The sequence below is a fragment of the Callospermophilus lateralis genome, chromosome 11, assembly GCF_048772815.1.
Source record: "Callospermophilus lateralis isolate mCalLat2 chromosome 11, mCalLat2.hap1, whole genome shotgun sequence".
Taxonomy (NCBI): Eukaryota; Metazoa; Chordata; class Mammalia; order Rodentia; family Sciuridae; genus Callospermophilus; species Callospermophilus lateralis.
This window is the reverse complement of record NC_135315.1, coordinates 58,221,074-58,365,252: the sequence shown is the minus strand read 5'-3', so window position 1 is coordinate 58,365,252 and position 144,179 is coordinate 58,221,074. Positions and strand designations below refer to the sequence as shown.

General features: G+C 39.4%; 3 protein-coding genes and 1 non-coding gene across 5 annotated transcripts; 3 read left to right on the top strand and 1 right to left on the bottom strand.

Moving 5' to 3' along the window:
* Positions 1-9,231: 9,231 nt before the first annotated feature.
* Positions 9,232-9,337, bottom strand: LOC143411032 (U6 spliceosomal RNA). Its single transcript, XR_013092762.1, has one exon. It is a non-coding gene; the product is annotated as a U6 spliceosomal RNA (small nuclear RNA).
* Positions 9,338-25,382: 16,045 nt separating this feature from the next.
* On the top strand, positions 25,383-44,593 carry Trim16 (tripartite motif containing 16). Its single transcript, XM_076870681.1, has 6 exons — positions 25,383-25,932; positions 33,110-33,205; positions 37,167-37,400; positions 39,775-39,940; positions 40,433-40,528; positions 43,701-44,593. Exons 1-6 carry the CDS (start codon positions 25,432-25,434, stop codon positions 44,282-44,284), a joined length of 1,677 nt encoding a protein of 558 aa, XP_076726796.1. The 5' UTR covers positions 25,383-25,431; the 3' UTR covers positions 44,285-44,593.
* An 11,545-nt stretch (positions 44,594-56,138) lies between these two features.
* On the top strand, positions 56,139-92,700 carry Fbxw10b (F-box and WD repeat domain containing 10B). Of its 2 annotated transcripts, XM_076870745.1 has the most exons (13): positions 56,139-56,637; positions 58,567-58,743; positions 60,518-60,718; positions 60,818-60,945; positions 62,374-62,496; positions 66,120-66,229; positions 68,476-68,676; positions 74,744-74,865; positions 78,682-78,830; positions 80,237-80,379; positions 86,443-86,601; positions 88,333-88,604; positions 91,880-92,700. In XM_076870745.1, exons 1-13 carry the CDS (start codon positions 56,139-56,141, stop codon positions 92,698-92,700), a joined length of 3,105 nt encoding a protein of 1,034 aa, XP_076726860.1. The 2 variants fall into 2 exon arrangements, with proteins under 2 accessions (XP_076726860.1, XP_076726859.1); XM_076870744.1 differs by having other exon boundaries at positions 60,518-60,945.
* A 2,283-nt stretch (positions 92,701-94,983) lies between these two features.
* Tvp23c (trans-golgi network vesicle protein 23 homolog C) lies at positions 94,984-111,441 on the top strand. Its single transcript, XM_076869298.1, has 7 exons — positions 94,984-95,075; positions 98,396-98,478; positions 99,798-99,942; positions 103,024-103,113; positions 104,259-104,390; positions 110,077-110,205; positions 111,323-111,441. The coding sequence occupies exons 1-7, from the start codon at positions 95,064-95,066 to the stop codon at positions 111,347-111,349; spliced, it is 618 nt and encodes a 205-aa protein (XP_076725413.1). The 5' UTR covers positions 94,984-95,063; the 3' UTR covers positions 111,350-111,441.
* The last annotated feature ends 32,738 nt before the right edge of the window (positions 111,442-144,179 follow it).

Below are 144,179 nucleotides of genomic sequence, written 5' to 3'. Positions count from 1 at the left end.
ATTTTAGTTTCCTTTCATCTCAGAATATCTAAATTTCTTCATTCCTAAAGGTTAGCTTCAATAGATATGCAATGCATGTTTGACAATTCTTTTCCTTGAAGTTGACATCACTTGAAAAATATTCTATTTCTTTTTTGCCTTCATTATTTAAAGTAGCAAACCCACTGTCATTCAAATTGGTGTTCCTCCATAGGAAATGCCATATTTCTGGTGCTATTAAGATCATTTTTATTGTATTTTATTTACAGCATTTTAATGTGCCTCCTTAGAAATTTATTTAATTTGGAATTTATTCATCTTCTTGAATCTGTAAGGTTATGCCTTTCTACAAATGTGAGATATTACCTACCATTATTCCTTTGAATATGCTGTCAGAGCTGCTCTCTTTTTCATTTCTTTCTGAGACTGTGTTGTGAGTTGATTGGATCTTCTTTCATTGTCCCCATAATAGCTTGAGACTCTTCACCCATTTTAGTCCATTTCTTTCTGTTGTTCAGAATGGGTAAATTCTATTGATTGACCCTATGTTCATTGATTCTATTATCTGTCATCTTCACTCTACAATCAACGGCAGTTTAATTTTAAGTCCTGTTTTGGTCTGTAGCTCCCACTGGTCCATGCTGGTGCTGCCTGAGTGGCCGAAAGGAGTTTTCCCAGGTTGGTCCAAGGTGGGGAAAGGAATTCTTCAGTCCATGAGGAAGACTTATGTGTTGGTATTCCCAGCTGCCATTATTACCCAACTACTTGGTGTTTCTAGGTGTGTGTGTGTGTGTGTGTGAGAGAGAGAGAGAGAGAGTGTGTGTGTGTGTCTGGGAGAGTGGGAATTCCCAGCTATGGCTGAGCCAGTAATTGCTGTGATAGGATGCCCTTTTTTGATGCTGCTCATTTACCTGTATTCTGTATGGGAGATATCTTAGTCTTGGTTAAGAAGAAAAATACTTCCTCTGGCTGCTTATTGTGAGTAGGCTTTCCAATTGTCCCCAGCCACCACTCCTTGCCAGTTCACCTGGAATTGTCTCTGGGGCTGCAGCACCTTCTACCACTAGGGTTGGGGGAAGTAAGATGCTTTTCTATCACAATGTTCCTCCAGTCTTGAATTCTCTTTCTATCTACTACTCCATCTTCCTTTGTCTATTTTCAGAGTTCCTATATATTATTTCTAATATATTTACTGTATTTAGCAATCTGGATCCATTTGTACTTATAAAAAAATGAGAGATCAAGAAAGCATTTTAGTGAACTGATAGATAAATCAGTATTCATAATAGAAAACTTTTATGTAATTTCTGAGAAACTGATAAAGTAGATAAAAGGAAGGAGAGTTTTAGACATCCTAATATTAAGAATTTCAAAGTAATAAATCTATATGCCATTTCCCATGAAACAGAGTACATATTCTTTCCTAGCATACATGCATTATTCAGAAAATGTGACCATATGCTAAAATGCAGCTGTCTCAGTGAATTTAAAATAATTAACATCTAAACCTGTTTCTATATGTATTATAGATTATAGAAACATAATTCAAGCCTCATATGTAATTTTAAATATTTTTGAAGTTGTATTTAAAAATATATTTACTTAACCCACATATTTTATTTTAACTTATATTTTTGTCTTAACTTAGTATTAATCAATATTTTTATTTTAACTTAAGATCAATATAAAACATTGTTTCTTTGATTAAGCCAAAGAAACAAAAAATATAAAAATAATAAATGGTCAAAATTGGTAAAACAATGTGCACAAAATCAATAGATTCACAAAGTCAAAAGCTCATTCATTGGATAGATTAATGAGGTATACAAGTCTCAAGTGAGAATGATGAGGCTATACTATAAAAACTCTACCAAACTTTCAAGGAATATAGTTTCTTTATCTCATAAAATGTTCCCCCCCCCGCCCCACCCATGTCCAGGGATTGAACTCAGGGGCACTTTACCACTGAGCTACATTTAGCAAGACTCTAAGCAATGAAACAAGACCCTGCTTCAAAATTTAAAAAAATAAAAAAGGGTGGGGGTGTGGCACAGTGGTTAAGTACCCCTGTGTTCAATCCCTGGTCCCCCCCTCCCAAATTAAAGGACACTAAAGGAGAAAAGTCAAATAACAACTTGGTAAAAACACATATCATTTGATAAACTACATGATCTTTTAATGACTAACTTTTTAAAATTACCAAGATTACTTTCTCAATTTGATAAACTTTATATACCAAAAGCTTAGAGAAAATGTGAACTTAACAGAGAAGCTTAGGAATGTTCTCTTTAAGGTGCTGTTGTTTAATATAGTATAGGAGGACCTGACCCATACGGTAACAACAAGCAAACAAAGAAGGATCGGGGCTAGAAGTCTGAAAGACAATAGACAAAACTTGTATAGCAGTCATTTGACAGGCAGTCTCAGTAGATCCGAAAGCAAGGTGACCAGGTTTTAAAATTAAAAATTGGCTCTGTTGCTTGCTCTTTGACCTCAAGCGTGTTCCCTAACCCTCTCTGTACTTGAATTTCTCTATCTGTAAAGAAGAGACAATAAATAACATCTACTTTATAGAGTAATTGGAAAGATTAAATGAACTATGCAGGTGAGGATCAAGTGGACTCATATTAAATTAACTCATTATATATGTGTGTGTGTATACACACATAGAAGTGTGTGTGTGTGTGTGTGTGTGTGTGTATATATATATATATATATATAAATTTACTTATGTCCTGGTTATAGACCCTGAGATAATTATCTACCTGGAAAACCTGAAAGAATCGGCAAATAATTAAAACTATAGAAAAATAAATTTTAACATAGTTTCCATATTAAAAGTCAGTTTACTAATGTCAATAACATTTCTCTCTACACCAACAGAAAATAATATGCTATCTGTAGTATGACACTACTTGGATTACTATCCAAGAGGTGGCTACATGGGTATTTGTTTTATTATTTTTAAGCATTATATATTCTTTTGCATGTCTGACATTTATATCATAATAAAAAAATTAAGATGCCACTTACATGCTCAACAAAAAGAATCTATAAGTTGCCTAATAAAGGAATACACAGGCAAAACAAGTATTTAGTAAGTGCTTACTTAGGATATAGTGATCAAAACAAAAGAGCTTACATTGAGAGTGGAGGTAGAGAAAGAGTAAATAAATATATAAATATATAAGGTCAAGTGGAAACAAGTATTATAAGGAAATTATAAGATGGCGAGTGATATTATACAGCTTTTATTTTGATAGGGTGTAGGAGGAAAGACATTGATATTCAAAGTGACATTTAAGCAGAGATATGATGAAGGCAAAGGAATAAGCTATGTAACTATATGAGGGTGTAGCATGGCATGTGGAATAGCAAAGAGGCTGGAGTGAATATTGAAATATGGGGGAAGAGGAAAGGTGAGTGGTAGTACATAAGGGACAGGCTATGAGTTTGGAGACTGGATCATTACAACAATAATTCTCAAGCTCCTTTGACCATTACCCAAAGAAACACCTAACCCCCTGCCCACAAACACTTTACATTACAACCAAGTATACACATGCAAAAAGCATAAGTTCATTTAACAACTACTTATTTGCACTACATATAATACACTCCAGTGTTTTTTCTTCTTTTCTGTTCTATTTCTTTAAAAAATGATATAACGAGGCTTGGAGGCTCACACCTGTAATTACAGGGGCTTAGGAGGCTGGGGCAGGAGGATCCTAAGTTCAAAGCCAGTCTCAGCAATGGCAAGGTTCTAAGCAACTCAGTGAGACCCTGTCTCTGAATAAAATTGTACAAAATAGGGCTGGGGGTGTGGCTCAGTGGTCGAGTGCCCCTGAGTTCAATTCCTGGTATCAAAAAAAAAAAAAATGGTATGTAGCACTAAGTGGATTACATGATTACTCAAATAGTATACACTTTGGATTTCAGCTTGCAAAGGGAAGCAAGTCTAACGAAAACTTTGAGCACAGGAAAGGTAGATTCTAGCCTGCCTTATTTTTTAATGAACTTTTTATTGTTTAAAATTACTTCATGAAAATTTTCAAATATACACAACAGTGGAGGGCAAGGCATAATGAATCTTCATTTATCTGTCAGTATGACAGTTAGTCATAGTCAACAACTATCAACACTTTGCTATTCCTGTTTCATCTACTACTCCAAACATTTTTAATAAATCATTAGACTCCAGAGGATTTTAGGGGCTTTTCTTGTGGTGGAGAGGGGAAGCCCAGCTGGTTGAGTGTCCTATGGGATTTCCATCTCCGCCACTGAACCCAAAATTGTAGAGGCTTCAGCATTTCTTTTCCTTTGTACTAGGGATTGAATCCAGGGGCATTTAACCACTGAGCCACATCCCCAGTCCTTTTTATTTTTTATTTTGAGACAGAGTCTTGCTAAGTTGCTGAGGGTCTTGTTAAGTTGCTGAGGCTGGCCTGGAATTTATAATCCTCATGCCTCAGTCTTCCAAGTTGCTGGAATTACATGCTTGTGCCACCATGTCTGGTGAGGTTTCAGAATTTCTTCAGAAATTCTGGCACAAGGATGTCAAGTTGGAAGTTTTGCTTTCTGTTCAGTAGCATCTTTGTGATTCCCAGAGCATTCTGGCCAGAAAAATGCTTTAAAAGACAGGATCCACAGCACAGTTGTAAAGACAGGATAGACTGAACTCAGGTACAGCTTCTCCAATTGATGGTGGAGACTGTTGCAAACTGGGGCCTATTCTAAAAAATTGTACGTGTCCTGCAGACATCTCCTGATTCCGGAAGAGAAAAAGAAGAAACCAAGAATTCAACCATCTTCATTCTTCTCTCAGTAGAACCGTCATGGAGCTGGATGCAGAATGTACCCTTAATTAACTGAACCTGGGCACACAAAAATCCAATCACTTAGGTATTTGGAGGACTATGGTCAATATAAAAGTGGCTAGGAAACAGGACATAATAAATAAGTGGACACTTTTCTGAGCAGAGACATAAACATGGTGGTACAATGATGGTCTAGGAAGGCCCCACCTCTCCATGAATCAGAACCCAGTTCTTCAGTGACAGAAACCCAGACAGCCATGAAAAGACTGTGTCCTGGGCAAAAAGGGGATCGATCCGTTGTAGAATGAATGGGCCAGCTGATGTGTGCAATGGCAACCATAACGCGAGAGCTTGGAGCATCCGCCAGAATTCCTGAAAAAAAGAATTCCGAGATTGTGGCAGACTCTGAAGGAATGCTGCAGTCCAGCTTATTCTTGGACAGCGACCAAAGGGACAAAATCTACAATTTCTGACTTCCTATTTTTTCCTCCTAAAACATTCTGAATAGTCCTTCATGGTTCATTAAATGGCTCTAGTCCGCCTTTGCCCGACAGCCAACGACAACCTGTGCTTTCAGAGCCACACGAGGGCTCCTCTCTACCCTCAGAGACAGCTGGGGGTTTCTCAACTCAGCGGGGTCGCAGCCGGTTCAAGTCCAGCAGCCAGAGGAGCTGGACTACATTTCCCAGGAGCCTCGGCGCCGACTTCCGCTTCCGACCCCTTTCGCTTGTTGTGCTCTTTCCCGGCAGATACATTCCTGGTGTCTGGACCGGGAAGGAGCAGATGCTGGGTTTTCCCCGCTGGGTCTCTTCCTAGGTCCCCCATCCCGCCCCAGACCCGCTGATCTGACCATAGTCCCTTCTTCTGGAGCTGGGTTGGTGTCCGTGTAGGCTTGGCCACCTTGACCCACCCCTTCTCCCCTGGAGTTTTCTCTGGGTTTTGTGTGTGCCTGACAATGGGGTATGTGTGTTTCACATCCTGAATTACCTCTGGGTCCTTTGCTCAGAAATGGGTTAAGGGTCCATACCGCCTGGCTGGAAGGTGAGGCAGGTAGTGTCCGAGGCTCCCAGTGTTTGGGGCAGGTCAGAGATCAAGCCGCGTGCACCCATGTGTCCCTGCAGACTACCCTGTGATGGAACATTTTTTTGTTTGTTTGGTTTTGTTTTTTAAAGACGTGGGAGGGGCTGAATGTAGGAGATCATTCATAATCATTTGTGGAAAGCTGTGTTACCTCAGTAGTAGACATCCATCTCATCGTTTGCACATACAAAGAAACTGAAGTACAGGAAGGAAAAGTGCCTTGTTCTGGGTCACCCACTGGCACATAGAATATAGGTGCCCTCATTCCCAGCAGGGCATTTCCCATCAGGCCTTCTTACACTTATGTATTAATTGGGCTTGTTGATTACAGTATCTTTACCTTTGTAATTGTCTTATATTCTTAGGTGTCTTTCTCTGCAGAGCCCCTGGGTAAAGGTATTGAGGCTTCCTGAAGACTAAGTGGCTTCTATTCGTTCGTTCATTCTTTCTTTTTAAATATTTTTTTTAGTTGTCCATGGACCTTTATTTTACTTATTTATATGTGGTGCTGAGGATCAAACCCAGTGCCTCACACGTGGTGGGCAAGTGCTATACCACTGAGCTACAACTCCAGCCTATGAAGTTCTTAAATTTAGCCTTATCTCAAAAGATACTGCTTCAGACTCCCTATTTGCTTTGAGCAGGATCTCAGAGAATAGAAAAAAATATATAACGAAAAAAAAAATTCAGTCCAGAATCTTTTGCCAGAGTTTCTGGGAGAATGGTGGAAATTCTCAGAAAGGAAGTGGAAGACTTGGGAATGGTTACTCTATTCAAGTGGTGGTGCAAAGGCTGTGATTATAGAGGATTGGGCCCACAAACTTCAGAACAGAGGTAAGAAATATGAGAGAGGACTCTACCATTATCTGGGCATCTTACAGAAACACACATAATTTGCTTTTTCTTTACAGTCATCTTGTAAAATGTGTGTGGGTAACTCTGAAATCTCGGACAAGTCACTTCTTTCATAATATATAAAAAGTGATTTATGGAAAACACCTGGTAAATGGTGAGTGCTTGATAAATGGTATTAATTTTCTGATATAATTCCCTTTTTAATTGAAGCTCCAAGAAAATAAGATACCTACTTTCTTTATACTGGCTTCCTCTCTGAAAGATGAGAGAGGCGGTAAGTCACACTCTGGGTGGAGATAAGAAAGTAGACAGGGAGAAGCTGATGATTTGATTTGGGGCATTACATGGGGGGAGTTCTGGGCCTTTGAACCTTTCATGAGGGCAGGTATATCTGTTTCTGCGGAGTCCATGGCCCTGCTACTTGATTCTGAAAGAATTAGGGACTACTTCTTGGCTGGTTCTCAGTTCCCTCTTAAAAAGTACTCTGTCATTTAAAGAAATACAGTGGGGTGATCCAGATTAGAAGGCCTTCCATGCCAGGTGTGGTGGCGGATGCCTGTAATCCCAGTGACTCAGGAGGCTGAGGCAGGAGGATTGTAAGTACAAAGCTAGCCTCAGCAACTTAGTGAGACCCTGTCTCTAAATAAAATATTTTAAAAAGGTGGGAGGCTGGGGATATGTCTCAGTGGTTAAGCACAAAAAAAAAAAAAAAAAAAGAAAAGAAAAAGAAAAAAAGAAGGAAAAAAAAAAGGCCTTCCATAGTCTGCCCTTATTCTTTATTCTTTCTGACTTTCCCATAACATCCTGCCCTTGGCCCCTCTGATTTCTCAAGGCCTTGGAACTTATGAGTTCCTATTTCCACCTTACCCGCTACTGATTGCCACTGGTAGACATTTTGGGGGGAAATAGGGGTTCAGGTTTATCACCAAATATTGATTATACTTTTTGTCTTCATAGAACAAGGAATAGAAAGAAAGCATAAAGTCTTGATTAATATTGATGTGTAGAAGCTAATGAGAATAATAATGAACTGATAATTAAATGACCTTTACTGAATATTTACTCTGTACTGGGTACTGGTTTGGGCCCTTTATATGTGTTAATGCACAATTCTATGTGGTAGGTACCATTATTCCTGCTCGCTGCCTCCCCCCTTTTTAAAGTGAGGAAATTGAGGCAAGAATAAACTTTGCTATGGTCACACAGGGCCAGAATTTGAAAACAGGCAGGAAACCTCCAGTGCTAGTGTTGTAATGAGAAAGGATCATAAGAGGCATAGATTTCTCAAAATTGTGAAATACTGTGCTGTTTATGATGACTGAAGGCTACAAACATTGATTCCTCAAACAACTCTACAAGGGGATTTAACTATTGCTTTTGTGGATGGGAGGTGGGGGGAGAGGAGTAGAGCATGAGGGAAGATTAAAGAAATAATAAACTGTAAAATATTAGGAAAATACAGAATTATATATAGAATTAAATAGATAGATAGTATGTTACCCTACAACCCAGAAATAAGTTCAAAGAATTGCTTAAAGTTAATATGAACTTAAAGTTAGTATTTCTCCTTGTAGGCAAAAAATCAAAGCGGAGAAATAGACCATAAGCAGAAAATTCCTTGATGGGCATTGAATCAGACATAGGGAATTAGTAGATCATTCATTGATTGATTCACAATGCTTTGGGCCTGCTATCTGCCCAGGTACACAGTACTCAGTGCTTAGGATGCAGGATGAGTGAGTTGACACAATGTAACTTTGTGGATCATGAGAGTAGTGGGACAGATAGGGTCTTATTCTGTTTTTTGCTGCTGTAACAGAATACCATAGAGTCGGTAATTTACATTGAAAGCAATTTATTTGGCTCACAGTTCTGGAAGCTGGGAAGTCCAAGGATTGGCAGCACCATCTCTTCAGCATCCCATGAGGGTCGCCTTGTACATCATCACATGGTGGAAGGCAGAAGGAAAAGCTAGTACATGAGATAGAGGATGGGGATTGAATTTGTCCTCTTATTGGGAGCCTGCTCCTGCAATAACTATTCTATTTCTTTGATAACAACCACATAATCTCTTAAAGGTCCCACCTCTTCATACTGTCATCAGAGCATTTAAATTTAAATGTGAGTTTTGAAGGAGATATTAAAATCATAGTAGATGGCCACAGGCTTATCCTGGACCTGGAATACTTAGGATGTGGTGGCCGAAGACCTCTGTGATTTTGACTGCTAAAATGGGCACTACTTTTTTTTCCCTCTGTGGGTTTTCCTTGTTCTATAAAGTTAGAAAAATTTTTAAACACATTAATAATCATTTATTGTGTGATAATTAAGTTCCAAATTTAATGAAAGATTTCATAGAATTGTAAACTTTAAAGCTGCTATAAAATTTAAGAGTCATAATAATGCAAGATAAAAATATAGACACAATAAAGTGAAATATTTACATAGTCTACTTGTGCTAAAGTTGTTTCCATGTTGTGGATGAGAAATACACACATAAAAAAATATGGAACACTTCACAAATTTGCATGTCATCCTTTAGCAGGGTCGTGTTAATTTTCTCTTTATCCTTCCAATTTGAGGGTATGTGCTTTTGAAGTGAGCACAAAGTTAAGACAGTTTTTCCATTTTTGAATGTAGGAGTTGAGGCTGCCAGTCTTTAAAGGTTTTTTTTTTTAATTTGACATAGTAATTGTATATTTACGGGGTACAGTGTGACATTTCAATACTTCTGTATAACATATAATGATCAGATCAATGTAATTGGCCTGTCACCTCAGAGACTAGAGTTTTTCTCCAGCCCCAATAGTGTTACTTTTTGTTCTTATTTGTTTGGTTAATCACAGGGAATCTCATTCTTAGACAAGTGGCTTATGCAGATCCTGAACCCCATTAATGGTCATATTGTTCCCTAAGTTAACATTCATTCTACCCTCTGAGATTATCTTTGAAGCTTTAGATGTCTGTAAAATCCTTTAAATCATATGACAGCCAATGTCTGAGGCTCATATTATCATAAGTATCTTTTTCTAATGCAATAGATTTGACACACATAAAAATAACTGGATCTTTTGTTAACTTTTTCCTTCAAGCTCTGCCATTTGGAACCCTGCCCTTTACCCCAAAAGGGTATCTTGAGGAAGAAACCATGGCTGCTCTTCACCATACAGGGCAATCCCAGGTAAGCTGTGGGTTTTACTCTCTTCCCTGAAATCTTATTTTAATTTTGGAAGCAAATAGGTTTCTTACTTTTAGCATGAAGATTGTCAGTAATAGTTTGAAAAGACAGTTGTGTGGAATCAGCAGTGATGATCAGGAGGCTTGGCAGCCTCTCCCATCAGTCTAGAGAGAGGGTGAGAAAGATGAGGCCTCTTTAGCAATTAATTAGGGAGGATAAGTCATAGAATGTCGTGGATTAAGAATCAAAGTTCCATTTGTTCACTTTGGTATAGATAGGCAAAAGTACAGGAGGCATTTCTTGCTTCCATCTGCTTAGAATCCTATAGGGAGAAAGGATGTACATAGTGTGTGGTACAAAAAAGATTTACTAAGAGCTTACTTAATAATAAAGTGCTATAGGAAAATGCAGTATGAATTCAGAGGACAGTGAGAAAGTGTGTCTGGTTGGGAGAGATTGGGAAGGCCCTATTCGTTCATCTTGCATTTTTAAATCCTTTTAAGCAGCTTCCTGAAATGAAAGTAGTAATATTTGGGCTGTGGTTGTGGCTCAGTGGTAGTGTGTGTGAGGCCCTGGGTTCGATCCTCAGCACCACATAAAAATAAATAAAATAAAGGTATTGTGTTCAACTACAACTAAAAAATAAATATTTAAAAAATTTTTTGAATCTCAGAATATCCCAAAGCTATGAAAAGAAATCTATTTGAGAATACCCAGGGGATAGAGATCACTTATTCCATCAAAAAAGAAACAAGTCAAACATTAGAAAATTATCATGTAAAGACTTTCTATTGTGATATTTTTGGAAGTGAATGAATACATTTTATATACCTTCCACTCATGAGACTGTCAAACTCTTAAAAGAATGATGTTGCCAGCAATGTTAATGATTTTGGGGTTCACATTATAATTCATTGAGGAAAGGAAGAATTGTATAATAAAGGCTGTAATACAATTGGCTAACTATATGGAAAATATTGTGTTATTTCCAATTCACCTCAAATATGTCCCACTGGGGACATTTTGGTTGTCACAACTCAGGGGAGTTGTATATCAATACAACTGTATTGTATACCAATACGACTGGTATCTAGAGGATAGAGACCCAGGGATACTGTCAAACATGCTACAATGCACAGTACATCCCCTACAACAAAGGATTAGCCTGCCCCAAATGGCAAGGGTACTGAGGTCCAGAAATGCTTAGGTAAGTGGTTTTCCATGGTAACATTGCACCACAAGGTGGCAGCAATGCCTCTTGTGGAGATGCTGAGATCAAAACCACTGTGAAGGTTCACAGGAGCAGCTGATTTTAATTAATCTGTTTTTTTAACACACACACACACACACACACACACACACACACTTAAATCTTTTTACACTGCAAAAGTGAAAGTCTTTTAACAGATTCAAATACTATAAAAAGTAAAAAAAGCATAAAGTAAAATGTAAGCACTCCTCTTTTCCTCTTCACATTCTACCTTTTAGAATTTGTTCAATATGTATCCATTCACATTGTTTCCTTACCTATGTGTGTGTTGTGTGTGAAATATGTGCATGTAACTAGGATTGTACTGTTTTTTTCAACTCATTTTAACTCTCAAAATTATCCTGTAGACATCTTTTAAAGTAATTTAGAACTACTTCATTTAAAAAATGGATTAATAGTGTTCTGTGGTATGGATGCACTAATATATATATATATAATTTCCATTTTTTTGCTGAAACAAATAACTCTGTGGTCATGTTGTTACTTCTGTAGGATAAAATTAAATTCCTGGAAACATTTATAATGTATAAACAAAATGTGTAAAGAGATACTGCAAATTGATAAGAAAGAAAGTAACCCAGTGTAAAAATAGGAGAAGGAAATGAATAGATTTGTGTTTCTAATGCCATTTTCAAATAAAAGGAACCAGGGATCCTTAGAGATACAGCTGGTTCCACAATTGTGACAGAGAACACATAAGATGAGCATCTTATAGTTGAAAACACCAAACAACAAAATAAAACAAAAAACACCTCAAAGAGACACAGGAACTCAAGTGAAGGGTTCTCAATGGACAAATCTGGATCAGAATTTGGGCAACAAAATAAAGTAGTATTTTAATATAACTCAATGTACAAAGTGAATACCCATGAATCTATACTCTGTAAATAAGTGATGGAGTAAATAAATAAATTTGGGATAAATAGACAAATCTCCCATCCTGAAGAATTCCAAAATAATTTTTGTAGATATTTCATCCTCAGAGAGATAAAACATAACTTCTCACTCTTTAAGTGTGGAGAAACCTGATCACAGGTGATCAAGGTTATCCAGGTGATCAAGGTCAACATCAATTTGCTAAATCATGTTGACCGTATGTGCTTTTTATAAGATGTGGTGAAAATGACACATTACCTCTGTTTTTCCTCCACAAACAAACACCAAAACCCATAACCCCAGTCTAATAATAAAAATACAATTTCAATCAAAAGACATGTGAATTTCCTAACCAGTACAATTCAGAATTGCCAAGGTCATCAAATACAAAACGAACAACAACAACAAAAAAACTGCCTTAAAAAAAAATGTTGCAAGTCAGAGTTACCTAAAGAGACGGCTGAATTATGATGTGTTCTTGAAGGGATCCTGGGACAGAAAAATGATACTAGATTAAAAACCAAGGATATCTAAGCAAGTATGGAATTTAGTGAATAACATATTACTATTGGTTTATAATTGTGACAAGTTTATAATAACATAAGATATTAGCAGTAGGGGAATTTGGGTGTGGGGTATGTGGAAACTAAAAAAAAAAAAACAAAACAGTTTGATCTATCGTGGTAGAGAAATTTGTTCTTCCCAAGAGATTATGAAATTCTCATATGAAGAAGTACTCATAGAAATCAGCCAAAAACTATCAGAAAAAGAAAGTGTTCTAGACATGTATCAGGAAGTTAATTAATAAAAATTAATTAAAAGAGTTATATCTGCTTGTGATCCTCCTGCCTCAGCCTCCTGAGTAGTTGATATAACAGGTGTGCACCTCTGCACCTGGCTGCTTGTAACTCTTACAATTATACAAGTACATTTTTGCTAGAAAACCAAAATGTAGTCCCATTTTGCCACCTAGAAAATATAAAGTCATATACTCAAGGATCAAGAAATTTAAAAATTAATAATTTTTTATCATTTCATCGAGCATACTCTTAAATGAAACTGGCTTTTGTTTGTTTTAATGTGAGTGGGGGATAAAATAACATAACTGCTAGTACAGACTTGGTGTCATTGCTTTGATTTGTGCTGAAGTCCCAGCAGTTTTACCCACTAATGCTTCTGCATTATCAGTGCACATGACAGTTGTGTTAGTTTTCTGTCACTGTGACAAAATACCTCAGATATCTCCTTAGAAGGAGGAGGGTTTTATTTTGGCTCATGGTTTCAAAAGTTTCAGTCCAGAATTACTTGACCCAGTTGCTTTGAGCTTGTGGCAGCACAGAATGTGATGGAGGAGGCTGGTTTACCAAATAGAATCTAAAAACTGAAAAAAAGGGGGGAGAGGAAGGAACTGGGATTCCAATATACCCATCAAGGGCATACCCCCAGTGAGTGGACTTCTAGGCTTCTCTCTTAAATGTTCTACCACCTCCCCTTGGCACCACGGACTAGGGGTCAAGCTTAAAGGTTTGGTTTGTTAAAACATACGGGCCTTGAGGGACACTTACAAGCCATAGTAATAATTGTGAAAAAGGGAAAGAGTACCTAACACTATCAGGAAAATGACTTTTGTCCTCACATAATCCCTAAAAGGTCTCTGTGAAACCTTAGGGCTCCATCAACCACACTTTAAGAACCACTGGGTTAACAGTGGGCATCCAGATTTTAATGGAAGGTGAAGGCAAACCTTTATAAATACTTAATACTTGTTCTTCTTAACTCATTAATAAATCTATTAGTCCTGTCCCTGGTCTCCAAAGGCAGAGATCATTAGAGTGGATGAAAACAAGACTCACGTGATACCTACAAAGATGCATTTCAAATAGCAAGGTCAGGTTGGCTGGTAAAAGGATGGCAAAATGACAATATCAAATACCCCAAATCTGGAATCAACACAAACGTTCATCTACAATGAAAAGGTAAATTTATTGTGGCAAGCAATAAAATTACTGTTTAGCAATCAAAGTGAACAAGCTACTAATATAGACATTCACATTTTATTGAATGAAATAAGTCAGACATACTACCTACTGTTTCCAATTATATGAAATTATATAATAAGTGAAATTAATCTATAGGGGTTAAAATATTTATTTAAAAAATCAAATCTATAGTTTCCTGGAATCAGCAATGACTGGGAGAATGAGCAAAAAGAAACGAGAAACTCCCTAGGGGTGCTGGAAATATTCTCTGCCTTCATTGGGTGGTGGTTACATGAATGGATACCTTTGTCAAAACTCATTGACCTCGACATTAAAAATATGTGAATTTTATTGTGTGTAAATTATACCATAGTAAAGCTGATTTTTAAAAAAGCTTCTCTGGATTTGGTGTGGAGAATGGATTGGAGGAAACAATGAGTAGATGTAGGAGTTATAGTTTGGAGGCCATTGCCATAATCCAGGTGAGAGACAATGGCAGTGGAAATATTAATGTAGCATTAAGTATCAAATACTCAGGACAAAAATGGTGAAGGAAGTGGGGCATGGGTTGTGAGAGAAAGAAAGGAGTTAGGGATGCTCCTGGGACTTCTGGTTTGTGCATCTGGTTGGGTGCTGGCAGCAAAACCTAAGAACCATGAGGTAGGTCAGGTTTGTTGTGATAGAATCAGGAAAGGTCTTGAGTATAATTTTGCATATGCAAGATTCAAGGTATATATGAGGAAAGCAATAAGGACATTTCTTATGTGACTCAAAACCTGGAAACAAGCAGTTTTAGAGTTTAGCAATTCAGCAATGTCATTGAGGCTCTTTACATTTTTTGGTTCCATTATCCTCAGCTTACTGATCTGGTTCTTGTGTTGGTTCTTATGATTGCAAAACTTTGCTGGAGCCTGAAAGCAGAAAAATCCATGAAGTTGGAAAAGAAAGGTGAAGTTCTAGAGATATTATGCATGTAGGACTGGTAACTGCAGGACCCATGTCATATCTTGTACTTATTTTGTGACCTCCACCAATTGTAGCATTAAGCATCAAATGGATGCAGAGTAAATAATGAATGCATGGAGCAATCCTAGGTGGAGAGGAGACAGGTCCATAGAAATATCTTCCAAGTTATATATTAGGTCAGACCTGGCTCTGGGACCAATGACACAGTCCAGAGTGTACTTGTTGGTTAGTAAAGGACTAAATGATAAAAGATGTTTCAGAAGTGAGAGGAAGTTCCAATTAATTGGAGAAGTATCCTATGCCCATTTCCTCCTCTTGAGGAGGAGAAGACTTCTGAGAAGACAGAATTGGAGAAAGGCAGATAGCAACTGAGGGATGGACTTCACCACCACCAGCCACAGCAAAAGAAACTTTCCCACATCTATAAGTGGATGACCGTGTCACTCTCTTCTGAGAGATATCTAGGGGTAACTCTGTCCTATTCCAGGATCAGCAAGAAGGTCCCCAGGACTTCTTTGGTTTTGGAGTTACAAGTGTGCATTTGGATTCTGACTGTCATATATCAAATGTATGACGTTGGGCCAGTTACTCAATCTCATTTAACTGCTGTTCTGTTCTATAAAACTCTACAGCATAAAGATTAATTATACTCACTGCTTAGCACAGTCCCTGCACTGAATGAGTAGTTAGCTATGATGATGGTGTTGCTGGTGGCAATAGTGGTGGGAGTGGTGGTGGCAGGTTTCAAAGACAGATTTGCTCTCAAGTTCAAGAAGATAACATGAAAGAAAATCACAGCTTTGCTCTATGATTGCGAGGTCAGGCTAAAGTGTTCCAAGGGTCTAATAATATGAAAGATGAAATTTGAGAACCATGAAATCAAGGATGCAAAATAGAACACATGCAATGTATGTATCAGAAAAAGAAAAGACAGGTGAATACAAACTAAGAAGTTCAAAGAAATACCTACAAAGCTATGCTAAGGAATCTGGGACTCTTGTGACAGCTGGAGGGAACCATTGCAAAGAGATCATTGGTTTTGATTCAGCCATATCTGAGCTCATCTTAGACTTGGGCCTGGTCCCTCACAACCAGTTCTCAATACAATTCATTTTTTAAAAGTATTTATTAGCTTGTTAAAAATGTACATATGTGGGGGCCAGAGTTGTGGCTCAGTGGCAGAGCGCTTGTCTTGCATGCATGAGGCATTGAGTTCGATCCCCGGAACCACATACAGAAAATAAAGAAATAAAATAAAGGTATTTAAAAAATGAATATATGCTTTATATAGCTTACCAAATACCATAATGTTAGAACAAATGAGAAATGGTAAGGGCAGTGAGGAAAAGGGAAAGTTTATGATTATGAAGTGTTTGGGAAGAAAGGAAGAGTAGAATTTGAGCTGAGACATGAAGAATGGATATTTAGAGGGTAAAAATGGGAGATTGAGAGAAAAATGGTCCTTTAGTTTGAGCTTCAAATCTAGCACCATGTGGTTTATTCAAGAGTCTGTCAGGGAAGAAGCTGCAATATAAAGGGATAGGAATGAGACAGAAAGACAATATCTGGAGGAAAGAGAGGTGTCTTCTAAGCCCTTGATAGCTTTCTTAGTTACTGTTTGCATCCTACTAAATTCTTAAGTAATAATAATCCATGACAGCAGTTAGCCTATTGAAAATGAAGGCTGCTCATGAATATGTATGGTTTAAATTAATCCTCTGAACTCCTGTGATATCAGTATCACTTTTTCTTTTTGGAAAAACAGAGAAGTTAAACTTGACCAAAGCCACCTCCGTAGGTTTGAACCCAGATGGTATGATTCCAGAGTTGCAGAAATTGGCTGGTCTCCTTATGGAGAAGAAGATTGTTTTGGGAAAACTCAAGAGTATGAAAACCAGCTGCCAAGGGTAGAGGATCTAAGAGGTAGAAGAAAGAGGCAAACAAATCTAGGATTATACAAAATGCACTTTATTAGGTATTTGTGGACAGAAGGATGTCTTTGATGGTCGTAAAGTCAGGGAGATTCCTGTGTCCAAAAGTTGATAAGCTTTGGTTTGTAAGCTAAGATAAACAGACAAAGATGACCCCAAAACAAAGGAAATGTACCTGAGATTTTGTTTTTAAAAAGTAATTTGTCAAACATCAGTTAATGTTATGGTTTAGATAGTAGGTATCCCCCAAAAACTCATATATGAGACAATCCAAAAAAGTTTAGAGGTGAAATGATGGGGATATAAGAGTCTGAACTTCATCAGTGCATTAATTCCCTGATAGAGTGGTAACTGGAGGAAAAGGGTTATTGGGGTTGTGCCTTTCCGGGTAAATATTTTGTGCCTGCAGTGTCTCCCTCTCTCTGCTTCCTGGTGTCATGTCTCTAGCTATTTCCTCTGCCACACTCTTCCTCCATGATGTTCTGCCTCATCTTAGGCACAGAGCAATGGAATCTGCCATCTGTGGACTGAGACTTCTAAAACCATGAGCCCCAAGTGAACTTTTCCTCCTCTAAAAATGTTCTTGTCAGGTATTTTGGTCACAAAAATGAAAAAGGTGACTAAGATAGTTAAGAAATAGGGTGTCAAAAGCCAGTATGAAATGCTCAGCTGTCTTGACTATTGATTCTCAAGGCTTTAGAATGCATTCCAGGATCACCTGGTGGACAAGATGGTGGTTGTGACCAAGTATATATCTAGCTTGATCCCTGCAAGGGTACAGGGAATACAAATATGGAGGGGGGGGTCTACATTTCCAGTGCTGGAACCCCCTTGGATGGTCACATCAGAGATAGGTGGCCCAAACTAACTATTGTTTCCAAAAGGAGTAATTTGATTAGCAGAAATTTTGCCTATAAGTGAAAAGGGTCTCTGACTACTGAGGAAAACATTGGATACAAATTCAGTGGTGCTTATAATGAACTTTATGATCTTAGTTTCTTGACGAATTTTGTTCCTCCCTGAAACAATGCAAACAGAAGCATAGGGGTGTAGCTGGAATTAAGGTTTGTGGCAAAAAAATTCAGGCTGATCTCAGAATGGCTTTTTGAAAGTATTCTTTTGTCAGGGGGTTTCAGACTATCTGAAGATTTAACTGTCTTTAAAAAAAAAAAAACTATAAACCTAAATAATAATTAGATTCTCCAGAATATAATATTTATTTAGGAATAACAAAGCATTTGAGGGAACACACATGCCATAGTAAACTGTGAGGATATTCAAGGAGGTTGAGGCAAAGGGAAGTTTTGAAAGGTAAAAAGGGAGAAATTTACTTAAGTAACTTGGAACAAAATTCACTGGTCTTGGAAACCTGAGGCAGGAGTTGGCATCAGCTCATTGGTGAAGGTACCCTTGCTGGGAAAGTGTGCTATCCAGAGCATCTTCTCTCAGTTATTACAAAGTTTATTACATATAGGTTTTGGCCTGGTGCTGTGGCACATGCCTGTAATCCCAGTGAGTTGGGAAGCTGAGGCAGGATGATTGCAAGTTTGAGCCCAGCCTGGGCAACTTAGCAAGATCCTGTCTCAAAACAAAACACAAAAAGAACGGGATGAAGTTCAGTGATAGAGTACTTACTTAGCATCCACAAGCTCTAAGTTCATTCCCCAGTACTGCAAAGATATATTTTGTTACAGAAATCCGTAGGCAGGCAAATCATAGGCTGCATGTAGAACTGAAAGGAAAGTCCCTGAAATAGTACTTATCTCAGACAGGCAGACATAAGCTTTCTTTCTTCATTACTTTCCAGCTCTAATTTTGACTGGGTCTGGCAAGAACATTATCATATTCATATCATCAACGTATACAAAACTAAAATGTTTATCATCTCACAATTTATTTGAGTCAAGAATCTGAGCTCCATAGGAGTTGCCAACCCAAATGCTTTTAAGCCATAAAGAAATGTATGGAAAGTGGATCAACCTGATTCTGCAGCTCAATGATGTCATCATTAAGAACATGGTCCTTACAGCCTCTGCTCGGCTGTACACTGTGAAGAACTCATCCTAAGGTCAGTTCCTAGATCCCAGGGTGGTTGTCCGTATTCAGAGGAGAAAGCAGCTGGTTTCCCAAGTGTCTCTCTTGAGAGCTAAGAACTTTACAGCAGACTTCTCATATGATGGATCTAAATTATAGACTTGCCCATCTCTGAGGCAGGATTGCACAGAGTACAATTTATTTGGGACTTACAGACAGAAATATGTCTTGAGTAGCAACAAAACAGGAAGATACCTGTATCCCAAGGCAAGAGGAAGAGTTCTGTATGTTAAAGTAGACAAAGATGGGTTGTGACCAACCAGAATGCATCTGGTCTCTTTTCAAAAGATACCCTCTGAGCATCAGTCACCAGCATGACACAGTTGACTATCATCTTAACAACTTTAATTGTCCTATAGGGTTTTGGATGTGTACCAGGTTCACCTGGTGGGCAAAATTGTGGTTACAACCAAGATGGCTGTAGTTATGTCAAGCTGGATCCCAGTGGTTTCTTTTGAGCAGACTTGGTGTCACATATTCTTCCTGAGTTTATGCATTAGAGGAGTGATGTCCCCTCATCCTAAGAGACATGTACAATTCCTCCACCCAGACAATCAGGGAACAGAAATACAGAGCACTCTTTATCCATCTGTTTTTCAACAATGAAGCAGAAGTAGAAACCATTTGAGCAAATGGATGTCCCGGGGGAAGTGAAATTAAGAATTGAGCTTTAAGGACTCCTGAAACTTAAGAGATCCCTGGAGGATTTTGGTGAGGCAGATAGTGTGTTGTTTATACAGAAAATGATGTATTGTTCTCAGAACCTGACCACAAACAGTCCCTGAAGGGAGGGGCACATTTTGGGTCCAGAATGAAAAAGTCTTTTTCCTTCCTTTGAACAGTGTTCTGAGTTTATAGTCCCTACTTATTGTTGAAAAACAAGTCTGGGTTTTCTTAATTATAGATGTTGAGGAGAGTAGATATTTCTGAGTTTCTTTCCTACTTCAAAGGTCTGTACCTCATTAGTAAAACCAAAAAGTCCCTTACCTTCACTTTGTACCCTGATGTTGCATAAAGACATCTGTCCCTAGGCCCACCTGTGTGCCCAGCAAGGCTGACCTGCCCTGGCTATTTGGCTTGCTGAGCTGCTGAGGCACATCTCTCTTATCATGTTAGTGGCTGTCACACCCTGGCTGATATGAGATAATTGTGCCCTTTATGAAGGTGTGTACAGCTTCCTGGAATGTGTGGTATCCTAACAAACAGCTAGATTTTGACTTGCCCAAGTGTTAGAAAACATGCACTGTCAAGACAACAGCTGGTTTAGGACCTTTAGTTGAGCCAAACTTGAAAATCATGTTCTGTCTTAGGACAAGAGAGAACATTTGTTACATATTTTAAGAGATTTATTTCATTTATTACGTGTGGGTTCTTGTTTTATTTTGGTCATCATAACCTAAAAAGATAACTAAGTTTAATTTCTGTAATTACTTTGGGATATATTATGCCATTTTTTGTAGTATTGTTAAAAGGGCTGATATGGTGATTCAACAAAGCACAGTTCAAATATTCCAACTATTTTGCCCCATAAAATGTCATGCCCTTGTGTTCGGAATTTATAACAACAGTTGGAGAGTGTGGTCAAATTCCTGAGTCCTTTATTTTCAGGGCATTGCAGGCTCTCCAGTAAGTTCCTGGGTGGTACAGTAACTAATTCTGGCCTTGTAAACTTGGGTGGTTTGAGAAGAGGGCATCAAAGCTGTACCTGTGCCTTGTGGCCACATCTCATTGGTAGATAAATAGGAACCTGGAGATAACCCAGGACTAGACCTTTTGTAGCTTAGGGGGGAAATGACCTTGTTGCATTTCCTTAGATGGTGGATGCCCATAGCTGAAGTCATTGTTCAAGCTGACTTCAGCCAGGTTTCTTCATCCTGTGGCAGGCATCCTTTGGGCTCTTTGCTATGTGTTGAGCAAGACAGGCCTTATCTCCTTTCCTGTGGAATGGGCAGTCTTGCCTTCTGTACTCATATATACATATATATATATATATATATATATATATATATATATATATATATATATATATATATCCTCCTGTCTTTGCAAAGGGAAAGCATGTATGATGCCCTGGGATGCCTCCTCTTTCCTGTGGAGGTCAGTCACTACCCCCATAAAGGAATGTCATATTTTGAATTTAAGAGCAATGATCCCTAACGTCTTTAATGCTCTTCTGTTCTCTCCATTTTTTTCCATTGTTTTTTTTTTTTTTTGCCAGCAATATCTAATTACTAAAGCAATTCAAGAAATTGATTTCTTAAATTAGAAGAAAAGTAGGGCTAGAGACCAGTTTGCTGATAGTGACCCCAGGGGTCCACAGGGTCTACTCCCAAAGGTTAGCTAGTAAAGTACTGGGCTGGTTCCCAGAAGAATGTTGCAACTTCACTCTCGGTGGCTCTCAGACTGGGATTTTACCAGAAAAATTGCAAAGTGAATTTGGACAACTGACTCAGAAGTAACTCTTTAAGATACCCTCACTCCTTCTACTATTAGTGTTATTTTATATATGATAGGACAAGTTCAGAAAAAGGGAAAGGACACAGCCTAGGTGAAGTACAACATCTTCAATTAATCAAATTCAGTATTGTGACCTATTTATTTCTCTCAGTCTGATGAACTGATTTTTCTTGATTTCTGCAGTATGATGGATAACTATTATCTATGTTTGTGAATCACAGCTCTGCATGACTCAGGAGAATCACATATGGGAAAAAAATCCAAGGAGATTTTTAAATTTGTGGTGCTGGGGATGAAACCCAGGATCAAGCATGCTAGGCAAGGGCTCTACCACTGACCTACACATCCAACTGAGACAGGGCTAATGGACAGGTAGTCAGCACAGATAATAAATGATTGGGTAGGACAGATGGGGGCTAATTATCAATTCAAAGAAAAGGAAATGGGGTTGCTAAAGCTAACCTCCAGATAGCACCACCCCTCACCCCTTGTTAAAACCTCCAGGGGAGGGGAAGGAGGAAGGATCCCATTTCCCAGAATAAGCAGTTATCCCCTGAGTAGCTCTTTTTCTGCTTTGGGGCAGGAAAGAAATCAGGTGGGGGTTGTGTGAAAAATCAAGACCGCCCCCCCCCCCATACACACTCTCTTGGGTACCAGCTGTTCTTCTCTGGAGGAGACTACTATCTCTATTCTATCTTTTACATAAAATTTGTTTTCTGTACTTGCCTCAGCATTTCTCAGGTGTTTAATCTTCAACACCCCGGAATGAGGACCTGATGCTGATTCCAAGACCAGTATCACAACCCTCTAGGAGAGTTTCAAAGAGACAGACCAAAGGCTTGGTATACCCAAGAACCAGCCTACGTGTCCATAAATGGATGAATGGATAAAGAAATATGGTTTATATATACAGTGAAGTTTTATTCATCCATAAATAAGAATGAAACTATGCCATTTGCAGTAAAAGGGATGGAACTTGAGAGTATTATGTTAAGCAAAAGAAGCCAAACTCATAAAGTCAAGAGTGGTATGTTTTTCTCATATGTGGAAGATAGAGAAGAAAAAGGAAAAGAAAGGTGAGGGTGGGGGTCTCATGAAAATGAAGGAGAGACCAATAGACTAGAGGAAAGTGACCAGGGGTAGGCAGGAAGGGAGAGAAAGGAGAATACTGGGTAATGATATTGTCCAAGTTATATTTGGATATAACATAATAATATGTAACAATAAATCTCACTATTGTGTTTAATGATAATGCACCAATGAAATATATGGGAAGGAAAAGACTTTTGCTCAGAAAATGTTAGCATCAGTGTGATCTAAAGGTGGAGTTTTGGCCCTCTGTTATCAAAAGATCAGACACCTGTGCAGGCACAAGTGAAGAGTCTATGGTTTCAATAAAAGCAGTCTTCAAGTCTCAGAAAAGTAACCTAGGTAACCATTATCATCATGACCTGCTTGTCAGAGGTATTATCTTTTTTTTTTTTTTTTTTTTTTACTACATCAGAGTCATCACATCCATGTTTCCCAGCCTCCAACCCAGAAAGTGCTCTCAAAGACACTGAGGTTCCACTGGCTCTGGACTTGCCCTTTCCTCTGGGATCCTGGGGCCCTGTTTATTAGGAAGCCACAACAATTCTCAGCACATGGGCTGGCCCTGCTCAGATCCCAGGAGAATCCAGGCATTGTTTCTACTTGTAGTCCATCATGACCCACAACACAATGCCTGGTCAATTGAATCCAGAGTCCTCTATGTCACCCAGACGGCCCTGCCCCCTGCTCAAGACACATCCTCCAATCAGCAACAGAAACTACCAGGCACAGAGCCTTGGCGCACACTGGCCTGCAAAGACCTGAGGCAGGAGGGGACCCATAGTCTGGGTGGGACCCATGACCCTAGATCCTGGGATCACAGCTGCCCACTGACATGGACAGACAGCTCATGTGCACAGTCACCCTGACTTTCACTCAGAATCCAATTGAGACCCTGCAGACTTGGCAGTGGACTTGGTATACCCAGGAGTGAGGGTGAACTGTACCCATTGAAAATGATGGTGTTCAGAGAAAGACAAATTTTTTAAGATTTCACTTATCTCAGATTCCCAATAATCAGATTCATAAAAACATAAAGTAGAAGTCTTAGGCCTGGGGAGGGGAGTCGAATTCAGTATTGATGGCAAGAGTATGTCCATGTGAGTTCTGGAGATGCATGGTGGCAATGGCTAGGCAACAACACAAATATGCTTAATGACATTCAACTAAGTGTGCACTTCAAAAATGGTTCAGTTACAAAATAGGTGTTTGGTGTAGACTACCACAATGTAAATATCAGGGAGATTGCTGATTGACTCTCTTTGCCTTGTTCGTGTTGTGATGGCAGAATACAAGTGACTGGGTAATTTATAGCATGGATTTTATTTCTCAAACTCGGGAGGCTGGAAGACCAAGATCAGGGGCCAACTTCTGAGAACATTTTTGATGTGTCCTCCTGGAGAAGCAGGTGAAACAGGGACAAGGGCTGCTTTGAAAAGCCCCTTCCCATGGAAGGAGACTCCATGGCCTAAGCACATCTTCAAGTTCCTACCCAGTAACACATCATAATGCAGAGACAAAATAGAATGACATCCCCTGCTCCCCAGAACATCCAAACTTCTTGGAATGATTCAATTTCTGCAAGATTTCACAAGTCATGATTTTGGATAAGACAAGAGTTAAGCTTAACACATGGAGAGAAGGTTTTCTTCTCTGCTCCTGCTTGTAGTGTTGGATGTGGCCTTACAAGCCATTACTGAAGTTCTGCACAACATCTCCAACTGCCTACCTACCACTCAAGTCCTGAAGACTCTCAAATCCAGAAATCAGAAATGTCACAGGAAATCCAAGGGGAATTTGTTCACAGACTGCCGAAAACACCACAGTCCACACATGCTCAAGTCTCACAAAAATGACAGAGTAATTTCATCTAAACACTGCATATCTTCTACCTGTATCACTTCCATTATCGCTAGATGACTTCTGACACCTAATACATTGAAAGGGCAGTGTCATTCTCTGTAATTCGTAAGATCCAGGAAACAGTAATGAGAGAAGTATCTGTCCATAGAGACACAACTTCTTTCCTGATAGTTTTGATTTCCAGCTGGTGGGGACCATGCATGCAGAAGAATGGGTGCAGAGCCAACTGCACTTTCTTGCTTTGCATTACAGGAGGAAATACGGCAGCCAAGAGGAGGGCTTCTAGGAGCTGATATCCTTCAAGTCAACATGTGGACATGTGGACACATTCATCCGAGGTATTATCTACAGCACAGCTAGTGGGAGACGAATAATATGTTGCTCAGCTTTGTGGCTTTCCAAAATTAGTGATTTTTAAAGTCAACTAAAAGCAAGTAACTTGAAACAAGTGAAGCCAGGTGGTTTGTGGTTGCAGTTGTGGGAAATCCCGCAGTCTTGCCTGCTAAGCAAGTGCTCTACCACTGAGCTACACCCCAGTCTAAGTCAGAGGGTTCATTTGGTTTTTCTATGAGTTTCGCTAGCTGCCTCATGCCCAGTTCTGAGATGTGAAAGCACTCAAAGCCATACAGGCTTACGACAGAGCTCAGGAATCTCCAGTGATTCTAGAGCAGCCACAGACACACATGGTCTTCTGCAGAGCCTATGGGGGATGAATGATTCACCTAACAATAGAAGTTTCAGGGTTGGACTTGAGGAGGGGTATGAGCTAGCGAGGAGACTTCCTGAGCCAGTGTAATCTAGCCGCCTTGTCACTGCTGCTGGCTGCCATCCAAGCCTGAAGTGCAGTTATGAGTAACTGAGCTTCCTCCTAGAGGCAGTAAACAGTTAAAATCTTGGGGCAGCTGTAATCTTGTAGGCGTGGTTCTCTGGGCTGACTTGGGCTGCACAGATCCTGGGCCAAGGGGCAGAGGAACGCCCTGGCGGCAGAGCCTCCAGGATGACTGAATTGGATCTGATGGCCCCAGGGCCATTGCCTGGAGTCACTGCTCACCCTCTGGCCTCTCTCAGCTCAAACTCTGGGTCTGCCAGCCCCACAGAAGAAGAGGACTTGGGCTCCCCCGGGAGAGCTGTGGAGGAGACAGAGGGAGGGGGCAGCTCCTCTGCAGAGTCAGGGGCACCCGGTGAAGATGGAGAGGAGGACATATTGTGTGACTTCTGCCTTGGAACCAGCAAGGTGAAGGCAGTGAAGTCCTGTCTCACCTGCATGGTGAATTACTGTGAGGAGCACCTGCGTCCTCATCAGGAGAACAGTAAGCTGCACAGCCACCAGCTGACTGAGCCATCAAAGGACCGAGACCTACCTACCTGCTCTGCCCACCACAGCCCTCTGGTTGCCTTCTGCTGCAGTGACCAGCAGTGCATTTGCCAGGAATGTGGCCAGGATGAACACAAGGACCACACTACGGTCTCCCTGGATGCTGCCCGCAGAGATAAGGAGGTGAGTGCTTGGGGTCTGTCCAGCTGCGACAGGGCAGTGGGACATGGTGCTTGCCTGGGGAAGCCCAGCCACACCACAATTCCTCTGCTGATGTCACTTCTGTGCTCTGTATGAACAGAAAAAGGAAATTAGCCATAGCTCCTGGCTGTTCATGCAGCATAGGAACTGTTGCCCTTGGATTTGAAAAATGAAGTAGGTCACTCTGTCCTCTCCTTGTCTCCCTGTTGTCGTGCTACCTCTGTGTCTGTCTCTGCTTCTCTCTGAGTTTCCTGCTGTTTTTCATGTAGCTTTTGGGAATGGGTATTTGGGTGTAGGACGCAGAAGTTGTGGGGCTCAGAGGAGATGTTTCTCTCTGGAGGGAATCACATGGCACGTATACTGTTAATTAATAATACACCAACCTTGGCAGAAATTCAAGAGAAAAGTATAAATCTTTCCCCTAATTTTTCTTTTTCCCTTTATCCTAAACAAAGACTAGTGAAAAGTGTCCTGCTAGAGATAATCAGTGTGAAATCCAAGAGCTTGAAAAAATGCTAAGGTAATAGAATTTGACACTCCGGTCTGGGTGTAATGTCAAGAATGGGTTAACTTATGGAAAATGAAAGTTCCTCATCAGGTAGAGAGTATCAGGAGGAACTAAGAATACTGTGCTCAGAGCCTGTAATTTTACTTCTATCAGATAAAGGCATTAATTGTAAAATATCTAACTTACCTTTGTCTTAAAGCTGAGGACCTAGAGAAATCCTTGGGAATTGATTCAGCAAGTTTATATGCTCTGTTTCTCCCAATTTGACTTTCCATGAGCACTTTTTCTTACTTTTTTTTTTTTCCTGTAGGGAAGTACAGTTGACTTTTGTCCTACATTTCTTATATTCATACCTGCAGCAACTTCCCAAATGCATGGCTGGCATGTTTACAGTAATTTCTTGGCAAATGCTCCTGGGCAGTAAAGGAAAGAGGTTTCTGGGAAAGAAGGTTTGCACACCAGGGCACCCCTCTATGCCTATCCCTAGACACATATTTTATCTAGTGCTGGTGGGAGTTGTTTTGGAGAGCTCTGAATTCCACATGTCAATGAGTCACTGCTTCCGGCCTGGGAAGTCATTTAATTATTTCCAGTGTTTCCTGTGACCAAGGATGTCAGACTAAGAGAAAGAGCAACAAATATACACATTAAAGGAAAAATCTCCACATAGTTAAGGAAAATAGTCTTCACTGAGTATTGTCAAAATACTGAGTATTGTTCAAAATGAATTTTTATGGCTCTTCTCATCCAATTCTCAAATAACTGTGAGGTGAAAACTCTTATTATCTCCACCACATTTGTTTCAGTTCATACAGTTGACTAAGTGATGCAGTGAGGCATGGAAGTTTCTGGAGAGCCATCCTAATAGAGGGATAACACAACAGTATAACTTTACCTTTTTGATATGTTTTACTCCAAAAGCTGGCCATACATATGGCAGAGATTTTAAGACAAAATGTATAGTTATTCCCTTTGGGTATAATATAGGAATTTTATTTTATTTATTTATTTTGGTACCAGGGATTGAACCCAGGGGCACTTGACCACTGAGCCATATTCCCAGCCCTTTTTTAAATTTTATTAGGGAAAGGGTCTTGCTGAGTTGCTGAGGCTGGGTTTGAACTCAAGATCCTCCTGCCTCAGCCTTCCTAGCTGCTGGGATTACAGGCTTGGGCCAGTGCCTGGCTGGAATTTTATTATTTTTTTAACTGGTAAAATGATACATGGAGTTGTTAAATAATAATGTTAACCAAATCGATTTTAGTGGGAAGAGAGGTCTCCAGCCCATCCCCAATCCTTGCATCTGCCTCCTCTCATCAGAGGGCAACACTAACTGTACTTTGTTTCCTTTAGAAATGTTCTATGCCTGGACCAACACGGATACAATATAAATGTTAAATGTAGGGCATCTAGAATGCCACGCAGACTTAGGGTGATAGAAATTTGAGCAGGAGAGCTGGGCAGAACTCCAAATACAGATATCCTAGGAAAGAGCTGGGTAAAGTAAAATAAAGGCAATTGGGTGAGAGGCTCTAAGGTAGTCTGGGGGCTGAAAAGCAGTCATGGCTATAGTTACAGTGTGGCAGCCCTGTAACACAGATCCCCCTGCTTTCTGGTCTGCTACCGAGATCTTATGTCCTTTCTACCCTGTGTCCTCATTTTCAGCTTGGAGAGCAAATTTACTCTGTGAGTGCAGCTACATTCTATGCAATTCCACCAAATCTTAGGAACAAAGGATTTCTTACAAGGAGCCCAAGCAAACAGCCCAGAAGACGTGGGACCTTGATGGCTTAAGAAGCTTAAGCTTCTAGCTCCACTGTGATTGTTTTGAAAGAATTATCAGTTATCATTAAGGCTCCCCAAACCTAGGGTTCCTCTCAGCTAGCCCAAGCCTACTGCAGTTACTCTCTGAAGGTCACTTTGGAGTGGGCTAATCATTATTCAGGCAGGCATTGTGTACAGGAAAGTGTAATGGCGGGTTCATCTGGGGGGACAGAAAGCACTGAGATCCTGCTGGGGATCTACAGAGTGATTGACATTTCTCAGCTGCCAAGTTAGCTTTTTCGGAAGCTTCTGTGGTTAGCAATAGCTAGGCCATTGGGCAAGATCTGTGGGCTTTGAGAGCCCAGCTATACCTAGTGGTTCCCTTTGCTTCCAGACCCCTTTCCTCTTAAAAGCAGCTGGTCTTGACTGGCTCCTGCTAATTCCCGTCACCTTTGAATCTCAGACTTGCCACCATGGAAATGAGACCCCATGTCTGTGGAGATCAGTGTAAAATTGGGACTCCTGTGACCACCTTTTCTGTCTATTCTGTCCCGTGTGGTTCTTTCCTGTTCTTCATGCTTATCATACATTATGAAGTCTGTGACTAAGTGCTAAGCTGCCCAGTCCACAACGTCCCAGAGTTTGGAATCTAGTCAGGAAGCCAAGGCACATACCATAGCTTCACAGAGTGCTAAAGGGCTGGCACATTACAAGTGCTGCGTGTTCAAAGGAGGCAGCCATTGCTGGGAATGTTAGGGTAGGGTTTTTGAAGGAGAAGGTATGAGTTGAGCTTGGCCTTAGATCTTTGGAGACCCCACTTTGTACCAGGCCACTACCTTCAACCTCAGTCTTGGTTCTAGAAAAGTCAGGACTGGATGCTAACCATGGTCACAGTCTCCATGTAGAGCAAGAGCCAAGTATCAGAGAATCAAAAGTCTTTGTGCTTACCTGGGAGTAGTTAGTCAGTATTGTTCAGAGTCTGATTGCTGGTAGCCAGTAGGTGGATAATATGCAGACACTCGGGATGAAAATTGTAAAGAAGGCCTTGGATTCAGTTTATGTAACTTGGTCTTTCTTTCTTCCCTCCCACCCCCAACTTTTTCTGAGAATGAGGATGGAACCCAGGGAGCTCTACCTTTGAGCTATATCCCCAGCCCTTTATATATATTTTGAGACAAGGTATTGCTAAGTTACCTAGGCTAACCTCAAATTTGTGATCCTTCTGCTTCAGCCTCCCACACTGCTGGGATTGTGTGTGTGCCACCGTGCTTGATGTAACTTGATTTTTCCATAAGTAGTCTACAATGCTGTAAGTCTTCCAAGGACAGATAGTGAGCATTTCAGTTGACTGAATTGGCATGCAATAGGTCCTGATCAATTAACTGAGGAATGGAATCAATATCCAGATAAAATTCTAGTGATTACAAAGATAAGTCTCTAAAGGGCTAGCCTCACATGGTTGGAAATACAAGAGAACTGACTCCATCTGGAATTTTCTTTTCTCTTCTCATTTTCTCAGTTCTTGCTCTTTGCATCTCTAACCTATCCCCAGCCACCAAGCTTTGGATTCCTCTTTGCTCTGTAGACAGAAGAAGAAAATATTCAGTCAACATATTTCTGTGACCTTGTACCAGAGGAGAATCTAAATGATTTGACAAGATTATACAGCCAGCAAGCAACGGGTCTGCAGACCCCGAATATTGTGCCTTTTGTACATTTTTCCAATACCTTGATGAAGCATGCAGGTCTCTGTGCCCTTTGCTAGAAGGTCGTCTATGCTCATAGGTACCACTATTCTGCACTTGGGTAGGGTATGGGCAGGGCCCACCCTGGCCATGTGTGCATGGCTGATCTTGGGAAACCCTGAAACCAGAGTCTGAGACAACCCATCATTTTCTAGGAACTGGAATAACTGGATATACGAATCTCCCAACTGGCCCCACCTTTTGTGGTAATTGGGAGTGCCTTCCCTTGGAGTGACTCACTCAGAGAGATCCCAATTCAGTACTTAGCAGCCCTTTTCTCCTTTTATGGTAGTCTGCAGACATAGAGGAGAAGCCCCTCTTTGGATATCTGGGTGTCTCCTTAGGACTTGACTGGGGACAACTGCTTTAACTCACGTTGCTGCTGTTAAGGTGCCATGTTGTATGAGCTGGTTGCTAGGGTGTGTTCTGTTGTGTCTTTCAATTCTTTCAAACAAACAGTTCATGTTCTTCCCCTTTCTTCTAGAATGGGTCACTATATAAGATTCCAGGATTTCCCCCAATAGGCCAGACCCCTGACTCTTTCTCATTCTCAACTACTAGGCTTAGGTCACAGGTATTAGGGGTGAGAAGCCATGGGGCTCCCTAGAGACTGGTCAAAGGTTACCAGCCTTCTACAGAGAGTACTTGTGAAGTGACTGCTCTACCTGCAGCTGTGTTCCCCACTGGGGAGCCTGGAACCCCCAGGCTTCCTTGGAAGAATTAATTTATGCACTTCATTTATGCGCTTTGAGGTCTATTGGGGCATAATAACTCACAGCTTTAAATGCAGAGAGAAGCTATTAAAAATACTGAAAGCTGCTTATTTATTATTATTATTACTTCTTTTTGCTATCTCATGCCCTTGTGGAAGCAGGGAAGTGACAGGACCTTGGAAGTTGGCAAAGTCTTAGATTTTCTGCCAGGCAGACTTTTTGGCAGAAGTTGTTTAGGGAGTCCCAGGAGGCAAGGTCAAGCCAGGCAAACACTTGCACTTGCTGTGGCTGGAGTGGCAGTGGGGCTGTGGTAAGGGGAGGGAGGGAGGACTCGGGGGAGGGTTTGGAGTGGCGAGGGCTGGCTCTACCTGCCTCCAGGAGCAAACACAGAGTATGAAGGGAAATCAGCCATAATAGTAAGATGGATGATAATGAGGAGGAGGAGGATCTCAAAGACAACCACTGACATTTAGGGTGCACTTTCAACATGCCTGGTACTGTACCAAGCTTTTATTATACTTGATCTTAGCCAAAAGGCCAAGAAGCAATCCAAGTTCTTATTAACATACATTATCTCATTTAATTCATTATCTTACAATCTTAGGAAGCAGGCACTGTATTTGTCTCCATTTCATAGGTGAAGATATGAGGACATTAAGTTCTGAAATAATAAGAAATACATGCTTGATCTTTGGCCACATTTCTTGACACGTATATAGCTCTTAAAACCCTTGCAAGGCTGGGGATGTGGCTCAATGATAGAATGCTTACCTGAGATGCATGGTCTGGGTTTATTCTTTTCTTTTCTTTTCTTTCCTTCCTTCCTTCCTTCCTTCCTTCCTTCCTTCCTTCCTTCCTTCCTTCACAGGGATTGAACCCAGGGGTGCTTAACCACTGAGTCACATCCCCAGCACTTTTTATCTTCTATTTTGAGACAGGGTCTCACTGAGTTGCTTAGGGCCTGGCTAAATTGCTGAGGCTGGATTTGAACTCGAAATCCTCCTGCTTCAGCCTCCAGGACCATTGGGATTACAGGTGTGCGCCATGGAGCCTGGCCTAGGTTCATTCTTAAAAGCATAAACACACACACACACACACACACACACACACACACACACACGGTGGGGGTTGGGGGGCACCTTAGAAGGAATCTCTGAAGTGATCTGTGTCTTTTGTATGCTAATGAGATGACTACTGGCTGGAGCTCCTGGACAGCCTGTGGATGGGGACAGCTTGCCAAGGGAACCCACCACTTGGTTAGGTGTTTGGGACTTTAAGCCCCATCTCCCAACCTCTGGGGAAGGAAAGGGGCTGAAGGTTGAGTTGTTGACTGGTGGCCATGAATTTCATCAGTTGTGTCTCTATATAATAAAGTGTCCATAAAAACCTAAGGGCCAGAGTTCTGAGAGCTTCCATATTGTTGAACATGTAAATGCCTAAAGAAGACATGGAAGCTCTGTGCTTCTTCCCATATGCCTTGCCCCATGCATATTCCATCTATATGACTTGTATTCTTTCATAATAAACAGGCAACATAAGTAAAATGTTTCCTTAATTAATGAGCCATTCAAGCAAATAACTGAACCCGAGGAGCAGGTGGTGGAACCTCTGATTTCTAGCTGGTTGGTCAGAGGCAGGGGTCACCACCTGGACTTGGATTGGCATCTGAAGTGGTGGTAGGGGTTGCAGTCTTATGGGACCTGAGTCCTCAACTTGTGGATCTGACATGATCATAATTAACTCAGAATTGAGTTAAATGGAAGAAAACCCAGCTGGTGTGTGAGAACTGCTATGTGTGGGGAAAACACACACACACACACATACACATACAGACCACACACACACACACACACACACACACACACACACAGACCACACACACACATTTTGGTCACTCAAAACTCTGTGTTGAGTGTGAGCATAAGGAAAAAAATGTCTTTTTCATCTATAAGTAAATTTTTCCAAAGTTTCTGCTGCTAAGTAAAGGAGCTGGACTTGCTTCCTGGCTGTCTGGCTCCAAGTCTCACTCACTCTCCTTGTTAGGCTGTTCTGGGGGTCAGAAGGTCTAGACTCAACTCCACTAATGAGCTACTAACCTTGGATAAGTGGTTCAATTTTATCATCTACAAAATAGAGATAATAATTTTTACCTTATATGGGTATAGTTAGCATGGTAAGAGGTGATCTAGCACTGTATGAAGCAGGTATATTTTAACTGATTCATGCTGCGTTCAGCCCCAGAACAGCCTTGGCACACAGCCCACGCTTCACACCTCTAGGCTGGCTTCTGAGATCAGCTTCAATGGTCAAACTTTCCCTTTCGTGGAAGAAAGGCAGGGACCTAAGGAATGAAAAGCGTCATTGCCCTTGTGGACTTTTGAGTACAACTGGGCCCCTTCCTTCTTAACTCTCTCCTTTCTGTTTCTCAGGCTGAACTTCGGTACACCCAGTTAGACTTGGAGCAGAAACTCAAGTTGAACGAAAATGCCATTGCCAGGCTTCAAGCCAATCACAAGTCTGTTTTGGTAAGATGGGTGTGGGTCACCTGTTATATTTCAGCATGTCTGGCTGCTGCTTCAGGGTCAGTCAGGCTATAGGGGGTTGTGGGACATGGGTTTGTAGGTCCAGTGGGGTTTTTCTGCTAGGAGAATTGTGGGTATAGTTGGCTAAACTATGAGGCAGCCTCACCTTGATGTCAGGATTTGTTATGAAATTTGCTTAAGTTTTAAAGCTGGCAAGTGATTTGCTTTTTAATAATATAGAGTAGAACCAAGATTAGTCATGGTATAACAGCATTATTTTTATATGTGCATTCTTGACCAGCAGAAAAGTGTATGAATGTGCCTGTGTGTATAAAAGAGAGGTATTTAGTTAGAGCTCCAGGAATTATAAAAAATCCTGGCTTCCTCCATCATGGGAGGATGTTCTGCATGTGTGTTACCATTCTTATGTCCTGGCATCTGGATAAAAGACTTTAAAACTGCGGGATAAATGGATGGTACTTTATAAGACCAATGGTGAACCAGGCTGCTTGGCTTTAGTCACTCTAGTGGTGGCCACTTTCCAAATAGACTCTGTAAGTGGACCCAAGCAATTCCACAAATAGCTTTCATTGGTGGCAAGCCAATAACCACTACTTAGAAAAGATTGCTGAACACTTACTCTATGACAAAGGGTCAGCAGTATCATTTCATATGCTGAGAATGAATAATTTCATCCATCTGTCCATCTACGCACCTATCCATTCATCCATCCATCCTTCCATTCATTTATTTACCTACAAATCCACTCACTTGCCTACTTATATACATGTCCATCCATCTGTCTACCTATCCATCCATCCACCCACCCAATGTAATACATACATCCATTTTAACTTAATTTCTACCTCTTTATTTTAAACAATTTTTATACCTTTAATTAATTAATTAATTAGTTAATTTATATATGGTGCTGAGGATTGAACCCAGCACCTTGCACATGCTAGGCAAGTGCTGTACTGCTGAGCCACAACCCCAGCCCATAATTTCCACATCTTGTGTTTATAACTAATTAATTGCTGAAGAATAAAACCCCTTTCTTGCCCACAATATTTTATTAAAGGAAGAAAAATAATTACTCTTTTAAATCTTTATAAACCTTCAGAGATAGTTGATTTTCAGGATTCAAATGACTTAGAGAATCACATTTTAGCTTTTTTCCGGCTTTTCAATGTTTAGACACTTTGATCCCTACTCAGTTCTCATAATGGCATGGTAACCAGGGGAGGTAATTTTACAATGACCTTCATGCACAAGGGATGTGATAAGGCTTGTCTGGGGTCCCTTAGATTGGTGGGACAGGAGAATCTGGGAATGTTGCTCTCTCAACCTAAGAATGACTCATACACTGATAGGCATGTGCACCATCCTCAAATATAAAGCACTGACTGTTGACTACTTCAATATGTTTGTAGCCCCTCCTATCTGCACTATTTATTTGTCATCATTTGGGTAGTAAATAATATCCCTCATACATTCCATTTACGTGGAAAAAAAGGAGTGTTTCTCAATGGGAAGGTTTAGGAAGGAGAAGCTACAGTAGGAGCCAATCACCAATATCATTCAAAGCACCCTTTACACTGTCTCTCCTCATTGGTGGCAGGGAAGGGATGTGGATCATGAATTTTGTCTTCAGATTTATGCCTCTTAGCTCACAGTATGGTACCTCTATGAGGAAACTACATGTTGGAATTATAGAGAGTAAATGGATTTGGGTTCTTTACCCACCTCATGTGACTACCCATATCTAGTCCTCCTCCTGTTTTATGGTAGTGATCAGGAGTAGGCAGGGCAGGGAGCCTCTGCTGATCTCTATGATTCATGGAGTCTGGATACTTGAGCCTGATAGGGTTGGAAGGGCAGTAAGCCAGGGATCTAGAACATGTTCCTTAATGTGGAGCTTGGATAAGACATCAACAGCTATCCCACCCCTCCTCCACAAAAGGTAATGAGTAATCTCACCTCTCTTCTAAGGTAGATTTCTCCATCTTTGCTTTCATATTTTTAATATTAAGACATATTTTTACATTTAGATTTAAATTCAGTTATGATTAATTGTCTCAGAATTCACAGTATTTATAATGACAAGGAGGCAACATCTGAGTAGGTTTGGCATCTTGTTTTGGTCACCTGCTCAACGACAGCCTCTGTATTTAGTCCATTAGGGATATAGGTGGTGCTCCTGACCTAGTGCCCACAGTGACCAAAGGGCTAAGACCTATTCCCTTTCCAAACTGAGAGGGCATCAATTTAATATGCTAATAAGATGACTGCTGGCTGGAGCTCCTGGACAGCCTGCTGCTCTTCCTTCTCCCCAGAGTGAGGCTCAGCCTGAACATCCCAGAGCTCCAAAGGGAGCCTGAACAATAGATTTCCTCTGAATTTCCTAAACTACCTCTGGTGCTACCCTTGCTTCTCAATACAGCCATCTGTCTGAAGCCTTTTCTTGGTTTGGGCTTGAGGAATTTAGAGAAAATCTGCCATCTAGTATCTTCTTCCTCCTACCAGCTCTGTCCAGCTGCCCTAGCCTAATAAGCCAACAAGTGATAGAAACATTGGCATAAAAATGAGAATGGAGGGAGTGTCTACATACCTTCCCGTCTTCCAGGAACATCCCAATTGCTTCCTTTTCCCTGCTTATTCCTCCTTGGCCACTGGATCAAAGGCTGATCAGAGACCATGAATTCTCTTGGGATTGCATTCCTGAGTCTTGGTCTGAGGCAGGGTCCCCAGCCAACAGAAGTCCTCCTACCTTATATCATCATTTCTTTTTCTCATCTTTCTTCAAACCTCCATATTCCCACATGCCCTGGACCCACAGACCCTTGTTTTCTGATTTCTTGTTTTATTGAGTTTCACTTTTTGGGTCTGAGTCTTATTCTCCCTGCCTCCCAGGATAGAGAGGTGCCCTTGCAGTACCAATCCTAAGGGCATCTATTGTTTGGGCTCCCTTTAGAGGCCTGGAGCATACTCTTGGGACCAGGAACAGAAAACAGCATCTGGAGGGGATGCTCAGAGAGATCTCAGATGAGATAGGATGATGGGGACAATGGGAGAGACTTGAGATAGGTAGGGAATGAACTTTGGGTTGTTGGGTTGGGTCATGGAATATCCAAGACTTATGAAATTTAAGAGCATTGTACAGTATGTACAGATGCAGAGGGAACTGCCTACATACTTAAGAACTATTAAAGAGGAGGTGACAGCATTTAGAACTGAGAATGAATAATTTCTTGTAGATGTGCTAGTAATTGAAGGCATTCAGAAGAGATGTTCATGAAAGAGTTCCACAAGCATGCATGTCAACATGCAAACCCTTAATATTGATTTTGTCTTATGGTTTGATTGCAGCATTCTATTTTGCATTGATAATGCTCATCCTGTAATTGCTTGGGTACCACGGTCATCTACACATACTTTAAACATTTCCTGGGGACTGTGTGCTTTGCAGAGACATCATGATCTTAGATGTGCTTTTGGCTCAGACTGTTCAGTGATCATTTTAACCAGGTGTAATAAAATGCTGAGAAAGCTGATTCACACTATCTATTTGTGCACAAAGGTCAAGTTATTCATTTACCTCTTGGAGTATACTATCAAATATACTGAATACAGACATTTCTCTTGTAGAAAAAATTGGTTTCATAAACTTGATTAACAGACCCAGACTGTCAGAGCTTAAAGAAATCCCACAAGTCACATTGCAATCTCATCAAATGGATAAGGAGACTAAGTTAACAATCAGCAAAGAAGCACTTACATTTCAGGAGAGTAAATCTGTTCTCTAGTAATAAAAGTTTCCTTTTACAGTAGCACATTGTTCCCTCATTTATGGGTTTCTTGAGTTTGTTTATTTATTTATTTGTTTATATTTTATGTTGAGCTTCCATGAAATTGAATGCCTCACTAATAAATTTTTGGATGCCTTCCACTCCATCCCTGCCAGGTGTCGGTGTCGGAGGTGAAGGTGGTAGCTGAAGAGCAGTTTGGGGAACTGCTTGCTGCTGTGAGGAAGGCTCAGGCAGATGTGATGCTCTTCTTGGAGGAGAAAGAGCAAGCTGCTCTGAACCAGGCCAATGGCATCAAGACCCATCTGGAATACAGGAATGTAGAGATGGAGAAAAGCAAGCAGGAGCTGGAGAGGTTGGCGGCCATCAGCAACACCATCCTCTTTTTGGAGGTACAGAATTGGGGGGTGGGGCAGGGGAAGAGGTGGAGGTATCCATGCAGCTGCACCATGGAGCTTCCTTCTTCTATCAAGCCTGTGGCACATCTGTGAATGTGATTGCATTTTGATAAAACCCCATTGGAATCAGACACAGGTCTTGATTCAGCAGAGTACAGCAGTGGTAGGGATAGGGGGGATTGCTTAGAGTACGGAAGGTCCTAGAAGGTGAGTCATGTTCAAGGTGCAGTATGTTCCAGATAGAGGGAACAGAGTGTGCGAAATCACAGAGTATTGAGAAAGCATGGCTGGCTTGGGGAACCAAGGCATTTCACAGAGATGGAACACAGGATGCTGGGCTCATAGTGATGGGCGATGAGGCCAAGCAGGCATCTGACTGTGAAGGACTTTGGGAGGGGGAGTGAAGAAGGCAGATGAGTATATTTTATAAAGCACCCTGGCAGTTGTGTGGAAACTTACCTGGCATGGATGAAACTGGACACCTGCTGTTTTTCAGACAGAGCTGTGTCTATTGGGTCATTGAGGACTGCTCAGTAGAGGGAAGGAACTTTCCACTATAATGTATCATTATACATTACGAGATGTGCCTTTTGAACCAGATCTAAAGAACATGTCATTTTGCAGGAAAGGAACACTAGGTTGGGGGTAAATTTCATCATCCTGGATCTATCGTAAATAAGCTGTGTAGCTTTTAGTAATATATATTCAACCTCTCTGGGTCTCAAATTTCTCACTTATCCAAACAGAAGATTGGAATAAATAATTTGCAAGTCTTTTTCCAAAAGACAAAATAATTTTTCTTGCTTGCATTTTTGAAAAATAAAAATCCCTTGTAGGTGCAATAAACTGTTTATTGTGAAAAATTGGGGGATGTACAGAAAAATATGAAGGAAAAAAAATGACCCATAGTCCCAGCACCCAAAGACAGTCATAGTTAATCTTTTATGGTTAACTCTCATAGTAAGTGAGAGAAAGAGAAACATACAAAGAAAGATAGTAAAAATATGAATAGTGTCTCTCTCTTTTTAAATGTTTTTTAGTTATACATGGACACAATATCTTTATTTTGTTTATTCATTTTAATATGGTGCTGAGGCTAGAACCCAGTGCCTCACATGTGTGAAGCAAGCACTCTGCCACTGAGCCACAACCCCAGCCCCTGAATAGTGTCTCCTTTTTCAATATCAAAACACAGCAAATGAATATGGATAAAAACTTAACTTACCATCACAAGTTTCTTCCAAGATCTCCTGCCCAAAGAGTATAAAAATCACTTTTCCTTGTTTTCTTTTCTCCTTTTTTAACTTGTTTTTTACATTAAAACTTTAAGATGTATAAGATCTATAAGATCTATTTTAGCATAAGATAACAATTATTAATTTTGGTGAAAGAAAAGTTATTTTTGCCCAAACTGTCAGCCAATTGAAATGACAGCATTTATTGAATAATTATTCTTTCCCCACACTGAGACACTACTTTTATTGAATATAGTAACCAAATCTTTGTACAATATTAAAATGTTTATGTGTCGTCCTATCAACTTTCTGATTTATACTTTTTCATCTCTTCCTTGGCTCTGGCATAGCCATGTTCATGGTTAAGTGTTCTTCAGTATCCATTCTGCTCTTCAATGTTCATTTGCCTGTGAGTTTTGATAATGAGTTACATCTGAAATCAATCTTTCCTGTTTCCCATGTTGTTTTGGAACTGAAGTGACTTAATGTGATCATCTATATGAAAACACTTCAAACTGGAAAGCACAGTAAAAGAATTATAGAAAACTACACATTGGACTGAATTGACAAGGAGAAGGTAGCATTCCTGTCTGAAGGATGGTTTGTGGATCTTTAGAATACTGCAACTAGCTCCTCCCGCCCTACCATGGCTAGAATGTTCTCATTCTTATGACTCCCAGTCTGAGCTGTGTATTAGAGCTGTTCATGGATATTAGGTCCCTCCTGATTTTAAAAGCTCATGTTCTCGCTTGATTTTTAAAAGGTCCACTTTTTAAAGTCTAGCAGCATAAAAAAGTTATTTTTATGTTTTTTAGACCTGAGGTGGATACTATACACTCATTTTCTCCTTGAAGTATGTTATCAACCCATTTTAAAGATGCAGAAAGGAGAACAATCCAATTTAAGAAACAGTTTTTTTAAGAGAGAGTGAGAGAGGAGAGAGAGAGAGAGAGAATTTTTTTTAATATTTTTTATTTTTTAGTTATCGGCAGACACAACATCTTTGTTTGTATGTGGTGCTGAGAATCGAACCCGGGCCGCACGCATGCCAGGCGAGCGCGCTACCCCTTGAGCCACATCCCCAGCCCTAAGAAATAATTTAAGACGCAAATTCTTCTGTTTCCTTTTTGTAGGAGTACTGCAAGTTCAAGAACACGGAAGACACTGCTTTCCCTAGTGTTTACATAGGGCTGAAAGATAAACTGTCAGGCATCCGCAAGGTCATCACAGACTCCACCCTACACTTAATCCAGCTGTTGGAGAACTACAAGGAAAAACTCCAGGATTTCTCCAAAGAAGGTGAGGAATTTTCTGGGCCATGGGCTATAATTGGTGTGTCTCTAGGAATGGTCTGTAAGGAAACAGAGAGCCAGGCAAGGAAAAGTAAATTGGGGAATGCTCATTGTCCAAGCCATCCTTTAGCTAGGTCATGTGACTAATGGAACCATATCTTAACTTTATTTTTATAATTATACTTCATGTATGCTTTATTTTATAATTCTGATCTAGAGAAAGTAAGTTAGTCACATTGTGCAGTGGGCTGCATTTCTATGACTAGCTTCTCACTTTGCTGCTGCTTGTGCTAGGAGGTAAAAATTCAGGTCAGTGTGGGATCTTTTTCTGGTGATTGTATCTCATCCGTGAAAGTGGTGTGGTCCATTAAGTGTGTTCCACGTTAGTAGGCACCAGCCCTCCCTCTCTAGCCTCAGGAAGCTCAGGGAAGGGTGCACTTTTCTTAAGTTCTCTTGACTACCTAAGAAGATGTGCATTCACAACTCTCTGATTTTCTAGAGGAGTATGACATCAAAACTCAAGTTTCTGCCATCGTTCAGCGCAAGTATCGGACCTCAAAACCTGAGCCTAAAACCAGGAAAGAGTTCCTCCAATGTAAGTTGTGAATAGCTTCCCCTTCCCCAGGTGCCGGTGTCAGTGAAATGCTTTGCTCAAGTGAGAACCACCATTTTTCATATAAGATTCAGGTTCTTGTAACCTCTTGACTATCCCTAAACGAAACACCTTTTAAAATTCAATTAAATAATTGTTATTCTGAAATAATTTAAAACTTAGGAAAAAATTGCAAAAATAGGGCAAAGAATTCTGTATACCTTCACTCAGTTTTTCTAAATGTTGTATGTAGCTATAATACATTGATCAAAACTAATAAATTAACATTGTTGCAATACTATTAACTAATCCATAAAATTTACTTAGGTTTCATTCATTTTCCACCATTTTTTCTGGTCCAGATTCCAACCTAGGAATACAAATGTTTCCATCTCCTTAGTCTTCTCCAGTCTAGGTCAGCCCTCTGTCTCTCTGTGTCTTTAATAATTTTGGCACTTTTAAGAGTTTTGGCCAGATACCAAATGGTTCACTTTAAGTCTTGCTTGGCTAGAATTGCACAACACATTGTTTTGTCATTCTAAGAAATCGACCTGTTCTGTTAACATTGTTAAAAGCACTGTATTTTTTTTATTGATTTTTTAAAAAATAGATGACAGTGGAATACATTACAATTCTTATTGAGCATATACAGCACAATTTTTCATATCTCTGGTTGTATATAAAGTATGTTGACACCAATTTGTGTCTTCATACATGTACTTTTAAAAATTTTTTTTTATTTTTAGTTGTCGACAGATATTTGTTTATTTATTTATTTATTTATTTTTCATATCTCTGGTTGTATATAAAGTATGTTGACACCAATTCGTGTCTTCATACATGTACTTTTTTAAAATTTTTAGTTGTCAACGGATATTTATTTATTTATTTATTTATTTTCCAGTGCCTCACACATGCTAGGCAAGGGCACTACCACAGAGCCACCACACCAGCCCCATCATACCTCCTTGTATCAGAGAAAACATTCGGCATTTGTTTTTTGGGGATTGGCTAACTTCACTTAGCATTATCTTCTCCAACGCTATCCATTTACCTGCAAATGCCATGATTTTGGTCTCTTTTATTGCTGAGTAAAATTTCATTGTGTATATGTGCCACATTTTTTTTTATCCATTCATCCACTGAAGGGTGTCTAGCTTGGCTCCATAGTTTAGCTATTATGAATTGAAGCACTGTATTTCTAATCAATACTTCATGTTAGAATGAGTTCAAGAGCTTGTTGTACAACATGGTGACTGTAATTAATCACAATACATTATGAACTAAAAAATTGCTAAGAGAATGGACTTTAAGTATTCTCACCACACACACACATACACACACAGGCACACACACAAAAGAAAGAAATGCATATGGCATGTTAGGTAGCACGTATGTTAATTAGATGTTAATTAGCTTGGTTTAGCCATTCTACAATATATATATATGTATTTTGAAACATTATGTTGTATATTGTAAAGATGTACAATTTATTTTTTTTAGTTGGGCACAATACCTTTATTTTATTTATTTTTGGTGTTGAGGATTGAACCCAGGGCCTCACCTGTGCTAGGTGAGCTCTCTACCGCTGAGCCACAACCCCAGCCCTAAAGATGTACAATTTTTGTCAAACTAAAACAATTAAATTGAAAAATAAAAAACACTCTATGATGGTTAACCAGTTCATCAGATCTCATCTGCTAGCAGAGGAAAGGTCACATTATGTGGCCGATGCTCATTTTTATAACTTCTTTTTGGAACATGCCATTGAACCCTGCTTCTGATTATTTTTTGAGGGTGACCACTGGTGTAGAAACTCATGGACAGCCTTTTTCTCTGGTTTTTATTTATGATGATGACTATCTCCTGTTCTTGCCACAGCTCCTGTTTTTCCCCAGGATGTTTCGGTTTCCACGTGGTTTCCTTTGTTCTTTCCTGCTTCCTGACAGAAGCACAGTTATATTTTATAGGCAGACGTATGTTAATAAAAGAACACAATACTCTTTATTCTTTTTTTTGTGTGTGTGTGGTACTGAGGATTGAGCTGAGGGGCAGTCAGTTGTAGCCCTTTCTTTTTTAATTTTTGTATTTTAAATTTTGAGACAGGGTCTCACTAAGTTTCTTAGACTGGCCTCAAACTTACAATCCTCCTGCCTCCTCAAACACTGGGATTACAGGGATGTACCACTATGCCTGGCTCAAAAATCCTTTATTCATTACATTAAATTAAAAATTAAACATATGCTATTATAATTCAGGTTCTTCTGCCTTAAAAGTATTTTATACATATTAACTTTTCCTTTTTTTGAGCATTACTATGAGTATTATTCATAGTATTATCTTTTGAATTATTATGGGCAGCCAATGAGGAGCCTATGGCACTGGTATAGGTGAGATTTGGTGGTGGCTAACATAGGAGTTGAAGCAGAGGGCTGGAGAGAAGTGTGGAGATCTACAGAATTTTCTGTTGTCTGTGTGGAGGGATGGGGCTTAAGAATGAGGGCAAAAGCCATGTCAAGAATGACTTGAATCTGCAACTGTGTGCAGGAAGGTGCTATTATTCTCTGAGATTAGAAATAGAATATATTTGGGGAATTATTTGACAATTCACCATGCTTATTATTAGTCAAATAGTTTTAAAAATGAGTGAATGTGGGGCTGGGGCTGTGGCTCAGTGGCAGAGCGCTCGCCTTGCATGTGTGAGGCACTGAGTTCAATCCTCAGCACCACATAAAAGCAAACAAATAAAATAAAAGTAGGCTGTCTATCTACAACTACAAAGATTTTTTTTTTTTTTAAATGAGTGAAGGTATAGAATGTAGCTATACCCATATCCCCAAACCTTTTGCTAACACTGATAGAATAGTGCCTGGCTTTCTTCACAGAATTGTTGAATGAATGAGTAAATTTAGTTTCTTGATTCACTTCACCAAATAATACAGTGAATGCTGAGCAACTTGATTTTCAGAAAGGAATGAAGTAGGGTGACTTGTGTTCTCCCTGTTTTCTATCTTTATCCTCCTTTTTTCCCTAAGGGAATAGCAGCTGGGTCAAGGGACAACAGGGGGTGGGTGTTTTCCCAGACATGCTTTGGAGGCCATCTGGGTTTAAAGCATTCTGTCAGAATCAGCTGTCATTTCCTGAAACAGCCTTCTTGCCTTCTGTGTTTCTTCAGATGCTCATGATATCACATTTGACCCGGACACAGCACATAGGTATCTCAGACTGCAAGAGGACAACCGCAAAGTCACCAACACCACACCCTGGGAACATCCCTACCCGGACCTCCCCAGCAGATTCCTGCACTGGAGGCAGGTGCTGTCCCAACAGAGTCTGTACCTGCACAGGTACTATTTTGAGATAGAGATCTCCGGGGCAGGCACTTACTTTGGCCTGACCTGCAAAGGAATTGACCGGAAAGGGGAGGAACGCAACAGTTGCATTTCTGGAAACAACTTCTCCTGGAGCCTCCATTGGAATGGGAAGGAGTTCACAGCCTGGCACAGTGACACAGAGACCCCACTCAAAGCTGGCCCTTTCCGGAGACTTGGGATCTATGTCAACTTCCCGGGAGGGACCCTTTCCTTCTATGGCGTAGAATATGATTCCATGACTCTGGTTCACAAGTTTGACTGCAAATTTTCAGAGCCAGTCTATGCGGCCTTCTGGCTTTCCAAGAAAGAAAATGCCATCCGGATTGTGGATCTGGGAGAGGAACCTGAGAAGCCAACGCTGTCCTCAGTGGAGGCTGCTTCTTAGGTTCCAGGATCCATATCCCAGGCCTTTGCTAAAACTATGATGGGACAGCAACTTGCTTTGTAAGGGCGACTTGGGGGACAGGAATATCTGCCAGGGGTAGCTGGTTTTAGAAATCACGTAGGTCTGAGAATGAGAAGTTTGTCCATCTGTTCTCTTTGCTGAATGTAGCACTGTTCTATATGTTTGCAATATTCTAAAGTGCTAAAGTCTCAGGTGAACATCACACTTTGCCCAGAATTGTAATTAGGACTCTTTAGAGTACTAAAATGGTTGTAGAGGAATCATAATAAACTGCAAACTTTGTCATGATTTCCTGTGTGCCAGGCTCTGTTATGGGACTTCCTATGCATTAACTTGTTTAATCTTCACAGCAGACCCATGGGGTAAATGCTTACATTCTCATTTTTCAAATGGGGGAAAGGTGGTAGGTAGTGCAGTCCAGAGCAGTTAGCTAGCTTGCTCAAGCTCACACTGATCACCTGATTGCCGCAGTCTGGCTGGGTACAAAATAACTGAGCCGCCACACCACAAAGCCTTGTAGGTTCAAACAGCAATTCTTTATTCCCGAACTCTCACCAGCACTCTGCACACACTTGCCGGGAACACACTCCCTCCACTGGGCTCCACGCTGCCAATTCTCCGAGAACTCAACTGGAACTCCAAAGTAGCAGGCGCCTGAGGCAGCAGGATCCGCCCTAATCCCGGAGCCGCCCTATTCCTGGAGCAGGGTCACCTTTGAACCATTCCCTCTATCAAAATGCCAGGCATCATTCGGACTAAACTGTGGCTCTCAACACCTGATGAGAGGCAGAGCTGGGATTCAAATCTGGGTGGGTGGTTGTTAAACTTTTAACCACCATGATATATTGCCTTCTTCATTAGATCATAGACATTATGTATATAAAGGAATAAACCACATGATGAAGTACACAGCAGAGAAACAGAGTGTCTTAACTCACCTGTTAAGAGTTTACACATCTTTTTTGCATATACCATTTCTTTTAGCCAAAATCTGGCCAAGAGCTTACCAGCTCATTCTGGTTTTGGAAAGCAAGGATTAGAAGAAATGCCTTAATGAAGTCCAAGCCTTAGTTCCTGTGAACTCTGGGGAGGGACTCCTTCCTCTCTTCTAAAGACACCTGGACTTTGTGAATTTGTCTGCTTTCTCATCCAAATGACAGTTCTTCACATATTTGTGGACAGCTCTCATATCCTCTCCTCCCTGGAGCTATTCATGTTTTTACACTAAACTTCCCACTTTTTCTCATGGTTCCCAGTCTTTCACACATACACACGCCCCTCAGGTATTCTCATTTTGACAGATAAGAACCCTAAGATTAATGACATTAACTCATCAAGCCTTTAAGAAAATGAAAAAAACTGCCTTTAAATGAGTTTCTGAAGACATGACTTGAAGCTCTTAGGGGGATTTACCAGAAATATTATTTCCGGGTCTTTTCCTTTGACCTGTGTCAAAGCCAGTCTCTTCCTGATGGACCAGTTGGGTGAGCCTATCTCCATAGTATATTATTTTACCATTTCTTGGCTTGTTTCCAGAGATTCTGTCTTATATTTTTACTTGAGGATTCATACAGTGTAGGATTTAAATATTTTTACTTTAATTTCTTCCATCATTGCTATGTGCTGAGATTAGTGATTCTGCATCCAGTGTACTTTGCTGTCCTTCCCAGGCTAGTGTCACCTGCAGAATTGATGACTTTACTTCTTAAGACTCAATGCTGTTCACAAATGTATGGATTAGGGTAGGACTGAATCCAGAATCTTGCAGCAGTCAGCCAATACCTCTGAGTTCAGTAATACATAAATTATTCATTGGTAGAACTGCACAATAGTATATTCTATCTTTTGCCCCTTTCTCCACTATACATAATGACAAGTATTTTTAGCAGCAGAAATCAATATATGTATGGCTACATTTGAATTTTTTTGATCTCTTTGTCATGTAATGCTCTTAAAAGCAGCTTGGCCTACCTTTAATTTTTTCCTATTTTCCTTTGCTTTTTTTTTTTTTTTTAAAATTTAATTGGCACATAATAATTGCACATACTTATTGGGTACAGGGTGATATTTCAATATATTTATACAATGTGTAATGATCCAATAAGGGTAATTAGCATATCCATTGCCTCCAGTATTTATTTCTTTGTAAATGAAAACATTCAAAATCTTATCTTCTAGCTATTTTGAAATGGCCCTGCCTTGCATGTACTAAACATGTGAGTTGTTGATGCTTGTTGCTGTCTTTTCTAAATTTTCACAGATAAACCATTTTAGAATTCTGCTGTGAGTTAATGTCAAGTTTTCTAGTCTGTCGTTTCCAGGATCTGCCTAATTTTTCTTTTTAAAAAACCAAGACTATTTTGTCTGCCCCCATTCTCTACCATTCTCTTTAATTTCTCAAAGATTCCTGCCTGATTGGTAGGCACATAGGTAAATTGCCTCAGTGTCCTGGGATATAATTTGGTTAGGTCAGAACACTCAGGCTGGGGCTGGGTTTGTAGCTCAGTGGTAAAGTGCTTGCCTAGCATTTGTGAGGCACTGGGTTCAATTCTCAGTACTGCAAATAAATAAATAAAATAAAGGTCCATTGACAACTTAAAAAAAATCAAAGTGTATGTATCTAGTAACAGAAAAAAAAAGAAAATTAAAAAAATTAGAACACTCAAGCTCATAAAAAAGGAGCCATTTAGGTATCTCCTTACCTTGTTTGAATTTTGTTTCTCTATTAGCTCTTTTTGTTTATTAGTTTTCAGGTTCAAGTCCTCCTTTCTTGATATAAAAGATCAAAGTAAAATTAAGAGTTAGGCATATCTGTTTTCTGTCATTGCTTCAAGTGATATACCATGTTTATTTTTTTCTTGGTCTGTAAACTAAAAACTGCTTAAAACAAATAAATAAAAATGAGAGGGAGAGAGAGAGAAGATATGAATGCAGGCCTATATTTATATTCTCCGGCATTTTGCCCAAGTGGTTGTGTGTACCACTTGTTTGTATTTATCCACCCTTATCTCCTCTTCCATATATAGATTTATCTAAAACAAAAATAGAAATAAAACAACAAACAAAAAAACCACCCTGAACTCAAGGAGAACTCACTTTGTTTGCCAGATCATTTTGTTCCATAACTAGATGAGTCAGAATATAATTTTAGCCACCATCTAATTTTATTTTTTTTCTTTTAGTGCTGGGGATTAAACTCAGGACCTTCATGCATTCCAGGCAAATGCTCTATTTCTGAGCTACACCTCAGACTCTAATCTATTCTTGTTTTAAATTTTTTTAAATCCAAGTGCATAGGATATTCTTTTCTAGGACTCTTTGTGAATTCTGAGTAAATTCCTATATTCTTCCAAGATTCAGGATGAAATGATGAGCTATCAGGATTTGTCCCATCATGGATTCCTTATCTCTTTGTCTGCATTTTATGTGCTATACAGAATACCACAGACTGGATAAAGAAAATAAATTGTTTTTTTTTATAATTCTTTAAGTTGGGAAGTCCAAGCTTTTAGGAGCCTGCATCTGATAAAGGCCTTTTTGCTACATGATCCCATGATAGAAAGTGGTAGAGAAAGAAAGCACTTGTGAGACAGATTGAACTCAAGAACAAATGCAAGTCAACCTATAATCCTAGTGATTCAAGAGGCTGAGACAGGAGGATCAGGAGGCTGAAGAGGAACACAAATTTGAGGCCAGACCTGTTTTAAAATGAAAAGGACTGAGGTATAGCTCAGTGGCATAATGGTAAAGTGCCCTGATTTAATTTCCAGTACCTCTGCCTCCAACCCCCACTGAGAGAGAGAGAGAGAGAGAGAGAGAGAGAGAGAGAGAGAGAGAGAGAGAGAGAGACCCTTCAAACTCTTTCATAACTGGCATCAATGCATTTATGAGAGTAGAGTCCCCATGAAGGCTCTATCTCCCAACGTTGTTGCACTAGGGATTAAGTTTCCAACATATGCTTTTTTGGGGAAATGCATTCAAAACCATAGTACTCTTCAACCTGGCTCACCTTTTTTTTGGAATGAACATCCTCAAATCGAATCCATTCAATATCTGTGGCATTCATGATGTGCAAGCTGTAGTGTTAGATATCGTGATAGAGTAACCCAGAAGATAACTGTCTTTTGGTGACAAGAAACTGATTTAAATTAAAATGAAAAGAATTAATAAGAGTTAAATAGAAATGAATTATTCAATATAATAATAGATGTATTCCTCATTTCTGTGTTTGGGTGTGCTTTCTTATTTAGCATTTTTCTTAGTCCATCTTCAGAGACTGAATTCTGTCTTATGTTGGTGACTGACCTGCTTCCTAGTTGACCCCTCATCTCTACAGCCAACTGCCTCCATTCAGAGGCCACCACTCTACCCCGTTAACCTCAGACAGAAGATGGAAGGAAACATGTGTACATTTCTCTTAAATCCCTCAGATTTGGGCACTGACTCCCCTTCTGCATCTGAGATTAGACATCATGGTGGCAAGGCAGGAGGCCCCAGCAGCACATGCATCCCATATCCACATTCAGGGCACCGACTGTGTGGCTCAGGTAGAGGGCTGGCCATTTAGCTTTTCAAACTTGCCTCATTTTTATCTCTATTTCTGGCTTGCTCAGTAGTCTTGTTGAGAAAAATTTCCCCATCTTCCAGAAACAAGACTGGGTACTGGAAAAGAAGCGGGGCGAACGAGACATTTAGCAAGAATCCAGGCTCAGTATAGCAATAGTTAGTCATTCAAGGTTAAAATTCTGGGGCTGGAATTGTGGCTCAGCGGTAGAGCGCCCATCCCTATGATGGGCGGGACCCGGTTTGATTCTCAGCACCACATAAAAACAAAGGCATTGAGGCATTGTGTTGTGTCCAACTACAAAAAAAAAAAAAAAAAAAGGTTCATTCTCTCTCTCTCTCAAAAAAAAAAAAAAAAAAAAAAAGGAATTTTAAGGTTAAAATTCTTCTCCCAATATTAATAATTTATATGACATCTGATGATTACCTGAAAAATGTATGTGTGTGTGTGCATGTATGTGCATGCACAAATTCATATTTTATCTTATGTAAAAAATACTTTCCAAAAATCTCACCAAAATATCATAGCCAAACAGCAGCTGATCCCTTATACATCTCAGGGACATTTTTTCTTCTCTAAGAGTTCACTGTTAGGAGTCTTATCAAATTAAAATATGATTTGAAATATGTTCGTAAGACATTTACATAATATCCTTAAGATTCTTTCTTCTGTCACCTCCTCCCCTCCTCCTGTCCTCCTTCTTCATCTTCCATCAGGTCAGTTAGAAGATTATTTTGATTTTGGTCTTTGTTATGATGAAATGATAAGTGTGTCAAATTTTTCACCGTGTATACTAGCAATATGAACACACATGCCAATGTATCCTAACAGATCTACTTGGTTACATCTCAGGGTTATTCTACTTAATCTTGATTCATGTATGGAGAAATGGCTGGGATAACATAATGCCTGCTTGTTATATAAGAAAGTTATGTCCATTACTCTGAGCTCCTTACTTTAAAGTTTTTCCTTCTGGCTTCTCTGTATTCTCTTTTTATCCTGAAATGCATTTTTTTAGGTTGTGAGGTATGTTTAAGGAGTGGAAGCCAGTGGTATATTCGAGGCATTTGCTACTTCAAAAAGTCAATAGCATTTCAATTAACGTGCATCTCTGGTCTTTCGTGAAATTTGAACTAAATCTATGAGCCTTATTCAATATTTACAATTCTATGATATTTTTTAATTATGAGAAATTAATGGAAGATGTTTACATAAAGTTTTGGAGTGTGTCTGGGTACATGGGCAAGAGAGTAGAAAAACTGTTTCTGAAACAAACCTTGACATATTTGTAATGAAAAGTAAATTTAAAGATTGCTATGATTGTGATATAGAAACAATGCAAGCATTAAACAAAATACACAACCAAAAAAAGATTATTTTGAAGTGAAATTTTCTTTTCCGGCAGGAGGCGCTAATCTTTATGTTGTGCTATCAAGGAACTACAATTGGTTTTGTGTGAAGGTTGCTAAACTGTGACCTGAAACTCCAGCCCTCACTGGAGTAAGTGTGGGCGGAGCCCCAGGAGCTGGGGGGAGGCAGATGAGGTGAGAGATGGGTATTGGTTTATGGTATCCATGGATAGGTAGATGTTCATTCAGAGGAAGGTTCTTAGTTGTGCAAAACTTCCCTTTAGGGGAAGATTAGAATGTAACCAGCCTATGTGTCCCATTAGTACTTACGTAAATTTAGAGGAGAGCAATTACCCCTAAAGCATGGAACCTGTTTATTGGTAATTTTGCTTACTTTTAAATGAACCATGTTTCCATTTGTCAAAACAGTAGTTCCTCCTTATTTTGCAGGGGCTACATTTCAAGACTCCCAGTGGATGCCTGAAACTGTAGATAGTCCTGATCCCACTGCTGTCAGGGGGACATGTTTCTGTTCATGTCTTGTGGCCACAGGTTTAGTGCATTTTCCAACTTAACACTTTTCACATATTGGGGCCAGAACTTTTGCACTTTGAGGTGCAACAGGCAAACTAGCATGAATTTCTTTTTTTCTTCTTTCTTTCTTTCCACATACAAAAGGCATGTTCTTAACTGTGAATCTTAGCAACTTTAGCATGTGATTTTCTTTCTTTCTTTATTAAGTCTAGAACTTTGATCTTTCACCCGAAGGAAGCACTTTATGGCATTTCTTGGGCATATCTAAATTGCAAGCATCATTACTCTTGCTCTTTGGAGCTACTACAAAGTTAAATCAGGGTTACTTTCACACAAGCACTGTGATACTCTGACAGTCAATCTGAAAACTGAGATGGCTACTAAATAACTAATAAGTGGGTAAGTGTATATAACATAGATATAATATATAAAGGGATGATTCATGTTCTGGGCAGGATGGGATATTAAGAGATTTCATCACACTATTCAGAATTATGCACAATTGAAAATTAATAAACTGTGTCTTTGTAATATTTGCCACTTAATATTTTTGGACTGTGATTGACCATGGGTAACTGAAACCATGGGAGCAAAACTGTGAATCAGGGGAGATTAGTGTATTATTTATTTAATTTAGTTTTCCTTTATTTATTTATTTTTTTTGGTCAAATTCTGTGCTTCTCTCAGTATACTTCCCTCAGCATCCAAATCTGAATCCCAGTTGGAAGGATGAAGGTGAAAGATCCAGGGAAAAAGGACATCTGGACATCTTTCTAGTCTTTTATTTTCTCACTTTATTTCTAGTTTTTCTTTTGCCACCTTTTCTCTTCTTTGTTTCCGTTCTCTTTTCTATAATTTATGCTCTTCTTGACCTGCTCTTCAAACCAGGCACTAGAAGTCCAAAGTTTCTTTCTTTCCATCTCAGGGAAGTGAAAAATCTATCCACCTTTATGCAGGAAAGCCAAATCCTACTTTCCTTGAAATACATTATTTGTTCATCTATTTTTCATTATTGCAGTTTAAGCTTAGCTCTAGTTCTATAAGGAATATTTGGCTATCTTGCTTAATTATTATGGACCTCATTTTCCCCATCTGAGCAACTGGGGGATGAGATTCCCCATATGATCTCTCAGAGTACAACCAGCTCCGTAATAAGCTTTTCCTCATTTATAGAACATCAGTGATCACTTCTATACCCTTAACCAACTGATCATTCATCAACACTAAACAGGTAGCTAGACCTTATACAAAGCTACAAAAGCCACCATTGCATAATTTTAAGTATGTATTTAAATATAAGCCAGGAAACCATCATACAGAAGGCTTCATGGTCTTTGGAAACTCCTTTAGCACACATAAGAACTTTTAAATAGTAGATTCATTTGGCCAGACAATGAGAAGTTCTGGGTCCTCTTTCTATCTCCAAATCCACCTTTGCTGAGGTTCTGATGAGGTCCCCAGATATCCTCTAAAAACCTTAGATTTTACAAAGATGGATAAGAAATAGAAAAGAAATTGCATTTTGAGTACCATTTTCAGATGCCATGTCCCATCTCTTATCTCATTTAACCTCAGCAGCCCCGGAATGTAGATACTACTTTCCCTATTTTATGGAATGAAGATGAAAAGTGTAACAGCTCAGATAGGTTAAGTAGCTTGCTCCAGGTTATTCTATAATAAATTATGAAAGAATTAAATAACTTATGGTTATTTCTGATATGTAGTCACTTGCACAGATGTTAAGACACGAGCTTAGCTTACTTCAGTGCTTCTCAAAAAGTGGTTTCTCCACCAGTAGTATCAGCTCACCTGGGAACTTGTATGGAATGCAACATCTTAGGACCTCAACCCAGACCTCCTGACTCAGAAACTCCCAAAACCTGGAGTTTTAAGAAGGACCCTCTGATTTAAGAAGGACTCTTGGGGATTCTGCTGCACCCTTAGCTTTAAGAACCACTCCTTTTCATCTACTCTCTTGGGACGGTTCTCTCTTCACTACCAATAGCAAGTGCCTGTGCTGTGAGTTCAGTACAATCAGGAAGATGTTTTTGGCCACCCCAGGAGCATGCAAGCTACCTCCTTGGGGTTCAGCTAAGTTGAGAACATTTCTGTGTGCTCTTAATTCTCATCTTTGTGCTAATAAAACTTTTCTAGCCAGTGCCCTTTGCTATGGATTGGATAGTGTTCCTGAAGGTCCATGTGTAAAGGCTTGATCCCCAGGTTGGCATCTTGGGGAAGTGGTGGAATCTTTAGTAGGTGGGGTCTGTAAGAGCACCTTGGGTCATTGGATATGTGTCCCTGAAGGGGGTATGGGACCCTGGCTCCTTCTTCTCTTCCTCTTGTTCTGCTGGTCCATGAGGTAAGCAGTTTGCTCTGCCACATGCTTCCAACCATAACTATCTGGCACCTTCACCAAAGGCTCAAAGCAATGGGTCTGCCCAGTCTTAGACTTGAACCTCTGAAACCATGAGCCAAATAACCTCCTCTCTTTTTTAAAATTAATTGTTAATTGTCTCAGGCATTAAGTTATAGTGATAGAAAACTAACACCTCCATGTTTTTCTATTCCCTCCTTTTTAAGTCAAAAGACAAATTAGTGACTCGGAAACACTAATTTCTCACAAGCAAAGGCTTTTTTCTTATTTAACTTTGGCAACAAGTGTCATACAGGTTGAATAAGCCTTGTCTCAAACTTAAAGTGTGTCAGATTTCCAGATTTGTTTCCCTGGGTTTCACAATGTTTACATATATAATGAGATATCTTGTAGATGGGTCCAAGTCTAAACAAGAAATGTATTGATTTCATCTATACCTGATACATGCAGCCTGAAGGCAATTTTATACACTATTTTAAATAGTATCGTGCATGAAACAAAGTATCATGGTGTGGAATTTTCCACTTAAGACATAATGTCAGCACTCAAAAGTTTTGGATTTTGGAATATTTCCAATTTTGGTGTTTTGGATTAGGGATGCTCATCCTGTACCACATAATAAGAAGGTGATAGATGAGACAATGCCATTTCCCTGTATTCCCTAATGATAATAACCATACTTACACGGCTCTTGACACTGTGTAAAAGTTCCTTCACTTAACCCTGATGGCCACCTGTGTGCCAGATGAGACTATCATTTTCATTTCAAGGAAGGAGACGGTGAGCCTAGAGAGGCAAGTGAATTATCCTGGGGTACACAGCTGCTTATGGCAGAGGGTGGCTGAAGTTCATGCTCCCTATTCTGAAGCAGTGCTCTTTCCTGAGCTGCTGCTGGCTGACCTGGGCAGGTAGCTATGGAGGAGGCTGTGGACCAGGTCCTCTGGGGAAGAGTATGCTCATGGATTTAGCTCTAATGGCCCAAGTCATTGCTCCTGAATGAGTCATAAGCTAGAGCCAAAGGGTAAAGAACTCAGAAAACTGGTAAGATTTACATCTTCATGTCATTTTTATTTTAAAAGCTATACACCTGTATACATACACACATTATTTTCTTACATGCATCTCAATGTAGGATGGACACACACATATAAACATGGTAGAGGACATCAATTGTTTGCTCAACAACAATCCCAATGACAACACATAGTTTTCTCTTATTCACAGTTTTGCTTTCTGAGGCTTCACTTAAGCTCAGTCAATCTCTGTCTGAACTATTGGCAACTTCATCACAAAAAGAAGGGTAAACCAGGTGTGGTGGTGCATGCCTGTAATCCCAGTGACACTAGAGGCAAAGGCAAGAGGATCCCCAGTTTGAGGCCTGCCTCAGCAACTTAGCAAGGTCTTCAACAACTTAATTTTGAGATCTCAAAATTAAAATTAAAATTAAAATTTTGTCTCAAAATTAAAAAAAGAAAAAGAAAAGAACTGGGGATGCAGCTCAGTGGTGAGTACAGTCCAATAAAATATTTTGAAAGAGAAAGACCACATTCACACATTTTTATTATATTATTATAATTTTTCTATTTTTTATTAATCACCATTATTTTCTTACTTTGCCTCATTTATTTAATTTTGGCATATAATTATATATTATAATTATTAGCACATATTAATTGTACAAAATAATGGGTTTCATTGTGACATTTTCATACATGCATATGGTATGCTTTGATCATATCTGGCATCCCTATTACCCTTTCTTACCCTCCCTCACCCCCAAGGGTCCTTTCCTTTCCCTAACAGTGCCCCCTTCTTTTTTCATGTTGTCTCCCCCACCCCAGATTCTACATATGGGAGAAAACATGCACTACTTGTCTTTCTGAGTCTAATTTATTTTGCTGAGCCTAATTTATAAATCAAACTTTTTCATAGCTACGTATGTATAGGAAAAAGCATAATACACGTAAAGTTTGTTACTATCTGTGGTTTTAGGTGTCCACTGGGAATTTGGATGTATCCCCATGGCTAAGTGGGGACTACAGTAATCATGATGACAATACCATGCAGGTTAGCATGCATTAAGGGCTACACAGGTACTGGGCAATCTTCTAAGTGATTTGCATGTAGACTCTCACTGAATCTTCATTATAGCACTAGAAGTAGGAACTAGTGTGGTCTGTATTTTACAGATGTGGACACTGAAACATAGAGGATTAAATAATCTGCCTGTGTTCATGGAGCTAGCAAATGGCTGGATTGGGGTCTCAACCCAGCGGTCTAACCCCAGACCTTCTTTGCTGATAAGCTGTGCTGTGTCCCCTACACATAGATAGGTCTGTTATTGCATCTGGTAGTCCACCCCCCACATATTCTCAGGTCAAGTAAAATTTTCTCTACCTCAGTGTGGTTCTCTGAAGTGATTTCTGGTTAGCATTCTGAAGCAGTTAAATAATTTCAATGTAATTTAAATATTTGTGGTTTTACTTTGATGATGCCCTAAGAAATTGAATATAAACTTTCTCGGGATCATTGAGATAGCCACCTTACAACTGAACAGCTATAAACATAAGAAGTTTACATCTAATTAAATATTTATGAAGATTTAAAAGTCATTAGTAACAACAATTGAAGTGCAACACCAAGCTACACGGTATTTTTTTCCTCTTTAAAAGGCATGTATTATTTAAATTCTTGCAGTATTCTCGTTCTAGAAATGAGATGACCAGCTCTTTCAGAAAATACAGCAACTGCCTCCACAAAAGCAGTGCCAGGTTTAGGAGATTTACGGTAAAGCCATGTTTCCAAGGAGGTCAGTACAAAAAGCCAGACTTCTACTGGCAGTTTCTGGGACAGATAAACTTTCCATTGGTCACTATGGTTTACTTTTTCTCCGGGAGATGTTTATAACAGAAAAGGCTCAGTAGGGGCTTTTGTCCACTTTCTCTGTTCCTCCGGTGTTTGGTACAGAGTTTCTAACTGGCAAGGATAAAATGATCTGGTTATCTCAGGATCATGGCAAACCTGGAACCAAGGCTGAAGAATGCCCCCTATTTTCGTTGTGAGAAGGGAAACGATTCGGTCCCTTTGTGCCAGAAGTGTGAAACATGTATCTTAGCCTGGAAGGTCTTTTCTACCAAAGAGTGGTTCCGAAGGATCAGCAGCATGTCTCAGAGGAGGTTTCTAGTTAGCATTCTGGAACAGTTAAACAGCTTGTACTTGCTAAACTATTTCCAAAATATCCTTCAGACTACCCAGGGAAAGGATTTCATCTATAACAGGTCCCGGATTAATCTCAGGATGGAGGGGAAAGCAAAATCCTCCTTGAGCCAAATGTTGGATAAAACTGCAGAAGAAAAGTTGAGTGAGATCTTGTACTGGTTTGGCAATAGCACCCACCAGACGAAGGCAAATTACACTCTTTTGCTGCTGCAGATGTGTGACACCAAGTTACTGCTCATGGCTGCCGATGTGATCAGAGTCCTGTTTCTGAGAGAGTGGAACAATATCTCAGGTAAACAGGTAGGGAGAAGAGGGCCCTGGGAGACCAGAAAGCAAGACTACAAGGAGCAGCAGGTGCAGACAAGCTTAGGCAGACGAATACTGTGTAATGCAGGAAAGTCTTCTTTGAACCTTGTCCTGACATTTGATCTTGTTTGCCCAAGGAGAAATCACTGAATGTGACTTCCTTCTAGAAAACTAAAAAAAAAAAAAAAAAAAAAAAATGGCCAATGCAGCAGGAAGTATAGGACTTGAAACTGTGAGGATTTGAAATGGGTTTCTGCATGACTTAGGTTCAGAAATGGCTGGTCCCTGCCTCTGACCACTCAATGATGGTATCATTTCATTCCTGCATTAGGGATTATTAGACTGGGCTTGGGAGGGATGTAATGGGGAAGTTGCAAAACTGGTTTGTTCTTCAATAGCCCTGCTCAGAAACCAAGCCAAGAGGTTAGAGCTTGGGACTTTAAAAACATTCATTCTGCCCTATTTTTTTTTTTATCATAGAATCAAATCTTGAAGTGGAGTTTATTCAAGGTTGGAGGTAGCTAAACATCCAAATGATTCTAGGGCAGGAGTTCTCAAACTGTATTTCCATCAGAGTCTCCAGTTACACTTGTTAAAACAGATTGTTGTCCTCTTGCAGTAGAACGTTTTACTCATTAGGTCTGAGGTAGTCAATATGCTGTATTTTTAATAAGTTTTCAGCTATTGCTAATGCCACTAGTCTGGAAACATCATTTTGAGAATCATTAGTGTAGGGTATCCATAGGAGACTCTTGAAAGTGTTTGGCCAGCTGGTTTAGGAAGGCAAAAGAAACCATAAGAGAGGCAAGGGACTCAAGATTAGGAGGGGGACTAAGAGTTGGAATTTCCAGCAAGGGGAAGGGAAGGGGAGTTGGGGTCGGAAAAGAATGGGAAGGGTGAGTTTCTTGGAGGGGTTTTGGAATTTGAGCTCTTGAAGATGGGTAATTCCTATTATCAAGGAGGCTTGAGTTGTGATTATGTTTGCAGGCTAATTAAATCCAAAGGAATCTTAAAGTTAAATAACCTAGGGCACAATTTTTTTTTAAATTTCATGTATTTATTTATTTTACAGTAGAATGCATTATGTCATACAGTACACAGATGGAGCACAACTTCTCGTTCTTCTGGTTGTACATGGTTCAGGGTCCTAGGGTACAATTTGATCCATAAGTATTTCACTTGTTTTCATCCATGTCAGGGATATAAAAGAATGATAATTGTGGTGAAAAATGAGAGAAGACTGGCATGTCAACAACTATGAGTTAGATTAGCCATCAACCAGTCCCAAACCACAGTCCAGGGAATCTGAGCAACTGAGCTTAGGTCACTCAGCAAGTGAATTGATATCTGTGTCTTCTCCTGAACATCTCCCATGGTGGAACAGACTCATGTGGTGTATTTCAAAAGCTCCACCATGCACTCTAGGAATCAGCTCTTTATGTTAGAGCTAATAAATTCAGTTATAAATTGTGGTGACCCTCTTCTTCCTAGGACATATTCTCTCTTAAAGAGTTTTCTTATTTGATTTAAGACAGTTATTCATGTTCATGTTCATGGTGCAGTATTTGCATAGAACCTCTCAGATATTTTAACTCCTCTAGTGTACTAGAGAGCTCTGGATTGCTTATATAATACCTAATACATGCAAATGCTTTGCAAAAAGTTATTATCCTATATGGCTTAGTGAATAATCACAAGAAAAAAATGTTTGTACATGTTTAGTTCAGATTCATTATTTTTCCTCAATATTTTATATCTGAGATTGGTTGAATCCAAGAATGAAAAACGTGCAGAAACAGTCTACAGATACAGACTATTCGTAAAAGAAATAAGGAAAAATAAAACCATTGACCTCTGTCTCATGTTCTGTATACCTGCTTGAAGAGCAACTTTGTCTTGGTGTTTTGTTCTTCAGCGCTTAGTCAAGACTCTGCCCATGTGAGTTTTTTCCCTGAGAAAGGCTATGACCCCAAGTCTAAGACTTCACATATCTTCTGGGCAGCTAAACTCAAGCCCACATCTTTCCCGTTGTCTAAAGCCCCAGGAAATAAAACAGTGCCTGAAAAGCTGGAGAGAAAAGCATCACATACTGGTAAGTCAGCTTTTAGCAAGAAAGCCAGTGTACAACTACTGGCTTAGCACTTTCAACTCATCACTTTTTAAAATTTACAATGGGTTTATCGGGACATAATCTCACCTTAAGTCAGAAGTATCTTTATTTGTGATGATTCGACTTGCAGTGTTTTTTTTTCCAACTTAACAATGGGTTAGAATGGATCAAGTGCATTTTTGAGTTATGGTATTCTTTTTTAATGGGTGCTGAGGATCGAGCCCAGGGCCTCACACATGCGAGGCAAGCGCTCTACCACTGAGCCACAATGCCAGTCCCAGTTATGGTATTTTTAACTTAGGGATGTTTTTCTTTGTGGAGGATGTAACCCTATGTAAATAGAAGAGTCTCTGAATATATGAGATTGGGAAGTCTTAGTGGAGTTGGAGGGGCTGGGAGGGCAGTGACCTCTGATTGTATCAGATTTGGGGAACTAACATTCACTCAGCACTCCAGTATGTTGGGCTTTTTGATTTTTTTTTTCTCATTTACTCCTCACAGCTGGTAACCTGGTAAGGGATGAGGGATAAAAATTGGTCAGTATAACCCCAAAGCTCATGCTTTTGCCCTTCCACCATGATGCTTCCGAGAGACACCTGGAAGTAAAGATCAAAAAGGAAACTTTACAGAGCTTCTTATGATATCTCCTTCTATCCCAGGTCATAACCCACCATCCAGCCCTGAGCTTAGGCATGGTGCATGGGTACCTCTAGGATACAAGTCACCTGTGGCTAATTTTTTTTTTAAGCTTTGGATTTAGTCTTGAGGAAGAAACTAAAGCAGTGAGGAATTTGGTCCCTGATCTCAAAGGCCTCCCTAAGTTTGTTTTTGAAATACGACATGTACACTCATGAATCATCTTAACTTCAGAGATGCATTTTGAGAAACATGTTGTTAGTTGATTTCACCATTGTGTGAACAACATAAAGTGTACTTACACAAACCAAGATGTTGTATAGCCTACTATACACCATAGTAGACATAGTAGACATAGGCTATATGGTGTAATCACCATCACACACATGGTCCATTATTGACTGAAACACTAGTCAATAATGTGTGGCGTATGACTAGTACATAAAATAGTCATGAGAAACACAAAGCATAAATTCTAAAACACCTTTTGTATGGAAAATTCCAAACTTTAAAAGTAGATAGAACAGGGCTGGGGTTGTGGCTCAATGGTAGAGTGCCCACCTAGCACGTGCGAGGCCTTGGGTTCAATCCTCAGCACCACATAAAAATAAATAAAATAAAGATATTGTGTCCAACTAAAAGTAATATGTATAAGTTTTCTTTAAGTAAATAGAACAGTCTAATAAATCATCCATATAACCATTATTCAGCTTTAACAATTGTCAATAGTTTTCTCAGGGTCTCATACTTACTAGGCAAGCATCTACCCTGAGCTACATCTCCAATCCTACTAATCTTATTTTATTCATCTCCACCCCTTTAAAATTGCTTAATTTTTTTTTTCTTGTTGGGATATTTTCAAAGAAATTCCAGACCCGATGTCATTTCAGGCTTTGCTACTTTAGACATCTCCTGTCGCTGAGAAGGCAGTAAAGGAATTGCATGTTTGGGTCAGGACGTACTATTTTCATGTGGCAGAAGAGATAAGAAGAATATGGTGCATGAGCTCACTTGCATAAGCTTTTTTTGGGGGGGGGGAGCTTTTGGTGAGGATTTGTTCTGAGGCTAGAGTTACTGTAGAGACAACTCAACCATGCACCCTTCTCTGGCTTCACTCTAGAGGGACAATGGAAGAATACACTGCAGTGTATTTCCGAGATGAACAGAATGTTTTCTGGAAAAACAATCACATCTAGGTCAGAAGACAATTCCTGCAATCTGCTGATAAACCTGGATGATGTCAGAGACCTGTCTTGTGGCTACAGCAGATACCGGGACTTTATCCGTCACCTCCCTCTCCATCTCTCCAAGTACATTCTAAGTATGCTGGGGTGGATGAGGGGAGTCCTCAGAGACCTCCCATTCTGGCCCAATCGTGGGGTTTCTGGGTCTATCTTTCTGTTTTTTACCTCTCCCCTAGGAATGCTCGATAGAAACACTCTGAACAAGTGTGCCTCTGTAAGCCAGCACTGGGCTGCGATGGCTCATCAGGTGAAGATGGAGTTGAACACACAAACCTTCATTCAGAACCAAATTGCCCTCTTGCAGGTATTCCCAGTCTGGGAGGGGCATCTCTGGAGACCAGCTTCATTTTTATGTTGAGGTTGACCTAACTATGAGTCTTTCCATTTCCCTGGCAGACCCTCAGCTGGCCTCCTGCTTCACATTAGCTGCTTGTTAGGTGTTAGTAGCCACTTCCTTATTGTCTGGACTCCCCACTTACTCTTCTATTGTCTGTGTATCTAGCAGGGACTATATGTATAAAAATCTGTCTGCAACAGAGAGGCCAAGCCTTTCCAAAACTGCCAGGGCTTGGGATGTATATCAGTGGTAGAGCACTTGCCTAGTATGAGTAAAGTCCTGGGATCCATCCCCAGAGCTGCAAACATGAAGCAAAACATAATCTCACAAAGCAGGGAATTTTCAACCCCCACCCAAGGACTCATATTGGAGCTTACACAATAAAAAAGCCATGAACATGCTTCTGTACCAAACTCATGCTATAGAGAAATTTACAAGGTCACCAAGAATATATTTAGGTCCATATGAAATTTTCCACCTGACAGTCATTATCTCTGGCATTTTTACTACTCAGTTTCTTGCCTGATATCTTGGTGGTCTTAATTTTTTTTTTTTCCCAGCAGAGGTAGGTGACAAAGGATGAGAAGACGCAGGCATGGCAAATCAGGTCATCATCTGGAAACTGATGACCATCTCTTGCTGGTCTTCCTCCAGGCATTTGATAGTCATCCTCCTCCTCTATTGGTACATGCACATCATTAGCATAACTGGCCAGACTTGGACCTTCCTTCCCTGGCCAGAGTTTACCCATCTTCAGATTTTACCAAAAACTGGTCTTTTCTGTTCTCCTGGAGAGAAGGAATGCAGAGTGTTCATTTCTTGTTTTATAAAAAATTTACAGCTAAGTAACAAATGCATCACCTCACATAGTTCTCAATTTTGTGGTGCAAGAGCACTTAACATCTACTCTCTTTGCATTTTTCTAGAATACAATATATATCATTATTATCTACAGTCACCTGCTACACAATAGACCCCTTGAATTTAATTCTCTTATCTAACTATAATTATGAATCCTTTGACCAACATCTCTCCATCTCCCACTCCACCTGAACTACCTCAACCTCTGCTGACCATTATTCTACTCTCTACTTGTATGAAGTCAGCTTTTTTAGGTTCTGCACATGAGGCCCATTCACATAGTATTTATCTTTCTGTGCATGGCTTATTTCACTAAGCACAATGTCCTCACTGCCATCCACATTGTTGCAAATGACAGGATTTCCTCCCTTTTTTATAATGGCAGGATAGTATTCTGTTGTGTATACCACATTTTCTTTAGTCATTCACCATGAATAGGACATTTTTATATCTTGGCTATTGTGAATATTGCTGCAATAAATAAGAGTGCAGCTATCCAAGAGCAGCCATTTTCTGTTTTTTTTTCTCTTCCAGGGATCCTACACAAAAGGAATAGATCCCAATTATGCCAACAAGCTTTCTATCCCAGTTCCTAAAATAGGAGATGATGGGAAGCGCATGCGTACCAAAAATCCCAAGTGGAAATTGAGAACAAAGGTGAGTTTTCATGGCATCTGGGGCAAGTTCCATGAGTGTCCAATGCTCCTATTGGCCATTGAAGGCTGACATGGAGACTCAGTCCTCAAGAAAGGATAGTGATGGTAGGAGGCACCATTCCCTAAGGGAGACCAGAGTTCTTCTGTGTTGCTACCAAGTTGCAAGTCACTTCCCCTCCATAGGTCTTGATTCCCCATCTGTTTAATGAATAGATTGATTAGTTGTCCTCTCGGGATTCTTTTTGGCTCATATCCCGTGGCCAGGACCTGTGTTCATGGCACTAGATCATCTAGTGGAGAGCTCAGAGACCAGGAGTGAATTCAGCTTTGAGCTGGGGTTTCCCTGAACTCTCTCAGCCCATCCATCTTGAGGCTACTTGAATTTGCTGCTCAGGAAAGAGAAAAGACTTGAGAGGAGGACCATCTGCCTTCTCATCTCTCATATCTGGGTTCTCTTCACTTCTTGGATGGAAGGAGAGATTAGCTAAGATCATCCCATCTATTCTTAGGCAGTGATAAAGTAAAGGAAAGACACTTGCCGCTTCATGAATTGAATCTGCAGGCATAGTAGTTACTCCTAAGAACACTAGACTCCTTCCCCCACCTCTCAGCTGAAGGTCCTACTATTTAGTTGGCCCAGAAGGGATATTAGATGAGGGGTGATCTGACTTTAGCTTCCTTATGTGGCATAACTAAGAATTTAAGCAATAGAAGCATCCAGAGAGATCACTTAGTTTCTGTGTAGGGTCAAGCAGGTCACATAGATCAGGGAGCAGACAGTGGGGAGAGTAAAGGACATTGAAACTGTGATGAACTAGAGAGCTCACTCCCTACTGAAAGGGGCCAGTCACTGCTCAGCTTCAGCTAACCCTAACCCTAACCCTAACCCTAACCCTAACCTATGATTATCACCCCAGGCTTCCAGGACATATGAATTTTTTTCAGGAGGAAATATGAATGATTATGTGAAATTTTTTGCTTTTCTTAATTAAGGGCAAGCAGTGAAAGGCATTTCATGGGCCAAAGAAAATACATTTGTGAATCTTAACGGGAGCAATGGCCAGTGGCCAGTGTCTTGTTGGGGGGTTCTTCTTCCTGCTGAGGAGGGTGTAAGCCACCTTAAAACTTAAAGTCTAAATAATTAGTGAAGAACAAAACACAAAGAGTCAGAAATATATTTACAAAAGTGGAGCCCCTGATACATCCAGTCCACGCAAGAGCTGGAACTAGACAAAAGAAAGATGGCTCCAGTGGTTATTTAAGAGGGTGCATCAGAGGCAGGGATAAGGCTTCAAGGGTAGATGTTTTGCAGTCAGCATGTTGATTGGCATCGTGGCAGGTCACACCCATCTCAGGTGCTATGTGGGATCTTTGGCAGAGCTGAGGGGGAAGTTCACCTGCATCGGGTGGTCTATCCCTGTGGGGGTGCCATGGGAAGTTCCCAATGACAGACCTATCCCCTCACTAGGCTACAATGCGTAGCACAGTCCACACACAGCCCATGGATGACTCTCAACAGAATCTCCTTCACCCATTTTATAGATAAAGAAAGTGAGGCTCAGAGAAGTTAAGGTCTCCCAGACATTTGCATGAAAGAGGCACAAGTTGAACTCAATCCTGTCCTTCCCAAGTTTATTTCTTTTCTAAGTCTAATGAAACAAATGCCTTTATTCTTTAGGTGATGGAATTTGTAACTGACCAACGAAAAGGACCTTCAAGGCAGGGTTTGGCATTCCAGAAATGTCTTAAAAATGAGATAGGGAGGAAGAGCATGAGAAAAAGACTACCACTAAATAGGGAAGAGAGGTGGGAGGGAAAAAGAGGGAGAAGGGGAGCTGCACGGAAGATAGAAGGAGAACCTCATTGTTATACAGAATACATATATGATGTTGTAATGAGAAAAAGAAAAAAATATGTCACATTAGATTGGATAGAGAGAAAGGATGGGGGAGGAGGGGGGAGTAGGGAGGATAGGAAGGGCTGCAGAATAGAATAGACAATATGATTGATGTATGTTCATTCCATGTATGTATTATATGTCAAAATACATTCTGCTGTCATGTATGACTAAAAAAATTTTTTTTAAAAAGGGAGGGGGAATAGAAACAAGGAAGAGAGTATGGAGACCAGAGAGAACATATAAAATAGCGGGATGAAGCAGTTCCAGGCTCTTCCCCCTCATCATGAAGCAGAAGCCACACTCTTAGAAGAGAGAATCCATGGGTCCTTACACCATTGCCCGGGGGACAAATGGAGGTGAATGCTTCTCACAATAATAGGCACTCTCTACTAAAGATCAGGAGTATGGCTTTATATGCATCATTTATTTTGATTTTCACTGTGGATCAAGTAGGTATAATCCCTTCTAGTTTATGGATGTAGAAATTAAGGCTATGATATTAGAAAACTTGCCTGAGGTCTCCTAGCTGGTGAGTAGTGGAAGAGCTGTGTTTTCTCCTTCCCAATGATTCCACCATGTGCTCCCCAAACTGAGGAGATAATGGAGGGCCAAGGAATTCCCATCTTTGTTGGGAGAAACCAGGGAAGCCTTGTTTAATTCAAGTGGGGATATGGAACGTTGCTTGAGCTGGAGGGGCAGAAGGTTGGCATATTCTGGGCCAGAGATTTGTCGGTGAGTGTCACTACTTGATTAAAGATTAAGGAGGAGATTGGACAGAGAAAGAGGGCATCTGAGGAAGAGTCCAAAGGCATGAAGGAGAAGGAGAAGGTTTGGAAGGAGATTCAAAGATGTCCCTAAGGCTGTCAGATGCAAGTGTGATGTTGTGGTCTTCTTTTTTGCTTTCATGATAAACTTGCTGTCTTTTATTTTTTCTTGCCATTGTTGTTTCCTGCTCTTTAAGGGTTAAGTATGGTTAAGAAGAAGAGGAACTAGGAGTGTTGTTCGATCATCTATATCAGAATTTATCATGCATGGCATGCCATAGCTGCTCAGGAAGTGTGTCATGGATGAGGGAGGGAAGGAGAGAGGGAAGTGGGAGAAAGGAAAAGAGGTAAGGAAGGAAGGAAGGATAAAAGGAAGAAAAGATATATTGAGAAACACAGGAAAACATTTCTGTTGAGACTTTATAAAATTTATTTCCCCTCCCTGAGTCCCAGATATATTATCTGTTAAGGTGATGAGAATATTTTGTGGGCCAGTGATCTACTTCATTAGACAGCTCTCAGAACAATGAAAGCTGAAGATGTATGAAAATTCAGAAACAGAAATGTACAAGGAGTGTAGCTTAATTTTATATATATATATATATATATATATATATATATATATATATATATATATCACTCTTTGTCAGCTCATTTGCAGAAAAGCTGCATTCTCAGCATTATTTGGAATTCATCCTTAAAAGCTCATAGAATCAGAACATACAGAATATACAGACAGGAAAGATCAATTAGGACCCTTAACTGAGCATGTTCTATATAACTCATGGATTACTTTGGTACCAACTCATGGGCTTTCCCCTTTCACCATGAAGCAGAAGCCACACTCTTAGAAGAAAGAATCCATGGGTCTTTGCACCATTGCCAGGGGAGACTGGAGGAGTATCAAGAGCCCTGGATAAAGTTGATGCCACATTTTGACTTCACATATTCCCTTGTTAGAGTGACTACAATCTGTGGACTGCATACCAGAACCAGGAAACTCAACAGATCCAGTTGGAGGAAAGAAATGTTTTCTGTGGGACCTACAATATCCGCATTCTCTCTGACACGTAAGTACTGAAGTCAGAATCAAGGTTTTCTGGGACCCTTTGATTAACTACACTGGCATCTTAGAATTCTCCTGACCCCTGTCAGCTTAGAAAGGTCTTCTCACCCCTGCCCCTGAACTAGCATGAGATCCTCTTTGAACAATATGTGCTTAATTTTGCACCATTCTTGGTAGTAGGGAAAGAACATTTTCTTTGAATAAATTTTGGGTATGCTGACCACCAGCATTTTTCACGTTAGGTGCATAAAATATTTTTTAGAATATCTTTATTGTTTTATTTTAATTAAAGAAAGAATATGTGCTTATTGGGGGAAAATCCTCCAAATGCCAGAAAAAGTGTAGAGAAAAGCAAACATCTAAAATTTTGTCGCATAGAGATAACTGCCATTAATATTGATGTCTATTCTCTAGTATTTTCTTTTCACGTGCATAAGGCATAATTTTTAAAATATCTTTAATTTTTATTTATTTATTTATTTATTTGTATGTGGTGATGAGGATCGAACCCATAGCCTCATGCATGCATGGCAAGCGCTCTACCACTGAGCCACAACCCTGGCCCCTGCATAGGACATATTTTGAATATCAATAGAATTATGCTATATATTTTTGTAATCCAATCCGGCAAAACACGGTGGATATCTTTCCACATTAAATGTGACAGTTGTATTTATAAGTATTGCATAATTGGCATCATTTGGTTGTGCCACCTCTACTTTAATGTTGGCCATGAATTTTATTAACAAAATGCATCTCAAAAATAGACCAATCAGTATGGGGAAGACAGAATTGAAGGTTTTTGTTATTGCTTTTTCTAGTGCTAGGGACTGAGCCTGGGATCTTGCACATTCTAGGCAAGAACTCTACCACTGAGCTAGCTGTGTTAGTTAGGTTTCCATTGCTGGGACAAAATACCTAAGAAAAACAACTTAGAGGGGGAAAGACTGATTTAGGTTCACACTTTCAGTGGTTTCAGTCCATACTCAGCTGGGCTCCATTGTTTTGGGCCTGAACATAATGGTGGAAGAACATCGTGGAAGGGCATGTTAGAAGAAAGCTATTCACCTTATAGCAGCTGAGAAGCAGAGCGTAAAAGAGAGAGAGAGTGCAAGGAAAGGGTCTATTCTTCTAGGGTGGGTCTCCAGTAATATTTTTCCTCTAGTGAGGCCCCATCACCTACAGTTTCCATCATCTCCCAATAATGCCATCAAATATTAATCCCTCAGTGGATTAATCCACTGATGCGGCCAGAACTCTCCATGACCTAATCACTTCTCAAAAGCTCCACTCTAAATATTGCTACATGTGGACCAAACCTTCAACGCATGAGGTTTTAGGAGAGACAGTCTAGATCAAAACCATAATATTCCGCCTGCTCCAGAGTTGAGTTTTTATGGGTAAGTATGGTGATAATTACCCTTTAGATGATGACTGGTTAAACTCTGAATATGACAAATGGTATGAAGACAAAAATCTAAAGAATTGCTCCTCATATTTAGAATGAGTATACTATTGAGACAATTCCATTTTACTGTGTTCCTAGTATATTGACTAATAGCATCCTCTTTCACAATAAGAAAGTCTCAGTTTGGACAATAAATTATTTGGTTATCCTGAAAATATTTTAGTTACTTCATAATAATTCTATTATTGGAAAATTAATTCAACTTACCTGAATTTATTGAACTCTAAGCTTTTGGTGAGCAAGGTTTGTATCTTATTCATTTTTCTATTTCCCATGGTACCTACTAGCACAGAAATTTGGACCTGATAAATGTTCCTTAGATATTAGCTAAGGAAAAGGAAGAAAGAAGGAAAGAAGAAAAGGAAAAAGAAAAGAAAGAAATAGAAGAAATACAGATGAACATAGGACTTCCTCTGAGATTTTCCATGAAGAAAGATTTCCATGGTCCAATAAGTTTGGGGAATACCACATATTCTATTCTCTTTCTTGGGGATTTAGCATATATTAGCAGAATAATTTTAATTTTTTTATAAGTTTGGACTTATGTCTTTAGGTTTTAAATCTACCTGAAATGGATTTTTTTCATGGTATGAGGTTGGAATCATCAATATCTGTTAATACTAGGTCTTGCCTTCTGCTGTCTCCCTTCTCAGTAAGGGAGGTCCTAGATTTTCCATTATACAACCACAGAATACAAAAGTCAGTGCTAAGTAAGATCCAGGAAGGATGCTAACTTTTCTTTCATGTATAATCCATCTCCCCATCCCTATCCCAAAATTCAGGTGGGACCAGAACAGAGTTATCCATTATTCTGGGGGAGAGTTGATAGCTGTGTCATCTAATAGGAAGATCAAACTTCTTAACATCTTAAAAATCAAGGTGATACCTATTGAATTCCGAGGCCATGTGGGGAGTATCCGGACTCTCTTCCTGTGTGAGGGGGAACACTTTCTCCTAAGCGGGAGTTACGACCTAAGCATCAGGTGAGTGGTCCAAAGAGGTAATGATTGCCATCAGACCGAGGGTCTAGAGTCAGATGTGGAAGAAGTGTACAGACTTTTTGTATTCATTGAAAAGTCATTCTCAATAATACTAATTTTTAGAAAACCTACAATGGATTTTTTTTTGACAAGGTGAAAGTCAAGAATTTACTTAAATGGGATAGATTCATAAACGTATCAGTTGTGTTCCCAGTGGGTGACTGTGAATCAGAAAAAGTCTCTCTCTTTTTTTAGCATTCTTAAATACAGATAAAATCTGTACTTCTTTTAGTAGATTCCTTCAATGAAAGATAGTTTTTGTGAGTATGAAGTATAGGAGAAAATGGTATTTAAAAATATATGTATTTATGCACTAATTTATTTTTTCTTTTTTCTCTCTATTTGTTCAATCACGGGTTAAAAGCTTTTTATTATTTAAAATTTAAAAAATATAAAAAAATAAACAAAATAGTACAACAATATCCATGTGCCCACAACCAACCTTCAACAATTATCAACATTCTATCATTATTATTTCATTTATACATCTACCCATTCCTAATTCATTGGTTGTTATTATTACTTTGTAGTCTTTTTAAATTGATTTTATTTTTTAAAATATACAACAGCAGAATGCATTACAATTCTTATTACACATATATAGCACAATTTTTCATATCTTTGTATATAATGTATGTTCATGTCTTTATACATATACTTTGTTTTTTTATGCACTAATTTAAAACAATCTTTAAATAAATACAAGGAAGACCAGTAGAGTAGAGGAGGGGGAACAGGGGGAGAGAGGAGGGGAGGAAAAGGGGAAGTACTAGGGACTGAAGTAGAGCAAATTATATTCTATGCATATATGATTATGTCAAAATGAACCCCAACATTATATATAACTATGATAAAAACATTAAAGGTATGTATTCATATATTTTAAGCAGAATAATAAACACTCTTCTACCAATTTCTCAGACCAAGAATAGAGCATTACCCCTCCTCCATCACCCATGGGTGCCTTTCCCTTATGGCTTTTATCCTCTTTCCAATCAGGGATAATGTTATCCTAAATTTTGTATTGACTATTCCCTTGTGTTTATTTATAGTTTCTGCTTCTTATTTATATATCTCCAGTATATTAATCATTTTTGCCTGTTTTTGAACTTAACATAAATGGAATCATGTTTTTAAAATTCATCAGTACTTGAATATTTTTTAAAAAATATTTTTAATATCTTTATTTATTTTTATATGGTACTGAGGATCTAACCCAGAGCCTCCCACAAGCTAGGCGAGCGCTCTACCGCTGAGCCACAACCCCAGCCCCAGTGCTTGAATCTTATACCGAACTTTGTTTTGAGATTGATCCATATGATGTAGGTAGCAGTCATGATTTATTTTCACAGAGATATAATATCTTATTGGATTGAATATATTGTAACTCACACTATTCTGTTGATGGACATTTGTATTATTTCTAGTTTTTAATTCTTTCCAAGAATACTGCCATAGATGGTCTTGACATCACCTGGTACTCACATGCATGAATTTTTTTTTAAGATATCTTCTCAGTAGGGGAATTTTTGTTTTCCAAAATGGTTGGATTAATTTATACCTCCATCAATAGGGTATGAGAATATCTCTCCTTATAAACACTAACCAATACTTTTTGTTGGGAGTGGGTACTGGGGATTGAACTCAGGGGCACTCGACCACTGAGCCACATTCCCAGCCCTATTTTGTATTTTATTTAAAGACAGGGTCTCACTGAGTTGCTTAGCACCTTGCTTTTGATGAGGCTGGGCTTTGAATTTGCGAAACTCCTTCCTCAGCTTCCTGAGCCTCTGGGATTACAGGCATGCACCCAGCTCACCAGGACTTTTTGTCAATCAGTCTTTGACATTTTTTCCAATCTGATGGGTATTAAATAAAACCTCCTTAGGATTTTGTTTCTAACCTTGGTTATTCTAGTGAGATTGAACATTTTTTTTCCATATGTACATCAGGGTTCTCCTGAGAAACAAGACCAATAGGATGTATACATAAATGGAAATTTATTGTAAGGTATTGGTTTGTGTGGTTATGGAGGTGGGCAAATTCAAAATCTGTAGTCGGGCCTGGAAGGCTGAGCTCTGCAGAACTTAAGGTGCAGATAAAGGCAATGTTCTGGAAAACCCCGTCCTGCTAGGGGAGATCCACGTTTTTGTTCTGCACATGGCCTTCAGCTGATTGAATGAGGACTGTCTACATTTTAGAGGGCCATCTGCTTTACTCAAAGTTCAATGTAAATTTTACTCTCATTCCAAAGCGCCTTCTCTGCAAGTTGATGTGTAAAATTAACCATAACAATATGTTTTGGGAGACATTTATGCTTTTATGAGATTCCTTTTTATAAGAGTTACTTCTTTTTTGAAGGGAGCAACATTTTCATAAGAATTTTGTGTAATTTCTTTGTATTGGAAAATTTTTTCTTCCATGTTAAGGCTTATCTTCTCATTTTTCTATGGCATCTTTTGATGAACAGAAATTCTTAATTTTTGTCTGGTAGTATGTGTTAATGGCTAACACTATTTATTTATGCTATTTTACCTTTATTCTTTACTTCTATCATCCACTGGACTACCACCTAATTTTTCTTCTTTTTATTTAGGTGTGTTCTTTCAAAATGTGTATTGATAAATTCTGTACATGTATCAATAATTTGCATCTTTGTTCCTAATGTTTGCACCCCCACCCTATATTTCAAAAGATTCACCCATGTTACCATCTAGTTGGTTGTTTTAGGCTGTTCTCCAAGTTCTGTATATACACTTTTCCTACTTGCTTCTCTAGTAATGGACACTAGATTGGATTGGCTCTAAATAATGCTGCAGGCTGGGGTCGTGGCTCAGTGGTAGAGTGCTCGTCTAGCATTCATGAAGCCCTGGGTTCGATCCTCAGCACCACGTAAAATAAAGATATTGTGTCCACCAAAAAACTAACTAACTAAATAAATAAATAATGCTGCATTGAGCATTTTCATGTATGTACCTTTGATGATGTAAGATGATTTTTTAGGAATATGCACACACAAAAAAATGAACTTGCTTAGATACAGGTTAGGCAGCACCTAATTTGATTAAGAAGTACTATACTGAAGTCTAGAAAGACTGTACAGGTCTATGCTTTTACCAGTAGGGCTCCAGCATCCCTATTCCCTACCAACACAGGACATCATCCAGCTTTCAAACTTTTGCCAGATGAATATGTGTAAAATCATTTCCATTTGCATTACTCTGATTACTAATGAGTTTAACTTTTGTGACTTCTTCTTTTGTAAATTGCCTGATTATGTTCTTTGGCCTACTTTTCCTTTAAAGCTGCTCCAATTTTCGTATTGATTTGCTGTTGTATTTCTTTCTAGATCTTTTCAGACTTCAATTGTTAATCAAATTAGGTGCTGCCTATCCCGTATCTAAGCAAGTTCATTTTTTTTTGTGCCTATTCCTAAAAATCATCTTACATCATCAAAGGGACATAAATGAAGATGTTCAATACAGCATTATTGAGAGCCAATCCAATCTAGTGGCCAAAGAAAAGCAAGCAGATAAAATGTATATACAGAACTCAGAGAACGGCCTAAAACAACCAATTAGATGGTCTCTTGTCAGTTTTAAAATTAAATATCATCTCCAATTCTTTAATTTATCTACTATGTTCTATAGTGCCCTTTGTTGAACAAAAATTATTAATATTGTTGTAATAAAATTTATCAGTATCAGGATTTTTTCCCTCTCATGTCTGTAGTTCTTTCTACTTTGAGGTTACAGAGATATTTTCCAATATTTTCTGTTATTAACTTTATGGTTTGACATTTTATAGTCAGTTGATCTATCTGGAGTTTGACTTTGTATGTTTGTTAGATAGGGCTTCCATTACTTTTTTTAAATTTTTAGATAAAGTGAATAGTTTTCCTCCCACAGCAATTACTAAATAACCTGTCATCCCCCCTCCCCGCACTATTGATTTATGGACCCATCTTTATCACATGGTCATTTTCCATACATGCATGGAAATGTCTCTGAATTCTCGTTGCTGTTTTTCTATTATGGCATCAAAATTGCCCTGTTTTAAAATCTTTTATATATTTTATTTTTAGTAATGCATTTGGTGAATAGATCATGGTAAGGAAAATTCCACTCTTTTCTATGTTAACAGTTGTGGTATACACATGAGTTTTTGGAATAAGTTTATCAACTTAAAAAAACCTAAAAAGTTTTGATTGGTGTTGCACTGAATTTATAGATTAATTTTTGAAATACATTCATTGACATCATCTTCTTGGTTCTTTCTTTGAACTTTACAGTTTTCTTTATAAAAATCTTACATATGCTTATTAAATGCCTATATGTAATTCTATTGCTATTATGAATGCTATCTTAATTTGTATTTTCTAATTGGTTATTGCTGGAATAGAGAAATACTATTGATCTATGTAGGTTGATACTGTGTCTGGCAATCTTGGTCACCTCTCTTATTAGTGCTAAAAGTATGCATTAATGCATTGATATTGATTTGGTTTTATTTTGTAGATGATCTTATTAGGTGCCAATAATGACAATATATCCCCCCCCCTTTTTTATAACTTTGCCTGGGATTTCCAGTGCCATGGCAAGCAACAGCACATGAGAGTGGCCACTGTCACCTTGTTTCCCTTCTCAAAGGGACTCAGCAGTGCAGTTTCTTCATTAAGAATAGTGCATATTGTTGTGACTTTGGTTTATAGTTGCATTAAGTTGAGGAAGTTCCTTCTATTCCCATTTTCTAAAAGTGTCTACCAAATATCTTTTCTTCCATACGTTACATAAACCAACCTGGGCACATGGACTGCCATGCTGCTAGAAACAAATTCAGAACATGCTTTCTTTCATACTCTTGTGAATTCACTGTGGCTGCATAGCAGGCTCTGAAAACTGGAGAAGGTATTGGTAAGGCTGTGGGACTTTGGGGAATATTAGAAGGAAAGAAACTTTTCATGTCCCAAGAAACACTTATTAATCATTCACTACGTGCTGAGCCTAAAATAACCTTGAGAAATAAGAACTGTTTTTATTCCAAGTTTATGGACGAAGAGACTGAGGCACGGAGTGGTTCTAAAACTTACCAAAGATCACACAAATAGTAAGTAATGGACCTGGAATTGAACCTTAGGCAGCTGGCTCCAGAGACAGTTATTTTAATATTATAACTTTGTCCTGTCACAAGAGCAGCTTGGCTGAAGTGAAATAATTTTTCAAAGACAGGGAAGAGTCTTCAGGCAAGTTTCCTCATTGAAAAAATAGCATGACTCATATGTATTCCCATATATATCTTAGATAGGCTTTAGATGTATATAAAAATTTTTGAACTATGACAGTGGTAAATTACTTTATTGCTTTTGTTTTAAGATCAGGTCTACCATTGAATCAGTACTGTGAATCCTATGCCTGGTGGTCATTCCAGGGACCCTCCCACCTAAATCCAACTACCATTTATCAAGCATTGTCTATGTGTGGGTCACTGTCCTAATGTTAGCTGCATTGGTGCAGTGCTTCTAAACTTCTGTGCTATTGACACTTGGAGATGAAAAATTCTTCACTGTGGGGGCTCCCCTGTGCATTGTGGGGTGTTCAGTAGTATCCTTGGACTCTATTTCCTCCTTCCCCACCAAGAATCTCTTTTGTGACCACCAAAAATCTCTCTAGATACTTCCAAATGTCCTCTGAGGGTAGAACTCATTTCTAGTTGATGCTTACTCTATTAGTGCATTAATTATTTCCAAAAATCCTACAAAGTAACTACTGTTGTTACCATTACCACTTTATGTATGAGAAAATGATCTTGCATAGAAATTAAGTAACTTTCCCAAAATTACACCAAATAGTGCTTCAACTGGGATTCAAGTCCTGGTGTTTGAATCTTAAGTTTAACCATGAAACTCTGCTGCTTTCCAACTACCCACTGATATAAAGAAACACTATACAGTGTGATTGATCCCGTGGGCCCTCAGAAAATCTCAGTCATTTTTTTGGCCTGTTTCCTGCAGATACTGGGATCTGAAAACTGGGGTTTGCTTACGGATCTTCTATGGCCACCAGGGGACAGTAACTTGCATGGATTTGTATAAGAACAAACTTGTATCTGGAGCCAGAGATTGTCAAGTGAAAGGTGAGAAAGAACTGCCTTACATTCTCCAAAGGCGTTTCCCCAGATCTGTGTGCTGGGTTTGTTAATTTCTATAGGTAGCCATTTATTCTTTTATCCATCCATCCATCCATCTGCTAGGTCTGGTGATAAAAATTGAATATGATGTGGTTCTTTAGATATGGCTTTTTATTTCCTCAAAAGGGTCATCAAACTTCTAATGGAAATGAATATGTAGCTATATAATGGAGGACATAGTAACATATGAATGATAACAGCTGTCATTTATTGAGTACCAATTTTGGGACAGGCTCTTTGATAGATGCTTTATACATATTATCTTATTTACTCCTCACAAGAACCCCATGAGGTAGATAAAGATGAGCAATCAAAAACTGAGAGAGAAAAATAACATGCCTCAAATCAAAGATGCAAAGTGGTAGATGGGGGATTTGAACCCAAGGTTGTCTGGTTCTAAGTCATGTCCTCCTAACCATATGTGGAGTTCTTTTTTTAAAAAAATACTTGGTATTAGGAATTGAACCTGAGGTTGCTTTACCTCTGAGCCACATCTTCAGCCCTTTTTATTTTTTAAATGGCTTAGGGCCTTGCTAAGTTTCTGAGTCTGGTCTTAAACCTGTGATCCTCCTTGCCTCAGCTTCCTGAGTTGCTGGGATTACAGGTGTGTACCACCACACCTGGCCACATGTGGAGTTCTAAGGGACAATACATATAAGGGTAAATTAGATAAAGCTCCACAGACAGGATGTTATTTGTGTGTGATCTTAAGGCTGAGTACTTTTATAGGCAACAAAAAGTGAGAGCAAAATATATTCTAAGTTGAGGGAACTCATCAGGCAAATATAGAGAGACTGAAGAAGACAGTGTATTCAGAGAATTTCCCATTCTTTGGTGTGGCAGGACTGTAGTGTGTGGTAGGGGAGATCAGACTAGTAAGTTTGTTTGGTGTCAGATTCTAAAGTGCCTTCTATATCATGGTACAAAACTAAACTTCATCTTATAGGACATGGAAAGCCATAAATGCATTTTAAGGTTCGAATTGATATGATTATATGTGTATTTTAGAAAGGTAACTCCAGTGAGTGATTGGTGAAGGATTTAGAAGGGGTGTCTATGGATAGAGGGGACAAGTTAAGATATCTTCAGCCTAGAGAACTAGCATGGTGTCTTCAGGATGTTGGAGAACAAGCAAGTGTGAAGAGACTTCAATGGACGTGACTTTACATTCAGTGGCCCAGATGGAATGGAGATTGTTAGAGGAAAAATTGGCAGGACATTACCACTAACTGTATATGAAAGTGCAAAATGTAGAGGTGCAGATAATAAATCAAGTTTTGTTTTTTAAATTCAGGCCACTAGATGTATGGAATTATCATTAATGGAAATAATAAGGACTACAGAGGAAAAGCATGGTAGAAAGATAGATATGGGGAAGAGGTCATGGGTTCAGCTTTGGACATGCTAATTGTGGTAGGCAGAAGAATGACTATGCCAAAGTGTTTGCATCCTGGTCAAATATTTCTCAAAACTTTCACTATTTGTAATATAATAGTTGAAGCAGCTCCTTTGGATGGATATATTATAATCCCCTCTTAATAGATATGGTGATTTCAATATTTTCTATAATGAATTTTTGTAAACACTTCTTATTTCATATAATATGATCACAATTTTCTGACTATTTTAGATCTGTAGTGGGTTGAATCTGAGGATGTGGAAGCCATGGATATGTTGGACTGACTATATACTGAAAAGTAGAAGTACTAGGTATAGATGGGATTTCCCCAGAGAAACAGGAGTTAAGATTGAAAGGAGAAGAAAAGTCAGGGACTTGGAAAACCACAGCATGTTAGGGGCAGGTAGAAGGAAAAGATGTGGGAAAGGGACAGTGCAGTGGGGTTCCATTTGCCAATTCTCAGACTTGATGAGAAAACCTCTTTACCTTCCTCTGGCTGAATGTCATTGCCACTGTTGCTCTGAGGGGTGCAACAGTAAGAGTGAAAACTCTCCAGGTGATGGTTTGAAGATGGAAGGGTAACCATGACCTCCATGCAATCTGGGAGAGTTTTGTGGGCCACCAGTGAGGTCAGGACTGGGGAGAGGAAGTTAGGCTCCAAAATTTGAGGGGACACCAAGACAACTCAGTAATCAACATACATATTTCAATGTAGTATTTTAAAAGGCAAAATTAATGCACAAAATTCACAATGAACAAAATATCAAAATCTTTCTCTTCACCCTGATCCTGCCCCTGGTCACCAACCTACCTGCTTCCATGGGTTCTTCCCACCTGCCTGGGCTACCAAAGCAGAATGAACTAGGAGAACTAGAAAGTACCGCCCTAACTTTTAAAGTTTGTTAAACCACAGCATGTTACCAATAAATCTTTATTATTTCATTTTCCCCATTGGTAATTTTACAATAGGCCAAGATTGACATAAAAAAAAAACGAGGAAAAGCAATAGTTAGGGTTCACTTCACATAAATGGTTAATAGAACCAGAGGCCACCGAATACTTGGATTCAAATCCCAGCTGGGCAGTTTTCCACCTGAGCTGAACCTGAGCTGGTTATTGAACTCTATGCTTCAGTTTCCTTATCTGAATAGCTGGGAATAATAATAGGACCTGTCTTGTGTGATGAGGTATACAAGCCAGGCATTTTGAATGGTTCCTTTCTCATTGTAGTGCTTACCAAGTCTTGATTGTGCTTATTATTTTGTTGTCTTAGGCTACATGTTTTGTTTCAGTGGGGGGCGGGGTGATGAAGCAGATTTTAAAGTTTTCATCCCTAAATTTGTCTTACCCTCTTCCTTCTAGCCCTGTTCTCCAATTTTTTTTTTGTTATGATTTGTTATGAGTTATCCTCCAAAAGCTTGAGAGACAATGAAGCAATGTTCAGAGGTGAAATGATTAGATTATGTGAGCTATGACCTAATCAGGGGATTAATCCATTAATTGGAATGGAATGCATGGTGGTAACTGTAGGCAGTTAGGGTGTGGTTGTAGGAAGTAAGTCACTGGGGATGTGCCCTCCTTGCCCTTTCTCTGCATTCTGGTTGACATGAGCTGAGCAGTTTTCTTCCTCCAATTTCTTCCACCATGATATTCTGCATCACTAGAACCTACAGCAATGGAGTTGGCCAACCATAGACTGAACCTCTAAAACCGTCAGCTCAAAATAAACTTTTCCTGGTGAAGTTGTTCTTGTCAGATATTTTGATCAGTGACAAAAAGGCTGATGGACACACGTACACACCCCACCCCTCTCACAGTACCTACTATACTAGGGCAGTTGCTGGTAACCCAGACTATGTAGAAGCAGCATCAAACATACCCCTAGTCATGGAAATTCTTTCATAAAATTCAAAAGTCAGATACAGAATTATTCAGAAAAGAGAGGGTAGACAAGTTACTTATTTTTTGGCAATATCAGGAGTGGGTCAGGAAGACAACATTTGGGAAGAATAACAACACTAAAAATATGCTGTATTTTCATGTAACCTCCTCAATGGCAAGCTTGAAGATTTATTGGAGATGAGCTATCTAAGACTTGGACCCCAAGTCAAAGTTCCAGGGTTAGAGCCAAGGTCCTCTGCTTCACTGGCTCTTCCAAGGGAAGAGAGCTAGCTCAGGCAGCTGTGTGTGCAGGTGTGTGGAGTTTCTGGCAAATCCGCAGGATGCCAGGCCAGGTGAAGTTCCTCGGGGTCTGATTCAATGAGCCCAGCTGCTCTTTGCTTTTATGATAGGGAGCAAAACTCTACTATAACTCTCCCTTACCCCACTCTCCTTTGTTTTCCCTTTCCCCATCTCCTCTTCAGAATGGGATGTAGACACAGGGAAGTGCCTGAAGACATATAAACACAAAGACCCCATTTTGGCTACCAGGATCAATGACACCTACATCGTGAGCAGCTGTGAGCGAGGGATCGTCAAAGTGTGGCACCTTGCCTTGGCCCAGCTGGTAAAGGTGAGCAAGGTAGTAGGCTGAGGTGGGGTTAGAGGCACTGTTGCTGACTGGTTAGAGAAGATGGATGGTGTCTCCCTCATGTAGACCCCCAGACCATCTTTGAGCAATGGACTTATCACCATGCTGAGGCACTGAAGGGAAAGGACCCAAAGGGGAGGCATTTGAGTTGGTGCAGGGTCAGTAGCTTCACCACCTACATAATGACTCACAGGGTTGGTGGAAGAAGGCTGGATTCTGACTCAACACACTATACAGGCCTCAGGGATAAAGTACCTTATTCTTTTCCAGAATATTGTACTTAATGTCTAGCATGTGGTAAAGGTATCAAAAAACAAAGCCCCCCACCCCCACCTCCTTATTCTTTTAGTAAGGAGAAAACATTGGGGATGGACAAATAATTTTCTTCCTCTTTACTTTCTAATGAGAAGAGAACATTGGGCTGCCTTGAAAGGGATTGACTTAGTCCATTTTCAGTTGCTATAACAAAACACCCAAGACTGGGTTATTCATCAAGAAAAAGGTTCATCTGGCTCACTGTTTTGGAGGCTGAGAAGTCCACAAGCATGATGCTGGCATTTGGTGAGAGCCTTCCTGCAGGGTCATGTCATGGTGAAGGGTGTCACATGGTAAGATAGAGAGCAAGTGTGTCAGAGGGCTCTCTTTTATAACAAAGCCACCACTGAGATAACCCATCAATCCCCTAATCTATGAATGGAATAATTCATTCATGAGGGCAGAACCTTATGATTCAGTCGCTTCCCAGACCTCGCCTCCAAATACCATTAACCTATGACTTTGGGGATAATTTCCAATACATGAATCCCATGGGACACACCCAAACCATAGCAAAGGTTCATAAAGCATGTTCTTGCTGAACTTGGACCCCTTTGCCTCAGTGAGTGGTAGTGAGAGACAATTTGTGCCAGGAACACAGGATCACAGTGACAAATGGCTAGCTTTGCTTGAGGGTTTTTCTCCATCATTCTTGTCATTGCGGCTGAACCTCAGATGCAGAACAGGGATGCCCCTTATGTCTTCTGGGTTCTGACAAGTTGCTGAACACTTTACCCTTCGCTCTACTGATGGATTTCTGGCCCTCTATGGCACTCCAGAAGGATGGTACATGCTTCAGCCACAGACACATCAGAAACAAGGCCCTTACTCAATTATATTCTTCCTCAGTGGGGGAGAGAGCTCGGCAGAGAGGGAAGCATGAAGCCCTCGGCCTTTCTCAGATCCGAAGCAAAAGCAGATGAAGGACATTCCAAGCGAGTGGCAGTCATGGACGTGGGCAGTGTGACTTTGGATTCATCTAAAGAATCCTCCAGCTTTGGTTGGAGGAGTCACAGTTGGAATTGAAGGAGGATGTTTTCAGCGATTAAAAACAATGGCATATTTTCTTGCAGACTCTCACTGGGCATGAGGGACCTGTGAAATGCCTGTTCTTTGACCACTGGCATCTCCTCTCAGGAAGCACCGATGGCCTGGTCATGGGCTGGAGCATGGTGGGGAAGTATGAGCGATGTCTGATGGCCTTCAAGCATCCAAAGTAGGTGCCAGGGAAGTAGGGACTGGCAAAGGTGGCATTCTGTTCTTTTCCTCTCATAGCCTAGACAGTGGTCTTTGGCATATCATTTTCTTCTCTCTGATGAACTCCTGCTCTTTCTGCTTCTCATACATTGCCACTTCCTTACTCTTTCACGGGTTACCCTTTTCCCCCACCGCCCTCTCTTCTGGCCATTCCACCTTCCACTCTCACTTCCTTCTCTTGGGAAATAATAACACTAGACGTGGATTTTGAGAAGGTACTGAAATTTTGTACTCATGACACATGTGATTAAATTCATATCTGTTATTTATCAGACATAGGAATACCAAACAAGGCCATCCAAAATAATGCTAATCCTAAACTTAAAATTCTTGAAATTTGTCTTCATCCCAGGAAGCCTGTACTCCCAAAAGATTAAAATAATCCATGTGCCAAAGGTTTAAACATAATGAAGAACTTTTTAAAAAGCTTATATTCATAAGTCTGTGGGCTAGATAGTATTCTAGGACAGCAAATGACTTTGAAGCCAATTAGGCAGTACTCTAGGGTCACAACTGGGATTATTTGAAAAGCAAAATGTGGTCAATTAATGATTCTGCATTAGTCAATGGGTTTTTTTAGGCTGCCATTCTGAGACTGGTGCTTCTGTCTTACACTAGAACTTCATGCAAGAAGTTCTAGGAAACAAAATGCTATCTTATTTGACGAAAAGAGTGGATTTTGCAGGGAGTCTATCAGAAGATAGATGCTTATTTACTAAGTTATGGCTCTAGATTTCTTTATACCCACATAGAAACTTCTCAATCAGGCATACTAGTCTTTTGGGAGGTATAGGGAGATACAAGTATATATGTGTATGTTCTCCAACTGTGGTAGTATTGCAATATTAATGGGTGGGTATCAGGAAGTATGTGTGTTTAGTGATTTGTCCAACCCCTTTGGAAATGTCAGGAAGCCTTTTAATATGTCATCTGGATTATCTAGGCTTGATCTCAAGGAGGGGGTCAAACTTCATGATGTCACCTGAAAATTTTAACTATTTGTCCTAAAAACCTTCTAAGCAGGATTCAGTAGGATCTAATTAGTTATTGGAAAATAAATTTGTTCCCAGTAAACATGTTAGTTTGGTTGCAGTCTTACAATCCATGAACCTCTCATTCTATCTCTGCTATGAGACTATGTCATATGACTGCCACTCCCAGTGAAAGTCAACACTAGTATACCACTCAAACTGGTTCCTGATACCTGGCATGGTCACAGAGGAATCACTGACACCTGAAGGACAAGGCCAATGCTTTGTTTGTAGTTCTCCTTTCCCCATCCCTCTATTTTAGTACTGAGTAGATATAAGTGCTTAATAAATATACCTAACTGATGGGTAGGTAACACACTGATTTGACAGGTTGCTTTTCTGGGGAGTTCTAATGATTGGGCTGATACCCATCTTTTGAATATGATGTAGATGAGAAAACAGACATAGTTACTATCTGTCCTTTGGTAGAAGAGCTGGAAACAAGGGTTTCCTTTCTTGATTCAACATTTTTTCAACTACAATTACAATTTTGCATATAGAGTGAGAGAGAATGGATATGAGAGTGGATTTGAGGATGTAAAATAGGGCTGATGGAAATCATGAACTTTGAGGAAACTTCTGTACACTATGAGGTCTTTATGTTAAAAAAAAAAAACCAAAACTTTGATGTCTTTTCCATAGCTCATATTGTAATTAGAGTTTTGGGGTAATTTTTAATTAAGATATGATTTACAAAACATAAAATTCTCTACTTTTGTGTACAGCAAAACAGTTTTTTTAATATCTTTTATTTATTTATTTATTTTTTATGTGGTGTTGAGGATCGAACCCAGGGCCTTGCATATGCTAGGTGAGCGCTCTACTGCTGAGCACAATCCCAGCCCCAACAAAATAGTTTTTAATATACTCATAATGTTGTACAAGCACTATCACTATTTAACTATAGAACATTTCCTTCAGTTAGTAGAAATGGTCCCTGTGATATTTACTTCCTCATATCACTATCTTGAGCCATTGCTCTCATTTTCTTGGTTAGTTTAAGTAAAGATGTGACAACTGTCTGGCTAAAGACTTTTAAAATTTTTTCAAAGAACCAATTTTTGGTTTCATTAATTTTGTGTTTTTCTTCAATTCTCCATTTCATTAGTTTCTGACAGTATCTTTATTCTTTCTTGCCTCCTGCTTTTTTGGGTGTAGACTTATCTTTTTCTAGTTTATTAAGGTAAAAGGTTAGATAATTAATTAGAGACATATAGGCCTCTACTGCTATGAATTTTCATCTAAGTACACTACTTTAGCTGTATTCTATAATTTTGGTATGTTGTTTTTACTTCCAGTCATTTCAAAATATTTACTAATTTCCTTTCTGATTTCTTCTTAGACCTGTATTAGCCTTCAGATTCTGCCTGCACAGAACATAAAGCTTATGAGAGGTGAAAGCTTAAGACTTTCCTAGGTCTTTCCTAAGCATGTATATTGCTCTGGATGGACATGTGTGTGATCATCTAGATTCTTGGGAATATATCTGAAATATTCAAAACATTTTGAACACTTCATTTGAGCATTTTCTCCAAAGCTAGTTTGGTTGGTGTGTTGTTTGCTTCAGTGAATATTTATTGGCTCAGGTAGGAGAAACTAAAACAATTTCCTGTAAATATTTTCAACAAATGTTTTCTAGGTAGTAGCTTTAAAAGTGGGTGAATTTTTAGTCAGGCAAAATAAGGACAAGCCTTTTGAGCCAGTCTTCCAAGAAATCATCAGACAGGTCAAATAATTCATTGTGAAGGAATGTTCCATGCTCCCCACCCCATCTCCAGTATCAGAAATGCAGGCTATTATTTTCATAGCTACCATTGGACTGTGAAGTGAGGAATGACATTTAATGAGCATACTGTTCTCACTGACACCAAGACCAATTTTCTTGCTCCTTGGGTTGCTGTAAACATTTGGTTATTTTCCAGAATTATGAAAAAGTTGATTTTGACAGGTTTCATTGCTGTTATGGAAGGGTGAAATTCTGTAGTTTCTTATTCTACCATTTTCACTGACATTGCTCTTGGCAGTGTGTTTGATAAACAGAGAGCAAAGACAGACAAATAATTTGTTTCTAGGGCAGAAATAAAACCTGAAAGGAGATAGAGCTATTGTAAGACCAAAATAACTGGTATTGTGACTGGGCTAAGTTTTAAAAAATACTTTGATTAATTTAATACTGACAGCATTCTTTTGAGGTGGAAATTGTTAGTTCCTTTTCTTAAAAGAGAAAACTGACAACAGGGTGGTTAGGTTGCTTTCTCTAGATTATATACCAAGAAAATGGCATAGTCTGATTTTTGATCCCAGGTTTTCTGATCCCAAAGCCTAATTATCATCATCATCATCATCATCATCATCATCACTGGAGGTTGAACTTGAGGGTGCTTAACCACTGAGCCACATCCCCAGCCCTATCTATCTATCTATCTATCTATAGGCTCTTGCTGAGTTGCTTATGGCCTTGCCAAATTGCTGAGGCTGGCTTTGAACTCACGATCCTCCTGCCTCAGCTCTCAGCCTCTGGAGTCACTGGAATTACAAGCATATGCCACTGCATCTGGCCTGAAGCTGTTCTTCTTCTTTTTCTCCTTCTCCTTCTCCTTCTCCTTCTCCTTCTTGTTGTTGTTGTTGTTCTTTCCTGTTATGCATGACAGTAGAACCCATTTTGACGTAATTATACAACTATGGAATATATCTTGTTCTAAGTCAGACCCCAGGACCTTTCCTTCCCCTTCCTTCTCCTCACCCCTGCTCCCTGTGTTTTTTAATCACTAGGCTACAATTGTACAGGCTGAACTGCCAAATGTTACAGGAGCCTAAGAGAAGTGTAGGCCCAACTCAGCAAAATCAAAAGAGATACAAAAAGCAGCAAACCCTTCTATCACAGGGCTTCTCCCGGTGCCAGACTGCCTCATAGGCAGACTAAGATGTTCTCAAGGTATTAAGAAAGTTATTTTATTTCCATCTTCAAAACAATGAGAACTTTGTTGGACTTTTAAATACTTATAGTTTAGTTCATTCTATCTATCTATCTATGTATCTATCTACCCACTTACCTATCTGCCATACAATGAAGGGGTCAAGCCACATTAGCCTCCTTGCTGTCTTCTGAATATTCTGAGGATGCTCCTGCCTTTTGAGGTCTTGCTGTTTCTGTTTTGATAGTGGTTAGGGACTTGAAAAGTTTTCATTTGGCCCTAGAAGCTGACCAAGACTAAGGCTAATGGTATGGCGTAGCTATGGTTCTTCTAATGCTCTGTAGTAAAGACCATGCACTGAAAACATGAGCAGACAGCCATCTTTTCACCAAATACATATTAAGCATCTATTATAGATGTATGTATTGTGTGCTAGGGGCTGGGAATGCAATGACAGAATAATACTACATGAGTCATGCCCAAGAGGATCTGGCAATATACCTGAAGTTTGTGTGCATGCATGGTGGGGAGGAGATGGAAGTAAGAGGTGGTTTTCTTTTATTGGAGAAGGCAGCACACGAGCTTTAGGACATGGATGGATTGTTTCCTAGTTTACTTTCTGAAACTATAAGGAAATCTCTGGAACCTGGTATTCTGTAAAAAGAAAAAAGAGTTTTATTTAGCTCACAGATTTGGAGACTGAAAGTCCAAGATCAGGTAGCCCCATATATTCACCCTCTGGCAAGGGACTGCTTGGCTTCATCACAACATGGCAGAGAAATAGAATGGGAAGCAGTCACATGCAGAAGTGGCCCAGTGCATGGAATAGACTTGCTTATAAAAACCTCTGTTGCAGGAACTAACCAGGGTCCTGTGAGACCTACATTAATCCCTTCCAAAAGCACACTCAACATGACCTACCCACCTTCTTCTAGGCCCTATCTCTTAAAAGAGTCTATCTCTTCTCAATGTTGCTACCCTGGGATCAAGCTTCCAGCACACGAGCCACTGGGAAACACACTCAAACAATTTGCAAACCATAGAAGACTTGGATTGGTAAGAGATGGCAGGGAGTAATGGACTTGCCTTGCAAAAAGGATATAACAAATCGGGGACGTCAAATCCAACTTTTCAATGCCATTAACAGGAATGGGATTAATTACGCTTGTCAGAATTGGATACACAATATATCAGGGGTCTAACTTGTACCTAATTTTTGTAAGGATGAGAGGCATCTATCTAGATATTCCCTCTTTTCCTACTGATCATCCTGAAAGGACATTCATAAACCTCCTCCCTTGGTATAATTTCCTTAAAGATGTTAAGGATTTCATTCACTGAAAGAAGAAAAGATGCTAATTTAAGACTAAAACCAGATTGTTCTATTTAGGTTTTTGTTTTATATGACGACAATCCTTTTCCTCCTGAATTTTTTCTTTTTTATACAATAATACTATTTAAAAGGAATCAGGTGTGGTGGTGTACACCTGTAATTCCAGAGTCTGGGAAGGCTGAGGCAGGAGTATCACAAGTTCAAGGCCAGCCTTAGCAACTTAGAGAGACCCTCAGCAACTCAGTGAGACCCTGTCTCAAAATAAAAAGGGCTGGGCATGTGGCTCAGTCATAGAGCACCTCTGGGTTCAATCTTCAGTACTTCAAAAAAAAAAGTTGGGGGAGGAATCAAAACATTAAATAATTAATTCTCAGCATGACTTTTATATAAGTAAATAGCTAGGTAGGAATCAAATTACAAGAAAAAAATATGATCATCTGTTATACTCCTGTCCCTCAACCCCCACCCCCCAAAAACCCTGACATTAATCCTTTTTTTTTTGCCACTTGTGGCCCTGTGAACAAACTGTAGAAAAAGTAACTGTGAGGTAACTTTAGGATAGAAAGAGGATTGTCAGAGGGTTCATGGTTTACATCCAGAATTATTAAAGTGATGGCAAATATCACTTTATGGACAGTTAATGGCCACCACCTCCCAACCACATACAAAACATGCCAAACTACAAATAAACTCAAGACGTTTACCAGAAAGTGGGTGCTGCCTGTGGTTCTCTTCCCTTCCAGGGAGGTGCTCCATGTGTCCCTTCACTATCTCCGGGTCATCAGCGCTTGCGCAGACGGCAAGATCCGCATTTACAATTTTCTCAATGGAAACTGTCTGAAGGTGATAAAAACCAATGCCAGAGGTGATCCTGTGCTGTCCTTCTTTTTTCAGGGCAACAGGTGGGTGGTAGGTGTGGAGGTTGGAACTGGGGGTAATTGTGTTGGTTGATGTTTTTGTTCTCCTCTGGGACACAAGCTCTGGATTTCCTACCAGAAGGAGAGAGGGGGGCAGTGCCTTTCTCCAGTTTTGGCTGCCATGGAGTAACAAGTCTTGTGGGGGACTAATTGGGCTTTGCAAAAAACCTAGCACTCAGGAAACAATAAGAGTTCATTTTGACTCTTCATTCATTCTTGGTGTTTGGAAAAAAAAATCACGTTATAGGTACAATTTAGCTCTTCTGTCAGGAGCATGGTTCTGGTTTCCCTTTGATTATGTATTCGCCTGCCCAGAGCTCCAACAGCTGTCACTGATACTCAGTTCTGATGGAAAAACTTGTAGGAGGGTCGGGGTGGGAGTTACAGTAGCTGGAGAGCCAAATAGGAAGAGCTTAGCTAGTGAGTTGACAGAAACCAGTACCATGGTGAACTCATTGTATGCAGTACTATGCTTATTGTATAATTTCAGAGAAGTAGTATGTGAAAATAAGCACAATTAATTGCCAATTCCACCCTGAGCTCAATTGAGACATCATTTAATCTCTTTGAATTATACTGCTGTCCTTTTAATGAAAGTTCATTAAAACTTTAACTCTCTTAAGGAAAAGACAGTGCTGGTAATAAGGCTCAATAAATTAACATTTTTCAGTTATAAAATAATACTTCTGTAAAGGTTGGGAATGTAGCTCAGTGGTAAAGCATGTGTTTAGCACCTGTGAGACCCTGGGCTCGATCTCCAGCATTTCCTAAAAAAAAAAAAAAAAAAAAAAAAAAAATCAGTCCTACTCCTAAACTTTTCTCATTCACAGCATCAAAGAAGATGATTTCCTTTTAGTTTGAATAAAAACAAGCTTGCAAGTTATTTCTTAGTGGAATTTGATTCCATTTCAGTGTTTCTAGTACAAACAAGTCACTTTTCTAGAGAGTTTACACTAACAGTTTAGGTCTTAAAATTGTAGCCTTTGGAGTGAAAAGGAATCTGTACATAATATTTCTATTTCTTACTTATAGTTACAGAAGTTTGCTTTGTGTAAATGACAAGATGACAGAAACCAGCGGGTGGTAAGGAGGCAGTGCTAGGGGCAGAAAGGGCAACTTCAGAGCTTCTTTGACTACTGGGGCATGTAAGTGGGGATTAGAGAATGGAGGTATCATTCTGCTTTATAAACTACAGATGTTCTGTCTATATGTGGAGTGTGTCCAGAGACCCTGGAGGGATAGAGTGAGGGAGTGTGGCCTCTATGTGTGGAGCTTTAGCAGAGCAGAGGAGACATCCCCAGTACAGAGTTTTCACTCCCATTGCAACAATAGAAACAGTGTGTCTGAAAGCTTTGGGTCTTGCAAAATAAAGGAGTGAATTTGAAGACATCTGTGTTTAGAGTATCTAATCTGCCTTAGGCACCCTAGGTACTGGGCACTCACTCCAAGAACAGAATCATTGAAAATATATTCTAATCTGAGAAATGAAGCAATTAGAACATGTGTGTCCCATTAATGCTACAAAGCTAACCCCTCTTGCTGCATGGTCTGATACCTTCACTGCTCCCAACACTCCAATGGCCTCCACTAGTGAGCTTGTGTGGCCATTGCCTGGGTACTGCTCCTTTGGCTTAGGGATGGGATGGGACAGTAAGTGCAATCTATATTTTCGTGGTCTGCATGCTCCTTTTGTGGGCAATTTTGTTTTGGTTCCAGGATGGTGGTCAACACCGAGAGAAATATTCTCATGTTCCAGTTTGAGAATATAAAGTGGCAGTACTCCTTGGAAAGAAGCAAACAAAGGAAGAACAAGGATAAAGAAGATGAAAAGGAAGAAAATAGCCTCATGGATGTTCTCTCCAAGTCTAGCACTCAGGTCCACAGCCTGAGAGACTCGATATCCAGTAAACAAATACTGACCCAGGAGTTCCTACCCAATAAATTTCACAAATCCCGCATCTTTCTGAGTTCAATGAAGTTAACTTCAGGTAAAGGACCTAATTACAGGCAAGGAAGTTGCATGACAGGACTGGTTTCTTTGTGGGATATTTTGGCTAAGACTTTCATGATGTAAATCCAAACCCTCCAGGAAGGTGGGAGCCATTCTCTTTGATCCAAGAAAAAAATGTTAGCCAGTCAAAGGGAATTTCTTGACTTTTATGACATAGATTTTTGAATTTATTAGAGCTTTGAACAGTAGATAAAAATAGCCTTATTATTTGCCACTAAAACAAAAAACAAGCAAACAACATTTTTCAGCCCCCAAATCCAAACATATATTACATAATGATTTCCTCAAGATAGAGACAAGAAGTTACTATAAGCAGAAAAATGTTCCATGTAGAATGTCCTATCTTTAGACTTCCAAGTGATAATGAATGCAGGTGGAAAGTATTAGTTATAAAGCTGGTGTGGGAGAGGCATGGCTCACATGATTTATATGATCTAAATAATACAATTACACGTGGGTTAGAGTAGCAAGACTCCATCCTTTAATCTGCCCTATGTGGCATGACATTGGATCCCCAGATCTATAGAGAACACCAACAGATCACTTCTAAAAATGTCATACTACAAATAGTCTATTTCTTGAAGAACTAAGCGTTTGAGATAATGCTTATAGTTTCATAATCAGGAAAATCATGTGGGAGGGAAGTCAGGATGTGACCTAAGCCTTAGACTTCAGGTGACTACTTAGTTAGTTGTCTGGCAATAAGCAATACAGTGACATTTTTAAGTGAAAACCACTTTAATTATGAGCCCCCATTATTATTGCTTGTATTATTATTCCATATCCCCATTATTCAGATCTAACTGAATTATATAGTGATTATAGTTTCTCCCTCAATCTTAATTTAGCTACATTAGTAGAGGTACCTCAAAGCCAAGGGAAGCCAAAATCATCCCAAAAAAGATAGCAAGAAGAAAGCTGGTCCTATTCACAGGAAAGTAAATGGCCTGGAAGATGGGCAAGAGAATTTGGAAGCAAAATGTGAAATAGGAGACAAAATTAATGGTGATAGTTTATTCTGAATTAGTGGCAAGATCCTCCCTCTCTTCTGTTTTTCAGCAAGTCAGTACTTTTATTTCTGAGAATTTAGAATGGACATAATTGCTGCCTTCCCCTAACAGTGACTGGGTTTCCTAATTGTCCCAGTTACTAACTTGAGGCCACAGAGTGAGAAACTTTCTAAGAGCTGAGTGTTCAGTCCCTGCCATTCAGTCTCCTGGCTTATTGCTCTGTTGTGTCACCAATCTGAGTAAGAACAGAAGAGGATGTAGGAATAGTTATAGAAAATTTCACGAGAGGGCAGAGATATTTTTGGGTGGGTGGTGAGTATGTGAGATAAGGAGATGGGGGAGAGAGAAATTGGGAAGGGGATTTTAAGAAGTATTGCTGGACATCATCACTAGACTATCCCTTGTTGTTTTTGAAGGACACTGGTAAAAATTTCAGATGCTTTAAAAAAATTTTTTTGACTAGTAGTATAATAGCATTTGAAACAAACTCCCTGCAGAGACCAGTTTCAAGGTAAGATGAAAACACCTCAGTTTCATGAGGGCATCCTTGTATATACCTGTCTATGTACCTGCACAGGTCTACCTGTATGGTAAAATCCTAGGAGTGAAATTGCTGATCCAAATGATAAGTGCACTTAAAAACTATAAAGATATCTGGGCATGGTGGAAAATGCCTGTAATTCTAGCAGCTTAGCAGGCTGAGGCAGGAGGATCACAAGTTCAAAGCCAGCCTCAGCAAAAACGAGGCACTAAGCAACTCAGTGAGACCCTGTCTCTAAGTAAAACACAAAATAGGATTGGGGATGTGGCTCAGTGGTTGAGTGCCCCTGAATTCAATCCCTGGCACCCCCACGCCCAAAAAACTATATATTGCCATGGTTTTCCTTAAAAATGTGGTATCAATTTATAGTCCCACTAAGCATGAGAGCTTCCCCCCACATTCATACCAACTCTGGGTGTTATCTATCACCTTGTACTTGCTTATATAAGTAAAAGTAGTATTTGCATTTCTTGAAGGTTAATCATTAACAAGCCAAATGTCCATCAGTGGATGATGGATGAATAGATAATTAAAAATCCATACTATGGATATTACATGATAACTCAAAATTTTATGATGAGGATTTATATATGTATTGACTTTGAAAGAGATCCACCATGTATTATTATGTGAAAAAAGATGAGTTAATGAACAATGAACTTATCATCATCCCTGTTTTATAAAAGGAGAAAAATTCTGTTTCATATGTTTTAAATAAAAATTGCTTAATTAACAAAGATCAGGGAACAATCCTGAAGTTTCATTCCATCTTAATCTGTCTACTTGAGGATAAAACCTGTTTGATCAAGGTAACTATATGCATAGTATATGGTTACATTTTATCTGCTAGTGTAGTTTGGGGTTTAGAGCTTTTTCCATGGTAGCTGCCAGATTAGACAAATGATTTCTATTTTTTAATTTCTACTTTTTAAAAATTGAGAATGAGGATATTTCCAGTGTTTCTGTGAGGTATTATAGGGAATGAAAAGCCCACATGGGAGATACAATAGGTTTGCTCATCTGTGAAGACATCTTTGGTAATTTAGTGGTTTTAGAGATTTGGAGATCTTGACACTAAAGTGATATACTGGAAGCATTCTGTTGCTCTAGCCACTGGCTTTTGAACCTGCTGTTATTGTTCGGAACTTTTTGGGAACTTCTCTTTAGGAGCCTGTTTTTATCACTTTGTGATGTTTTGCATTAACCAGGAGTGACATATTCTTTGAAGGCAGGTCTGATTTTAGGAAAAATTCAAATCAATTGGAATCAAATCTGATTAATAAGGTAGAGATCAAAGTTTGCAATACAATCATTGTTGAAAAACATTAGACACATTATTATAAACTTATATGACCTGTTTTGTGGGAATCATAGAAAAGAAACTTCCCCATAAGAAAATTTTGAAAAGGTGTGGAACAGTGCAATCACATATGTTGCCTTCAAAATATGCACATCCAGAAGCTAATATACACTTTACACAAGCATTGGCATATTTATTAAGAACTTATTTTGTTACATGATATCTGGTGTCATCATTTCTGATATCATCGGGGACAACTGTCCAAATGATGATATGCCTGTTGGGCAATAAGACCTCAGTGTTGTAGTAATTAGAATGGTTTTCACTTTCTTGTACAAATACATAATTTTTTCATGGAATGCTGTTTTTGCTTTTGTTTCCCATTTTTCCTTTTGTAAAAGATGATGTGGAAAAGGCACAAGAACAGGGAAAACTGGAAACTCATGGAGAATTGATGAGTCGCTTGAAGTCAAAGTCCTGGAAAACACCTATTTCACCTGACCGGTTCCTCCTGACTGTCAGCGCTCTACAACGAGCCCATAATTCTGGGGAATTTGCCTATCCCCACAGGCTCCAAACCCAAGTCTTTGATGCCTGGGGACCTTCAATTTCATATCCAAGGAAGGTCCTGAATTTCAAAGGAAAATCAATCCAACATGCAGTTGATCGCTTGAGAATTAACAATCATCCCATAGATGTGAAACTAACTAGTACTCCCTTTGAAGTCCAGAAACTGCAGCCCAACTTGAAGAAATCTTTGCATAGTCCCAGAGTCCTGTCCACCGTACCCCAGCCCATGATTATCCGCTCTAGGTTTTCTGACAGATTAAAGGGTGAAGATCAAATAACCAGTTCAATTGAAGGGGCAGTGCCCAGTATGGGGCCCCTGACCAGCATGCAGGTCATTAAGCCAAATCATCTGCTGGCTTCCCGACTGGGCACGGCTACCCTGTCTCTCCAGAGAGAAAGGCCTCGCTTCTACACAACCCTGGATCCCCTTCGAATGAACACTGAATTCATGCTGTTGACGGTAAAAGAGGAAAAAGAGTATGGGGAAGCCATGATGAAGGAATATCAGGCCAGCGAACCCACAAGAGTAGATGATCCAGGAAAATCCAGGAAAGCTGCATGGATCCGGAAGGTCAAAGGTTTGCCCATTGATAATTTCATGAAGCCAGGGAAAACAGCAGCCCCTGAACTTGGACAAAATATGTTTATCTAAACCAACCTCAGGAAATTACAATGTCTTAAATAAACAGAAAACTAGGTAGGTTTGGGTAGTTTTTTTTTTTTTTTAAATTCCCTGGCAAGTAATGTGAAAACTCCTAATTATCTTCTTGTGATCAAAGGATTGCTATAACAGTAAGAAAACAGAAGGACTGGCAGATATTGGCATCTGCATTCCCACTGGAAACCACTTAGCGAGACTTATGGAAGTCCAATGACATCGAGTGGGGTAGGGAGGTGATACCTGGAAATGAGATACACTCATCACTACCAATTTCATGCTATGATTTTTCCTATCAAATGAAATGATGGTGAGGTAGGGGAAAGAGGCAGAGTAGGAAAATGGTAAGAGTCAGTAAGAGGATGGATGTCAGGACCACTGTTTGAGTTATGTTTCATCACTTGATGTGCTCTAGCAAGTCAAACAACACCTGTTTCCCAAACAGGACAAAAGCCTCCATTCTTACAAAAAAGACAACTATGCAATTCGGTCTGAGCATGCACACATGAAAAAATCTCAAGGACAGGTTACAGGGGGCCAGTCAACTTCTTCTCAGGTGCCTTTAAAAGAAGGGATGTCAAGAGACCATGGAGACACTCTTGCTCCTCCCATACTCTGTTGAGAACTTTCTTACACTTCTGAACAATAACCTCTTAAATAAATTTCTGCTTATCTTGGTATTCATGGTGTTCATTCTTTGACTCTGTGGAACATGAACCCAGTCTGGATTTCTACCTTGTGTAACAATGGGATTTTATCAGGATAATATATTGGAATTTGTTGGCATTTTTTTTTTTAATGAAAGTCCAAAGAATCTCAAGAATCTAAAAGAGGTAAACATTCACCAATTTGACATTTGCATGCTTTTCCTTCTCAGAATTCTTTCAGAAGAAAATTAAGCATACATCCTTTGTACAAAGGGAGTCTTTAATATGAAGTGTGTTCAGGTTTCTATTAAAACTTGGGAGGGTGGTGTCAGGGATCAAGGAAGTAACTTAGAGGAGTGCAGCCCTCAAGGGTTGGGAGTAATGGCCCACTGGAGAGCTCAAATCCTGTACATATGGGACAGTTCCTACTCAGTTGCTCAGCATGGCCACATCTTTTGCTTATTCAAGAAAAGACAGAAATTCAGAATTTTTTTTTTTGTTTTCTAATTTTTTTAAAGGATGGTAATAAATTCAAATAGTATGCATAACAAAAGTAACAATGATAAAGACAACTTCACAAAACCCCACAATTTTGAAGCACCAAAAACATGTCCAAGGAGGGCTAGATACACACAGGTCATCTATCCACCTTTATGTGCAAGCATGCAATTGCTTTGCCAAGCTTTCTCTCCATGGGAAATGTGTGTGCGTGAGGATGGGGGTGAGTGACTTCACATTCAGATATTAGGTTTGAAATAGCACTACAAATAACTGTGTAAACATTTGTGGTTTTAATGAAAAGAAGCCCCTCAAGTTCATCTGAGAATACATGAACTTTCTAACAGCACTCTGACTTATGCTCGACAAAAGAATGCCATCATTCTAGTTTCAAAGTTGACTTTTTTAAGGCCCCTGAACTTTAGGTCCAGGCAAGATCATTCCATCAATGGCTGGACTTAAAACAGTAACCCTCTCCTATTCACTAAATACCCTGTAAGGATGCCATCGTCACTTCCACTTGAAGATCGAGGAAAAAAGTAGAGAGAGGTTGATTATTTCATTGGTAATAAGGGCAGGAGGCTGAAATCCAGGCGCCCAAACGCCAGGTCGCACGTCGTCCTCAACCGTCATCAGGTTATTTCTATTGATTTGATTAACTTTTTATCCCTTCCCAAGGTCACCTTTACTTTTCCAATTGCTTCTAAAATTCAAAGCGCAAAAATAGTACTATTCAGAAATACAGGTCACTGTCAAATATTCCAACGAAGTTAAATGTCATGGAATAAAACCCGGCCCTCTTGCACTCAGGGCATCGGCCTTGGCGAGAATGACTTCACAGTTCGCACTTCATCGCCGCGAAACACGTTTCCCTTTAAGAAACCACGCAACTTTTCCTTAGCGCCAACTGTGGTAACGGGCTTCTTTCCCAGCAGGTTTTTGCTTCTACTCGGACCAGAACCCACCAGCACTTCTCGCCCTGCCCCGGATCGCCGAGCCGCGCCCTGGAATAGCCCCTTGCACCTCCCCTCCCGGTGTTGCTCCTCCCGCGAGACTTCTAGAAGCGGAAGTGTATCCGGGAAGCCAAGCCGGGCTAGGGCTGTACATGGGCCGCTCCCGGATTGTAGGGAAGAGGCCACGTAAGTTGCAGACCGGACTTGGCAGGTGGTGCGCTGACGTGGTTCCCGGAAGTGGGGTTGGCGCACGGTCGCCATGTTGTCTCAGGTGAGGGGCTGTGGGCGCAGAGAGCGGGTGGCCGAAGCTTGGCGGGTGGGAGGGTCCCTCCTGGAGGGTTTGTGGAGTGAGCCGGGCGCACAAGGGCGGTTGTGTTTGTGTCCCCTCCGGCTGTCCGTCTTGAGGAAGAGCAGGGTGGGTGGGAGGGAATGGAGGACCGAGGGTAATTGTCGCGGAGGTGTTCTGGGTGCTCGGAGGCCCTCCTAAAAGAAGTGACCCAGGAGTCGCCGAGCTCGGGAAGCTTGGGGGTGTGGAGAGGAGAAGCCCGTCCTCAACCAACGCCCAGCGCTGGGCGGCTTCCATACTGGGCTGCAGAAATGCTCAGTATGGTGGGTGGGGTGCGGGTGGTCTTTTTCCTCGGCCCGTCGTGTATGCGAGGAGGTGAAAGGGAAGCGGCCTCCGGGCACCTCTTCAGCTCCCTTGTGACGTGCCCTGTAGGGGTGCCCTGCAATCCTGTAGGAATAGGAGACGCTGGCAGAGCCTTGCGTTCAGGTAGCTGTTACCTCATTAATATTGATTATCGCGTTTGTCCCCTTAAAATGTAATTGTGGTCCAGAGGTTTTCGACTGGAGATTAATAAGTGTAATTTAATAATGTCCCCCCTTAAAAAATTACTTTTTATAGGGTACTTCCATTTAGATTATATTAGTGTTTTTTTTTTTTTCTTTCTTTTGTTTCACAATTTACCGAGGAATTGTAGCTTAGGCACTGTTCTGGGTTCCAGGGATAGGGATGTGAAAAGTGTAGATAGGTTTCTTTTCCTGCATTGTCAGGTTCGGGGTGGGTGGGTTCAAGAAAATGTGGCATAAAGCAGGTAGGGAGGGGAGATGTGATAAGTAAAATAACCTAAGTTACTTTCAGATTATAATAGCAAAGTCGGATGAAATAGCATGTATCTGAGGGTAGGATAACTAGGATTTATGGTCAGAAAATACTACTAACGGGGTGACTTGAGAAAATCCAGTGGTGATTTAAATTCAGCTCTGTAAATGGCACTCAGGTATAATGAGGCTTACTTACTTTATATTCTTAAAAAGACTCAGTTTGTGATCGTTAACCTCAAATTAGTCTTTCATGCTGCCAGACAACCCTGCATTTCTGTGCCAGCAACCTCCTTCTTTGGCAACTTGTGCACTAAAACTTTTCTCAGTCCTTCAACATTTCCTCCCTTGTCTTCTCTCAGCTGGAATCTTACTTCTTGTTTCATTGAGAAATGGAAGTCATTAGAAGAGAGTTTTCATACTACCTGCCTACCTATTTGCATTTTTACCCATAATTGCTCTTGTATTTTATAATTGAACTGTTTGTGCTTTATTTTTTGACCATCCCCTCCTGCCCATTGCAAAGCATTGTTGCAGCAGTTCTTTTATCTTGCATTGCCAGTCCCCTCCCCTTACCCCTAATTTGATAATCTTGCTCACATTTGCATGTAAACATGCTTTAATTTCTCCTGTCTTCAAAAATAAAAACATATGCCCACAACTGGCACTCCATTTTGTCAGTTCTAGTCAGCTTTTCGACCCCTTCTGTTCCGAAACTGATCTTATTGAGGTCAACTGTTCAAAATATTGTAGTCACATTGGTTTTCATTTTACTTGTTAAGAACATCTGACAAAATTGAATTCTCCTGGAAACACTTCAATATCACTACCTTCTCTTGAGTTACCTACCACTCTTTTTAGTACTCCTTAGTTCCCACTATTTATTCTCACATTTTTTACTCAAAATATTGGAGTGTCCAGAGTCTATATTTGGCATCTCCTTTTAACTGATCAGACAAAAACTTTGGCATCTTCCTTGACATCTTACCTATATTAACTCCATATTTAACCCATCAGGTAATCCTGTCAGTTCTTAAGTATTTGGAATCTGCCCACTTTTCACCATCTCCACTGCATTTACCCTGGAACAGCCCCTTACTTCTTGGCTTCATTTTTCGAGTAGGCTTCCAACCAGTTTTCTAGTTTTATTTCTTCCCCTACCCTCTTTACCCTCCAGATTCTTCATACAGCAGCAGGAATTTTCTTAGGAGTCTGAATGTGTCAGTCCATTGCTCATAACACTAAAGGTTACCCCTCTCAAATTTTTTTTATATAGTTCTTATACTAGTATCTTAATGTGCTCAAAATCAGACTTTTTAATTTACCCCCAAACCTGTTACACACATGTTTTTTTACTATAGTAAATATAACTTGAGAATGCAGAACAATTAACTTCAAGATGGAGAAGGGGAAGGGAAGCGCTTTTGAGTAGAAAAAAATGAAAATATGAAAGAAAGGTGGGAGAGACCATATAGTAAATGTATTGCTGCAGGGTCTAGTGGGAGTGTGTGTGTTAGAAGATTAGTAGGAGATCATGTGATGTGTGCTTTATGTGAAGAAGTTATTTTATCGTGTATGTGGAGGGGCACAATTGAAAAGTTTTAGCAGGGTAGTGACATGGTATGATTTCCATGGTGGATGATTGCTCTGTGGGTTATGTGGAGAAGAGACTAGAATGGAGTAGTGGGAATGAGACTAGAAATAAAGGCAGAGAGCCTGGTGAGTGGCACTAGGAAGGCACAGTGAGCAGGGTTGTGGTTGAGGCTTAACAGGAGTAGAAATAGGTTAGACTATGAACCACTCTTGAGAATCCTACATCTGTGAAGAAAGGAGTGCAGTAGGGAAAGTAGAAGACAGGGGATCAGGGTTTTTAAAATCTTTTTTTGCGTGTAAGTGGCACTTGAAGAAGTTTATATTCTTAAAAAGACTCGGTAAAAATGTATAAAGACACAAGAAAGTATAAATAAAATGATGGAAAGCTTCTGAGGAAGCATGAAAAGGGATTATAAGCACAAATAGTGGGTTTAGCCAGCTATTATCAGATAATAGCATTGTAAGGAGTCATGGAAATAAGGTTGTGTCAGATGGTTTTGTGAAGGAGCCAAAAAAATTGAGTTTATTCCCAGTAGCTTTAGGTTTCTGTGACACTTGTGAGAGTTCTAAGAATAAATGTTAAGTTTGTAGGCACATCATCTGCACTCCATTGTTTCTAATCCATTCCACTGGTTTTGCTTCAGGGTAATTTGCATGTGTGCTATGTATAATTTCTCCCAGCTGCTGAGATGGAGACAGTTGATTCCTGAATGCAGGGGTATTTGTCACGTGTTTGGAGTGGTAGGGTAGTAGAGGGTCTGCAGGTGTCTCCTAAGTTGTGAATTTCTGATGCTATGTCCATGTAATTTTATCTTCCATTTTACTATATACAGCCTTGTATATAGTAGGAATGTGAATACTGAATTTCATTTTGCTTCATGGATATGTTCCTCCTAGGACAGCAATGATGACACTGAAGATGTTTCATTGTTTGATGCAGAAGAAGAGACAACTAATAGACCAAGAAAATCCAAAATTCGGTAAGGGGATAAGTTAGATGGGTTGTATTGGTGCCCAGTGCTGTGGTGTCCATGTTGGTGCCAGCTGATGAGAATCAAGGCAGTGGTTGCAATGTGTTTATTAATTCTATGTTGCTAGTTTGATTTAGTGTCAGACAAAGGTAACTTCAGATTTTCTTGGGAATAATTGGCATATGGAATGTTAATACTGAACTTTCAAATTAGCAAGTTCAATTTTTTGAATACTGGTGTTCTTTCAATTGGTGCATTGTAATTATACATATTAGAATCTATTATGTGAATATATATTTATAATATATTTGATCAATCTCATTCCCCAGTGAACATTTATCAGTTTTAAATTCTGTGCTAGCTGTTTTTCCAAGAATGCACCATTTTAAAATATAATTTCTATAAGTAAGTTACACTTTGATATTTGTGCAAATTTGAGAATTATATAAGTAACGTGTATTTATATTCTTTTTTTTTTGTTGGGGGGTACTGGGGATTGAAATCAGGGCTGCTCAACCACTGAACCACATCCCCAGCCCTATTTTGTATTTTATTTAGAGACAGCCTCTTGCAGAATTGCTTAGAGCCTCACCATTGCTGGGGCTGGCTTTGAACTTGTGATTCTCCTGCCTCAACCTCCTGAGTCGATGAGATTATAGGTGTGTGCTACTGTACCCGGCAGTTCTACCCAGTCTTGAAAACATTATGCTAAGTGAAAGATACTAGTCACAAATGACCAAATGTTGTATGGGTTTATTTATATGATGTGTCTAGAATATGCAAATCTGTAGAGACAAAGAATAGTTTTTTGGTTGTTTAGGACTGAGATGGTTAGCCATCTAATTGCCAGAGGGTTTTTTTTTTTTTCCCCTGATGGTAGTGATGAGTACACATCTCTGTGAATATACTAAAATCCATTAAATTGTACACTTTTATGTAGGTTGTTATATATGAATCATATCCCAATTAAAGCTGGTAAAAAATGAAAACACCGTATCTGAAAGTGACTTAATTCCTGAAGTGATTTTGGAGGAATTGTTTTGGCATGATTTGGTAATCCAAGCTAGGTAAAGTTGCTTTTTTGTGTTCTATAAAAATTTATGTTCATAGACATAATAGTTATGATTACATAGTACATTTTTTTTTTGCGACAGAGGGCCTCGTCAAATAATGGGTCTTAAGAGAGGTAGGTGGTTTGCTGCTGCTTTAAGTTATCTCTTATTTTGACAGAACTCTTCATGGCTATGCCATGGCTGAACCATTTGTCATCTAAATCTGAAAGTACTTATAGTAAATTGTAATTGCCTTTCTTATGTTTTGGTTTCCAGACATCCAGTGGCATCATTTTTCCATTTGTTCTTCCGAGTCAGTGCCATTATAGTCTATCTTCTCTGTGAATTGCTCAGCAGCAGCTTTATTGCCTGTATGGTGACAATTATCTTGTTGTTGTCATGTGACTTTTGGGCAGTGAAGGTAAGTTTGTTTTTATTAAAGTTATATTTAATATGAGTTTGAATATTGTATAAGCATCAAACAGTATGAGATTAGGCATTTTGGATTGATGTTATCTTTTTATTACTTCAGACCTTCTGATCACATGTAGGTTATTACACTACTGAGTTGTCTGTGCTATATGACAGCCTTTATTAACTATGAAGTTAGGTAAACAGATGGTTACTAGCAACCATAGACCTTACATATTGTTTCTAATCCATACCACTGGTTTTGCTTCAGGGTAATTTGCAGGTGTGCTATGTATAATTTCTCCATAAAACTTTGTATAGTTGCTATACAAATACTTAAGAAGTACCCACTTTTTGCAGAGGTTCCTATGGGTGCTCCTGGGCAGTTATTTTTTCAACCAGAGGCAACCTTTGGTCCTTCATGGGATATTTGTTCTCTCCGATATGTGGAATGTAACACATAGCAAAGGGGGCGGGGAAGAATATAAATTCCGTACATTAGACAAAGGGGAATGAAGGAAAGGGAAGGGGGACAGGAAGAGGAAAAATAGTGGGATGAATCTGATTTAACTTTCCTGTGTACATATATAAATTCACCACAGTGAATCTCTACATCATGTACAACCACAAGACTGGGATCCTAATTAGTGTAAGATATATCCCATGTTTGTATAAATAGGTCAAAATATACTATACTGTCATGTATAACCACAAAGAACAATTAAAATTTTTTTTTAAAAAGCACTAAATGGAACAAAATCATGAATCTAAAGATCATTCATAGAATAAAATTATATCAAACTAACATTAAAATACTAGGTGAAAATGAAGGAAACGTTGTGATGGGAGTATTAAGAAACGAGTTTTTGACAGAATGAAGTGACAAAAAATAAGGCCCAAAGGATCTGGATGGTAATTAACAAAGCCAGTTTAATTGTAGTTTTTGGAACTTTGTATATCCAGAGATAATAACTTCTCATTAGTGCCGGTAGAACATTTGCAAAAGTTGGTTAATATCCCTATGAAGAAATTCTAGATAAATTGTGAAAGCATCTATATTTTCTGGTCTAGTAAAATAAAGCTAAGGGGAAAAAAAGGTTACTAAATTGGAGTTTCTTTAAAAAAGTTAACTTGCTAAATATCTTGGTTTAAAAATGAAACTTGAATTATAGGTTATTTATATCTTATGATGATCATCTATATCAAACTCTTAAAATATATCTAAAACTGAATTTAGAGGAAAGTCAGTAGATTAAAGGCTTGTATTATTGGAGAAGAATGAAAATAATCGACTTTTAGGTCCAGAAGTTTCAAAAACAAACTTGAGAGAAATTCAGAAAAATAAACTAATAAAGATAAGAGAAAGCAAAAGAATTAGAAAATGGAACATGGAAGTATATGGAGTAGCTTCCGACTGCATATCTATCCAGTTAGTCATCAAGTTTTATTTTTTATTTATTTATTTTGTGTGTGCTGGGGATTGAACTCGGGGCTTTGTGCATACAAGGCAACACTCTACCCACTGAGCTATCCCCAGCCCTCATAAGTTTTAATACATACATTCTACTTTTCTTCCTTAGGGATGCTATACCTACTACTCTCTCTGGGTGCTTGTTTTGTTCCCACATTACTTTAATACAGGAATTTCTAATCTTTTTTTTCTGTGCTATGGACTCTTCATGGTGTCATGAAGCTATGAATAATGTTTTTAAATATACAAAAGAAAAATACATAAGATTATGAAAATCACTTAATTGAAAATATAGTCAGTTATCTGTATCCATGGGATGTGCATATATTCAACTAACTCTGTATCAAAGATATTCAGAAAAAAATAATTGCATCTGTGCTGAACACAAGACTTTTTTCTTGTCATTATTCCATAAACAGTACAACATAACAGCTATTTATGTAGCATTTACCTTATATGAGCTAATTTAGAGTATATGGGAATATGTGAATAGGTTATATACAAATACTGTGCTATTTTATGTAAGGGACTTGTGCATCTGCAGAAATTTCTGATTTAGAAGTGTGTACTTTATGATCACATTAATAGTAAGACCTAGTGGCAGGTCTTACCATTTTGAAGGTAGTGAGTGATGAGCATAAACAATATGTTGATGTCTACAACAAGTATAGTACAAAATGAAAAATATCTGGTGTTTATTATAATAAAGATACGGGTTTTGTTAATTCTACCTGCATTTGTGTTTTTTTGGTCTACACTTTATAAGTTAAAGGTATGCTAAACTTAAGCTAGAGGTTGATGAAAATGAAGAAATATATGTTTTTTTCCACCCTAGTTCATAGAAATCCTGAATCTTATTGGTGAACACCACCAATTAAACATCCCCTCCATGATACATTACTGCTTATTCATTACAAATGTTGATTCCTTGGGAAATCATTGTCTGATACCCAGATTCAATCCAATTGCCTGTTATACTCAAAGTATTCTAAACTTCTCTCACAGTTCTGATCACAGTTGGCTCTCTTCCCTTGAAGCTTCATGGGGACAGGGGAGGTACCTGTTTGTCGCTGTTTTGTTACAGCACTTTCTAGGTACTTAGGAAATATTTGTTGAATAAACAAAACATTAGGAAAACTGTCAAAGTAATTTGTTTCATTAATAAGCAAGAAAAGAACTTAGTGTATTTGAGGGACCGAATGAAAGCCAGTGCTTTTAATCATTTTTAGGAATGTCCAGTTTAAAATATACATATTTATGATGGGAAAAGGTAGGTCACATTAGCCAAAGAGCAGGGGAAAACATTAAGAAATTGGAGAAAGGACAAATGTCTTGAGGGAAATGAGGAAGGTATTATTTATGGATAGACTTCTGCTTACCCTGTAATTCTGCTCCTGTTGATTATGCCATTGCCATTTTATTTATTTATTTTTAACCGGATCTGATACACAGCTATCATATAGCTTTGTGAACAGGCTGTTATGGAGGTAATAATGAATGTATGGAGCATGTTTGGAGGTTAATGGAGATTTGGTTGTGAAATGTTGCATTAAGGTATGATTTTATAGTGCTTTTAAATAATGATTTAAAAATGTGTGTGTTTATATTCATCTTCCCTAGAATGTCACAGGTAGACTGATGGTAGGCCTTCGGTGGTGGAATCATATTGATGAGGATGGAAAGAGTCATTGGGTGTTTGAGTCCAGGAAGGTAAGCTGCCTTTTGTTGTTTTGTTGTTAATAGTGTCATCTAATACATTCTGTGTAGATTTGAATATTTAAGGATTAAGTATTCAAGATTAAAAGTACTGCCCCACATCACTTGCCATGTCAGTACTAAACCAGATGTCCTTCCAAAATGTACACATTTTTCTGTCTAGTTCAGACTGAAAATAAGGTGTGTACAGGACAGAATCCTCCAAGAGGACACTAAGTCAGAGTTTATTCAGCATGCCAAACTGCCTATCAAGGATTTCTTTCTGATGACCCCCAGATTGATCACCTTACTGGGTATCTTCATCCCTCTATGTATAGCAGGTAACTGCTCCCATGGGCAAAGACACTTGTGAACAGAAAAAAAGGATTGTAGGTGGATAGAAAAATCTCAGTTGATGTGTCTCTTTTTTAAGTCTGTGCCCTCAGGACCCCTGGGGGACCCTTGTCTATTTTGGATTAGTCTGTTACTCTAGTGAACATTCTGTTCCCTTGTGAAAATCAGTTTGGGAGGCAGAGGACAAAATTCTTGGAAATGGTACCTGTTAAATTGCTTGCCTTCTGCTTGGAAGAGCCTTGACAAGTGAGACTTACCAGAGAGTGGCACTGTGCTCAGTGAGGCCATATTCCTTAATATTATAAAATCTACCTTGGAAAAAACGTGTTGCCCTCTAATTTCCTCACTTGCTGAGACATTTTGGTCATTATTCAGAATTCCTTGTTTCCCTTTTTTTTTCTGTGGACCTGACTTGACTTTTTAAATCTCAAGGATGACTATAAACTTGATTTCCTTGATTTTTGTCTAAAAATATATCATTCAAATCTTCCTCATGAATGAACAGCACGAGTGTAAGAAGAATCGAGTAGAAATCTACCAGAGACAATTGTTTACTATTTTGAGTCATGATAAACTGTCCATTTTGCCCGAATATGCAAAATTCTGGAACTAGAACAAAGCATACTAAAATCATTTCCTAAAATTACAATTTTGGTAGAGCCATTAACTGGTTTTTTGGTTTAACTTGGGACTTGAGCTGTTTGTATTAATCTTTGTGTTGGGGGTTTCTTTTTTTTTTTTTTTAAGTTAAGATTTTGTACTGATAAATCTTAGATCAGTGATGAGTGAATTTAATTTTTTTATAGGCATCTCCTCAGGAGAATAAAACTGTTTCAGAAGCTGAATCAAGAATCTTTTGGTTAGGACTAATTGCCTGTCCAATACTGTGGGTGATATTTGCCTTTAGTGCTCTCTTCTCCTTCAGAGTAAAATGGTTGGTAAGTGTCTGTGTAAAACTTTGGAATAATCCACTATGCTGTTATTAGAGACCTATCTTGAATAGGCAGCTTTATCTTGTATTTCCCAGGTTCTATTTCCTAACTGCTTTTTTTCTTAATCTACTCTCTTAGGCATTGGACAGTAGATCCTGTGACCCCCAATTCCACCAATTTTCTAGGATATTAGTGCCTAGAATAGTAAGTTTTTTTTCCCCCCCCCTGAAAAATGTTGATTGGCATCCTGTTCTGATTACTTGTTGCTGCATAGTGGATCACCCAAAAGCTTACAGAGAGAGAGAGAATTTTTAAATTTATTTATTTATTTATTTTAGTTTTCAGTGGGCACAACATCTTTGTTTGTATGTGGTGCTAAGGATCTAACCCGGGCCGCACGCATGCCAGGTGAGCGTGCTACTTGCTTGAGCCACATCCCCAGCCCTCACCCAAAAGCTTTGTGATGTAGAACAACATATCTTTTTTATCTCATAGTTCTTGGGTGAGGACCTTAGGAAGGGTTCTTCTGGAGATTAAGGCTTGGGGTCTCAGTTGCAGTCACATAGTAGTGGGAGAAGCTTGAGGACATAAGACATCTCCTCTTCATGAGGGTTTGTGCCTCCCCACATGTCCCTCTGTGTAGCTTAGTTTGGACTTCTTCACAGAATGGTGGCCTTATGGCAGTTGGGCTACTTGGACGGAGGGTCAGGATTTCATTTGGTGGTTCAGCTTGCAAGCTGAATTGCTCTTTTCAGCGTAGTTTGAGATATCACAGCATCATCTCTGTCACCATTCACATTCAAGGGAATATAAATTAGGCTCTACCTCTTATTGGGAGACTAAGAAAGTTCTAGAGTTGTAGAACAGGAAATACTCTTGCTGCCATCTTTGGAAGATACAGTCTGACACTTGACTCAAATTATGAGTCTTGATCTTATAACCATTGAGTTTGTTTCCACTTAACATTTATTGATGTCAGATAAATTTTGGCTTGAATTATGTTTTTCCTACAATTTTTAGTAAGTTCTTTTTTTTCTTTATGACATTCATAACTTTCCTTCTTAGGCTTTGGAAGCTTTATTATTGATTTTCTGTTATTCATCTTTACTACTTAATATAACTCTCTTTTATGAATTAGGAAATTTACTCAGTATTTGTGAATTTTGAATGTTTTTGAATTTCCTGATATGGAAGATAAAAAAGTTAACATTCATGATTTCATTTCTGAATTTTGTCCATTAAATTGTACTTTAGTTCTTTCAAGTGGTTAGTTTTATAACATGAGGTAGTATACTCACATCTGTTTATTGACCAATAAACTGTTTAGAAAGGGACCAAAAATAAACACTCTTATTATTCTTTCTTGTGTTTCTTCCTTTATTGTTTGTTCCAGTGATATTTTTGTGTTGTCAAGGTTTAGAACAATTGCCCTTTGAAGTAATATTTCTTATTGGTTGTTCAGTCTTTGATCTATTTTTTTTTTTTAAATACATCAATTCAGTATCCACTTCTAGTTCTTTTATTTCAGCTTCTTTTTTACTGCTTGGTTAGCAGTATTTGAAAAGAATATGTAGATTTGCTTTTTCTTTGATTTTTTTTTTTTTTCATGTCTAAGAATGTGAGTTTATTGGACTGTTCTTGAAGATGACTTCATTAAATTTTTCCATATTTTCTTTTATGTTTTAGAGAAATCTGATGCTAATATGTTAATCAGCTTTCTGTTGCTGTAACAAAATATGAGAACAACTCAAATGAAGAAACATTTATTTTGGTTTTCAGTTTCAGAGGTTTAGTCCATGGAGGGGGGGGGAGGGAGGGGAGAGAGGGGGAGAGATACACACACACACACACACACACACACACACACACATATACACATAAGATGGACTGACAGACCAAATATAGTCCCCATGGGCATATCTCCAAGGACCCACTCCCTTCAGTTAGGTCCCAGCTCCTACTCTTTCTACCACCTCCCAATAATTCAGTCAGCTATGAATCTGTCAGTGGATCAATCCACTGGTGATGTTAGAGCCTTCATGATCTGATCACTTTCCCGGATCATTTCCTAACCTGTTTCATTGGGGACCAAGCTTTTAACAGCCTTTTGGGGACATTCTAGATCCATCACACTGTAATACTAGGATTACCTACTCTCTGTGTGAGGAGTGAATCATTTTTCTCTCTGAAGAATTTTTTTTTTGCGGGGATGGTACCAGGGATTGAACTCAGGGGCACTTGACCACTGAGTCACATCCCCAACCCTATTTTGTTTTTTATTTAGAGAGAGCCTTGCAGTTGCTTAGTGCCTTGATGTTGCTGAGGCTGGCTTTGAACTCACGATTCTCCTGGGATTATAGGAATGTGCCACTGCGCCTGGCTCTGAAGAATTTTTTTTTTTTTTTTGAAGTTTTTAAATATCATAACCAGGATATGTCTTTCTCACTCTATATTAAGTTTTCTGTAACTTATGTTTCCTTCTTATTTTCGGACTCCAGTTTTGCTTTGAATCGGGAAAATTGACTTTGGTTAAATTTTTAAATCTATTTATATTCAGTTTTTTTCACTTGTCTAATTTCAAGATACCAGTTGTTTCTGTCTTGTATCATTTTATATCTATTCTCATCTGCTGTCCTCTAATTGTTTTAATCATTCATCTTTTTCTTTTCTGTTTATTCTTGCAGCAGATATTTTTAAGAGTTCACCATATATCAGAGTTGTTTTTGGGCATTGAATACTGTTTGGGCCATGTAAGCAAGACAGTTGCTCTGATAGAGCTTATATTTCAGTAAAGGGTTTACAGACCAAAAAAAAAAAAAAAATACATAATAGGAGATGTTAGACAGTGATATCAGGAATTGAGCGGAGTGCTTCAGACATAGCAGCAGCTACATTAGATTAGGGGTCTGCAAAGGAGTATTTGTATTTCCTAGCTCTGCCTACTCCTTTCATCTCCTACTGTCTTAGTTTCATGCTAAGAATTCTTATGTGTAGGATCTTCTATAGGATGAAGTATTCCCAGGAATGCGTTTATTTTGATGACCTATACTTCTTTTTTAAAAAATATTTATTTTTTAATTGTAATTGGACACAATACCTTTATTTTATTATTTTTACGTGGTGCTGAAATTGAATCCAGAACCTCGCACGTGCTAGGTGAGTGCTCTACCACAGAGCCACAATTCGAGCCCTGATGACCTATACTTTTTTCAGAATAGATTCTTCACTGGTCTTTTGCAGAGTGTGTTACTTTTTTTTTAATTTTTTTTTTTCCCCTGAAGTTTTACAGAGATGCCTTTCCCTTTTCTCATTTTCTTTTTGCTGATACTCATAGTGGCAGCTCTGTTCAGATCTTCCTTTTCTGCCACTTTAGTGCGATTGAATTTCCCTCAACTCCCTTCCCATGTTCTCTATAACAGTTGCTGCTGCTTTGAGCTAGAGTTTGAATGCTATTTGATGGCCTGAAGGTGCAGGTCTGAGGAGGATTGCCCACACAGGCTTTAGCTGCCTTGCTTGGGTCTTGCCGCCTTTTTTGGAGTGGAGCTGTTGTGGACCCTACTCTGGTTCTGCACTCCCGCTTTATTTAGATCATTTGTGAGATTCTGTAGATTTAGCACCATCCAGGAGAATCAGCCCAGACTTGCTCTAGCAGTGCTTCTACTTCTCTAAAACAATAGGAAATTATTATGTGAAACATGGTTTGGTCCTATGGTAAGACCATAGCATAGGACAGGAGGAGGCTTCACCCAGACTCTCCATCAGTCTTTTCCCTCTTTCTGGGTGTTCTTAAGATGGTCAGTGATTGCTGGTCCTCCTCTATTTTCTCTTCTGCTTCTTTCAGGGAAATATCAGCTGTTGGTATTTCCTCCTTGCTTGGCGGGAGTTTTTGTATTCAAAGCTATTTTTGCATTATTTCTTAGGGCAGCTATGTCCTCAGTTCTTTTTGTTTCTCTCTTTGTTGGGGATGGTAATTATTAGTGTAATTTCCCTTAAAATTTCTGCAAAGCCATGTCATACTTCCTCTTTTTCTGATCACCAGTCCTTTTTTGTGTTTACTGGTACAGGTATTGACTTTTTTGTTTTTATTTTTTAACCCTTACTGTCCGTATCTTATGGGGAAATGTTCATGTCTGACTTTTTTACACTGTCTTAAACCAGAAGTCTGCATGTTTTAACTTTTAAAAATTTGTTGCCATTGAATAAAAATTGGTGCCTCAGCAGAAGCATGTTTAGTCTGAATTCAGGTGCCCCTTGTATGTTGGTATGTATGTACCTGGGAGTGTTCCAATTGAGGAACATGGGAAGTTAAAGTAGATTCATGTAAATAAAAAAAAAAAAAAAAGATGTATGTTATAACAGAAGGTACCAGCTCTACCTTTTTTACTAGGAACACTTGAACCAGTTCCTTAAAGATTTAAATCTTCTTAGAATGGGGAGTAAAGTACTTGCCCAGCACATGCAAGGCCCTGGGTTTGATCCCCAGGACTGCCAAAAAGCAAATTCTCTCACTTGCTTAAAATCAGCTATACTATTTATTAAGGGTTAAAGAGAAAAAGCCTGAAGCCAGGTACAGTGAGTTATGCCTTTAATCCCAGCTACTTGGAGGGAGGCTAAGGAAGTAAGATTGCAAGTTTGAGGCTAGCCTGGACAATGAACAACTAAATGAGACCCCACCTCAAATAAGAAAGGAAAAAAGGAAAAAAAAAAAAGTCTGAATTGGAAAATGAGATTTCATTTAGCCTCTTTGCCTTTCATAGATGTAAACATCTCCTGAATGATACTTTTAATAGTAAAAGGGTTGATGAGTTGTTTATTGTAGAAGGGAGTTGGCCGACTATGGCTTGTAGATCAAATCCAACCCAACAATTTGTGAATTTTTATTGGAACACAGCCTTGTGTTTACATTTACTGTGGCTTTTGGGGGCCAAAATAGTAGAATTGAGTAGTGGCAACAGAGACTAAAATTTTATTATCTGGCTCTTTACAGAGAAACTTCTAGAATACCTAACTTTGAAGCTTCCTCACATTGTGCTAATTAATTTTGAGAGGGTGTGAATTTCTTAGTCTCAATTTTTAGTGGTCTGAGTCACTATAGGATTCCTGATGTGATCACAAGGAATAAGCAGCTTTGCAGAAATATACTTCTTCCTGCTCATCTCTCTTTGCTCTGAAGGCAAAAACAAACCCCTGTTCGTTGCTGCCTTAGGGCACCTAGTCAACTTGCCCAGGATCCAATCACATATATTAGTATAGAGATTCCATCTTTGCTTACTTTTAGGTTATTGAACTTGACTACTTCTTGACTGTTCTTTTGTGATTCTTAAAGGAACAATTAACATTTTAGTCTTTTTTAGTTTTACTTACTTTTCCTTATTCTTTTTTAGGACCTAGAGAGAAGGTCCCCCTCCACTGTGTTCACCAGGTGTGACATAGAGCTTGCCTATGTAGCAGTTCTGTTCAACAGAATTAAGTAGTGGCAACAGAGTGAATATGAGTGAATAACCCAGTGCCGTGTACAGAACATATATCAGGCCTCTTCTGGTAGTTTGATATTAGATCGTGCTCCTTGGCACAACCCCTGCTTCCTTTTTCCTTTCCCTTCTCACCATAAATCTGCCTTGTCTCATTTATGACTTAAGAGAAAAGTCAATTTTAGGTCAGTAACCATTGTGTTATTTTTCTCTGATACCAGGCTGTGGTTATCATGGGTGTGGTACTACAGGGTGCCAACCTGTATGGTTACATCAGGTGCAAAGTGGGCAGCCGGAAGAATTTAACCAGCATGGCTACCTCGTATCTCGGAAAGCAGTTTTTAAAACAAGTAAGTGTTTTCTGGATGACCAGTGACTAATGAAATGGTTTTTTAATTTTATTTTTATGAAATCCTTCTCAAATGAGGTTTTTAAAAGGCATATTGTCACTGAAATATGAGAATGATACTCTCCCCTATAACATAAAGATTGTATTGCAGTCCCCAATATAAGGATATAAATTCAGATTTTCAGTGTGATTTGTCATATTGGTAAACAGTTACTGATTAAATCTCTTGGGGCAAATTGACTGGGTCTTTGTATGAGTCACAGCTTATATTTGTTAGTGCAGCAGGCTGGGTAAGTATTGAATATAGGGCAGTGGTTCTCAAATTCCAGCAGGCATCAGAATCACCTAGAGTGCAAAGATTCCTGGCCTCCACTCTTAAGGTTTCTTATTCAGTAGATCTGGAGGGAGGTGGATGGTCTTATAATTAGCATTTCTAACAAGTTTCTAGTTCAGAGATTATGCTTTGGATAACTAAAGCCTGAGATTGTTTTACTTCAGAATATAAAGCTAATAGGTAGTACAGAGCTAGGGCTTGAACCCAGCCCTCTACACAAGAAATTCATTTTTCTTTATTCTGCTCTACAGTTGCTCTTAAGATAAGAGGTCAAGAAAATGAATATTCTAGTTAGGGTCATGGTTCTCTTCCTAAAGGATTTCTGTTTGGCCCCAAGTAAAAGAATTCACTGTGGCCCATCTTAGAGTAATTTTCATGTGTGTGCTTTTTAAGTTTTTTCCCCCTTGGGATTTTCCATGTGTCTGAAGGTGGAGCGGGATTTTGAATATAGGTGAAATTGAACCGTGAGCCTGGCATAACATGAATAGGGTTAGAGTCTTACATGGCACCTGGTGGCACTCTGTTCTGTGGGATAAGATGAACATCTGAGTGGATAATCACATTTGCTGGGTTCATTTTCCCCATACTGCAAAAAAAAAAAAAGGAATAACTCTGTAACATATCCACTTTTTGACATGATGGATGATGGGCTATTACATACAATGTAATAGAGTAATAGGTTCTATTTACAAAGGTACAATATTTTCTAGGTTTAGTGCTTTGAAATCCCTGGTATATATGAAGTGAAATAACTGAATATTAAGGATTTTTTTCTATTTTGCAGAACACCGGAAATGAACAGACTTCTTGAATAGAGAGAAAATTATGTTTTCTGTGATATTGGGGAATGGCCGAAGAGAATCTTGATTATGAACTATTTAGAGCTCAGTCCAGTGGCAAAGAGGAGCATTGTTTTTTTTTTTTGTTTGTTTGTTTGTTTTGTTTTCACTTACAAAGTTACTATGAGAACTGTTTTCTTTTTTTAAACAAAGTTTTTTTTTTTTATTTTTTCTAGTAGTTGAGGCTGGGAAGTATGATATCATTAAGAACATTGTCAGAATTTATTTTATGGTGTACATATGTATGCATATAGTAAAGTATCCATATATCCCAAATTAATGTGTTAATTAACATATGTTACAGAGATATTTGCATTTTGATCCATAGAAAATAGAATGTTCTTAGTTAAAGGTATGTGTGTTTACATACTATTTCTGTAGTTTATTTTCAGAAATAAGTTGATTCCATGATTAAGAGTAAACACTTGGCTTGTGTATGAGTTAAAAATTAGAAAAATTGTTAATTTTAAATATATACTTTGTTGAAATTGCTTACCTTAGACATGCACAAGTGAAAACCAAATTCAGGCTGGTAGTGTTAACTAGTTTCTAAAATTTATTTTTTTACTTAAGGCCTAAATAATAAAAGGAATCTTTATAGTTTATGTTTAAGGGATACCCAAGGGATTGCTGCTGTTCTATTTATTTCGTGGAAAGGATAGTCAGATTTTATTTTGGAACTTCCTGAAAACTCTTCAGTGGTCTCTGGACTAATAAAATCTTTTAGTACTAAATGAATGTTGTTCTTATGTCATAGTAAGAATAATCATTTAAATACTTGGCATAATAAATGCCTAAAGACATTATATGAATCTATTTTTTCTTGCTATAATGGGGATATTGTAAACCATACATTTGTATTAATAATGTTTCTTAAACAAGGCAATATATTTAACTGTAAACTAAACCAATCTACAAATTATTGTAGGCAGTTGTAAATTTTGTTGTAGGTACTAGAAACTTTGGAGTCTTTTAATCAGCAGATTATGTTGTGAATGTATTTGTACATTGTTAAAATATTTTTAAAGATATTTTGTTTTAGTTGAATAAATGTGTGTTGGAGTGATAGCTTGGAAGGTGCACAACTTTATATTTGTATAAAACTATTGTTTACAAAGCAGTTGATGTGTGTAATCTCATTTAACCCTCACAACAAACATGATACTTTTGATGATGAAACCATCTTTGTGGTTATTGAGCAACTTGCTCAAGGAAGCACAGATTGCAGGAATATACAATAGGGTACATTGCTATTTTTAGAATAAATATCACTAAATGTCTTTTCCTTTCTTCAGATACAGTCAGTCATCTGGGGCCTCAGCTAGGCTGTTAATTAGAAGTACTGCATTGTGATCTCTGGGTATTTTCTCTGTGGGATCATGAGGGCTTCTTCACAACCTGGCTCTGGGTTCTCATAGTGATCCAAGAGATAAGGACCTTGACTAGTCTCAGAATTCGCATCGCCTCAGCTATTCTCTTTTGGACAAAGTAGTCACTGTAGTCTATCCGGGTTCAAAAGAAGGTTACATAGAACCAACCATTTGATAAGAGGAGTGTTAGAGTTTATGGTATAATAAGAGTGTGTGGGATGGGAGATATTGCTTGCAACCATCTTTGGAAATAAAATCTGCCTCACTTTAATAATTTTATCATGGTTGAAAAAATTACTTGGAAGAAACTGAGGGTATTATGTGGTTTCTTTTTTTTTTTTAAGTAGTTTCTGGTTCAATCTTGGATATAGGTGAATTAATTTGATGGTGCAAAGTGAAAGCATCGAATCCTCTATCCTGTAGAAGGTCTGTCCTTTGAGTTGCCTCTGAATAAATAGGTAAGGGTTTGTGTATATGTGTAGAGGTGAAGGCACATTGACTTCATGGTAGTGCTTTGGTCCTTTAAAACCGTATATTCAGAGCTTCTCAAAGTTCTTTTGTATATTTTCTCATTTGATTCTCCCCATAACCTCCAGAGGTAGGGAAAACCATATGTATTATGACTTCAAGACCCAGAGATGCATAATTAAGGTTTAGAGAAGTAAAATAATCTTTAGCAGGTTGCATGTAGTAAAGATAGTAAATACTAAGTATTCCATTTGTTCTATGTGGGAGGCCATCTTCACACGTGATTTGAGTTACCTCCCTGGCTGGGAGAGAGGTGCTTAGACAGATCCTTGTGTCCAGAGCTTTCCCCACCCTTCTCAGGTCCGAGGGCTTGTCTGTGTAGAGGTGTGTCTGGCCACTACCCTGAAGACCCATCGCACCTGACCTTGGGACACTGCCCCCCTTAATCTTCATTGGATGGGATTTTCCCCAGAATTTTTTGTTCCCCAATAAAAGTCCATTCTTTGGCGTGTTCTCTGTCTCTTGCTAGCCTCTTCAGTAAACCTCCCTACCATAATAGGTAGCTGGAGGCTGGAGCTAGGAGAAGCCCTCCTGGAGCTGGTTTAAAGATAATTAGAGCCTGTCTCTTTAATTCAAACTCCCTGCGGATTTCTCACGTCGCTGAACCTTCATTTATGAAGCCTGTGCTGGCTGCGGGTTAAAGTTCTACATTTTTTTGGACCCTTAATTAGTTGAGGCCATGTGGTTATCTATGGTCAATGAAATGTGAGTCAATGTGGTGGTGTTTTAGGGGAGAAGAAGGAGAAACTGATGTGAAATTCTTCATTCCCCTTTTGTGGCACCCATTAGCGTTTAGTGTGGTAGAGCTTCAGTCGAGGAATTAAGTGACTTCTATAATCCCTCTATAGTCTAGTTGAACATACTAGAAAAACCTATATTTCTTTTATTGAGAAATAAACCTTTGGTGTATTAAGTCAGTTGGCTTCCTGGATTATTGGTTCACATCACAGCATACCATGACATAATTGCCCATTATGACTAATATAGGTGAACAACTGAAGGATGAATTCAAAACTTCTTTTAAAATTCTAACTCAGTAATCTTTTCATTTTTCCATGATTTTTCCTGTTGCAAAGAAAGAAGTTGTATTCCTTGACCCTTAGTGTAGGGTCCCCAATTCTGGTGGGGAAATGAGTGAAGTTGGAATCCATATCCATCCAAATGGACCAGAAACTTCTGAACTCCAGCCATTTGTTGCCATTTGCAGATGTGGACTTGTGTTGCTGGGTATTTCAGTTGTTCAGGAGAAATGGAAAATCTGGATATTTATGAAATCTGATATATGCTTATAAATGAAATTTAAAAGAAAACACCATGTGAAGCCAAACTAAATGTATTTGTAGGTCAAATTAGCTGTACCACCAGCTTTTGCCATAGTATAATGATTTTTATACTTTTCAAACTAGTTGCCCCCCTCGCAATTAAATTTTATATTAAAACCTAGTAACAAAGCAGAAGAGTTTTCTAATGAAAGCAGAACTAGCAGTTATGAAATCACCCGCTTCGCCTTCACTGATTTCCAAGGAGCTTCCTGAGCCTGTTGGAAAACCACTGGTGGAAAATTGAAACCAGATTCTATTCCTGGCTTTGAAAAATACATTCTAAGGTCATATGTAACACTTTTTTTTTTAATCTAAAAATAAAATCTCATTAATGATTTTTTTAACTTGTGGGAAGTAGGAAATACTCCTTAAAACCTTTAAATTATCACTCTTGGTAAGAAAGGAAGCAGAGTAGCATTTCCTAAGAAGTCATAATTTAGTGCTAGGAAAAAATATAATCTATATAAATTTTCCTCTGCTATGATTAATTAAAAAAAAAACACAGCAAAACATGGTTAAGAAATCAAGTAGTAAGTGTTTACAGAGAAAAGTCTGATCCCAGAAACAAACACCTTTCAACTGCTTCTGTGTTTAATTTTGAGGAAGTTACCTCCTTATCACTAAATACTAGTTAGTATTTCATGGCCTCGTAACTTCAAAACTACTGGCTTTCTGCTATGAAAAGTGAAAGTATAATTTGAGTCCCTCCCCTGCATATAATTTAAACACTTCAATTGATTGTAATAGTAAATGTTTTCCATAAACCTTTTTTTCCCTATAAATCTTTTATTCACTCTAGTAAATGTTTTCCGTAAACCTTTCTCCCCCCCCCCCATAAGTCTTTTATTCACTCTGTTGGTTGTTGCACCTGTTGATTTCCTCTAACTTGTTTGCTCTACAGGGACTTGGTTCAATTGCAAATAACAAAAAGTCATACAAATAATAGTGGCCTAAACAAAAAAGAATTGTGTGTGTTTCTCACAAAGGAAGTCTGAAAGGCAATTGCTGGTCAAATTCAGCCGGTGTTATGCAGCTACTTAGCAGTTCCATCCAGGACCCGGATGCTGCACCATCCTTATCTGGCTGTTGTCCCCATGCTTGTCTCATGGTCACAGGATCAGTGTCACAGCTGAAGATGACACATCTGTTTTTAAGGAAAAAAAAAAAAAAAAAAAAAAAGGCGGGCGTTCGCATCTGAGAACAAAGCTTTCTCAGAAATCACAACAGGCTTTGCTCTACTTTCTTCTCCTTGGCCAAAGTAATGTTACCCAGGTGTGAGGCAGTCTGGGAAAACAGGTATTTAGGTAGGCACATTGTCTTCCACAGTTATCTTATTTGGGGTTGTGTATAGAGGACATCAGATGCTATGGTGGGTGATGCTCTCAGCATCATTCCTAAAATAAGTAGCCTTCTGTCTGGACAGTTTTTTTTTTTTTTTTTAACTTTTGATGTAAAGCCATTAAAGTACAACTTGGAAAGATAAGTTCTTTGAGGGTGCCTGCTTATGTATTCTGAAGTATGTATTCCTTCCTTAATCTGATTCAGGGTGGATTTAGACTATGCAGAGCAGTGGTGCTCTTGGGCATGGTGTTCTCCCTAGAGGGTGTTTCTTTAACTTGGGGAGGGATGGGTTGCTTAACACCATGTTGGTGGTAGCTGCTGGTACTTTTGTAGATGTTAACCATATCACATCACCTCTGTTTCCAGTGCATAGCCCAATGCTGGGCATCTAATGGCATTCAATAAATGCTATTCAGTAAATGGAGGCCAGGGATGCTAGGTGCCTGTATAATGTACAATGCAGAATTTTCCTGCATCTCTCATAGCTTCTGTAGATTCTGCTGAATAATTATGTACATGGCAGTTCTGTTTATAATGAGAAAGGAAAAGCTAGAAACTGACCTGGTCCTAATAGCTAGACTGTGATGTTTATAGAGCATCAAGACCTGACAAGGCCTCGTCATTGTGCTGGAGTGAGACATAAATAAGGATACTTGATAGTCATGTTGAAGCATGGAAACAAGATGCCATGTAAACCACAAGAAATGACCAAACATCCCCTCTGCTGGCTTTTGTGAGTTCTGTTTTACCAATTGCAGTTTTAGACCACCCTCTTACTTCTTCCTAGATTAAAATTAAGATTTGCACTCACAGACTCGCCCTTGCTTTCTGAAGGGTAAAACCATGATTCATAGAACCCTTTTCTGATCATGTAGAATTAAGTCTGAAAGCAACAGAAAAGAATTGGGGGAATTTCGTTAATATGTGGGAATTAAACAACATGCTACTAAATAACCAATGGGTCAAGGAAGAAACGACAAGGGAAATTAGAAAAGGCTTAGATTTATGAAAATGGAAACATAACATACTGAAATATATGGGATGCAAGTTATTCCAGTAGAATGAAAAAAAACACATTTATACATATTTTGGATGTTAACATTGTTATGCAAGCATTGAAAATATTGTGCTCTCTCTAAAAACTACTTTGCATGAAATTGTTTGATCCTCACTCCATTCTTAGAATGCAGGGACTGTTGTATATAGTAAAATGTAATCAGGAAGAACCTGGGTTGATTCAGGCAGATCTAGGTTGTGGATCTAGCTCTGCAAGCCTGGTTTAGATTGTGAGCATGTCACTCACTCTCTTTTACAAACAAGGCAACAGAGAGTCCTAAGTATGAATACTATGCTGAAGGGCAGGGGAGGAGTTCATAAGCATTAAATGAGATAATCCAGGTAAAGTGCTCAGTATACCCAAAGCCCTGTGGTTCAGCATTTGATAATGGTAATTTTATTCATAATGGAAAGCCAGGTTCTTAGCTTGTCAAAGATAGAGCAGTCAGGAAATGTAATCCCTAGTTGAGAGGCTCCCCTTTAATTTAAATTCCTATCTAATACATGACATGGAGGATCCAAATGGATCAAAGTAGTTATGGAGAAAAGCTGATTTTTGCATTTTATTTTGTTTACAAGTTAGAGATGGGAAAAGAAAAACTGTAGACAAAGTAAATTGACAATTTATGAATTAGAACTTTCAGAACTAGAAGAGGTTTAGAGAGCTCTGCTGTGCAATGTGGGCAGTATTTATGGACAAAAATGATGAAGAAAGCAGGAATTTTGGATTAGTTGTTTGAAAATTACTTTCCTTGTAAGGTTAAAGGCAGGGGGTACTTCTTTACCATGCCTGCTGTCTGCTTAGAGATTCGGCTTCTTTTTCTCCCTCTGATTTCTCAGAAGGTCAGTTAACTTAGTTTTGGCTTGGTGGGGTGGAACTTTAGCATGAGTCACTCCATTTTGGTTTGGTCTTTTGGAGCCTGGTGCAGGAAATTCATCCAAATCCATTTCCCCCCTATGAAATTTTGACAAAGATCATGAGATTATGAAGTGGTAGTTTCTTATAGTGTTCATTTCTAATTAATTTTATAGTTAAAGCATGTGCCATTATTCTTTGTTTTTCAGATGTTGAAATCCAACAATGGATTTGTCTCCGTATTTTAAAACACTTTTAGGTTGTTGCCTTTCTCGGCAAGCTCTATTCCCTCTTTTTGTTTGTCACTTGCATTATAGTTCACTAGGTGGCGACAGGAGAACAGTCCATGTAAATGAAATAGCTGTTGTCTGTAGCACCCAGTTTCCTTGGTTTAATGGGAAGTGATGGTTTTCTGGTTGTCCGGAAATAGTGAGTTAGGACTCAATCCATTTCTATGGTGGAATTAATTAAGATTATTGCTGATGAATGAATAGATGCTGAGTGAATAAGTACAATAATAAAGTACTTGCTGGAGTAACTACAGTAAGATACCTACAATGTACCAGACACCAAGATAGGTACAGCAGATATAAAGAGGCATAGGAACACTGCATGATTTGTGTCTTCCTCCATGATCTCATCAAATACCACCACCCCTCTAAATAAGTGAGAAGACAGGGTTGGAGTGACTTTCTTAAGATCATATTAGAGAGAGGTGAAGCCAGGCTTTGGCAATGGTGAAGGGACGATGATGAATTAGAAATTAGGTCATGTTGGTGTTTTAAACACCAGTGAGTTACAGCAAAGTTGCAGAATGCAATGAAATCTAGAGCAATCAGATGATAGATGTTAACCATTTCAACAGGATATTATCACAGCAGTGCCTGCATAAGCGTTTGATGAAATAACGGCATACTACAGCTTCAAGTTGACATGAGATCGAAGTAACACATTGTAAACACATGACCGGGAGTCTGTTCTTCTCATTCACCTGTAGAAGTCAGTAGACATTTATTAAATGTTCCCAGCCGAGGTGAAGGTGAATATGTGCATCCTGTTTTCAACTGTAGACCTGGGCAAGGCAGAGTTGCAGTGAGTTCGACTCCTCCACTACTTTCTTTGGGGCTTCCTGAGTGGACTGACGGGACTTGTATCAAAGCAAAAGGTAGATAAACCTAATTTTTGGAGTTCCAGCTTGACTAACCTGGGCAGTTTTTCCTTTTTTAAGAAGCTAAAGCAACTGATGGATATTGCCAGCTGGGACCATGAGCAGGACTGCCACCACCAAGAGCCAAGAGGCCATACTTGTAGAATAGCAGGCATATGCTGTTTTTTAGGTTTTAGCTGGCTCCTGTTTCCAGCTCCAGATTTTTCTTGAGATGAAGGCACAAAAGTTTTCAAGCAGTAAAATCTGCTGAGGTTAGATAAGCGCATAAATAGCCACTGTGTGCATCCCTCTGAGGCCAGGCAGCCCCTTCTGAGAAGATAGAGATGGGGTAGTGAATGCCACACAAAGGGTAGCTATAAAAATCGGGCTGAAAATGCATTCTCTGGGAGAGCCTTCTTGGGCATCTGATTCATGTTTCCCTCTACATCAAGAATGACATCATCTAGTTGATGAGCATTTACACACACCTTGTAACATGTGCTCAGCTTTTCCTTCCTCCTCTCTCTGGGATTATATCATACTGCCTGCTAGAATCTGCTTTCACCCCTTTCCTTAAAATTTATCTGCACAAATCATCTGATAACAACCACAGTACCTAGGATACAGCTGGGCCTGTGGCCGACACTCCACTGTTATTTAAACAGGGAGAGCCCACATTAGGCCTAGGGAGTAGGGAGAGACATACTGCTACTCATAACGAATTGTAATGTTTTAAAATTTGTCTAAAGAATATAAAATAAGCCAGAAAAGTATAAAGGAAAAGAATGCAAATTTTCATGAAATATTTTCCAAATCCAGGAACAAAATGAAGAATGGGCCTCCTGAGTCACAGGAATTACTTGTTCAAAGGTATGGTGTGAAGTAGGATCTATAGTAAATTGCATTATGTCTCACAAGCCTGACTTTTCTTCCAGTTCTTGTCATGATTCATTTTCGGCAAAATATATTCCAAATTTCCACTATCTTTGAGCTTCACTATGTGACTTGCTTTGGTCAGATGAGCAGATATAATGTGTATCCCACTCAACTTGAGCTTTCAAATATGTGGTGTGGTTTACTCTTTTTTTGTTTGTTTGTTTCTTACCTGCAATACAAGAGGTGCATACTCCGGGGAGCCACTGCTTCTTGGGCTCGAGTTTGAGAAACATGTGGAACAGACTTGACTCTGACCTGCAATATGCATTAGTTGATGTGTACACTTGCATATGAGAAATAAATATTGTTGATATTTTGGGGATATTTGTTACACAGCACTTTGGAGCAACATAGCTAACACACACAAGATCTAATTTATTTTTATTTTTCCATAAGGGTAGCCAATTATTGAAATTCACATCCTTTTTACACTAATCTCAATACTAACTCTGTCATAAGTCATATTTCTATATGTAGGTAGGTCTTTTGCTGGGCTCAGTTTTTAGTTCTATTCATCTATTTAAGTGTCCCTGTACCAATACCACACTAAGTTAATTAGTGTGGATTTGTAATAATTCCTAATTTTGCAAGAGACATCCCTTAACCTGGTTGTCTCCTTTAGAGCATTATTATTATTTTTGCATTTCCTATATAAATTTTATAATCAACTTTGTTTAGTACTAGATAATCCTGATGGGATTTTGATTATCACTCTATTGAAACTACATATCAAATGGGGGAAGTCCTATTTTTTCAATGTTGAGTCCCATGCACTTTATAAATCCCTCATTCCTTGATTTCTTTCAGTTACATTTTTATAGTTTTTTCCATAAAGAGCTTTTCTATCTGTTAGCTTTATTGTTAGGCGCTTTTAATTTTTTGTTCCTTTTCTGATTAATATCATTCACAATCATATTTTCTAAATCTTTGTCTTATATACTTTAGAATATTTTTTTGCATGTAGATACTTTGGGATTTTTATCTAGAAAAACAGACTACACAATAAGAAATCAATTTCTTCAATTCTAATATTTTATTTGTTAATCTATTTATTAACATGCTTTACTACACTAGCTCGGAACTCTGGCATAACGTTGTAAAGTCATGTTTACTTTTTCCCAGTATTAAAGGGAATATTTATATTATACTTATAATATCACTTGGAATAGGAAAATTTTGAATGCTGTGTTTCAACAACGTTACAGGGTGATCCCCCTCCAGCCATGATGTGGTTATAAGGACTGGACTGAATCACTATAAACATCCAGAAAATGGACAAGTTCCATAAAACAACTTTTTAAAAGCATGGACAACAAGCACTGAACAGTTGGAAAGAGAAATAAATGAAGTGGGGCCCGTCATGGCCCTGGCTTACTGCCTGAGAGCAGTTTTTGACAGTAGAGGAGGAACCCAAACAACCTGGTGGTTTCTCTGAATGGGGGGATCAACGTTGATCCAAAGGCAGGAGCCCAACGTAGGTTAGGTGATCAGAAACCTGCCATCTGTAAAACAGTCGGAAGTCCTCTGGCTGGTTAATTGGGGAACAGGGATGACTTGGGGACAACATGAAGACTCTTTGGAGATTAGAAAGACTGCTGTGTTGAACAGGGGTTGTTTGTATTCTGTTTAGATGCGGAAGACAGAATTAGGATGGTTGGGATGGAAATTAGAGAAGATGATTTTGGGTAAGTCCAAGGAAATACTTTCTAGCAATCATGGCCAACACAGTGGAGAGGGCTGCCCTACTCACCTTTCACCGATGAAGGAAATGGATGGATGTGCCTGGTGGTTGCAGATTATTCCTGTAGTGAGCAAGGAACTAAGCTAAATGGCAGCCAGGGACCTTTTCATTCTTAAAATTACTTTAGCTTAGTTTTCATAGCTTGGTCTCTGGTAAAGGCAGCGGACAACAACTGTATTATCAGCTTTGCATTATTGTGGCAAAAATACCTGACAAGAACAACTTGGAGGAGGAAAATGTATTTGAGGCTCACACTTTCAGAAGTCTCCATCCATAGATGGCTGACTCCATCGTTCTAGGCCTAAGATGAGACAGAACATTATGGCCACAGGCAAAGGAAATCTCCTCACCTCATTGCAGCCAGGAAGTAGTGACAAGGTGGGGGTGGCGTGGGACCACAAGGAAAGATGAACCTTTTTAGCTTTGCCTGTAGTGACCTACCTCCTCCAGCCATGCCTACAGTTACCACCCAGTTGGCCCATTTAAACTAGGATGGAGCGATCATGTTTTGGCTCTCACAATCCAACCCCTTTATCTCTGAATATTTCTGCATGAACACAGAAGCTTTGGGAGGACACTTCGTATTCAAACCCTAATACCAAGTGACTACATTTTAAGGCATTGAGAAAAACGAGACTCCCTGATGATCCCACCCTACTAAAAAGTAAATAAGACTTTAAGACAGAGTACTGTCGTTTCCTCCACATGTCATTTATCCTTATTTTTATTTGATTTTTTAAACTTCTACATGCTTTTTCTTGAAGGTAGAGACCAGTCTTATATATTTTTCTTGTGTCCTCTTATAGTAAACTAGCAATTCATGGGTAATACCAGGTATTCCTTCAATATTTGGCCTAAAAAGTGTAGGTACACAGCAATCTGATGGGTTGCTCTCCCTCCTGTGCCCCCAGTAGACATCACTAGTCAATCATGGAGATCTTTTCCACTGAGACCCCATGTAATTCTTTGGAAAACACTGCTTCTAAATAATTATCTCTAATTAATTAGAGTTAGTACTGACAGTGTCTGTTTGCCATCCCAAGGCTGAAGAATTTTCTAAGTCATGGTAACAACCTGTTCTGATCACAATCAATGTTGTCCACCAGCTGCCAGAGTCCAGCTGCTTTCTAGAGGTGGGAGCTATGTGGGCATTGCTGGCATGCTAGTGGCTTGGCTGAATGCCGAGAGGGACATTTTAGGGCCACTGAATTCTACAGATGCTTTCTGGATGATGCAAACAGAAAGCTCTTTAGCTTGAATGTGATGTCCATATAGTGTAAAGGGTTGCAAAAAAAATAGGGTGGGAGTTGTGACATGATCACATTTCTGAAACCCTTAATTTTTTTGGTAGATTCTGATACCATATTGGTTTCACCTTCTAACTCGGAGTGCTTATGGGGTCCTCTGTGAGAACCTGGGGATATTCTTCTTAACTGGAGCATTATCTTTAGGCTAATTTATGGTATAATAGGAAGAGAAAGAGCAGACGACTCAGCTCTGAGTTCACAGTTGATCTCCGCCACTTAGCCTTTGTGCAGTTGTTGACATGTTACTTAACCTCCTTGGACTGGGTTTCCTTCTATTTATGGCGGGGATGAAAACATCCACCTTAGATCATTCTTGGAGATTGAATGAGACAACCTAGGAGTGGTGGCAAGCACTTAGTGGATATGAAAAACAACCAGCACTTACATAGTGTCCACTGTGTGCCACTCAGCTCTTTGTGTATGAACTCCCTTAGTGCTCACGACAATGCTACGAGATACGTATTGTAAGCATCACTCTTATTTGATAAGATGAGGAAACAGGTACGGAGAGGACAATCCTGCTCAAGGAGGGTCATACTTGGTAGAGAAAAGAATTCTAACCCAGGAAATCAGGCCTGTTCCACTAATCTGCTGTGCGCCTCCTAGAGGTCAGTTCCCATGTCCCTGCAAGACCATCAACTCAAGCTTATTGGCTACTTGCTCCCCCAAATAAACTGTGTTCAATGCTGATGATACAAATAGTCGTGTGCTTCATACATGACATTTTGGTCAATGATGGACCACATGGTGTGACAGTGGTCTCATAAGATGAGATTATAGATGTCTTCGTTTGTGTAAAGTACTTCATGATGTTTTCACAACCACAAATTGTCTCATGACACATTTCTTAAAACATATCTCCATCGTTAAACAATGTGACTGTGTCAGTAAGGACATTTAGGACTGAATGAGTGGGGATATGGAGTTGAGTAGGACACAATCCCAAGCTACAGACAGCTTATCATCAATGGGGAGATGACAGAGAAGGCGAAGGAATAGAAATCCAAACAGCCGACAGGAAGGAGCATCCCATGGAAATTATCATTATCATTATCCTGCTAGGAACGTCTGTGGGTCAATTATAAATTATAAACAGCCACTCTCACATTAAAAAGGGGCCTCTCTTGAGTGTGTTCTGTGAGAACTGACTCACTCAGGCTCAGTTAGCACTCTAATGATTACATCAAGTTTACCAACCTGCACACACGGGGTGAAAAGTGGGCTCCTTGTCCTTCCCCCCTGGGATGTCTTGCTCCAGTCAAACAGGCAAAACAGGTTCTTCTAGCATCATGTAATGATGGCTTCGCTCCTGAATTTTATGCCCACATCTGCAATGCAGTCTGCTGGATGTTTATGCTTGGCAAGTCTGCCTATGACCTGAAACTTGGTCTTTCTGGACTCAAACCCATCATCATATCATGAATGGTAGTGGGCAGTTTAGTACACCCCAAATTTACAGGTTGAAGCGATAACCCCCAATACCTCAGAATCTGACTATATTAGAAAATAGAGCCTCTAAAGAAGTTAAGGTAAAATGAGGTCATGGGGAGGAATCTGATCCAACACAAGTGGTGTCCCTGTATGGAGAGATTAGGACATCGGCACATAGAATACGTGCCACAGGAAGACACAAGGAGAAGATGGCTATTGATGAGCCAAAGAGAGAGATCTGAGGAGGAAACAACCCTACTGACACCTTGATCTCAGACTTCGAGTCTCCAGAATAGGGAGAAATAAATTTCAGTTTCTTAAGCCCCCAGGCTGTGTTACTTTGTTATGACAGTCCTAGTGAACCAACATACTCACCATCTCCTCCTGACTCTCACATTCGGTCACCAAGTCCCTTGGCTTTCTCCTCCATTCTTGTCATGGCCTCCTGGCTATGCGCTGTTGGTGATCTTCACCCGCAATGTGTCTATAATTCCTGATGCTCACGTATACAGTCCACCCAGGAGGCAACAAGAGACCTCAGAGCAAGGGAGGGGTCATGATGAATGCTGGGTTTTAGGGTAATTATAGCCTCAATTCCTTAGCTTGGCATTTGGAAACTCGTTTTCTATTACCTGACCTTTCCATTATGTTAGTCAGCTTTTTATTGCTGTGACCAAAATACCTAACAAGAACAATTTTAGAGGAGGAAAAGTTTATTTGGGGCTCCTGGTTTTAGAGGTTCAGTCCGCGGTCAGCTGAGTCCATTGCTCTGGGCCTTATGTAAAGCAGAACCTTATGGTGGAAGGGCATGGCAAAGGAAATCTTCTCAACTCATGGCATCCAGGAAGGGTAGGGGATGGTGGGGGTGGGGGAGGGAGAGAGAGAGCGCGCGAGCGCAAAGTGGCCAGGGATAGCTACAGTCCCAAGGCCATGTTTCTAGGGACCTACTTTCCTTAGCCATGCCCCACCTGCCTGGAGTTATCATCCAACAGTCCATTCAAATTATTAATCCATCAAATGGATTAATCCACCAATGAGATTATAGCCTTAGTCACTTCTTAAAAGCCCCAACTCTGAACCTTGCTGTATTGGGGATCATGAGATTTTTCTGAGGCATTTCTAGCTCTAAATCATAACATCCATAAACCAAAACAATGTAAAAATACTCTTCCCTAAATTTGGTGATATTTCAAGCAATAAAATCTTATTTCATGTAGTTCAGTTTTCATTGTTCATGTCTCAGCCTCTCAATTAATTCTATGTTTCCCAAATGGAGGGATGATGCTCTTCTGGGTGTAAAGTCTCTAACAGAGCCTGGATGAGGACCTCGTTCACACAGGGACTGGTCTTAGGTCAGCTTTCCAGGAGCAGATACTGAGGGAAGGACTCTTTTGCAACCCGAGAAAAGATTCTTTCAGCTTTCAAGGTTATGGTCACTGCTAGATTGATGGGCCACATGCAACTTCAGAGCCCAACCTCTCTGCTCCTAAACAAATAGCCCAAGGTAAATAGTTGCAGCTCATGAATGGTGAAAGGGAAGTTCTTTTGGTGGTGTGCAATGGCTGTCTCTCAATGCTGTGGTTTTCTGGTTGGTGGTAGACCTTGAGTTTCTGGGCCTCTGGATTCATAGCTCCTTGAGAAAACTATGGAAGGCACTTTGTAAATCCAGCTCTTCCTGCTCTATGCGGAGAGTCAGACAGTGGCTTATGTTCAATATCATGAACTTCTGACTTTTTGATATCTGAAAATGTACTTTAGTGTGAATTAGGAAAAGGTTGCAGGGGCAAGGTGGTGGTGGGGGTGATACCCAAGTATACTTACCTGAATATTTCAGATCATTAACCAACCAACAGTGCATGTCTCGCTGAAGCCAGGCAATACCAAAACCTAAACATCTAAAGATACAAATGGGGCTCCTGAAGAAGAACCTTTGTCTTGCTATTTGATGCTGAGAAAGAAAATTCTCAAACTGTTCAAAGGAAAAGAAAAAGCATTTCACCTCTGCTTTGAAAATGTAAAGCACTAGCTGGGTGCAGTCATCATGCTGTAACTCTAGCTACTGGGGAGGCTGAGGAAGGAGGACTGCAAATTTGAGTCCAGTCTGGACAACTCAGTGAGGCCTTGTCTCAAAATAAAGAATATTAAAGTGCAGTAGTAGATCACCCGCTCCCTTACTCCCTCTGGGTTCAATAACCAGTACTATAAAGAAAAAAAAAATCCAAAAAATAAGGTGTTTGAGAGATTTAAAGTTATGAATCTTTGTCCCCTGTTGTGAAATCTAAGACCAAACAGCCTTTTGGGCCATGATGCTCAATCTCCCATCTGAGGCTTGCACTTCCTCTACACTTATCAATTCTAGTAGTGAAAATCTAAATAAAGAAAATGGTTAACTGTTTCAAAGAAGAAATACCCAATTGTTTTCACATAGAAAGTTTTTTAAAGCATAGTTTAAAATTCAGTCCACTTTCGGGATATTTTTAGCCTCTTGAGAATGTTCCAGATCGCTGACTCAGTAAGCCCAGGCTCTTAAAAATGCATGTTTTTAAACTCCACAATGTGACATTGTCTAAGTTCCTTGACATTTGAGTATGAACCATGTATTCCGAAGTCTGCCTTGGTATCCCAGGGACTGTTCAGTCTCTCTGAGCAGCAGGCACCCCCCGCCCCCCTGCTCAGATGTGATGGGAGAGCAAGTTCCTAGCATAGTGTGGAGCAAAGGGGCCCAGAAGTGGCATGTCAAAGAACAGAAAGTCACTGTGTTTATGGCTCAGAGCCGAAAGGGCTTCAGATCTAATGAACTTTAGCATCCTCGATTTGTAGAAGAAGGGAAAGCCCTGGGAGAAGAGGGCATAGCCCGTTTGCTCTCTTTCCTTCAGCATTCCCAAATTGAGGGGATTCTGTGGGGGAGGATAGTCCATCTCTTGATTTGGTGTAGCCCCCTAATTGGATTCCTTTCTTGGATCAAATTAGGTTTGGTCATAATAGTTATGATCGATGTGCTTGGAACACATGACCAATTAAGATTTGGTAAGATTCGGTAACTCCCTAGTGTAACCTGGTGCATCCTATATAGCCTTAACCTGGAACTATATAGTGTTAATAAAAATATATCAGTTTTCTTCAATGGGCTATTAAAATTGACATAGGTCGTCGGATGGCTCCTGATCTATGATGATTTGACTTACAACTTTTTAAGTTGACGGTGGTGTAAAAGTGTACCCATACAAATATTCTGTTTTCCACTTTCAGAATAGCATTCAATGAATTACTATAAAATAGCTTTTGTGTCAAATGATTTTGCCTAATTGTAGGCTAATATAAATGTGCTGGCAGGCTAGCCTAGGCCATGAGGTTGGGTAGATTAGGAATGTTAATTGCATTTTCAAATTAGGATATTTTCAATTTTGAATAGGTTTATCAGGATATAATGCATCTTAAGTTGATTCTCTATCTATCTATCTGATGTTTATTCAGTTATCAATATGCACAGCAGAGGGAAGATTCCCATTAGTTTGGGAATGAGGGTAACACTGATTACTTCCTACTCTAAGGCTGAAGTTGGGACAAGAAAATCTTTCTTACGATCCCCTAAACATTGCAGGAGTTTGGGGGGCATTACCAGAGTGGCTGGTACTGGGGATTCCCCCATAGCCTTGATCCTCTGAGTCTTCTCAAGGAAAGGTATCCCAGAATCATATGAAGTCACAAGAGCCTGGTCTCATGATTTCTAGTTTACCAAGGGAGTGTGCAAGCACATATATAAAGCCTGACTTAAATAAGGAAATCTGGCACAGACTTTTATAAAGGAAACTTGTCAGCCTGCTCAGTATTAGAGTGTCTGCCCCAGTCTCTTCCTAACCCCACCCTCTCCAACATCATAGCAACCTGGTTCTCCCAAGAGCCATTTAAATCAGTGGTTCTCAAAGCATAGTCCCAGGACCAGAAGCTTCAGCATCAGCTGGGATGTTATTAAAAATGTAACTTGGTGTTATCCGTATCTACCCAATCAGCAACACCAGGGATGGAGGCTGTAGGGGGCTGTATTTTAACACGTGGTCCAGGTGGATTTGGAGAACTGCTGGTCTAAATAACCACTAATTATGCCAAGATTTCCAATTCCTTGAGTCCTCCTGGCACTTTTCTAACTTAAGTCTGATATTAAATGTTAAAGCTATCAGATCACTTACTTTTACATATTAAACATTAACGTTCTGATTTACTAACATTAGATAATATTATATTAGTTATTGAAAGTATTTATCATTTTTCCAGAGAGTCACAAAATATAAATTAAAAGGGAAATGAAGAATTAACAGTGGTAGCTGGGCACAGTGGCAGACACCTGTAATCCCAGCAGCTCTGGAGGCTGAGGCAGGAGGATCGAGGGTTCAAAGCCAGTCTCAGCAAAAGCAAGGTGCTAAGCAATTCAGTGAGACCTTCTCTCTAAGTAAAATACAAAATAGGGCTGGGGATGTGGCTTAGGGGTCGAGAGTCCCTGAGTTCAAGCCCTCATACCAAAAAACAAAACAAAACAAAACAAAACAAACAAACAAAAAAACAGTGGTATTCTCAGGCAACTAAATGAAGACAAGGAAAACTCATTACGTAAATGCAGGACCATTCTGATTTGGGGAAGAATAGGGACTGTGGAGCGGATTTTTCATTAGAACAAGGAGAAATGGAAAAATGGGACCAGTTTAAAAAAACCTTCTATCCTCCAGTTTATTAACTGTGCTGAGACCTAAAATTGTAGAACTATTAGAACATCAATGGGCACTTTATATTTCTTAATGATTCAATTCTCCAGGCCTCAGAGCAGTCCTTTGGGTTCCTGGAAATTGTAGAAACGTTTAGGATGCTGCTTTATTAGTGAGTTATAATTTCAACATTTTCAGAATACTTTCAGCAGGAAAAATTTCTGTCTTGAAGATCAGGGACTCAGTCTTTCTTTTATGACACATTGAAGTAAAACAGAATGCTTGTCCTCGATGGCACTGAACATTGCAAATCTGTGTTATTGTCTGCCTGTAATACCCTCTACCTGCTCTCATTTGTCTGGCTCTGTGTTTTTCAAAACTCTTTAAGATTCGTTTTGTACTTTGTCTTCATAAAACATCTCCAAAGTGGTCCAGGTACCTGCAATTAGTGTTTGTGACCCTGTTTCCTTAGTTTGGAAATGCAGGAAGTGGATCCTTTAAGGTCCCATGACCTGTGGGTAGTTGCCTCTTCAATTACCCTTTTAAAAACAAATAGCCACTGATTCTGGTTTTGTATTTTTTAAAATATGTAAATCTGTATAAACCTATAGCAAAGATTTTACATGTTGTTAGAACTCAGTAAATGGTAGTTTATTATTACCCTATTGTCTTTTTTAATATGGAGAATCACAGAAGAGGGAGTGACTTTTTTTAGTGACATACAGGCTGTTGCAGGGTTGGAATATGAGTCAATGGATTCTTGGCACCAAACTCCTTCCGCTGAACCACTAGGAAGCCTTGTGCTGATGCCTCTGATGCTTGAGGGAGGCTTTGTGAATTTCCTCTCAGCTCTTTTATTCCTTCCTGTCTAGCCATTGTCTCCCTCCAGTCCTTGTCCCCTACTAATTTCCTCCCCTGGATCTCAGCACTACAACCTCAAAAACAACAACAACAACAACAACAAAAACAACAACAACAAAAAACCAATTAAAAATACTTAACACTTACACAAAGCACTACTCTAAATAGGTCAAGGGTGATGTGTGTGCAAAGACAAATTGGGTACCACATTTCATTCATTTTGGGTAGAGCTTCTTTTTATTTTTTAAATTTCAACATCACTGAAATCAGGGAATGTCTTACAATCTGTAGCCTATTGACAGATTTTATTTTTTTTTCCTTTTTCTTTCTTGCAGGTACATAAAATAACAATGCATTTTACAACCATGGTATCTTAGGTTTGTTGAAAAACAGCTGTTTCTCTTCTCAAGGATCCTGCAGTCTTTCTTCAGGATGATGGTTAGAGAGAGAGAGGAATAGGAAGGTTAAGAGCCAGATTGACGCTGGACAGAGAGCCAAGAGAAGGTGCAGGGGGAGCAAGTGGGGTGCATCTAACCCAGATCGTCATTGGTGGGGTTCAATCCAAGGGGAGAGAATTAAAACTAGATCTTGAAGGATGAGTGGAATGTTAATAGCTAGAGAAAGGGTGGAAGGGCATTTTACCCTCAGGCCAGGAAAACTTGCAAAAGTTGCAACTGACTGAAATTGCCAATTGGAGAGAAGGATGTGGCTGCCTTCAGAGCTGATACTTTGTACTATTGTTGGCTGTTGTTCTCAGCCTGAAGTATTTCTTGACTATAGCTGGTCCCCAACTATATGATGGTTTGACATGTAAGATACTCTGTTGTCATGTTGGGCAGTGGCAACAAGCTGCAGCTCCCAGTTAGCCATGAGGTCACAAGGGATGACAACTGATGCTCTGTTGTGTTCTGTGTTGCTAAGCTAGGATGTCATGAGCTGTCCAGGGGCTGTGTGTGTGAGCTATGTGCATTTGAGCGTGTGAGGGGACTGATTTGGTGTTGTGCACTGATTGGGCTGTGCGACGCAAGTGTGCCTTTCCTCTTGCTCTGCCTGTAATCCCATACAACACCTGAGATGGGTGTGACTTGCCAAGATGTCAATTTGCTGACCACAAGACTCCACCCTTTGAAACCCTACCTCTTGCCTTATTTGGGTGGAATATTCTATGAAATATCTTCTCCCCAGTAAATAGGGGGGTTTGGGATGTGCTTGCTCTCTTGCTCTTTCCAGTACTGCCCAGTGTGGAGCTGACCGAAATTCACCAAGAAGTCCTGCCCTCATCTTTGGGAACTCATATTCATGTGCTGTGTAGTAGTTTCTTCACCGTTTTCTTAGCTATTGATACAGCCAGCTCCTTTGAACCCAGCTCATCTTGCCAGCCCGGCCAGCTGGTGACACTAGGATGGTCAGTAGGTCAGGTGTATTAAATGGATTTTTAGTTTAGGATGTTTTCAACTTACTATGGGTTTATCAGGATATTACCCTGTTGTAAGTGGAGGAGCATCTATAGTTGTAACCAATGGCTGCCCAAACCTCCCAAGTGCATGCCTGTTCCCTGAGCTGCCTCTGTTGCCTTCTCCCCAGGCTCTCTGAATGTTGCTATGGTTGAAGTCTGGTTTGTCTTCCAAGGCTTATCTTGTTGAAAGCCTGGTCCTTAACATGGTGATGTTGAGGTGGGCAGGACTCTAAGAGGTGGAGCTTAATAGGAGGTTCCAAGACTTGTCCCTGTCCTTACTCTGGCTTCCTGCCTGGCCATGTGATTTCTCTCTTTTGCACAGGCTTCTGTCATTGAGTTGCAATCCACCACGAGGTGATGCAGACCCTTGCCAGATCTGTGTTATGCTATATAGCCTTTTAGCCCCTAAAGTTGTGACTGAAATAAGCCTTTTCCCCTTGTAAGTACCCAGCTGGCCTCATGTATTTTGGTTAATAAAATAAAAAACAGACTAACACAAACATGAAATCAGCATGTTACAAAGGGGTTGATGTGACATAGTCTGTGCATGATGCTGATTCAAAACAAAATAGCAATCTTACCCTTCCCCCACCCCCCCAGAAAGCAATTGAAACCTAGTTCCAATTTTCAGTCCCTCAAGGGCCACTGAAGGTAAAGGGGGAGGAGAAGAAATGTGTTTTTAATGCACAAAAATCACCTTAAAAATCTCTTCCTCATTGAAATTTGATTCTCAGTATACTCCATTTTAAAGAGATTTTAAAGGTGATTGGATGTTCGTTAAGATGCATTTGCTGCCCGCAGCAGTGGTGCTTGCTCACCTGTAATTCCAGCTGGTTCTGGAGGTTGAGGCAGGAGGATTGCAAGTTCAAGGTCAACCTCAGCAACTTAGCCAGGCCCTAAGAAACTTAGACCATGTCTCCCAAAAATAAATAAGTGGATAAATACATACATACACACATACATAAAAAGGGATGTGTGATGTGGCTTAGTGGCAAAGAGCCTCTGGGTTCAATCCTCAGTACTAAACACCAAAACAAACAACATCCCCCTACTCCAAAAAAAAAAAAGCAACCTAAAGAATGCATTTTCCTCCCCATCCATATGATTGACAGCTGATTTCCAAAACTGCTTCTTTGCCATAAACCTTGTGCAGAAGCTCAAACTGCCCAGCCCTTCTCTTCAGTTGGCTGCTTGGCTTGATATTCTTATTCAAGTAGATATTGGCTTTGTCCAGAAATGCAAGTACCATGACCAACACTCTAGTTCCACACCTTTTCTGACTGTCGTCTCGGTATCACCCAAACCCAGGAGGAAAACGGCAAAACACACTAAAAAGTGTCATTTAAAGGAAGGAGGGAGAAAGGATGTGAAAACCCACATGTTGAAAAGGTTTATTTCTGTGGAAAATGCTGGAAGTCACACATTGTTCAAGCCTGGGCTCCTGGTTCCTAGACTGGCCAGTGAGGACTGCGTATGAACTGAGGTTCTAGGAATGTTTGGGGCTGTTCAGCCAGACCTGACTTGATGGAGTCAGGACCATGCTCAGGGAAAACCTAGACATAGAGCTGCGTATTTTGTTCCCAGGAGACTTTTTTTTTTTTTCCTGTACTTTATTATTTTGAGACCTTTATTATTTTGAGACAAGGTCCTACTAAATGGCTGAGGCCGGCCTTGTACTTGCCATCCTTCTGCCTTAGCCTCTTGCAGTTGCTGGGATTACAGGTATCACCACTGCACCTGGCTAGATGGGTTCTTTATTCTGAGTTCCCCTAAGAAACGATCCTGTAGTTTTTTTTTTTTTTTTGCTGTTTACATGGCCCCCAGGTTGTGCCTAGTTCCCTGGCTTTTGGACTTCATTTATAGGCTGCCCCTCTGCCCCTCTACCCGCTCCTTTCTTCCCACAGACTTAAATCTACTCCTAGAACCCTGGCAATATGCAGCCATTCTAAAAGAATGTTTTTCCTGCCGAACTTAGAACTTCCACAGCCTCCACGCCAACCTAAAAATCCTCCTGATTACTTTTTCCTAACCACAGTGGAACCATTTAGTTCTATGAGCTTCATTTCCTTTAAAATTTCCTTCTGCTTATTAGATTTCACCAAATCATAAGACACTTAAAAGTTAATTTGCAAGGAGTCTTCTGTTGGCTTCTTTTGGTTCATACAAGCTGGGATGCAAAAATCTGCACCCTTCAAAGGATTTGATGTTAAAAACAATCCAGCTGGGTTCCAGACTGCAATTAAAAGACACACACACAAAATGTTGAAATAGAACCTAATGAGGTGGCAAAATGAAACCAAGAGCGTTCTCCAAATGCTCCATAAATCTTCAGTCTCTTCTATTCCTGTCTAAGGACTGAAGCATTCTAATTTATGTAATTTTTTTTTTTTTTTTTTCCATTAGGTAAACTGAATTCTTCCACCCAGGACTCAGGAATTAAGCTTGTTACAGGAAACCCTCCAGCCCCACCTTAACAATCCTCCTCCTCTGTCAGGTTTCAGGCTACTGCCAACAGATGGCGCCAGCCTGCCTAGATTTTCTCAGTGGCCTTAGGGGCCAGGAGAAGTGGGGGAGAGGCCTAATGTCAGAAGAACGACTGAGCCCTGGCCAAGATTTCTTCTGGCATCTGGAATGCATTATAAACAACCCACAAATCTGAATCTCATTCTTAGGAGGAAAAAGAGAGAAGGAAATAAGAAGCCTGCAAAATCAGGAAAGGGGAAAAGGGCAAAGAAGAACACTGTAGCCCAGGGGAAGGGTGTGCCTCCCCTTGGTTGGTTGGCTATTCCAGACCCCAGCTTATCTGCTCTGGGTCGCCAGGGCCATGAAGCTCAGAGGAGGAAGGAAACTGCAAGTCAGAGGGTTCTAAACAAAGGATGGCAGGATGGAATCCCCATAGCTCTGAGCCTGCCAGTCTCTCTTTACTGGCATGGCGGTCCATGTCCTAGGGGGCGGGGGGCGGGGGGGAGGGTGGACCAAGCAGGGAAGTGGTGGAGGCTTTCCATCTTCCTCCTCTGCAGGCACCCAAGCCAGTTTCACAGCATGACATACCCTTACTTCTGTGGGGACGAATGGGTAATGCTAATCAGGTTGAATTCCAGAAATTATCTATGCTTCTTCCATCATCATTCCCTCCACCCCCTGCAACTCCTAATATAATTTCATCTTTTATTTTTATTTTTTCCTGAACCTTCTTGATGTTTAATGTTTCCCCAGTTTCACATACTTAGTACCTAACAGGTTGTGTGATTAGCAGACAAATGGTGTCTAAGCACTGCTCAGGTGGGGAAGGAAGTCCCTAGGAGAAGACATCTGAGCCTCTGTAATGACTGACCTCAGGTTTGGGGATTGGGATCTGGTTCTTCCTCCTACTTCTGAGGCCAGTGGATACCTTTATGGCTGAGGCGGGAGAGGATCTGGGCTGGCCTGTGTATGGCTCCAAACATTGGGAGGTCACAGCTGTTCTTAAGCTGGTGTCAGCTGAGTCTGATCATGTGGCATCTCTCCACCTAAATCATGCCACTCCCCTTCTCAATTCTACTACTGAGGCTGGCCCACCATGGATGGCGGACAATCACATCATTCTCTATTGCTCCTGAAAGACGTTTGATGGAAAGGTCTGGGAGTGAGCTCAGAGCCATGAGGAAGAGCCACTGAGCTAGATTTATCTGACTTCTGTGGAATGGATGTGGTTCATATGCTAGAAGTCAGTGGGGTGGTATTGGAAAATGGTGTGGAACCTTTAGAGGTGGGGCCTAGTGGGAGGTAATTAGCTCATTAGGGGTGCCGCCCATGGAAGGAATTAATGCTGGTATCTCACCATGATACCACAGTGAGTGAGTTCACATGAGAGTGGGTTCCTATAAAAGAGCCAGATTGGTCCCTTACCAATCTCTTGCTTCCTTTTTTACCATGTGCTCTCTTGCTCTCCCTTTTGCATGTGCTCTTGCCACTGTGATGCCATCCACCATGAGACCCACCGCAGAGCAAAGGAAATATTGGTGCCATACTCTTGGACCTCCAAGACTTTGAGCTGAATAAATAAAACTCTTTTCTTTATGAGCTACCCAACAACAGATATTTTATTAGAGCCACAGAAGATGGACTCATATAGACACCTATGTAGAGTTCTCTAATTCCCAATGAATACTCATGTTCAGGTTAACCAAGGAGAGGTGCCAGTGTGGAAGGGGCTCCCAGAGGCAATAGTGTTTGCTCCTCCCCATAGTGTTTGCTTCCTAGGTGAAACAGCTGAGCTCCAATGACTTGATTTTGTAGCCCACTGCCTTTCTTTACCCTTGTCACCTTGATGTCCACCTTCCTGTTTCTGTCTTTCTCTGTTATCACTGCATTACCCTCCGCTTTGCTATCTCACTCCCTTCAGCCCTAGCCCTGTTCCTCTCCTGCCCTGTCTCTCTGTCCAATGTGGAAAGCCGACGAAGAGCTAGAAGTTCATTCTCTTATTTTCCCTTTTGGTTTAACAGTGTCCTGGTTGACAGCACAGATGCTGGAGCCAATGCCTGAGACCAAATCTCATCCCCACTGCTGTGTGATTTGGGGCAGTTTATGCAATCTTTCTGGGCTTCCATTTCCTCATATGAAAAATGGGAATAATAACAGCTTTTACCATATTGGGTTGCTTGTTGGATTAGATGAGTTAATGCATGTAAATCACTTAGTTCTGGACACAGGGAAGATGCTCAGGAATATTACCTGTCTTCCCCTAAATCTGTTTCTTTTCATGGAACTCTGTTCTGTGGAAGGAGGAACCGGGAGTGGGTGACAGGGTCACTCTATATATAGTCCTCTAGACCAATGGTTTCTGAATGGGAATTGCATACCTTGCTGGATGCTCAGAAACTCTTTTGGGATATGTATGTGTGTGGGGACCAGGGGGACTTGATTTTCTGTGTCAGAGTTTACTATTGTTCACCAAAGCCCATTGCCTTTTCCTTCCAGGCACAAGCTAGACTACATTTCCCAGCATTCCCGGCAGTTAGGTGGGATCACATGACTACATTTGGGCCAATAGAATCGGTGCAACCATAATGGCACAATGCTGCCCCTTCCACATCTAACTTTTTAACCCCCAGAGTCCCCAGGCTCTCTCTGTTTACCATTTGAATGAAGAGGGAAGAGCGGTCAGATGGAAGGATTCTGCATCCTCAAAGAATGCAAGGGAATTAAACCCTTTCACCAAGAAATAAACCTTAGTCTGTAAAGTCAATGAAATTTGGGGATATGTTTATTATAATGATTGCCAACTTCTATTGCAATTTATTTTTTAGAAACATTAACTTTTGAAATTTTGTTATCCTTTGTTGTATATGTTTTAACATATAGAGATATAGCAGTATGCATTTATAATTTAATGCTTAAACTTTTTAATGACATGTGATCAAAATGTTTGGAAACATCTGCTCAGGCTGTTGGAACAACTTAATTCCTTACTGAGGCCATTGCCCATCGCACTGAAACTTCTTGTCTACTTCTTCCTCCCAGGTCCCACTGTTATTTTTTCGCTCCATCCTGGAGGAAATTAGCAATGGAAAAACAACAACAATAACAACACTTTTTTAAGGGGTGCATTTGGATAAAAGGAATAACTTCTAATATTTTGTAAAATATTGTTAACTTATGGTTGACAACAATTAATAGCATATTTCAAAATAGCTAGTAGAGAGGGTTTTAAATGTTATAACAAAAAATAAAGGATATTTAGGGGATGGAGATGCCACTACACATTATATACATGCATCAAAATATCACACTGTACTCTGTAAATGTGTAAGTATTATGTGTCAATTAAACATATTTTTAAAAAATTAAAAGGGGAGTGTTAGCAATGCACACAAACAGTCAGCAGTAGGAATTAGAAGACTAGAGTTTTATCCCCAATTCTAACTAACTTGATAACAATGGGCAGGGCCTATTGTCTGTGTGTCTAAGTCCTTATCTGTAGAATGAGGTTGCTAGACTGGATAATTTTGGAAGCACTTCTCAGCTCTAACATTTGATGAGCTCTGTAGTCTGTTGGTTAATGTGGGTGTGTGTTTAATTTTGGAGTAAGCTATAAAGGATGACATTGAAAATGATCATGATTGTATACTTACGCCCTCTCCCACTTGCCAAGAGAAAAGGATTTGCTTTGGCTATAGCTATCACTTGAGGGGATTAAGGTGCTGCTCTCTGGAAATTTGCATCCGTATGGAAATTTCAAGATACGACTTGTCTGAAGCTGCTTATTTTCTTCTCTGGAGATGAATCCACCAGCTTCTCTGAACGCTAACATCTTGTAACCATCTCCTCTCTCCAGTTCCTGGCTTTCACCCTGTTTTCTGTAAAAGAAATTCTAGTGTTTCTAAAGACCCCAACGCCCAAATCATCTGTTCCAAGGAAATGTTGTAAATTACAGATGTTTGTTCTTAATGGTCTCCAAATGTCTCTGAGACCAGAGCACTTCTGGCACAATCATTGAGTATGTGTTTGTATGATAGTTAGGATGAAAGCCAAGGCAAGAACAGCTGTTCCCAGGTCTGGGTTTTAATTGTCTGATGTTGGTGTCTCAAGGATTAGTGTTCCCTCTTTTGTCTCATCTGTAGGATAAAGATCTGCATCGCCCACTGAGCCTCTATATTTCTACAGAAGTTCATGTATACAGGAGTGCCCATTTTCAAATATTGTATTTGGCTTTGCAAGAAAAATTACAATCTTGACTTATCACTATTAACCGTATTGTCTCAATTCTGAGTTTCAGTTTCACCTGCTAGTAGAATACATGACCTTGCCCATGGAGAGCACACTTGGTCACTTCAAGCATTTTCTGTGTTTTTTACTTAAATTCAAGTCCAGAATTTTCCCATCTCCAGTGTTTTCTTTTAGAAAATGTATCCTATTTCAGAAACCCATAACTTTGGAGCAGAAGTGGGGTGGGTGGTGGTGATAGGTATCAGTTGTAGGAATGTTATAGGTTTGTGCTGATGCCCACTGATATGTCCTTTCCCCTCTCTGGACTGATGCCATCTCTTCCTCCCTGCATCTGCCCTGACCTCCTGGCCCTCAGACCTCAGATCTTCAATCAGTTCTATGCCTGCTCCTGTCCATGCAGCATGGTAGAACAAGCATATGGATATTTACCTAACTCTGGGGGGTGTGTTCAGGACTCTATAAAGTCACTTGGGGCTTAGTCACTCCAGGATAGAGGCCACTCCACCCTCCTGGTGGCTACTTGTCCATCAGGGTCAGGGGTGAAAATATTCTCATCCAACAGGAGGTTTAAATTCTCTTTGATATAAGGAGAGAGAAATGAAGGAAAAACAAGAGTTGTTAAAAGATAAACTTAGTGTTGACCCTACAGTTTCTTCTAGAGTGGCAGAATTTCTCAAGAATCTAATTCTTAAGATATTTGATCCACTTTAAGTTAACTTTTGTGCAGGGTGAGAAGTAAGGATCAAGTTTCATTCTTTTCCAAATGAATATTCAGTTTTCCAGCACCATTTGTTAAAAAGGTATTTTTTAGCTAATGTATGTTTTTGGTTCCATTGTTAAGGATCAGATAACCATATCTGTGGGTTTGTCTCTGTGTCCTCTATTCTATTCCATTGGTCTACATGTCTGTTTTTATGCCAGTGTGATGCAGTTTTTGTCACTATAGCTATGTAGTATAATTGCAAGTTGGGAATTGTGATGTCTCTAACATTGCTTTTATTGCTTGGAAATGCTTGGGCTATTCTGGGTCTTGTATTCTTTCATGTAAATTTTAGGATTGCTTTTTTCTGAATTCTCTGAAGAATGCCATTGGTATCTTGATGGGGAATTTACTGAACCTATAGATCACTTTTGGAAATATGGCCATTTAAAAAATATTTATTTTTTTAGCTGTAGTTGGACACAATACCTTCATTTTATTTACTTATTGTTCCATGGTGCTGAGGATCAAATCCAGGGCCTTGCACGTTCTTGGGGAGTACTCTATCACTGAGCCACAACCCGAGCCCTAATATGGCTATTTTGACAATACGAATTGCCTGTCCAAGAACAGACATATAGGAGTACCTCCAATGAATCCCAAATTATGTATAATTAGAGAACACCAATAAAAATTAAAATTAAAAAGAACCTTAGGCACATTAAAATTCTTATGAGTTTATCTGAGCATTTAGAAATTTCTGATTCTGGCAACAGCAAATTACAAGAGGTTGAGTTATTCCTCAGAGAGGAAACTTTTATAAAAAAGCAAGACAAAGAAAATATTTGATTCGCTAAAGTGGAAAGTCCCCAGTTAGAGGTTAGCTTAAGTTTTGTTTTACTGTTCACATTGGGTTTTGGTTTGATTAGGAACCCAGTTCTGGAGTTGTCTCAGCCTAACAGCCTCCCAATTAATTGTTTTAACTGATTATGGGCCAGTATTTCTTAGAAAGCCTCCGGCTCCCTCTCACAAGGTTAACTCCAAAGCCTGAATTTGGGGAATAGGCAAGAGAGCCCTCAAATGGATTTGGAAATCCGGCAACAGAGAAGTACTTGGGTACTGCTTGCTCCCTGGGACCCTGGCAGGCAGCAAGTCTTCTTCTGAACTTTATTGCCTCCAGTGAGAATGTAGCTTTTGCCTTGAAAAATTCACCTTCATATTATTAGTGAACTGCATTGCTTGCATTAAGCCACTTAAAACAGTGACAATGATTCTGCAATCTTTGTAATGTTTTGAATAACCAACAAAAAAAATGACATACAAGGTAAGGCATAAGTTAAACAGCTTGATCCAGCCATTCCACAATGCAAACATGTATGTTATACATATAACAAAACATCATGTTGTATACCATAAAAATACAAAATTTTTATTTGTCAATTAAAAAGTAAATTTAAAAAATAATTATATATTTTAAAAGAATGCCAGTCCCTTTGGGGCAGCATAACAGGAAAAGCATGAAAATAAAATAAAATAAAATAAAATAAAACAGTGACAATGGCCTTTCCTGACCTAATGTTCATCAGAAAAAAATTTAACTTGAGTATTCCTTTCAGAAATTCAAAAGTAAGTGCTGGAGCACCTGCATCCTACAGGGTGGAACACGAGACTCTCGAGCCTGAACTCATTTCTTCACAAGACAAACTTAAAAGATGAACTTTCAGTGACTGCAAGTTGACCGTGTTCATAGTTCTCATGATTTACGGACCACTGATTCATTTGTTGGCCCTAACAGCCTAACAGCCTTGCAATTAATTGTTTTAACTGATTGTTATTGTTATTTAATATTTTAACTGATTATTATTATTATTTAATATTTGTGAATATTAGTGGTTTGCCATTTGGGCCATTTTGGGCCAGATTAATTCTTTTTTTTTTTTTTTTTCTTATTGTGTAGGCCGTTCTTTGCATTGCAGGATTTCAGCAAACTCCCTTGACTTTTTTACTCTAGCCACTCTTTTCCCCCATATAAAACAACCAAAAATATTCCTGGACATTGCCAAATGTCCCCTACGGGTGCAAAATTGACCCTAGTTGAGAACCACTAGTTTAGACAAATTACAAATGAAAATATCTGCTCTCACATTCAGTCAGTAATTGCACTTAGTATTGTATTACTAATATTATGGCATTTGATAATCATCTAATAGAGGAATTTTCTTATGAGTAAATGAAAATAAAACCACCTATGCTTATTCTAAACCCCAACACCTATCATTATTTTTAAGTCTAGCATCTTAGAAATCATTATTTTCTTTTCATTTAGCATCTTAGAAATAGGGTGAACTGGTTTGCTACTCAAGGATAACTTAGAATTATACTTTTATATTTTTGTCTTTTCTTCACTTTTCATGACAAAATTATTTTTTTTTCTTGGAAAGTGTGATTTAGCAATTGTTCTGTAAAAAATTAATTGATTTTCCAGATGTTATTTAACAGTTTTGTAACTTCAATTACAATCCACCGGAGACCAAAGTGGATCATTATTTGCATGAAATTCAGTTCTAAAACATAAATTGTCATAATATTTCTATTCAATGCATTTGTTGGCAGTGTGCAGGAAAATAGTTAAATTGCATATTTGGTTTTCAAAGGACATATAAATACTCAGTCTAGATTCTTACTGTGTCAAGCTTACAGTAACAATTATTATGTTATTCTAATATGTAAGCCCTCCCCACCACATAGATATTTTTGGTACCAGGGATTGAACCCAGGGTCACTTAACTACTGAACCACATACTTAGCCCTTTTTATTTTTATTGAGACTGTCTTGCTAAGTTGCTTAGGAAGTTGCTAAATTGCCTAGGCTGGCTTTGAATTTATAATCCTCCTGCCTCAGCCTCCTGAGCTGCTAGGATTACAGGCATGTGCCACCAGGACCTGCAGTAGCCTATGTTTTTCATGTTTATATTGTTTTTCTAAATATACTCGATGTTACTGCTTTCATCACCATTTTTATTGTACACCGAATTGCTTGAGAACCTGTGATCCATTTTGTGATTCAGGGTTATACTGTGAGACAATAGTAATAACGTTATAAAGAAGCCTAAACAATATAAGCAATCGCATGCAAATGATGAGAAAATGATCACTGAGTCGGCATGGTGGCACACACCTGTCATTCTTGGGACCCAGGAAGCCTAGGCAGAAGGATTGCAGTTCAAGGCGAGCCTTGGCAACTTAGTGAGACCATGTCTCTAAATAAAAAAATAATAATAATAATAAAATAAAAAGGGTTGGGGATGTAGCTCAGTGGTAAAAGGACACCTAAATTCAATCCTCCTTACCAGGAAAAAAAGAAATCATTGAGATAAAGCACATATTATCAAGCGTGTTAGCCAAGGTAAATAACCTCAAGTAGTTTAATATAACTTGTGCCTGGACTTCAGGTTTAATAATTTAGGTTTTAATAACTACTGGGAACATACTTTTACATAACTTCACCTTTTAAATGTGTAAAATAGAGTAAAGAATTAGCTTCATTTCATTTTCTGAGTATAGCATTATCTCAGTTTGGGCAGCTGTAACAGAACCATAGACTGAGTGACTCTTAAAACGATGGACATTCATTTATTACAGCTCAGGAAACTGGGAAGTGCAGGTTGTTTCTGGTGAGTTCCCTCTTTCAAGTTTCCATTTTCTCCTTCAGTGGGGATAGGGGTGGGGGCGTGGGGAGAGGAATGAAAAAGAAAGAGGGGGCGGGAGGGAGGAGGGAGGGGGAGGGGGGAGGGGAAGAGGGGGGAGGGAGGGAGGAGGGAGAGAGTACACACTTACTCTGGTCTCTTCATTCTCTTACAAGGGCAGTAATCCCATTCATTAGGCTCCAGCCTCATGACCTAATTACTTCCCAAAGCCCCACCTCCAAATACCAAGAGTATTGGTGATTTTCAAAACCCTATTTTAAGAAAGGTGAAGTTAGTGTCATTAGTGTTAATTTAGATGAGAATGACAGTTCCTAAGAAAGACAGTTCAAATTTCTATGGGTTCCTTCTTTAGGCTAGATGATAAGCTCCCTGAGAGCAAGGACCAGGTTTTTGATTCTGATGAATCTTCTCATTACCTCCAGTGTCGGGGGGGTCTGGCCCAAATCACACAAAGCTCTTGGCATAAAAGGGAGCTGCCAGTTCCGCTCTGGATGCCTGTACAACTGGAGAATCACTTTCACCAAAGAATGAAGCTCAGAATTGAAATGCAGACAGACAGGTCCACAATGGCCAAGCCCTGTGAGGTTTAGCTGCACAAATCCATTCTTTTGACAAGGGCTAGTACTCTCAGGGTGCAGGACAGCTCAGCAATGGAAACTGGTCCCCACAGTGGCTCTGGCAGCTGCCCAAGGGCAGGCTCTGGATCCCATGGTGAGCACTTTGGTGCCCCAGAGGACACATGGCTGTCCTTTCCGGTCAGCAGCTGTCCCTCTTCCAGCTGATGAGCTTCTAACCCCAAACCAGGGTTGAGGTAGGGTTGGGGATTGTGTCTTCTTGCTGTGAGAAGTCCGTAAGAACACACCTGTCTGCATTTCCTTCAGCTTTCCACCTACTACTTGATCAACCTGTGTCTACAACCACATCCATTTCCATTTCTTAAGTTTGGGGGTCCACTTGTGAGGTGGGTGGTGTGTATCAACCATTGCTAATGCTTTGAATAATTCTCACAGACAGGACTGAGGTTGGTGGTTTTCTGTCTTTACTTCAGATAGGTCTGGGGGGAAATGAGGATGTGAACAATTGAGATTAGCCTCATTTAAGAGCTATTGTATATTATCTCTGTTTTTTGAAAAATCTTACAGAAGGGTATAGAAGGTTAATGAGGAGTATGGTTTAGGTATGGTTCTGTGGGGGAGGACTTGAAGGTAGAGAGACCCAGGTGGCAGTAGCAGAATTTGGGGTAGTTAGCAATAGCATCATCAATATCATCATTATTATTATTCTGATAACATTTATTGTACACTTATTGATACCAGATATAGTATATATTCTCTCATTTGTTCCTTACAGTCCTACTGTCATCCCCATTTGTCAATTGAGGAAACAGACCTGAGATCTTAACAGGTTTGTCCAAAGTCATGAGCTATGGAGTCAAGATGACAGGCACTACTTCTGGTTAAAAGAAACTTGATTAAGATGCTCAGGGTCATAATTAGACTGGTTGGGAAATCAAGGAAGGTGTTATGGTTTGGATATGACGTGTCCCCTCAAAGCTCCTGTGTTAATGTACAAAGGTCCAGAGGTAAAAATGACTGGATTGTGACAGCTGTAACCTAACCAGTCCATCCTAGTTAGTAT

What these genes read in the sequence shown, in the direction of transcription:
- Trim16 (XM_076870681.1), top strand. Translation starts at nt 25,432, where the DNA reads ATGACTGAATTGGATCTGATGGCCCCAGGGCCATTGCCTGGAGTCACT. An exon ending in CTGCCCGCAGAGATAAGGAG is followed by an intron (nt 25,933 to 33,109) that starts GTGAGTGCTTGG and finishes TCTGTTTCTCAG; the next exon opens with GCTGAACTTCGGTACACCCA. An exon ending in CCAATCACAAGTCTGTTTTG is followed by an intron (nt 33,206 to 37,166) that starts GTAAGATGGGTG and finishes CATCCCTGCCAG; the next exon opens with GTGTCGGTGTCGGAGGTGAA.
- Fbxw10b (XM_076870744.1), top strand. Translation starts at nt 56,139, where the DNA reads ATGGCAAACCTGGAACCAAGGCTGAAGAATGCCCCCTATTTTCGTTGT. An exon ending in AGAGTGGAACAATATCTCAG is followed by an intron (nt 56,638 to 58,566) that starts GTAAACAGGTAG and finishes TTTGTTCTTCAG; the next exon opens with CGCTTAGTCAAGACTCTGCC. An exon ending in ATCCGCATTCTCTCTGACAC is followed by an intron (nt 66,230 to 68,475) that starts GTAAGTACTGAA and finishes CCCAAAATTCAG; the next exon opens with GTGGGACCAGAACAGAGTTA.
- Tvp23c (XM_076869298.1), top strand. An exon ending in CCAAGAAAATCCAAAATTCG is followed by an intron (nt 98,479 to 99,797) that starts GTAAGGGGATAA and finishes TTTGGTTTCCAG; the next exon opens with ACATCCAGTGGCATCATTTT. An exon ending in GTGACTTTTGGGCAGTGAAG is followed by an intron (nt 99,943 to 103,023) that starts GTAAGTTTGTTT and finishes CATCTTCCCTAG; the next exon opens with AATGTCACAGGTAGACTGAT.